General features: G+C 42.3%; 7 protein-coding genes and 1 long non-coding RNA gene across 10 annotated transcripts; 5 read left to right on the top strand and 3 right to left on the bottom strand.

Annotated features, from left to right (window-relative positions):
• Positions 1 to 11,764: 11,764 nt before the first annotated feature.
• Positions 11,765 to 36,578, bottom strand: rnd2 (Rho family GTPase 2). Its single transcript, XM_070922942.1, has 5 exons — positions 36,321 to 36,578; positions 35,771 to 35,858; positions 17,617 to 17,726; positions 15,113 to 15,247; positions 11,765 to 12,853 (listed from the first exon to the last, which is right to left on the bottom strand). The coding sequence occupies exons 1-5, from the start codon at positions 36,420 to 36,422 to the stop codon at positions 12,584 to 12,586; spliced, it is 705 nt and encodes a 234-aa protein (XP_070779043.1). The 5' UTR covers positions 36,423 to 36,578; the 3' UTR covers positions 11,765 to 12,583.
• Positions 36,579 to 41,498: 4,920 nt separating this feature from the next.
• vat1 (vesicle amine transport 1) lies at positions 41,499 to 66,154 on the top strand. Its single transcript, XM_070922931.1, has 6 exons — positions 41,499 to 42,101; positions 48,326 to 48,533; positions 59,050 to 59,220; positions 60,351 to 60,440; positions 61,845 to 62,086; positions 65,856 to 66,154. Exons 1-6 carry the CDS (start codon positions 41,676 to 41,678, stop codon positions 66,126 to 66,128), a joined length of 1,410 nt encoding a protein of 469 aa, XP_070779032.1. The 5' UTR covers positions 41,499 to 41,675; the 3' UTR covers positions 66,129 to 66,154.
• Positions 66,155 to 71,530: 5,376 nt separating this feature from the next.
• Positions 71,531 to 74,771, bottom strand: LOC139299966 (serine-rich adhesin for platelets). The gene is made up of 3 exons (XM_070922927.1): positions 72,857 to 74,771; positions 72,067 to 72,275; positions 71,531 to 71,967 (listed from the first exon to the last, which is right to left on the bottom strand). Exons 1-3 carry the CDS (start codon positions 74,618 to 74,620, stop codon positions 71,880 to 71,882), a joined length of 2,061 nt encoding a protein of 686 aa, XP_070779028.1. The 5' UTR covers positions 74,621 to 74,771; the 3' UTR covers positions 71,531 to 71,879.
• A 669-nt stretch (positions 74,772 to 75,440) lies between these two features.
• Positions 75,441 to 77,195, bottom strand: LOC139299986 (uncharacterized). Its single transcript, XR_011598843.1, has 4 exons — positions 77,106 to 77,195; positions 76,176 to 76,359; positions 75,711 to 75,814; positions 75,441 to 75,613 (listed from the first exon to the last, which is right to left on the bottom strand). It is a non-coding gene; the product is annotated as an uncharacterized lncRNA (long non-coding RNA).
• An 826-nt stretch (positions 77,196 to 78,021) lies between these two features.
• On the top strand, positions 78,022 to 81,587 carry phb (prohibitin). The gene is made up of 7 exons (XM_070922949.1): positions 78,022 to 78,060; positions 78,617 to 78,710; positions 79,401 to 79,562; positions 79,901 to 80,043; positions 80,149 to 80,265; positions 80,359 to 80,454; positions 80,581 to 81,587. Exons 2-7 carry the CDS (start codon positions 78,626 to 78,628, stop codon positions 80,791 to 80,793), a joined length of 816 nt encoding a protein of 271 aa, XP_070779050.1. The 5' UTR covers positions 78,022 to 78,060; positions 78,617 to 78,625; the 3' UTR covers positions 80,794 to 81,587.
• Positions 81,588 to 87,640: 6,053 nt separating this feature from the next.
• Positions 87,641 to 95,823, top strand: znf652 (zinc finger protein 652). Its single transcript, XM_070922928.1, has 5 exons — positions 87,641 to 88,672; positions 90,713 to 90,860; positions 90,976 to 91,091; positions 93,034 to 93,178; positions 95,137 to 95,823. Exons 1-5 carry the CDS (start codon positions 87,641 to 87,643, stop codon positions 95,757 to 95,759), a joined length of 2,064 nt encoding a protein of 687 aa, XP_070779029.1. The 3' UTR covers positions 95,760 to 95,823.
• Positions 95,824 to 100,616: 4,793 nt separating this feature from the next.
• Positions 100,617 to 103,301, top strand: phospho1 (phosphoethanolamine/phosphocholine phosphatase 1). 3 transcript variants are annotated; one of them, XM_070923313.1, is made up of 3 exons: positions 100,617 to 100,715; positions 101,120 to 101,187; positions 101,563 to 103,301. In XM_070923313.1, exon 3 carries the CDS (start codon positions 101,684 to 101,686, stop codon positions 102,536 to 102,538), a length of 855 nt encoding a protein of 284 aa, XP_070779414.1. In that variant the 5' UTR covers positions 100,617 to 100,715; positions 101,120 to 101,187; positions 101,563 to 101,683; the 3' UTR covers positions 102,539 to 103,301. The 3 variants fall into 3 exon arrangements, with proteins under 3 accessions (XP_070779414.1, XP_070779416.1, XP_070779415.1); XM_070923315.1 differs by having other exon boundaries at positions 101,733 to 103,301; XM_070923314.1 differs by having other exon boundaries at positions 100,696 to 100,822.
• A 1,260-nt stretch (positions 103,302 to 104,561) lies between these two features.
• Positions 104,562 to 117,727, top strand: eftud2 (elongation factor Tu GTP binding domain containing 2). Its single transcript, XM_070922594.1, has 28 exons — positions 104,562 to 104,608; positions 105,222 to 105,337; positions 105,438 to 105,600; positions 105,773 to 105,851; positions 106,008 to 106,083; positions 106,304 to 106,369; positions 106,469 to 106,504; positions 106,780 to 106,870; positions 106,971 to 107,053; positions 107,170 to 107,336; positions 107,547 to 107,671; positions 107,780 to 107,843; positions 107,952 to 108,042; positions 108,275 to 108,410; positions 108,595 to 108,722; positions 109,099 to 109,292; positions 109,384 to 109,495; positions 109,580 to 109,720; positions 109,969 to 110,070; positions 110,370 to 110,452; positions 110,703 to 110,789; positions 111,911 to 112,037; positions 112,813 to 112,900; positions 113,057 to 113,175; positions 113,484 to 113,578; positions 113,723 to 113,876; positions 116,992 to 117,099; positions 117,184 to 117,727. Exons 2-28 carry the CDS (start codon positions 105,233 to 105,235, stop codon positions 117,277 to 117,279), a joined length of 2,916 nt encoding a protein of 971 aa, XP_070778695.1. The 5' UTR covers positions 104,562 to 104,608; positions 105,222 to 105,232; the 3' UTR covers positions 117,280 to 117,727.
• The last annotated feature ends 26,161 nt before the right edge of the window (positions 117,728 to 143,888 follow it).

Below are 143,888 nucleotides of genomic sequence, written 5' to 3' on the forward strand. Positions count from 1 at the left end.
GTGTCTTTAATGCCGGGACTGTTATCCTTTCTAACAGAAAGAACTGACTAGATCAACAGGGCAGAATGATTCACTCCATGCCCTGTTTCCTCCTTGGACTTTTCTCCTTGACCTTGAGTGACCCCTGACCCTGAGGGCTGTGACCCAGAAAGCTGAAAAAGGAAATAGTAACCCCCCACCGCCCCACCCCCCACACCTCTGACTGCCACTGACCCTGATCTGCAGCCTGCAATGAAAAAGTACAGCTATTATGTCATTATTTCCAGCCTCAGCAATAAAAGCCTGTAGAGGAAAATGAAGAGAGATAAGAGTCTATTGTTGTGAAATTGTCCGTTTTTCTGTGTCAGGACAAAAGGGAAATCAATGGGAGATATTGATGTTGAGCTCTAGGCTCACTTGTATCGTTGCTGCTGTGTCATCTTTCTCTCTCTCTCTCTCTGAATAGTCATTTTGAAAGTGTGTGGTGATGCGTGTCTGTGTTTTCTATTTCATGTCTGTGTGTTTCCTTTTCTTGAACTGACGTCAGAAGATTGTTTTATGAAAACTTAAATAAATGAGTTTTCATCAAGCTTCACATTTATTTGTACAACTGGTGCACAGATTATGATTTTCTTATTATTATTACTTTGTATGGCAACAGAATTACTTCAGCCTGGTAATGTTTGGTGTAAAACACTCACCTGTCACTCAAGACAATCCTCAGTGTCACCAAGAGATCCACTGAATCCTCTGCTGCTGCTGTGACCTCCTCTGTGAAATTCAGTGACCCGATCCTCATTCTGGAAGAGCGTTCATGTTTATATGTGCATATGTGTGCGTGTGTGTGTGTGCGTGCGTGCGTGCGTGCGTGCGTGCGTGTGTGTGCGTGTGTGTGTGTGTGTGTGTGTGTGTTTGTGTGCGCGCACTGTTGAGCCCTTGAGCAGATGGCAGAAGGACACCCCTGTGCTCAGCACCGTGTCCATCACTCACCTCTGTAAATTATTAGTGTAGATGCTGTGAATGACGCAGAGAGACACAGAGTGTTTGTGTGTGTGGACATGTATTACTTATGTTGTAGAGACATAAATCTGTTTACACAGTCACATTGTGGGGACTCGCCTTCTTTTTGGGACCAAAATTTAAGTCTCCAAAACGTAAATAAGACTTAAATAAGTGAAAATAAAAAAACACATTCGTTAAAAGAAATTTTTAGAGTTTAAATGATTGTAAATTAATGTAAGTCAATGTAATGTCCTCTGAAGGGATGGAAATATGACTGTGTGTGTGTGTGTGTGTGTGTGTGTGTAGGACCCGTGCCCCTAAGTGTATGCTGACCTTTGGAACTCCTAGTAGTAGTATCAAGAAAAAAACACTCACTATAAACAGCCCTTTAATTAGGAAACACCAGCTCTTGCATGCACATTGCTTAGCCCCAAACAAACAGGAATTATGTCAGTATTGGACGATTCCACCTCATGATTTATGTCCAGTGTCAATGTTCAGTGAAAATGCAGGAAGTAATGTCCTCTTTATATAGCCAGGTGGAGATTAAAGGTGTTGATGTCAGGGTGGTGATGGGCATGTAGCACTTTCATGCAGGAGACTGGAGTTGCAACGTTTGCCCCTTTTATATAATAAAACATAATCAAGTGTTTTATTTGCCTGGCCCTAACCATCCGTTAATCATAGTTTATTTGATATAACCACAATCTTTCCCTAACTTTTAAAGTGCAACTTACCATTAGGCTAAAAGCATTATTTCACTGCCCTCTCTGGTTGAAGTTTTCAACAGTTCTACGTCACTGCAGTAAGGTGAAGTTGAACCCCTGGAGGTTCACAAAAACACGATAGTCAGTGGGTGGCAAGGGGCAATTCAAAAAGTGTTTTGGATTCTGCAGAATCGTCCAAATCAATATTCTACTACAGGAAGGATGGACTGACCACTTTCAACTTTATGTTGCCTCATACTTGGGGTCCCAAAATGACTTGGTCCACCCTGCTTTGTATCTCAGCCTTTCATTATATAAGTCCTTATAATCTCTGCTCATCATCTCTTTTATTCAGAGTTGTCAGTCACGTCTTTCTTTCTCTCACTTGCACCCGGCTTCATACGTTCAAATATATATAATTTTGTAAATAACATGTTTATTCCAGAAACACAAAAGCTTTCTTGTTTCCAGGAGACAGACCTAAGTCAAGCAGTCTCAAATAATTGCCTCCATCTTACAGTGCCATCATTATTGGTGCCCACACACGTGCTACAATCAATCCACATAATGTTCGTTTTTAGATAGATCATAGATCATATGTGCACAAGTGCTGGGCCACACATACAAACATCTACAATCACACACACTGCAACACACACACACACACACAAGTAATTAAGTCTGAAAATCTGAAATTAAATCACAAACACAAGCTAATTTCCTTGGCGATGGCACGGTGAACACATCTCTCCACATAACTGGCCATTTAGAGTGAGCCTGTGTCATTGTCTTAGCAAAAGAAGTAATCAGTGTGAGGGAGATAAAGACTGAATTATAGTGGAATAGAATATGAAAAAAAGAGGTTGAGAGGATGGGAGACTGATGGAGAAAAAGAGAGAGGGCCTTTGTGAATGCAAGTGGTAGATGTATACATTTATAATCTGCTTAATTTTACATGCTGTTTAAACAGGCAATCCATTTTTAAATACTGCCATTTTTTCTTGGCAGGCACTTTCTGTTCTGAGGTAAGAGAGCTCTTTCTTCACAGAAATTTGCTGTCTGGCTCAGACACTGAGACACTGAGGAGAGCTGGAAACACTAAAGCTGTTCCTGTAACGGTCCTAGTGAAGCTATGTCAGTCATGGACACATCTGTATGTGAAAACATTACCCTGAAAACTATCTGAAGACAAGTTGTTTCTGTGTTGTTCTGCGACTGGGAGGCTCCAAGTGAGTTTTTACACAGATTTACGTTCACGTAAAGTGTCTACTATTTATTGAAATTAATTTTCATATATATTTTTCAAAAGACAACCTGCATGTGAAGCTGCCAGTTTGCAAATATTTGATAAGAATTAGTTTATGAAGGAAAAAGGCGCTCATGTTGAAAGGGATGACTGTATACTTCATTTCACCCCTGCAGAATATCAAGAAAAAAGCATTCAGCTGCTTTCATAGATTTTCAGAGGCTGTGTTAAATATTACTTAACAAAAAGCCCCAGCCTGCACAAGAAAGCCATACATGGAGAAATGGCTTGAGGAAAATGGAAAACAGCAGTGTAGCAAGGGAAATAAACCACTGAGTTAAAAAATCATGAGTCTTTCTTTCAGCCAACCAGTCGTCTGCTGTACCTGCACTTCTAACAAAATCACACATCCTCGTGGCTGCCAGCTTTAGCTAAGTCAACAAACCTCGACATGCACGTGTTCTTGCCGCAGGAAATCTCCCCAGTGTGAGATGCGTTTTCCTCTTGCGTGGCTGCAGCGACCGGCTTTTTGCATTCAGCGTGGTCTTCTGAGATTGCAGAGCTAACTCTCCTCCAGTACGCTAGACCCTGACCCTGGCTCCAGGCCTGCCCCAGGGATGTAGGACTCATTTATAAGCCAGGATGACATTCTGGTGTTGGATGACTCCTCATAACCAGCTTGGTTGGCTTCTGACTGGTCTGAAAATTTCATTAGAAAAGCCACCAGCTGCAGCTTGCATGTTACAGGAATGTGAATGGAGAAAGGAGTATCCACCCTCTGTGGTTCGAGAGAGGAGAGGAGAGAATATCAAAGAGTTGAGCTGAGAATGGAGTACATATTTACTATCGTATAAGGGTGGGAAATATATTGTAAAACCTACATATACATGATCTTTGAGTACCTTATAAGGCGTATAGGGTCATCATTTGTCTTCACAGAGCTCTAATACTCTGTGGGATGAGTTAGAACATTACTACAGTAGATAGCGTATGTTTTGTGAATATTCATACGTTTATATTTACCAAAAAAGCATGCAAAAGTTTGGTTGAGGAAATGCTTTGTTGGAGGTTTCTTTGCTGTGGCCAGTGTTGTTTCTGGGTGATGGGTTTGTGTGGTATAAAGGCACCCGATGGGGGAGGCAGTGATTTATGTGCCGTGCAGGAGGGAGGCTACACGTCTTTCTGACACAATTCAGCCATCAACAGGAGTTATGTCCACTCAAAAACACAAAGCAAAGTCTGAAGGTGGACCAAAACAGGACGTAAAGTAAGCTTTTGTTATTACCTCTCACTCTTACACACACATACACACAGAAGCCTCCAGGCCGGCCCTCCTTCACTTGCTGTTTGTTCATCTGTTCTTCTTTGCCCAGCAAGAAATGTATGCATTGCCACGGAGCATAAATAAACATGGACACACAAGCAAAGGCATAGACACACACATACACATACCACGCAAAACAAACAAACCAGATCACACTGTAAATAATCATATTTAAACACACTCACAGAAGTACACAAAAATACCCTCCCCCCAGCAGCAAACCTATGAGCAGTGTATGCTGGAGGGAAACTTACTAATTAGTTTTTATTTATTAGCAGATTGTTTCACAACAATATGTTTCTTTTGAATTAATGAAGTCTATATTCCTTATCTTATCAGAAAGACACAGACTGTTGGATGCAATTGTTGTTCATAATAAAGTGGGGCAGAACTCAAAATAACAATGTTTTCTTTATGCATGTAATTGCATGATAACATGCGTAAATAACATGCATAGATTGGTGGTCATGGTCTTGAGGTGTCAATCTCTCCTCGCTTTAATCTTCTGAATTACCAATTGCAAGCCAGAGCCAGCCAGCTTTATACTGCTGCCATTTAACTGCGGAGGCAACATATAACAACCCACTCTGCAGCAGCAGTCCACATAACAAAGTTGCCATTCTGTTTCTTGCTCTGGCCTCTGAGTCTGAAAGCAGTTGCTGCCAACTTGGTGATACGCCATCTAAAACTGGCAACGATGGCTTAGCTGGGGCTGGACTGCGGCCAAGATATCCCCCCTCTTATAAACTACACATGCTCACAGAATAATACACAGCTGTGCTCGCAAAGCCAATGCAAAGTTCAATATAATATACAGAAACAAGTATGTGTGTACTGTAGGCATATGCACACACACATGTAATTCAGCACAGACAACGGCAAACTACTGAAGCCGGTCTCAGAGCCTTGATGTATCTCAGCTTAAAAAAAAAGTTTTCTAAGTCTGACGAGTTTTGGTGGGTACAATCCTGGCAGCACAGCGTCGGGACAACATTAGTGACCTTTCATAATACAGAGCCAGACGAAGCAGGATGAGGGGAGAGGAGGTGGGCAGCCATCTAAACACACTCCACCCTTTGCGTCATGTTGGAGTGTGTGCTCAGGGCTACACAGGTCTGATTAGGAACGGCTCAGTGGCTTTTTCCGTACCAATAAACCACCCACATCCACATTTCCTCTCTCTCTCTCTCTCTCTCTCTCTCTGTCTCTCTCTCTCTGTCTCTCTGTCTCTGTCCACCTCTTCTGCTATTTCCTCCCAACATGTTGTACTTTTTGTTTGTGCTCTGAGTACTTCTGAGTGACTCACCTCTGCCAGGTAACTGACAACATGTCTTGGACATCAGCGAGCTCATTAACATTCTGTAGCATCACCACTTTGGTTGCCATGACGTCAGTGTTTCTGTGGAAACTCATTCAGGGATCAGGGTCAGATTCGCATTCTGCCACGATCATATTACTATTCACCCTGTCATGTTGTCAGAGAACACACTTTGAATATAATATTATATATATAATATTGTTTGTATATTTTTTGTCTGATTTCTCTTCCCATAATAGCCATAATTTACAATCAACACTGTTCTGTGCTGTTCATGATGAATAGTCTAACAGTCTGAAACGCCTGCAGGGCACCTTATGGGAAGAAAAATCCAGTGAGAGGTGACAAAACACCTGACTGACTCTCTAATGTGTGTTTAATTGTCCAAAGCAGAGTCATATTGTATCAGAAAGCCTGCTCGCTCATGTGACCAGAAGGAGGGATTTCAGCATCAGATTAGCCAGCCTGACAAACCTGTTCTGCGACACACAAGTGGACATGAGTTTTATTACTCTATAATCACCTCGACTGAGCCGGGCGAGAGGCTGAGACACTTTCTCCCCAGAGACACGACGGATGATGAGCCTGTCTCCTCGCTGACATTATGTTTGGACAGTCTGGGTTCCTTTTTCTCATATCTAAAAGCGCAGCAAGATTATAATTATCTAAAGTGCTGGTACATGGTATTACATACAAGGAATTACACATTTTCAATATCAAGCTGACTGACTGCTTTATGCAAAGCAACATGATTAGTTTAGTGTTTAAAGGCCCCAATTATGTCAAATCTGTAACTGTTTTGGGTAAAAATATGGTAATTTTATTTAATCTGCACTGTTGAGTGTTAAAACTGGCACATTTACTGTGGCTGGCACTGCTGTCAGTTCAGCCTCATATTGCTCTATATTGAGGATATTATCTGGTTGATAAAGGTTTATTTAGCTAGGTTTAAATGCTAACCAATGTTTATAATGAATCAACTAATGATCAGTCTTCCATGTAACTTAACCATTGATGGGATGTTTAAAGGTTAATGACTGAGTTGGATGACAATGACTGAACGTACTCCAGGTTTCATGTTATGCTGTCACTTAATGTACATTATTCAAAATGACCTTTCATGGGATTTAGCACATGTTTTACATATTTCTATTATATGTTTTATGTATTTTATTATATCTCATGTATTGTAGGTTCAAGTCTATGTGTGTTCTGTGTTTCACTTGCAAGACCAATTTTTCCTTGAGGACACTAAAGTTAAAGTTGAAGTTGAGACGTGTTAAGTACAACTCTGGATGCTCTGCCATTTTTGTTTTACCTTGGACATAATATCAATTACCTCTTGCTGCCGTATAGGGCGACGATTATTTCACATAATATTCACCCTCCAACGTGGTTGCTGCTTTCCAACATGATTACATTTTATTGACCAGCAGAGAGACATGGATGTGACGACACTGTTATTGATCAGCCAGGTTTTTAAGTTCAGTTGTCAATTATCTAAATCACTCTATTGGAAGTAAAAAAGAAGGCAATTGCAATAAGGTGGCCTGTCTAAACGGTCATACTCTTTTCTGCTTTTCAGTTCTACTGATATTATACAACTCACTGCAAGCATCAGTACTGCTGCTAACATGTATATTTTACATTAATTAACCCCATATTATCTTTTACGCTCTGACTATATGTACTACAGCTGGCTACAAAGATAAGGCAATGCTTAATCAAAAAAATGTATTTAGAATGTATATGGAAATTAACATTGTCCTTTTTTAACCAAATGACATTTACCTTAGTTCCCCCAACATATTTCAAGATAGGAATTTTCTTGAACGCTCATTTTAAAATGAGTTCTCACAGCAGGTCAAACTGTAACAGGGATAGGTGAGATGATGTTACCCTATTGGCAGCGGTGAATAGATAATGCTCTCCCCTCCCTCAGTGGTTGACAGTGACGTGCCCTTTATTAAGGCACTAAACCCCCAACTGCTCCAGTTGAGCTGCTCAGCGGCCAGTGAACAACTAAAAGGGCATCTCCCTAATGTCTGACTATGTAAATGGTTGACGCCCTGCAGCAAATATGAGAATTCCAACCCAAGTGGCTGTAGGGGTGGATGGGTGATGTTGGGATTTATTGACCTACCCCAAGCAGCACAATTAAAAGATGAGAGACAGTTGTTTTAATAAACCATTAATCTGCTACATTAGATTTGCAGAATCAGTGACATCTTTTACTTTTTTATCACTTCTCAAAACATATCTTTATAAAAACGGCTAATAGGTGTACACTGTTTTATTATTTAATTGTCTCATTTGATTTACCTCATTGCAGTCCATAAATGTTTTAATCCTGGTTTAACCATGTAAAGCACTTTGTAACTTTGTAACTGCATAAATAAAGTTTATTATTATTTCATTGTCAGACTATAAAGAGCCACATAAACACAGTAGTCATATCAGCTGAATCAGTTTCCATGGTGATGATATACAGCAGGCGGTATAGCAGACTGATGACCAAAGCGATGAATCAAAACACATGTCCATCAGATTCAGTCAGTTTTTAGAGCAGAAAATGTATATAACGTAATAGACTCTGTAGCTGCTGCAAGCTAACGGGACTCAAAGTCTACAGCCATGCAGCTTTGTCGGGCTGTAATTAGGCACAGTGGGGCTTCGAGCTAGATAGCAACATGCCAACAACACACAATGTCAAAGCTAATATGCTGATGTTAAGCAGGTATAATGTTTACCATGTTCACGATCGTACTTTAGCATGTTAGCATGGTACCTTTTGCTCATTAGCTCACCAGCTGAGGCTGATGGGAATGTAATTAGTTTCAGACAAATTCTGACCTGTCGGTGGCACTAGACAGAGGATTACAATTCATTCTACCTACCGGCAATGTCTTCCCCCATGAAAACAAATGAACTATCATGCATCAGGTCAAAGTCCAGCTTCCTTTTTAGTCCACTTTATGGGAGAAGAAACCCAGCCCATCTAGACTGGCAACGGCCAAGCAACTCTTGATAAATACTCAAATTGTGTCAGATAAAGCTGGTTTATTTTCCATGGACGGCCTCCAAGATGTCTATCAGTCTGTGGAGTCCAATTCAAAAAATCAAGCACTGGATACTGAATATCGATGCCAAACCACTCCATCTCTCTTGTCTTATCAGGCCTCCCCTCATACAGCTCGGTCACACAAGCAACTCGTACACAACCTCTAATCCCTCAGGGAAATGCTGTATGTGTGCATCCACCTGAAAACACATGATGGAAAAAAACACTACCTTCTGAAATACTAATAACTCCTCCCACAAGTCAATCTCTCCCTGTTATGATTTTGATGTTAAAAGACATAAAAAATATTTTCTCTGTAATAAGATGCTGGCCCCAGATGTAAACTCAGACAAATACAGATAAAGACATACACACAAACACTGACCAATTATATGAAAGCACACACTCACATATTTTAATTAGCAGCACTTTAGTGCAGAAAGCACTAAACCGTAGGATAATTAATCTCCACAGTCTGTGTTTTCACTGCTAAACCACCTCAGGGAGGGGCTGATGTTGGTCTCTACTTTGGTAAGTTCATCTACTGGGAAACAGGAAACAATAAAAGTGAAAATCTTAAGAGGTAATAGGGGAAAGGTCGTCAGATTAATATGCTGTCAAAGGCATTTGCTTGAGCAGTACACTGATGGTCAATTCCCACAACATCAACGTGAAATGCCAACAAATCTCTGCATGGCCGTACGCAGGGTTTTAGAAATACAGAGGTCCAAAAACTAGTCATTAGTCAGTCACTACTTGCAAAAGTAGTCATTCCAGGCATATATTTATTTAATTATCTGCAAAAATGGCCTTTTATGAATTTGGGCCCCTGCCCCTCTAACATCCTCTGCACGTCCCTGGGTGCGACCATGATCTCTGCCGGCTTCCTGTGTGTGTGTTTGTGTGTGCGAGTTCAGTTTGGTCACATACTGCTTCTCATTACAAATCCGCTCATGACTGTATGCAATTTGTGGCTCTGCTCTGTAGCCTTTTGTCAGCAGGCAGGCCAAGTACTGTGTCTCTCTGTCTCTCTCATTGTCGATCACTCCTCCTCAGTGTGTTTCTCTCTCTCTCTCTCTCTCTCTCTCTCTCTCTCTCTCTGCCATTTTTGGGGACACAATCCCATCTGCAAATTGTAATAATTAACCACGAACATCTGAGATTGTGTACTTCCTGCGTGGATGACGTCAGGCATAAGATGACTGGGCTCTCTGTGTTTGTCAGAGCCACTTGGAATAGCAGAGAATGGAAGGGAAACTCAAGAATGCAGAATCAGAGCATGAACCCACAAAGGTACTTCTAATCCTCCTGGCGTCTCAGCGGTAAAGGGCAAATGGCTGATCAGATTGCTGAAATTGAGGCTAGACATCCTGCAGTAATAAACCTGCCTATGAGTGGGAGTAGATTGTCCAGATAAACTCTGATGCCAGTCTAATTTTACAAACAAGGCGGCAGCTGATTTGTCTTCATCTTGGCGAGATGTACACGTCTGTATCAGCGTCTGGATGACTGCTTTATTTGATGGATATGCAGGCTCATGGGGAAATGCAGGCCAGCACAATAGAGATGATGCTGCCCAATGCTCCCTCGGCTAAAAGCACAAACACACACACACACACACACACTAGCACCACCAGACTAATCCTCTTTAAGTGTCAGTCCAAACTGTAGGGGCACAGCAGGTCTTGTTCCCCTGCTGTGGGTGCTGGCCTCATTTCCACTGCTCATTTCCTGCCGTGGGCAACACCTTCCTACAGCTCCTCTGTGTCCATCCAAGAAATGCCCCACCTCCTTTTTTTTCTTCTTTAAGGAATACACACCTGGAAATCTTGCTCCTTAGTATCTTGGCTTCACAGCAGTTAAATTAGATTACAATAAAAATGGAGTCAAAACATTCACAGAAACTTCTCAATCCACTCCAGCAGCATAATCCATGTCTCCACCTTTGATTTGTATCTTCAGTTTGTTTCAAGAATAGCAGTCATTTAGTGATTTCTTGGCAAAGCGAAAGTTGTCTATAGAACACAGGTTGCCAAGCTTTTTGCTTTGTGACCCTTTATAGCCACGCATATTCTACCCATGATACCTCGTTACAGATTGCATGAGCTGTGAGCAGTTTAACCAAAGCTTTTTAAACCTTTAAACCTCTCCTGTATTTTACAAAAAGCGGACAAAAGCAAAGGAACAAGCCGGAGACCTTCAGACTGTACACACCCTCACTTCCCCTTTTGTTTCTAGTCGGCGCTTGTTTCTCTATCTATCCCAGTTTCTCTGACATTTCATCCATCATTTGAGCTCATCTTGTCAATGGTTTAATGTCTAGCAGGGATATAACAACAGTTAAGTTGCCAGAACACAGTGACAGTTATAAAGGTAGAGTGCCAGAGTGTTCTGAATTACAGTAGATGGGCCTGTCCACTCTCACCGCCTCCTAAATGCTGTCAGGATCAGCTTGCCGACTGCAAAAACACTCCAGACAGAAAGTCCTTCAGAGAAACTGTCTACACTATACAGTGAGACTGACCAATGGACTGTTTCACAGAAACAGCTCAGGAAAAAAAACCAACTGGAGTCCCAGGATCAACTGGACGGCCAAAGTGTTCTCTGCGGATGAAAGAGCTCACTTGTCATGTTATCTGTCGCACTGAATAGACCTGAAGCTCCTAACAGTATGGAGTGAGTCATTTAAAAACACTACATTAGTCTTCCGGTGCTGCTGCATTGCAGTTCAATTTTGTTTTTGCCAGCTGAGAGGTCGGCACACTGTGCACATTACCTTGAATGACTCATTCCTCAGGCTGCAGTGCTGCTCGACTTGCAGGGCAACATGAGAGAATGGAGACGACATCAAAACAGGAAATGGACTGTTATTATTTACAGATACTGCTTTTGAAGGCTGGTGGAGGAAAGCACATGGATGGGAAGTTGTAGAGAAATCATTGAGCATTTGCTCCATCTGAGCATAATGAAACAGTTGGTGGCAGTCACATGTAATAATCACATGATCTAATTCTCTAATGCCATTTAATGAAAACAAAAATGAATGAAACTTTAGCCAGAAATCGTCCCTTTCCCTACACAGTCAAGCTGTTGCTTTATTTTAGACTTTAGTGAAAGTACAACAAAATAACCGACATGTTACCACTTTATTTTCCACAAAGAAACATCTTTAAAACAGCGACAACAGCATTAACTTCAGAGAATCAAACTGACACAGTTGGAAAAATTGTGTTAAATGAAGAAAAACAAAATTAGATATGTTGTGACTTTAGAAAGAAAAATGCACTTGTGGTAGTAATGCTCACACACACCTTCACAAAATCTCATCTCCAGCACTTAATGTTTGGTTTGAGCCATCATTCATCAATCACTAGAATCCCTTTTCAGCATTACTGTACATACAAGTTTCCCTCTCAAATATGGCAACAGGAAGCGACTTCAGACAGTGCAGCTCCATAATTAGTCCTCATGTTCGCTGACCAACACTGTCTCTGAAAACAAGAAGCTTCACCCCCAGATGTCCTGCTTCAACATGGTTCTCCTCTCACGTACTTCACTCTCCTCACTGTCGCCTCGTCGCGGTGCCATCCTCTTATTAGAGCGGTTTCAGGAAATGAATTCCACTTTAATACTCGGGACTAGACGGCACTTCCGCTATCACAGCTTCCTCATATCCAGAGGGTTAGTCCAATTTGCCATCATTTCAAAACAACACAAATATGTAAACATCTTAGAAAATATGCACAAACGCAACAAAAAAAAGAAAAAAATCCAAAGCATTTCTTTCCACAGCGCAGTGTTTGTTTTTTCCTCACTCCTCTGCAGTGCAAAAAATTCAAATACGAGAAAAAAAAACAACAACAAAAAACAATAAATAGACTTCCTCTGTTATATATTTCTGTGTTTATGTATATACATAGTTTTATATATTTATAATGATGGGTCCCTACATGAGGACACAGCTCTTGGCCCGGTCCTTCCTCATGGCCGGGGCTTGGTCCATTTGCTCAGTCCGACCCGGTAGGGGAGGCAGGGGGAGCTGTGACACTCGCTTCAGGCCTCTGCGGGAACTGCTGCGTTTTAGCTGCGGCTTGTGAGGCTGCCGCACCGACGCCACCGTGGTGACGTGGAACACATCCCGAACACTGTTCTCTGAAACCTTGGAGGTGCACTCTACGTAGGCCACCGCTCCTATCTGTCGAGCTATCGTGCTGCCCTGAAACACGGAGACAAAAGCAAGAGGCAATTAGCAAGCAAGCAAACTTAATTTACACAGCATTTGTCAATACAGAGGTAACAAAATACTTTGCAGGAAAAATCAAGGGGGAAAGTAGAGGCTACATGCAACATTTTATCTGCAGCGCCAAAAAAACATCATCTTGTATAACTTTTTGACATCTTCACAATACATTTCGGGTTGTGCTTTTTCTCCTTTCAATGGTTTTCTATTCGATTTCTTTTCTAATAGAATTCCTGACCGTGACAAAACAATGTCGTTTCTATTCATTCCTCAGGCTTTCAGAGGTTGTGTTAGACATGAGTTTACTCCACATCAAGGTGCTGTGTGAGCGCTTCACAAAGAAAATGACATTTTACAATGTGCGCCTCATCCTTCATTGTACCTTGGCATGAGCAGGCACTACATCTCAACAGCGAAAGACTAAATGTCCCTGAAAGAGGCCGCAGATCTGAGACAAAGATTTCGATCTAACCTGTAGACTGAATGTCAATGGTCCAAACATGTCTCGAGACAAATGAAGCTCCTCCATCTGCAGCATGAATAATGTAGATGCTCTGGCTCCTCAGACTGTGGTAAGAGAGTGGGAACAGAGCAGCACAGAGCCCACTGGGCCAGTGTTGACATGGTCTATGCAGCTATTTAGAGAGAAGAGACTAAACTCTAACAAACCTCCTCCAGCACGAGAGCGCACCCCTGAGTAATGTTACAATATACCCAGTTAATTAAGACCGTAAATTGTTTGCTTGAGATCAAATCAGAGACAAATTTAATTTTAAAGTCCCTTGGCTTCTCTCTTTGCTACAGTACAGCCTCGTCTCTTGTCTCTTGACTTAAAACCCCACATTCATGCAGGATCGACACATGCAAAGGTTGTAACAGATGAGACAGGTCTGCATTTCCCATGACCCAAAAATCGCACGCTCTCGAACACAGAGATCTTTTCATCCCAGTGGAAGTAGTTTGATTTTTATCGCGGCTGTGCACTGAGCCACATATAAGAAGCAATGAAGTCCTCATTAGGTGGAACGTCAGATTTGGATTCAGGGGTGGCAGTGGCTGTGGGAGGGGGCCGAGGTAGAGATTGGCGTGACAAGCGGAAAAGCTAGATCGGATCTCAGGCAGATTAGTGCGGAAATGTCTGGAGTTCACCCAGTGGTCACTCTCGCCAGCGACTTCTCAGCTGTGTTGGAATTCAATTCAAGATCAACAACAGGATAACAACACAGGCTATTGGATTAGAGAGCCAAAATGTTTATTGTGCACAGCTTTGGCATCTGCTGTGAGACACACATTTTCTGGGCATGTTAGAGAGACAAACAGTAGTTGCCTCAGATGAAAATATGACTGAGAGGGAGCAAAACAATACTTTAATGTAGGCCTGGTCACAAATAGTTCCCAGCTATTTAACATTAGCTCTGTGGTTTGCTACTCCATCTTTTGTTTATGTATCTTATTTACATGAACTGTATTTTTCAGTTGCTGATTTTTTTTGGAGGCTGCGTGCTTTTAGCCTCCGGCAAGCTCTCAGACGGCAGTGGAAAAAAAGGCTCCTTTGTTCTGAGGGCTTTTGTGTGTTGGTGAAAAAGCCCCTCTACTTTTTATATGTCCAACACGGGAGAGCACAAAATGAACACGCTGAAAGCTGATTAAAATTCACAGATTTACAGAACAGTTTATCATCCCCTCCCTCTTCTCCCTATCCCCTTGGCTTAGAGGTCATGGCGGCATGCGATAAAAGGGCTCATTCATTTATCAATGTCCGTTTTTCTATTCATCCTGCATTTTGAAAATCCCTAAATCTGCATGAATATTTCATTTCAGGGAAAAATATGTCCCTAGACATAAACTCCACTAACCCACTAACCGCACGAGCCTCTTCTCCGGCCCTCACCATACGCAACCTTACATCGCTTGTCAGCAAATTTCAGTCAAAATGCCAACCCCAGCAACATGTCTCAGAGGGGTTTCACACAGCTCTTATTCTGCGGTGGTTGATTGTGTTGCGTGAGCCTCCTCTCACACTCGCTTCCTGTGGGACTTCACCAGAGAGGTAATGCCACTGCTGATCCAAGATAGAAAAATCGTATAACAGCTGGATTGCTTTCTAATTTCTTTTTTCCGCATTCCGTTGTTGTTTTCAAGTCTGTCGTTCTTCCCAGGGCACCTTCCAAGTCCCTCTCTCATTATACATCCCACCCCTCTCTCCTCACATATCCATCATCTGCTTGCTCTCACCTGCTCGTGGGTGACAGGGATGAGGCGCTGCTTGGAGAGTTCCCTCAGGGTGCTGACGTCTGTCCTCATGTCCAGTTTACAGCCCACCAGCACCACTTTGGCATTGGGACAAAATTCCTGCGTCTCCCCTTGCCACTGTTGAGACAAGAACCGACAGAGAGACACAGAAATACATCACTGATTATGCCAAATATGAGAGCAGAGCTGCCTGTACTGACAGGTGAGCTACTGAGATACAGTGAAGACCTTTGGCTTCTCTGACACTGGATACCTGAGCTCGAGGGAGATAAATGTTCTCTCAATAAAAGACATTTGATCATGTCTTATATGTATGTAAGTAGTTTTTTACAACTTTGCATCTACTGATATCAGCATTCCTGAGATTTAATGAGTAGATGAATAGATTCCCACATATTTTGAAATATAAAACATAAGTGCTGAAACAATTAGTCACGTAATCCACTTCTCAAAAATGTTTTTTTGATAATATATTAAATGTCATTTATGAGGCAAAAGGAGGTTAATTTTCTGTGTTTCTGTGTTTTCTATTATTGTAAATGGAATATCTTTGGATTTTTTGGCAGTTGATTGGACAAAACAAACAGTTTGAAGTCGTCACCTTGGGCTCCGGTAAATTGTGATCTCTGTGTTTTGTCATTTCATAGAGTAAATAGTAAATCAATTGATAAAAAATAATCAAGAGACTAATTACAATAAATGGTTAGTTTCAGCCCTACAAAACAGAAACTCACCTATGTATAATAACATTAGGGATGTAAAAAATGTTACTTTTATACATGGTCAGAAAGTAATCTCTAAAGTTGATTTCCTAAAGCACAAGGAGACGTCTTCACATCGCTTGTTTTGTCTGACTAACACTCCAAAACACAGACATTAGAGATACTGAATTTACTTTCACATAAGACAAAGAAAAACAACGAATCCTCACAACTGAGAAGCTGGAACAAGAGAATGTTTTTTGCTGAATATTTGCTCAAAAAATGACTTAAAATCAAAATCATTGCTGATTCATTTTCTATCAAACAACCAAGTAAAATTTTATATTCATGCCAGCTTGGTTTAGGTTTCTGCAGTACCTGATGTGTGTTATACTTTCCTCACGCAGCCCCCTTCAACAAATCTATTTCAGGTTCTGTACAGAAAAGGTTGAGCAGTCTTCCTTCTAAAATCACCCAGAGATTAAATGTCACTTCTGAAACTCAGCTGAACCAACACAGTCTCTCCTCCCTGCGACACAAATACAAGACAGCAGCCGACAGCCCTGCACTATTCCACATGCTGTGTGCAGGGTGTCCATTCATCCTTCGCGTCAAAAACAGCCTTTGACCTTTCAAGCCCATCCCTATTCTGCCAATAACATCCAATCAAAAGCTTTGATTGTTTAACCCTCTATCCTCCCCCAGCTGTCATTCAGAAACCTTGGTGACCTGCGTGTTTCTAGAGGTCAAGAGTCTAATTTGGGATGGTGATTGTGCAACAGGTTTTCCATGTGCCCCTGAGTTTCAGAGATTACTGGGGCGACAGCAAGGGGCCAGAGGTCATGGCACCCCCCTGCCAAGGGATTCATGGGAAAACCAAAAGCTTGACGGCAACTATGCTTTGCCCTGTTGACAAGAGTGCACTGAGGCTTGTGAGATATTTGTGGGTTAAAAAAAAGGTGTCTCGGGTTAGATCTACAAAGTCTGCAGGGGCATTTTAGCAGCTCCCCTCAGACCACTAAACACGTCAACAGGCCGGCCGTGGGAACTGTCTTTGGACCACAAGGAGCGCCGTTCAAAGGCAAACACACACACATGGCTTCAAGATGAGAGACCACTAAAAGGCACAGGCCTGTTTTACATGACACACATGCACACAAACAAACCCATTAAGTTGGGTGTCTCCACATATACAATAGGTATTGCCATCGCCTGTAAAAACACATCCATGACCACAACCCCGCCCGGCCAGTACCACACTTAAGCCACCACCTCAATCTCGGCTGCAGTTTTTTTTTTTTCTGAACCATAGGCCACCTTACAAATGTTAACTGCTACCGTCTGGCCAACTGTTCTGCATAAAACTTTAAAATTTCAAATGCCTGCAGAAAGGCAAGCTCCCTTGAACAGGCTCTGCAGCAGCTCTTCTATGATACGGCTAGTGTGGCTAATTTGCGTATCTGATACTCCTCTCAAACCAGCTCGGCTGCGACGCCTCTCCTCTCATTCTTCATTCTGACCTTCCATTCCTCAGAGGGACGAGGGTCAAGTATCCATGGACATTTTGATGAGATAAAGGAATGGGAGGCTCTAACCTCTGTGCTGATTTGCTCAATTTTTTCAGCCATGAAAATGCAAGCTGCTGCTGACACAGAAATCTGAGTGAATACAAGATGCTGATCGGGAAAAACTGAATTTTTTCCGGTTAGTTCTCCAGTGTCACCGCAGATATTAAATGCTGATCCAAAGTGTTGAGAGGAGGAGATGAAATAAAAAAAGACTGACCTTCTTTATGACACTGTCCAAAGTCTCTGGGCGGCTGATGTCGAAACAGATGAGAACCGCATCTGAATCCGGATATGCCAGCGGCCTCACGTTGTCGTAATAAGAGGAACCTGTAGAAACACAATAACATATGGCATAAGGTCATGGTGTCTTCTGGGAAATTCCTGTGTGTACTTGTTTTTAACTGATTTAACCCCATGAGGTTCTTCATCCCAACCATATGGCTTACTCTGACAATTAGAAACATGCTGCACATCTCTGGAAGGTGATCTAAAGGTCGTTAATACATGGATAGCCCATTAAAGCAGAGGCTGTGACATGAACTTGGACATGCTGCAGCTTGAATTCACTCTGCAGATGCAAATGAGTCTTCATCTTAACAGTTGTGTGCATACATTTGAGTATCTTTGTCTCTTGGGCTCCCACACAGCTGTGCCTTTATCACAGTGCTTCATGAGGAATGTCGAGAGGTTCACACACACACACTCAAAAATGAATTATAATGGGTTGAGGACCAGAGGACTAGTGCAAACATCCATAATCATCTTGAAACAACAGCGAATGCCAGCACAAAGGCCAAACTAAAGGTTGAACCCCTTAATTCTCTCAACTCATCCCTCTTCCTGTCTCTCTTGCAAATGGTCCTTGTTTTTCCTTCCTTTTTTCCGACTGTATGAGATTCACATGCACTCACACGCCTCTCCCCACTCTCGCTTTTCATTTCTGTACCTTGATCAAATTTGAAGGCAGAGTGGTGCCTCTGTACTTTCACAAGCCGTTCAGTTACACGGGCCCTGCTCTCTTACAGCTCTCATTAGGAGGCTTGTAAAAATATCTGGGCTTTCTGGGAAATGTGGCTGTGGCTGTGGGCAGCCTGCCTCCCCAAGGAGCTGGTATGGACCTGAACTCTTACATTTCGATAGCAACAGCACCCTGGCTGCATACATTTAATGTCATGAAAACTCACAGGCTTGTTGACAAATCACCACATTTTACGCTTTCAACTGCTAAAAGCATAAATCTGTGACTCACATGCTGTAGATGAATGTTGCACACTTTGGTATATAAAACATGTCCAATATTACATTTAATCCCTTAAGGTCACAGAAACTGATTTTGATTATTATAGATTATCGTTATATTTGCTGTCATCGTGCTTCATACAAGATCTGACACAATAGGCAGTCAGCCTGTTAAAGCGCTGAATCGCCTTTGTCTGGCGGAGCAAATCGAGTGTGCACAATGACGCTACAGCCTGTTTTAGCATCACTATGTTCTCTTTGTTAATGATGGAATGAGACTACGACAATAGCTGCACGCGGCCCGTAGCCTCCGTTATTCAGCTGGCTGTCCTATGGTGACCTGCTCCCTCCCCACTGAGAACAATGCAACAGGCTGCCTGTCACAGCATCACCGGCTGCACATTAAAGATTGATGGTTTTTGTGCCTCCGAGTGAGAGGAACGGTTTTGTTTACATTCTGTTTCTCACCAAAATGCACTTTGCCATCAAAATATATTTCATGTATTCAAATATTCTAAATGCTTTGAATCATGCATTGTTTATGTCGGCTTGCAGTCTCCTTCTTCTCTGCTTTTATTGTGGCGTTGATACCAATATGTATATAATATATAATATGTTTATGTGTATTACCGCCCTCACCGCAGTCAGCACAACTATGTAGCCTATTCCACCCTTGTGATAGGCTAATGTTGCCCTATTCATTCTCAATAAATTGTGAAAACAATACAGGGACTCGTTAAAAGGTGGTGCCTTTAAACTCTGCAAAAGCCTAAAGGATGTTTTGCAAAATCTTTGATACAAATACTTTTGACAGCGTTGTTTCTCCACCTTTCAAAACATACACTGTAATCATATTTTCAGCGTGAAGGAAATAATTCATTTTAGCCAACACCTTACAGGATGTCAAATTCATAGTCCCCTGCTCGTCATATTAACACAAGATTGCTTCTGTTTTGTATTGCTGAGAGAGCAGGACTAACACACACGCGCGCGCACACACACACACACACACACACACACACACACATACACACACATACACACACACACACACACACACACACAAACTCCCTTTCCAAAAAAAGCCTAATCACACGCATGCCAAGTCCAACAGTCAGCAAAGCACACATTGTACGACAGCGAACTCTGATTGGTAGTGGTCACACATGAGGTGCTGTAGCTGCTGAAGTTGGTCTTTAGTATGTATCACAGTGCAGCAGACCTGTACTGAGGTTAGAGCTGAAGAAGAAAAGAGACAGAGCATGAGGAGGTGCAGAGGGGACAGAAAGGATTTAATGACTTTGACGCTGGAGAGAGGGCAAGGTGCAGAAGCATGTGATGATGAGAAAAGCAACCGGGGAATTAAAACAGAATCCAGATGAAGGGGAAGAGATGTGAGATGAAGGAAAGTTGAGACAATGGTGCTTGTTTGACTTAAGTTATAATTAGTGGCTGAAATGAGGCCGTTGGGATCAATTTGTCAGTCCCAAAGATCAAATGATTGGCAGGTCACGGTCATGACAGGCCTTGTCACAGCGCAGCAATTCAGAGCTCTTCTGCCCTGAGCGACAGGGAAGCTACCTCAGCACTTTTGCAAAGTCAGAAAAAAAAAGCCTCTGAGGGAGAAGAGAAGAGAAAAAAGTGCTGTGTTTAACACAAGCCGAGCAGGCGCAAATAAAAGCCAATCATCATAACGATCAAGAACATGAAGAGGAGGAGAGGGAGGAAAAAAGTGTTTTCTCCTGATTGTAAAATATATCACCTCCACCGCCTGAAATGCACTCGCCCAACTACCAGCAAAGAGACATGACCAGAGATAAAAGAGGATGTAGCTGTAGAGGAGTGGAGGAGAGGGGGTGGGCAGTGGGTGTTTAGGTGGGTAATGAAACCACTGGCAGGACAGATCAAATAAAGAGGTATGCGAGCTCTGGGTTGGCTATTGGTGGAGCTGGCCTGTGCCCATTCACTGTGAGGTGGAACAAAAGGTCAATTGAATTTCAGACAGAGGCAGGATGAGATGGATGGGGCAGAAGGATGAGGGGAGGGGAGCACAGCCTGGCAGGAACCACTAAAAACCATCATGCCTGGCAGGGAGTGGGACCCTGCCACGCCGTGCCAAGGACAGGCATAAAACACCCCTCACAAAACCTCCTCCAGCATTAGCATTAGCCTGATTTTGCACCAGCGGATTTCAGTCTTTATTTCCACAGGGCTAATTAGCGCTAAGCCACGCTGCAGCGCTGCGCAGGAGGCTCCGTCGAGCAGAGGTGACAGAGGTAGGAGGAAAGAGTTCCTCGCCAGCCGTCAGTCGAGCTTCATCAAAGGCCAGAAATATCCCAGAGGGTGTTGAGGCGGACAGGAACTTAGTGGAGCGCTAATGTACAGTAATAAGGCTTGAGGGTTTGTGGTATGACTTCATTTATGCCTCCTGTCCCCTGACACATCGACTCCACCGCAGGGACAATCTGTCTGAAACATGGCAGCTCTCTATCTGCTCATTCCAACCTGCTTCTGTGAGAATTCCCATTTTATGAGGACAAACAATGAAATAAACTCAACAATAAAACACAAATGGTGCATGGTTTGACGGAGAAGACTCTGAAACCTGTGAAATTGAGTGTGCATCAGCATCTAACAAAGCCTCCCAGTCTTCAGTGCATTAATCTGTACCATCACAGCAGGAACTTTCTCTTTCTCTCTCCGTTTGTTGCATGCTCATTGCAGACACTGCTGAAAAGCAAACCATTATGAGTGAGGGGAAAAGAATAGTCTTTGCCTTGGGGCTCTCTGGTGTGTTCATGCACATATGGCAGGGAGTCAACAGCAACTAACAGCCTCATTAGGCCATATAGACACTCTGAAAAACACCCATGCACACAAACAAAGGCAGGGTATAAAGAAACAAACACCCTCTCAAATGTTACCAAATCACCAAATAAACGAAAAAGGTTTGTGTGATTGAGTTAGCCGCAACCTTAGAAACACAACACATTCAGCACCGTATACACTGCGTCTTTTTTCTTCTCCTGCAGCTGTTTTAATCTTGCAATCCACCTTCAAAGCAAAGGCAAAACATTTCAAGCTGGGGTGGCCGAGTATCGTAGCAACCTGGAGGGATGCAAATGGCTTCATTGTGAGGGACCTGAAAGGAAGTAAGGAGGAAGAGAGCAGGAGAGCGAGGGGATCGTGGAGGCTAATGACTCCGGTGCATTGACGATTAGAGGTGACTAAAAGGAGAGAAGAAGAGGGTTGGCGCTCCAGCCTTCAAGAGGTTGAGCAGACTTTTCATTGCTGAAGGTTCGGTCTGTGTTGTGAACTGTTACGGCTTCTCCTCAATCAGGGCTCAGATACAGATAAACAGAGACTGCTGCCAAGACACACTTCAAGAGGAGGTGGAGTTACTTTGACCCAGTGTACCACTCTGCTGTACAAGACAGCATGTGTTTTATTATGTGAATGTAAGAATCTTTTACAGCTCCACATTCAGAATTCAGCACAGTCTACTACACTGACCTTGGCAGATATTTTGAACTCACACTTCAGGTGAAAAAATGTATCTGGAATACCGGCATGCAACTAGTGTTTCACATATAAGTGGACTCAGGACTCATAACATCAGCTGGTTATCAAGGACTACATATTGAAAAGGATCATACCAGTATGTTTTCATGTTTTATTAAATGCAAGCTCTACAGTTTTAGAGCTTTGGAAATCATTTTCATACTGTTCCAGGCAGCCATTGGTTTCCTTTCATTTCCATATGATATGAAAATCAGATTCAAAAACAGGCACTTGTATGATCCATTGCATAATCCATTGCAGTGAAGATTAAGGTCTGCATTCATTTTGGTCCGTGTAACAATATCATTGCATTGTAATGCAGTTTAGAAGACCAGTTTGACATTTTGGGATAAACACTTTGCTTTCTTGAAGAGAATTAGAGGCAGCAGCCGGTTAGCTTATCATAAAGGTTGGATACAGGGGGACACAGCGAGCCTGGCTCTGTCCAAAGGTAACAAAATCCACCCATCAGCACCTCTAAAGCTCTCTAATTAACACTAAAATTGTATAACACATGACTCATAAGGTCAATTGAGAGCATCTCAGACACATACAGTATGTTAAATCTTGATGTGTGAAACACAACAGGGGTCTATTTAATTTTTCTAAAAAAGACATGCATTAATATGGGTTTTTATTGACTTCCACTAATATTCTTCAAAATGTGAACCTATCACTGTAGTTCAGATCCTATATATTTTTTTTTATCTAATTCATTACTTCTGCTGAGGGAGAAATAATGATGTTCAGTATTCTTCCAGATACATAACAGCAGGGCATAGGTGGGTATTTACTTCTCTTGTGATGCAACTTAAAAATGTCTACCAATGATATAGGCTCTATACGGTATGTCTGAAATATTGCATTTGAGACTTTCAGATTACACCATCACATGAAATGTTGGCCAGATTTTGTGCAATATTTAGAAGCAAATGACACAAACAGAGCATTTACAGCTTTGATATACTCAATGCTCGCTATCTGCTACAGCCTTATATAAGGAGCTGGAGGCAGTGAATCTGAGTGAAAAATCATTAAAAAGCCTGTAATGAAGCAACCCCAGCTGGCCTGTACTCTGGACTGGGGTTTGTATCTTTGGTTGCTCATGCAGTCTGACCTATAGGTTATACAGGTGTATATACCACACACTCTCACATACACGCACACTCAGAAAGAGCTGTTGATCTGTAATAGAGATGGCTGTGTCAAGTTTTCAAAGGCATTAGCACACAGCCTGGACAGTGGAGGTGACACTGGGTTAAATGGCCATTAACCTTCCATGTCTGCAGCCCTCACACAGGGGATATTGATCAAAGCCCCTGCTCTTTCCCTCTGGAGGAAGTGCAGCCTTTGAAGGGCATCGAGCACCTTCCACTGATCTGCTCTGAGCTCTGCTGCCAAGGAGTTAATGCCTGTGTCTGTCGTCCAATCGCAGGTTGAGAAGCAGAGCCGGCAACAGCGCTGACAGTACAGGCAGGCGACAGAGCAGCATTACTGTCTGTCTCCTGCTCGCCCCAAGGGTATGGAGATGTAGTAGTGCGTCCACTTTCAGTTTCACCCCCAGCCCCGCTTTTATAATCACACACACTCTCATTCCACCAGAGAAATCGCTATGCATTTCATCTCCTGTCGTTTGATCTCTGTGTCTGTCTAAAGGCACTGGTTCTTGCTGCGCTTTGTTTTTAAAGATCACTATGCATCTTTTGTCGCTAACGCCTTCTGTTGATCTATATACAGCACACTGACTGGTTCTGCTTTAATAAAAACACCAATCATGTCTCTACTTTGGTTTTTCCCTCCGAACTGTTTGAGAAAAGACTGAGACAAGATTTGGTGTGGCCGTCTACATTGGTGCAACCTTCAGTGACACTCTTAATTCCTTGGAGATGTTCATGTGTTTAGATGTTACAATACAAACACTAACCAGCGTTTGTTTGTGTGAGGAAGTCAAGGAGCTGTGAACAACTGCTGACTGTGTACGGGGAGCCCATGCAGAACCTGTTTTTATCTGTTTCTGTGTTTCCTCAAGCTCTACGCCTCTCACACCAGAGTCTCGCTGTCGACTGTTTAGACAAGAACCACCAAATAACACAGTTAAAAAACACACACACACACACACACACACACACAAGAGCTAGTTGAAGAACACCAGATGCTGACTTTGTTCCTTGCACAACCTCTTTCACTGCTCAAACCAGATTAGCGTTGGACCCCAGCTGGTTCGGATAGCCCCAACATAGATTGCAAGTCTTTTTGCTTTATTTGTATTTGTCTGGTTGCTCAACTTCAACATGTAAAAGGAGATGATTTCAGAGGGGGAGGGAGTGTTGTTTAAAAGAAAGGAGGCTAGTTGGAATATCCAGTTTCGCTCCTTAAAAGCTGATCAGATCAGCCTTCAGGACGCCGTCTGTCCCGGCCCTGGGATAGAGAAGCCACTGATTTACAGGGAAAGCCAGATGAGAGGAGGCCTGAGTCACCAGTATTGAGAGTACACCCCAAATAAAGTTGAATTAAATATTAACACGCTTACACAGGAAAAACAGTGACCAAAATAAAGAACCATGTTCTCCCTTTATTCCGTTGCTTGACTGTTGAACAGTGACATGTTGATAGTTATCTCATTTTTTTTTACATATACCTGATTAACCATATACCTACACTTAAAGTTGTTGTTATATTATCGCATCTTCCAAATTATTCTGATAGTATGAGGCCAAAATGCAACCCCCTCATTCATTTTAATGAGGCCACTGTGCCGATTCAGAGGGCCCCGGCAAAAAAAGTTGAACGTGGCTCAACTTTTGCCGCAAAGAAATGCAACCTCATCCGGCAAAGTGCGGCGTTGGACAATGGCACACAAGCAAGCACACATGCCTGGCAGTTTATGCACACACCAGATTCAACCTGGCTGTGCATTGCTATCTGCCACATTCGCAAAGCTACCAGCGGGTGGCGCCAAAGAAAGGAATTTTCAAATCCTGCACATAGTTGGTATAATCAACTCTGAATTAACCAAACTTGTGGTTGATGTTCGGCTGTAATGTCAACTGTGGTTCTCTGAGCCTGCAGCTTATGAACTGCGGCTCCATTTGGCAAGGATGCAAATAACTGAAAAAACCTCAAGCTGCATTGAGTGTTGTATTTCTTTTACGGCACCATTTTCAACAGTCTTTGAGGGCACGCCAACATTTCTAGAGTTAAATGCCAATGTTAGACACCCACTGTAATTCTTTGATCAGGTATTGGTGATTGCCATGCTACAATGAATTCCGCTCTGAAAAGCTCCCAGCCCTTCTCAAAATCTACCATGACCTCACACACTGTATTCAAATTCATTTCTTTCTGTTCCTTTTCACCTGTAAAACAGCAGAGATTACATCCTTTATTTCCACTCCTACACGTCTTTCAAATCATACGCTCTCCTTTCGAATCTAGTACTCCCGTTTGAGGATTTTCATTAAAACTTGTAATAACACTGACTGCAGCTTCTCTGTCCACAGTCTGATATGAAAGAAGAAGTAAGAATATTCAGACGGCGGCTACGCAGGCATATGAAAGAAAAAACTTGTGAGTGGAAAAGGACATCCTCTGCTCCATCGACTCTACTTCCTCCAGTGCATAACCATCCAAACTCATCCCTATCATGGTGCTATCTATCCCCCAGCCCACTCTGCAACCCCCCAGGGAGGCCACCAGGGAGACATGGCACTACTTCAAGAGCAATTTCACTTCTACAACAGCAGCAGCAGCGAGAAAGAGAGCGCATTGGATCTTGTTTATAAATAACGTCATCCATAAATGATGGGATCTGTCGAGTGTGTGTGAGCAAGGTGCAGGTGGGGGGTGGAGGATGGAGGTGAAAGACAGCCTCTCGCCCTGTATCCCCTTACGCTTGGATAGGTTGCAGACGGATGCTGAGTGGGTTTTGCTCCTGTGGAGGTGGGGGGCCAGAGGGACTGAGCGCTATAGCTTTGGGAGCGGCAGAACCAGTCAGTCTGCTTGTTTGAAGTGGGCTGATCAAAGCTGGCGCTGCATCGGGTTCTGTTGCACTCAGTAGAGGGAGTGGACCGGGAGAAAACACACACAGCCACAGTTCCCTGGATGGGTTTCCTGTCTGCTTGGATGACAAAGGCATTCACTGCTGCTGCTGCTGAACAGGAACAAATGCCTGGTTTAGTGCCAGAGTGCATTAGTTTGCGTCTCTTCTCTTGTTAAAGTCAAGTTTCCAAACACATGAACAGTTGTAAGAACATGATATGTTGTTATCGCAGTGGTGGAAGAAGTACTCACATCTTTTACTTAAGTAAAAATAGTAATGCCACAGTGTAAATTTACTCTGTTACAAGTCCTGCATCCAAAATCTTACTTTAGTAACAGTATATATATTATATATAGTAACAAAATATACTTAAAATACCAAAAGTACTCATTATGCAGAATGGCACATTTCATAATATTTATCATACTATTGGATTATGTGTAAGCATCTCTAATGTTGCATTTTTAACTTCTTTATATACTGCTGGGTAACTTGAGCTATAACAATATATTATAATCTATTAATTGATTTATATTTTGAAAAAAGAAAATATCACAGTAAATGGTAGCTGCTGGTGTAAGAAGGCTCAAATGCATGTGCCCTTGAAGGAACTCCCTTTAGGATCAATAACTTCCTACTGTGTCAATGGACTCCTTTGCATCGTGCCACAGATCCTTTTACTTCAGGTCAATGAAGGCAGAGGTCACACAATTAAAGCCAACTTCCTCCATCTCTTACTGCAATAGACAAAAGCACTGCATTAAATCCCCTACAGGACTATTTATATCGCCATATGTAGCTGAGAGTTTAGCATGCAACAAGAGCACTGCAGTGGTCGCCAAGTGCAGCCCAGTTGGCGTTTGTGTATCTGCATCCCCAAGGACCACAGTGGGTCAGGTCCCAAGGGCGCCACCAACAAACCTTACTCACAACACAAAGCCTCGAAGGGTGGGGTGGTGGGTGGGGGTGGGAAAAGCACAGATGTACACTTCTCTTTCTGTCTACTCCTTCTGTCCCCTTTCCCAGTTTTCAATCTAGTGAACACTTGCAGCTCTTATAATATGCTCTAAGGGCAGCACCCCCACGCCTCCCATGCTTCTACTCGCTTCAACCCCTCAATCTCTTTGCCTATTGGTCGAAGCAGCTGCTGCGCTTTCCAGCCTTATTGTGCCCCGGCTCCCACTCCAGCGCCCCTCATCAGCCCCCATTACGCCTCTGGTCAGCTGAGAAACAATAGGAGAGGTCACAGGGTCAGAGCTGCTGGAATTCCCATACACTAACCCACTCAATCACACACATGCCCACACACACGTATACATGCACTCACACGAATCCATTACACATACACGCTTGTCTTTTAACTACGGGAGATCAATATGTAGTATCAGACAGCTCAAGTTATTAAAGCTGCTATAATCGATATTTACATCATAACAATGTGATGTGAAAACAAGGTGCCAATGTGAAAGGGTGTTCAGTGATGAACCTACAGAGAATTATCACCTGAATCTGCAGCTCAACTCAACTTTACGGAGCTTTAGAGTGAGTTTCAGTCTCGTTGTTTAGCTGTCCGGCACGCAACTTTACCGCTTTGGTTCACTCTCACTTTCAGTTTGGTCGAAGCAGGCAGCTGTTTCAGGCGAAAAAGCTCTAAAAACCCACTGTTTAGTTAAAGTTGATCAACAACAATAAACTAAATATATGTATATACCTCCTGTATATACAACCATTCAGTTAACATGACTTGCATGCTAACCTCTGAGGTATAGTTTATCAGGTAAACACTGGAAACGAGTATTGGATAAAATGACCCAGAAAATGATTTCAGATAATATTAAATAATGGTAACAAAGTATTGTGCATCCCTACTATTAATTGCAATTTATTCCCATATCTGCCCCTTTGTGTTCCTGTCGCCTTTTATGTTTGCCAGCACAACAGTTTTATATCTTCATTTTATGCTTTTATTCTATATCAGTCATTATAATAGCTCCATTCTCTTCTGCGTGTAGCACGGCATGCCAAGGTTTAAGACCGGGCTTGTAATCTGAGTCAGCGAGAGCTCATCAAAAGCCTTAAGTGCTCTTTTTCCTCACAACGTACCAAAAGACTTCTTTTAATTCTGTCCATTTAATGTTCATTCCCTAATAACTTATCACTTGGATTATTCCATTGGCACATTAACTAAGTAAAAGTCATATACAGCCTATCAGCAGTGTGCAGTGCCGTTCAGCAGTGGACATGCTATTTAAGAAGATTATACACTTTTGCCTGGTGCTCAGCATTAAGCTGACAGTGCATGGGGGCTGAGATGTGCTGAAGGAATGTGTGGTGGCTCTCAGCTCATTGCTGTATCCATGGTCACATTTACAGGCTCCTCTGACAGAGATAAGAGATCAGACGATCTGGGAAGCCGTATCCTCTGGGGCCTCCGAGAAGTGCTTCTTTTATTGTTTATCGCCGGGTGGACATGTGAGATGCTCAGGATGTTTTGTATGCATGTAAAAACGGGCAGAACGGCGGGCACATGTGCGTGTGGTGCAGGTGGCATGCTGCACTTCTGTGTGTGAGCATAGGTGTCTGTGCGAGGGTGTGTTTCACTGGTCACTGAGGACAGCAGATACTCTGTGTGGTAATTACAGCTTGTGTGTTCCCGTCAGTGCTGGCTGGCTTTCATGCAGCACTTCTGCCCACCCCCTGCTTAACACAGCCCCTGACTGCTGGTGACCTCAGAGAGGCCCTTCAGCAGCAGCCGCCTTGACTAATGGGCTATCAGAGATGGAGAACATCGACGAGGGAAAAGAAAGAGGGAAGATAAATAAATAGCACAGAGAAAAAGATAACAATCCACCTCCAGAGAAGTTACATTACGCTCTTCTCTACTCCAACAATTATTTTGTTCTCGTTTCCTTTGTTTCTTCATCTTCTCTTACAGCTACTGTAACATATGGGCAGCCATTTCCTCTTCAGCTTGTTGACCCTTTGTGTAATATAAAGAATATGATTCACGGAGCGCTGAGCTCCAGGGATGGAGCACAGCTGCTTGCCTGCTCATGAACCAAGACATCCAGCCCAGCAGCCAGGACTGCCGGCTGTCCTCCAGAGTTTCCATAATGTCACACAAACCCACTCAGAGAGTCCGGGTGCAATGAAGTGCAGCACTGTGCATGAGACCATCATTATTCATGACGTTTAGAGCTGGAGACCATTTGCAAAGAGGAAGAAGGGAATGCCTGGAACACAGAGGGGATTTGTTCTTGTAATGCCAAAATAATTATAGTTATTTACAACATGAGGTACGGATGCATCTGCATTTCTTTTGGTGACATTTTCAGTTATATCCATTCATGTGTAACTATGGAGTAATTATGTTTTGTAAGATGTAAAATACATTTGAGTTTAATAGAAAACCTGGATATTCAGGGTTGTCATTAATGTAAAGCAAATGGTCTCAGCATTTATATTTCTTTTTTTCCTCATTTGGAGTTGAAATGTTATTATTTGCACGTATTAGTGAGGGAATTAGAATCAATAAAAGCAAGGATCTGATTTTTTTTTAATACATTTTTATGCTCATTATTCCTGATATTGGGACTAAAATCCTTGGCTATAAAATGTGAAGTGGTTTTACAGTATTTACAGTATTACAATTTACAGTACAGTGACACAAAGACTACACATCCACTTCACCACACACAGCACTTGCCGTTCGATTTCTAATATGTAAAACGTCTTTGTGGGTTCCAACCATTACCTGTAATCCCCAGGATTATCAGGTACAGTCTGCCAGAGAGGCGAGATCCCAAACTTAACACCAGGGGGATGAGAGTCATGGAGGAGCCAGAGTATATCCTCTGCCTTTCTGCTGTCAAGCTCATAAGACCTCAGAGGACCGAACGGTAACCCCTCTGTCCAAAAATACCTTCATAGGCATTCCAGTAACTGTCTACGCAGAATGGAGAACTGGCACAAAAGCCCAAGTTTATTTCCAACCCTTGCAAAAACCCAACATGGCAGCCACAAGTGGAACAACATTATTACAAACTGTACTCTGTGCTCAGCTGTTCATGCTCACACTTCAGCCAAGAAATTGAAAAGGGAAACTTCCAATAAATGTGTACACTGGGTTCTTTTCACAAACACAACAAACTGAATATCTCTGGGATTTGGACTGTTGGTGGGACAAAACATTTTCACTATTTTCTTACATTTAATAGACTGATCGGTAAATTGAAAGGACCATTACTATGTTACATGTATGGATGAACTGGTGGGTAAGAAGAGACTTTCCAGACTTCTTCAATGTATGTGTTTGTTTAGTTACGAGGGCACGAACAGTTATTTTACGTTACAGTATTTCACCAACCTTGCACTATCTTCTGTTTACTCATTACCCGAAACTGTCATGCAGGCGTTCTCCCCCAGTGCAGGGGAGTGCCTTCCAGCCTGTTATGCATCATCAAAACAGGTTTCGTTTAGGCAGTTATTGCCCTGGGCTGGTTAGGGAAAGAGTAGGAACAACTTTCAGGGCTTAGGCTCAGTGCATATATTCAGGCTTGTGAACAGCAGTTGAAAGGATGTCGTCATCCTCCCTTCAGGATGCTGTTCAAAATAAACAAAAGGTATATTTACCGTCTGTGGTTACATATGGAGCTGCGTTTCCAGCGGGTTTCAATCACCTAAACAGCATCTCATTCCCACATTTTTCCGAGAAAAGAGAAGGAAAAGGAGAATCTGGGTTTTTAATCATTTAAGTGTTGAGTCTAACGTTACAGGGCTGATTCAGGGAGGCCAAACAGACTGTAACAGCCAAGAGTAGATAATGTTATCTCCTGTGATCAGCATGCTTGCTACTCAGGTCTGATAGCACTTCCTGAGCATCCTCTGGCTCCAGTGCGCTGTAGGTTTGAGGGCAGAGGGGGGTCTGTTGATTTTATTTCTGCTCTGCGTTGTGGTTGTAGTTCCCTCATTCTCCTTTAAAGATTAATCAAGCGGAAAGTGTTGAGGAACGGAAAGCCCACTGAACTCAGCGTGTTTTTACAGGCCTCTGGATGCCCTACTGGTCCAGTGCCCTGAGAATGCGGAGTTTAATGAGCATAAAGACACCAGGAATGTTAGAAAGTCGGTATGAGAGGAGAGAAACAGCCTGACTGTGACTGTGTTCATAACAAGACACTGCAACTCTCTCACGTCAAAAACAATCATACCTCTGACTGTGAAAACACAAGACAGCTTTGTCATACGAAATGAGCCATTAAATAGCATTAAACATGACTTTAACAGAGGAAGACTCGATAGAGAAAATTCACGTGAGTTGTAATTTTATTTTAGGATCTCTTAGAGTAATAATCTGTGACATTTTCAGAAGAATAAATGTTTTCCTGCTCTCTTTCCCTGGCTGTGCAGCACAATAGAGTTTCAAACTGTAGCCAGTTCATGAAAGCTTTTATATTTGTTGTTGTGAATACCCAGTGTCAGGCAGGTCTATTGCAGGAAAAATCCTCCACTGCACAGCAAGTGATGTGTTTCATGTTCCCAGCAGCAGAACTTTGTTTGGAAATAAATAGAGAAAGAACTGGGTGGTTACAATGGGAAGCGATAGCCAACATCGCTGTTCAGGCAAAGAAACTCGACAGAAACTCAAATTTCAGGATGAATGAGGGACACGTGGTTTGAATGACAAGAGATCTCTGGGAAGTACAGTGGAAATAACACCACAGCATGAGCGATTAGTTGCAAAGATGTCAGCAAAAGACTAAAGAAAAACAAGATTCCTGTGGATTGCCACTTGAAAGCACGCTCCAGCATGACTGAACAGAATGTAAGAGTTCCAGTCTTCATGTGAGAATCAGGTCGGGCATTAGAGAGGCAGCAGAGAAGAGAAAAGAAGAGAGACATGAGTGTGGGCCTACTGCTGCACTAAGTTCGGGGAAACCCAGCCTGTCATGACTTGGACTTATAAGAAACAGCACGCAGACCTCTTAGAGGGGTATTAGTCTGAGGCCAGGCCAGGAGGGAATCTTTCCCAGGCACCCTTACCATATTGGGAAGAGAGGAAGAGTGCATTAATGCCTCAGGCTTGGTAAAAAACCCAGACTGCCTGACTACCAATGGGCCCCATGAACGTCGACAGTTATCACTAATGGCTCTCAGACAAGTTATCACCAATCCACATTGACATTTTGATTACTTAACAGCTTTAAGTTGCTACAGTTGCTTTAAAAGTCAATTAAGACACAGATACAGGCAATGGTGAAACAGACTACATCTATCACTATGTGGCTGCTCACTCATGTAACATAAATACACACATACACAGATATTTCAGTTGTTTTTTTCTCATTGGAATTCCATTCAATCACTTTCTAATTGATTTAATTCTCCAGATGGTCCGGAGCTGAATGCAGGGCAGAATACAAAGCACAGCTGAAAGTCGTCCTCTGGTTCCCAGAAGCCATAAGGCCTCCCTGTTTTTGTTTAATGCTTCTTAAAATACCCATTCATTCAGAGCTGCAACACACACACACACACACATGCAAATTTACACCCAGTAATGACCTAAATTAGATAAACACCTCACCCCTGTTCTCACCCGTCCAGCAAGGACTAGACCTTGTGGAAGAACCGGAATTAATGAGACCAAACTAATCAATGGTCGACTTCCCTGCTGCAACAGTGACTGCTGGGAGCATTTTTAATGGCAATGAACATCTAACCATGCCGGAGAAATGTGAACCAGGCGAGACGCAAGCTGTTTAAATAGCCTTGCCTCGGATAGCAATCAATAATGCTTTGTGAACAGAGCCAGACCACAGCAGGCAGACTTCACCAGCAATTAAAAGGGAGACAATACTTTATATGAAGAGGCTGAAAGCTTGGTTGTCAGAAAAAAAACAGCTGTATATCTTGAGTGGAATGGGTTGTGGCTTCGGAAGAGCAAGTAGAGGATTGACGGATGCAAATGTCAGGTTGAAATGTTCAGAGTACTGTAGACTGGAGCCACCAGAAAGTGGCACAGCAATATTCATTTGCACATCTTCTACTGGAAGCTCGGTGATGTACTTGTACTGATGCACTGTTGTTTGTGACTAGTTTTGTTAAAGGCAAAGTGGGTACGAAGAGGAAATGTCTGTCAGCATTGCTCTTCATTTGGTGCACAATTACCCCGAAAGGTTCCTCCATTTTGGACTCTCCGGTTCTCTGTTCCCTCAAAGGTCAGTTCTGTCAAGACGTTTGCAAGTGGCCCACAGAGTGAATTCACAGGTCAAAGTTTACCAAAGTTTAACTCTATGCACGTCACACATTTACTTCACCTCCACCAGTAAATCCACTGATTGCAGCGATTCCACTGAAATAAAATTGATTCCAATTTTCAGAAAATTTGACTGTTATGAAGGATGGTGTGACCATGCCTAAGGGCCTGGGCACAGAAGTGGTGCGACTGCTGCTGCTGCTGCTAGTGTACATGAGAGAAAAAAAAAAAAGAAAAGAAAGGGGGAGCTGACGGAGAAGAGGGGGTGAAGCAATAAAAAAAATCTGATTCTAAAAGAGGAACGATAGGAGACAAGCTATTTTCTTCAGATGAAAGCTTTTTTCATCTAAGTGTGAGCCAATTATTTTTCTTGTTGAGGGAAAATATGAACATCTGTGTTTGCTGTGAATCGATGAATAATGGCACACCACACAAGGACCTCTGAACACACACATACACACACACACACACACACACACACACACATTTGCCCTGTGGGCTGGGTGACGTCATGTTTGTTGTGGGGTGGGTGGCTCCTGGCTGAAGATTAAAGACTAACACTGCCAAAGGTGGTTTAGGGTTTTGAAGATGGACAGAAGCACAACATTCCCACTCCATCATTAGGCTCTTACAGCCCAGAGATAAGGAACTCTTCTAAGTTGTGGCCCCGGGCCCCAGCGGACCCCCGACTGACAGGCTCAAGCAGATTTACTCTCCGGGTCGAAATGAGGTCCAAGGAAAAACAACATTCTTTCACTGACTGACCACGTAACATAATAATACTCCCATCATCTCTCCCAGAAGATGGTTTTAGGTTTGGGAATGTTTAATTCTGAACCTATTTCACCTCTGTCAGCAACTACTACCTCATTATTTATTCTCTATTTATACCATATATATATATATACATTGTTATTGTATATATTTTCTACTTTTATTTTTCACTTAAATATTGTAAATGTGCATATTTTTTATATCTTATTTTTGTACATACTCTTATTTCTAGATTTATGCTACTTTCTACGCTTGAATGGGAGCATCGGTACTGTATAATTTCCCCCCGGGGATCAATGACGTATTTCTGATTCTGATTCTGATAAAGTGAAAGGAGGGCTGGTCAGACAGCTGACGGCAGCCTCTCGTCTGAGATGACTGTGATGAGATGCAGATCTCAGGGTTGCTCAGACAGGATGAAAGTAGAGCATGGCTTTCTATGTAGGAGTCTCACTGATTCCACTGGCTGCCTGCTGGCCAAAACTACTTCCCCAGCAAGAAGCATATTCATACACTGAATTACATGAATGACCAGACAAAGTTAGCATGCTGTTTTCAGAGGAAGTCCCCTTCTGATGGTACAACACTGCTGACATGGATTACTTTTTGTGGAATAGCAATGTTTTACACTTCAGGTCACCAGTCGTTGTTATTCTGAGCACATCAGCATGCAGCAAGTTTGACATTTTAAATTTTAAGAATTTTATTCAGGGTGGAAAAGCTCCTGAAACAACATTCACAAAATCGCAAGTCACTAAAACTTTCAGTTGAAACCTTGATGAATTAATTTCTTTCAGGGTTACAGGAGGTAGGTGTGGTGGCCAGCTGTGTAAACTCTGGAAACATTACTCTCCTTATATTATTGATTCTTTAACAAATATCTAAATTAGGTTTGCAAAGGAGATAAAACTTAATATCAGAGTTGACTGTCTGTACGTATGACAATGTGGCACAGGAGGAAACTCGATCAAACCAGCAGACATGTAAAATATCTGGCACGACAGTAGCCGTTATGTCAGCAAGCCATTACATCAGTCTAACTCTGATGAAAACACTTAAACAGTTAGGGCAGTTACTGGTCCCTTCAGGCCCATCCTGCCTCAATTATCCACGCCCTCACCCCTTTCCCCCCCTACAGTCGCCTGACCCCGGCCAGAGCATGGGAAGAGCCAGCCACACACAGACGACAGCACAGGAAGGAATGCAAACACAAGACACCAAGAGACATGGCTGGCACCGAGGTTTCTAGCAAAGACAACAATCATAAATAGCAGATGCCCCAAGCTAAAAAAAAAAAACAGTAAAAACAAAAGACATCCATCTGAAGTTGACAAGGTCAAAGCAATTTGTCAAAGAGATGACTGCTGGGAAAGTTTGAGAGGGGAGTTGGAGGCAGTCCTCCCACGGTCGCATCCAGGGACAGGCACCACGGCAGGGCTGGGAGTGGATTGATTTGATGTCAGCCTTTAAGAGACGGTGCAGACAAGAGATTTGAAATTGTCTTACCTGACGTGTCCCACATATTCAGCTCAATCCGGTGCTTGTCTATCTCAAAACTGGCTGTGTAGTTTTCAAACACCGTGGGCACGTAGTTCTGAAAAGAAGGGATTTATTTCAGTTAGACAATTAAGAGGCACAAGAAGCCACTTCAGAAGAGAAGAGTAGTGTTGGTATCATATTTGAAAAGATGCAGCAGATAAATAATGACAGACACATTTCACAACAAAGCTAGTGCTGTGAAGCTCTTTGTGATGAAGACAACGCCTTAAAGTTTTGTGGGCAGTATTGCAGACACAATAAAGTCCACTTAGACATTACAGGACTATTATAGTGATTTTATAGGCGTTCAGTACAGCTCCCTCTCCACCAGCGCCTTCTGTCTCTCTTGTTTTTTCGTTTCTGTCTTTGTGCAGGTGAATGTAACCTGCTGAACAAGTGCTGAAGTTGATCTGTTCCGTATTACATTTTAAAACCACTGCTCCTCACTCACTCACAAACTCCGGATCTCATTTCTCTTCAAAATAAAGAGACTAAGTTCAGACTTTGGTAGACCTACCTCAGGATAGCAGTCCTTGGCAAAAACGTGCAGGAGTGCCGTTTTCCCACATTGCGTGTCCCCGACCACCACAATCTTACAGCGGCTGCCTAGACTGTCCATGGTTTGTCCGTCAGAGGTGTATTCTTGACGCGGGGGTGGATTGCATCCAGCATCCGATATGAGACTCAGCTGAATCGAAGACGAGAAAGAAAAACGAGCAGATACATGTGCCGAGCCGGTGCGCTTTATCCGCCTCCTCCTGTCCTACGCGCAGCTCTCAGGTCCCGCTGACAGACTGTGTCTGACTGGTCGGCTACCACCACAGGGAGGACGCACACAGCCCTCCCTAGAAACTGGTACTTTGATTACTGGCCACGCCTTCCTAATATCCACAACCGAGTCACATCACTCATCTGTAATAGGCTATACTGTTCCTATGCTTTAATACCTCAGTGATGTTACTGATGTAGCGACTATATCAGCGGGACTCAAAGAGGGTATGGAGACAGATCTGCCTGCTCTTCTGTCCCTACAGTGTCTATATTGTGGCCTATTGCTTTAGGAACTTTGTATTTGAGAAAATCAGAATTACTTTTTACTTTATTGGAGCTATAAACGTGACTTAAAGGTTTCTTGTCACGCGATGTTAACATCAGGTCCATAACATCACAATGATATCGCTATAAAAGGCAAGAATATACGTGCTATTACCACATGAACTCATTAGAGCCCATTGACGCCACACGGATGGCACTTATATTAGACTATTATATTCCCATAAGAAGCTCGTGGTTGCACATCTTGAATATGTGCAGGTTTTCTGTGACATTTGTTTTTGTATAATTTCTCCAGAACACAAAAACAAACAACTCAGTAATGCACTCTGATGGGAGCCATTATAACCAGTTACTGCTGGGTAGATTTCTTGTTCAAATTAGTGACACCCAGTAAGTCACTCGTGTATTAGCTTTGTTGTAAGGTGATCATCATCATCATCACTGCAGTCTTCACGGAGGGAATTCAGTCTCTCCTTAATTAAAGCATAACTCTTAATATGCAAATCGTCAAATCCAAGTAAGGCTTTTAAGTAGCTTTAATATTTCTAATTAGAGAACAGAGTATTTGAAAGCTGTGCCCATTTTTTTTTATTTGTTTTGTCATGTTTATTTGTCCTATGATGACTGTCTAAAGACCCATTTTCCCCATTACAGTTGGGAAAGCAGCATAAATACTCAGCACAGTGCGCGTCTTGATGGAGTGTCAGCATGACCTCTTGATGGAGATGCAATAAATACAGCGTACGTAGATAAAACAGTCCATCAAATTAAGTAGTTAGAGGTAACTGGGTTGTTTTTATGGGCCTCATCGCTTTACATTCCGTTGATATTGCTTGGAAGTGCCCCGCTGGGGAGTTATAGGTTTTGTGAATGAGATAATTAAATGACGCGGAACCACGTGCCAGGACAGGTCAGCCCTGTTGAGTCATCTTTTCTCCCCTGAAGACCGACGCTGACGCCTACTGGACAGAAACGGCATGACATAACAAGCAGGACTACAATCTATATCAATACAGCACAACAGACCTGCATTACTTGTTCTCTTCATATTATTTTTGTGGCTGTGGTTTGTGGTGTTACTGGATTGTTGGTAGTGTATTCAAACTCCTACTTTGAGTATTACCAGATAGAACAGGAGTATTGTCAGCTAAATATACCATAAATATCAAAAGTGAAAGTACTTGTTCTGCAGAAAAACATCTTAAGCAGCATTTTAATGTAGTAGCTGGTTGTTGTGGTGGTAATGCAATTTTAACTACTTTATAAACAATGCGGTAGTTCAGGGGTGGGGGCCCCCTCCGAAGGGTAACTAGAAAAATCTGAAAAGTAACTTGTAACTATAGCTGTCAAATAAATGAAGTGGAGTAAAAACATTTCCCTCTGAAATGCAGTAGAAGTGTAATGTAGTTTAAAATGGAAATGATCAAGTAAAGTAGAATATTCTAAAAATGAAATACAGTACTTGAGTAAATGTACCGAGTTGCTTCCCATTACTGCCACCACTGAGATTGAAAAGCATGTTCCTGATGCCACAAGAGTACTGTGGATTTTTGAAGTGTGTTGTAAACTGTTCGAGGAGCAGCGAGTCTTTCCAAGTTCAGAATTGGTTGGTGGAATACAATCACTCTCATGCTTACTATTCACCACAGTCTGCTGCATCTGCCAGCAGGTGGGTGTCGAGCTCTGCATTCCTGTTGCCTGTATTTTAGTATGACTGTGCTGAATGGTTTTGTGCTAAGAGATGCTTTGTTGATGGATATGCTACTCACCCAATAAAGTCAGCACACTCATGCATGAATAGAGCAGGCATGCCAGCGCCAGATCACTCAACAGGAGGGTAAATGAAAGAAAAAAAGAAAAACATATAAATGACCAGAGGTCGAACTGGTGAGGAGCCAGTATGCAGTGACTTCTGGCTTCTGAGCTTTCCGTTTCTGTAAACTTGCCAGGAAGAACTGATTGATCCTATAGACTTTACTGTGAACAAAAGTTCTTCCAAACTCAGCATTTTAATCTGAAAATGACTGTATATGTAATGCGTATGCTTTGGCACCCTCTGTACACTGCAGCCCTGAGACCAACCACTGAACGTCTTTATTGCCCCCATGCAGTAAGTTTGGTGGGATGAGAAAAGAAATCTAATGCTGTAAGGCACCTGTGGCGGAATGTAAGTATAAGTACATTTACTCAAGTACTGTACTTACGTACAATGCTGAGGTATTTCTCTACATTTCAGATGGAAATATTGTACTTTTTAACTCCACGTCATGTAAATAATATATAGTTACTAGTTAAGGTACTTTTCAAAGTAAAAGCTTTGCACACCCAGACAGTTGTTTTCAGTCACTCTGGCTAACCTCAGGTGTAGGTTTGGAGGAACTGTGCAGGGAATTATCTCATGGTACCAAACTCTATATCCTAATAAGAATGATAAAAGGGTAAGTTGTCGCACCCTAATGGGTCCAGTAAAACAAACCAACAAAAAGGCGAGATAGATGTCAATCAAGAGCAGTTTGTACACACCCACGCTGTCATGAGAAGAGGTATAATTAGGCAATGTAAGTGAAAACAGGACCATGTGTGTGCTAGTAGAAGTAGTTTAACACAGTGGTTCCTAACTTCAGGGTCTGGACTTCCAAAGTGATCATGACAAAAATCTTTGGCGTCACAAGATGATTACAGAGATATCACATTTTAAAAAATCGTATTTCTGCACGTTTCATATTATTTTTCTCTGACTTTTATCCTGTCTTTGCTTTTTCAATGCTAAACACTGGACTGATTTGCATGATTTATCATAACTCCTTCTTGTAGATTTGTTATAAATCCCAGTATTTTTGCAGTTTTTGTGGAAGTGAAAATATGTGTGTGTTTGTAGTTCACACACACACACACACACACACACATCCTCAGAGACCGTCCAGACTCCCTGCAGACTCAGTCTATTTGCCTGGCAGAGTGGTGACACAGAACTTTATCCAGGCCAAATTATACCGCTGAGCAACATTATGCATTCAGTAACCTACTTAGACAATAGAGGAAGTCTCCAAACTGCACCAGGTGTCCAAGGCAGTACATCTCTGTTCCTGCGTCCTATTCCTGTGTTCCTTTAACCGCAGCCATTTCCTGTGATGGATACATTTTCAAACCCTTTTCGGCTGCTGGAACATGTTCTGAAATGTTCTTCTTGGCCTCGCAGTGAAAGAAATAAAGAAAGTTTTCGCATTATTCTTCTCTTCCAATCCTTTTTTCAGACTCCAACCTGCAGTCCAAGTCATTTTCTTGACTGTGCCTTGCTGGTACATTTCCACGCTGGCCCTGCCAAAGCTAATGAGGAGAAGAGCCACTCTGCGAGCCCCCACAGCATACTGATGTATATTAAGAGTGGCTCAGTGCGGTTGGTGAGGAAGAACAGACAATCTGCCCTGTAACATTTTGCCTGTGTCAAAGCATTAGATCAATGATGCCTGCATCCTACATCATTAAGCCCCTGTGGGATATTGATTGGGACATTGCTGACTTTGGCCTCAGTAGTGCTGAGTGGCACTTTACGGCCACAAGGTGTCTCACCACTTCTCTTGTGGTCACATCTCACTGAATGGACACTGGGCTGGTCTCTCAGCTCTGAAGACACAGAGCTGGAAAATGTGAATACACTCTGGTTTCTCTTCTTTTTTTTTTGACAAATATAAGAGACACTGACAGTTAAATCTATGGTCACAAAAGTTTAACTATTTGTTTCCATCACACGAGCCACCAAGACTTTCTCCAAAAATGCTTTTATGAGTAGCCTTGTCCCATGTGTACTAGCTTTGGATGGAGAGGTCATCCTGCCTTACGGCCCTGGCGCCCTGTGGCAGGTTATATTGTTTAATCAAAAACTGGCGTGACCTCAACACAAACTCATATTTTTCTGAGCTGCCTGTGCGGGGAAGTTACAACAATGAGCCACACGCAAGCCCAAAGTTCCTGCAAATCCTACTGTAGAATAGGCAGCATAAACAGACGTTTCCTCTGGCTGCTACTGTTCCAGCACCACAAACCTCACTGTTAAACAAGCAGCAGTAAACAGCCAGAAATAAGCAAATACTTGCTGAAGGAAATATTAATTCAATAGCCCAACTGTGTCTTCTATTTCATCTCATCTGAGGGGCTGAGAAGTGCACTGTATTCTGAAGATGTCAGACAGCTCAAACATGACAAACACAAAAAATATAGTGTTGAGTTTATAGTGACTTCTTCTGATTAAACTAATACAACCAAAGTGGCTTCTTGTGTATAATCTAAGTGTTTCCTAATGTTGCATACTTTTTTCTCTTTTGATATTACAGCATTTTAACTTTGATATGTTTGTGGAAACTTGCATTAATTAAACAGATTTTGAAAAAGGTTTTGGGTTGGATTCAACTTAATTTGCCTTTTAGCTATAATGGACATTTTTGCAAATCATCTCTCTGCTTGATGCAATATAGGCTTATCTTATAGCCCTACCCAGACAGCCCAACCCATCCAATCACGCACGCCAATCCCTGGGTTTCATCAGCGCTCCGGGTTTTCCAGCCTGCCTCTGTCTCGTCCCACTCACACTCTCTGTCAGAGCGCGGCGTTGACAGTCACTGGCCACTGAGCAGCCCACTCTGTCGGGGTTTGTGTCTCCATGCAAGACTGCTGAAAAAGAAGCTCTGACTCGCGCATTTTCTTTTATTTGCAAGGCAAGCAAAACAACGAGCCCGTCCACGGCAACAAAAGCACAAGAAGTGAAAAAGCCCCCCAAGTCATTTTCTAGCCTCATCACTGTCTCACAGCTCCCTGCACAATGTCTGGAGAGGACGCACCTGCCCAGCAGCAAAACGACGTGGACCAGAAGCAGGAGACCAAACCCGCCGAGGAGCCCAAAGCCGAGCCGCCCAAGACTGAGTCCCCACCCGCCAGCGCCGCCGAGGCAGCGGCGACCCCCGCGGCGACCACCGAGAAGGTCCCCGAAGAGGAGACATTCACCTACCGCGCCCTGGTGCTCACCGGCTACGGGGGCTATGATAAAGTCAAGCTGCAGGTGAAGAAGGGCAAGCCGGCGCTCAAAGCTGGCGAGGTCCTGGTGCGGGTCAAGGCTTGCGGGCTGAACTTCGCAGACCTGATGGCTCGACAGGGGTTGTACGACCGGCTGCCGTCCCCGCCGGTCACCCCAGGAATGGAGTGCTCTGGGGTGGTGGAGGCTGTAGGGGAAGAAGTGACGGACAGAAAAGTAAGCACATATGCCTCTCTGCTTTTTTCTCTCCACTTGAAGTCCCATTTACTGTGCGTGTGTGTGTGTGTGTGTGTGTGTTTTATTGTTTAAGTGATGAATATTTGGCTCGCTTAGCTTTTGGTGCTGATCAGCTACATCTGGGTATGGGCGTGTCAGGCTTTGCTCGCTGCTCAGGGAGTGGTGGTAGCGCGGTACACTGTACTAAACAGTTTCATGACTTAATGAATGTAATGCTAATATGCTATTGGGTCAGGTAATTAACAATATTATAGGTTAATGATAAATATTGGCCTTTAGTTTATGTTTGAGCTGTCGAGGGTGTTCATCCATTCATTCACTCGTGCGTAAAGGGAGACAGCGCTGGACTCAAGTGGAAAGCAATAAAGTATGTTAGTGTGTTCATGTTGTGTTTCATCTCTGTGGAAGAAGCCCAAAGTGTGTATGTGACACGAGTTGAGTACAATGAAGCCAGCAGCAGGCGTCGCCCCCTTGTCTCTGGTTTGCAAATTGCGCTGCATGTGCGCACTTAGATTGAGCAACTTCAAGTACAAAACAGTCGCCAAGATGGAGATGGATTCACTGTCCACACGCAACATGTGCGCTGTAAATCTAAAGTCTAAATAAACGCATGCAAAACCACGGGATGCTGTCCAGCCTTGCAGCACCTACGCTGTACTGCGCTTTGGTGTGTGCCAAGGCGCGGAGAGCAGCGTCAAGTCAGCCAGAGAGAGCCACAATGAGACCGGAAATTAGACTGCTGTGCCTTCAAAATTAAAGCCCTGAACAGTCACCCGAGAGTTTCCTTTGCCTTTTTTATGCAGGCAGAAGCGAAAATGAAAATATGTGCAAGATATGAAAACGATCACGAAGGAATGATGAGTATGTAAAATATGTTGAATTTTGATATAGCATACTGGACTTGCAACATTTGGTCATATACAGCAGGCGAAACACGTGGGCTTTAGGTATGCGGGCTGCTTAGGCCTTTATACTGTAGAAATAACGTTTTCGATTAAAAACAATAAAAGGCTACATCGGTTCAATTTGATCCATCACTACTTCCGCTAATTTGCTTGCAAAGTGTTAATTAATAGGGACTTTATTTTGGAGACGATGGCCAGATGCCACAGCTATTAATATGGCTGACTTAACACCGGTGGCGGAGACCGGAGTCACCGACGCCTTTTGTTACCGGGAGCGACGGTGGCGCACAGACTCACCGAGCGGAAAGGGCGAGGCGCGACGCGTCAGACAGCCTGATGTGAGAAATAGGATCACTCGCCCTCTTTGTCAATAGAGAGCCAATCGCCTCTGTTGTGTTCAGAACATATTTACAGTCATCCATTTATCACGAATAAAAAGGTCAAACCCGCCATGAAACAATAATAATTAAAACATCTTCGACTTTTCTTTAATGTTCAGCCACAAGGAATGAAGTGGTGATGGAAAGATAAAGTCTTGCATTGCATGATGAGTCACAGGCCTGTATGTCTGTCTCTTGGCTGCATGGCATCACCACGTTAACGCCTTTGTAAGGCAATTACAGTACAAAGCCAAAATGTTACCCATCAGCCAGCGATGACTCACGCTGTTTGTTGTAAGAGCACCGCATTTTCTCACATCAGCCCGGTAATATCTGTGGATGAAACCACGCTGATCACATGTGGGATGCAAGTGCAGAATCAGTGCATCTGGCTGGGAGTGGCACATATGTTTGTCAGGTGCAAGTCCATATGGATGGGGTATCTATGCAGAGTAATAGGCGTATGATTGGTGATAGTCCAGCCAATAGCAGCCAGACATCATAGAAGGTTAAGACCCCTGTGTTTCTAGAATACTTTATAGCTTCTTTCCACATTGTCAGTAATGTAGATTGGATTTAAAGGTCACGCTCTACACACATGCACAAACACAAAGCTTGTCATCTCACACTCCCACATCCCCTTGCAGCCCTTAAGGTTATAGAATTAAGAGCCAATCTTCCTAATGGATGGAGATCTCTGAGGTCTTTTGGCAGCTAAGTCAGAGGGAATGTGCTGACCCTGATGGCACAGAATTTTTGTGAGGCTCATCACTCACTGCAGCTCTATTTGTCTGCATATCTATCTCTGTTTCCCTCTCACACACACACACAGAAAGACATACAGTAACGGGTGTGTCTGATAGTTTACTCTCCATACACTTTACACAAAGCTATGAACACATTCATGACATTTAATTAGATAATCCAATATAAATATCAGTGGCTAAGTAAAGTGTGATTGATTTTTATTTGATCTTTCCGACATTTCTATCTAGTGCTGAACCGTATGCTCTCTAATGTAAGTGCCTGCTTTCGCACACAGATATAAGAGGCATTTGAGAACGCGTTGAAATGGTGTTCAACGAAATATCATTTTGGCATCAAAACCCAGGTGTTAGGGTTAGGGTTAGGGTTGTATCGGCACCATAGAAAAATTCAAACAACACCCAACCCTGGATATAATGTAATTTAAATTCCTCTCTATCTCGTGATATGATGTTTATACATTTGCAGCATGATAAAGGCAGCACTTACACTACTGTTGCCCTCTAGCCTCCCTGTCTTTGGCTTGTTTATTGTTTTGCTGCTTGCCGGCTCTTATGTTTTTATATGTATTTATTATCCACTGCATGCCTCGTATTGTATTTCAATAACTGCTGCAGAACAAGCATCCCTTGAGGGGGTAGTGGAGTCGAATTAAGTAATACTACAGTGCCCTCACCCGAAATGACCTAAGAGGGAGTGCAGGAGTAAAGTGCAACAGTGAGTAAGCGAGAGGAGAGGGGAAATATCACAAATCACAAGCTCCCCGGACACCAAACATCAGCACTTTTTTCTACCGGCCTGCTCATTTTTCATGCTCTCCCTCGGTGAGTTTTGGTAGGATCTGACCCATATGTTCTCAATTACCTCCCTCTGGCCCACATTGTCATTCTGGTATTTCCTCCATCCCTCCTTCCCTCCCTCCGTCTATCTCTCTCTCCTTCTTTTGTGTAATCTCTTGATTCTTCCTCTGTCTATCACACAATCAGTGAATCCCTCCATCACGCTACATGTCTTTTTCACCACGATCACAGCAGTTAGAGCTTGCCTTCATACTCTACATGGCCTGTTGACAGTTTGCCATAAGCTGCTGTGTTAAAAAGGAAAATCAGACGTCTCTGTTTTGTATTTTTTTCCATAAGCTTGTCCAATGTGGTTGAAAACTTCTGGAAATTCCTCAATTGCAAGTGTGGAGTTGTATCAAGGCTTCTAATATTAATCGGGCTGCAAAAAGAAGAAGAAGAAGAATGGTGTTTTGTTGGCATTATATGCTGATTTGCATAATCAGATGTGCAGTCAAGTGCAAAAAGCAGCATGTAGGCCTTCCTGTCAGTGAGTTTGCTGTATGTGAGCAGGGCGTGGCCTCTACCCTAATATCATACAAGCCGTGTTAAGACACAGTAACACCTACGCTGACACCAGGGAGATATTATGTTTCCTTTTAATTACATTTACAGGAGCCATGCAGGCTGTGTGGGTGTTCACATATACCCTTTATCTTGTGCCTCAGTCTGACTCAGGAACAACCTATCAGAAATTTTGTGAGTTCTTTTTTTTCTCTGATAATTTTTTGCTGAGATCATCAAAGCTCAAAGCCACGAAGCAGCTGACTTGGAGGCCTGCATACCCCCAAATTGAATCACCATCTGATTAAGTCCATTCATATACAGTTAACTGGAAGTGTCTTTGTTCAGCGCCCCCGCACTCTTGACCCCAACTGTGAGTGCATTTGATGCAGTGGCATGAAGGCTGAGAGTGGAAATGCAAGAAGTGTGTGTTTGTGTGTCACAGTGTTAAGATGTTGTAACAGAACTGTCACAAGAGTCACTTGCTGGGCCTTGAATGTTCTGTGTGACTGACAGTAACTCACATGCTTTACGGAGGCGCAGAAGAATAGCTGCAGATGCATTTGAAGGCGATGTGTGAGTCATATTTGAGTGTGTTTCCTGTAAAAGCCTGAACTCCCACGTTTATTGATTTGTGCCATGCTGTACCCCCAATTAAAGCAGCGAGACTGACTCAAAAAGGCAAATAAAAAACCTGAGCGGGTGATGGAGATGGGAGAGAGCGAGTCAGCATGAATGGAACAAAGGGAAGAAAGAGAAGTAGCCCATGTTGAAAAAGTGAAAGTATACTTTGAAAATAAACCAAATGACTCGGACTCAGACGGAAAGATGCGGGTATGAAAAAAGAAAGAGGGAGGGAGATCTCTCTAATTGGAGTGGATAGACAGCGAGGCGCATGGCTCCCTCCAGACCATTAGAGAGGCCCGGGTGGAGAGAGTTTGTTCCCAGGAGGAGAGAGCTTGTCTTATGCTCAGCCATGGGGAAGAATCTGGCAGGGACTCTGATGAGTGGAGAGAGGCCAGGGGAGAAGATGGGCCCCATTGTCCTGTCTCGCTGATGAGGAAGAGGGGATACAGGACACTCCTCGCAAGAAAAAAGAAGAAGGATGGTAAAGACAGAATGAGACAGTGAAGGATGAAGAAATGGGGAGGAAAGAGAAAGCGTCAAAGAAGGCGGCAAGACCGACACACAGACAGGATGAGACGAGGGACTGGAGAAGGGGAAGGAAGATGTTCTAAAGTTGTAAGAGGAAAAGGAAGTGAAAGAGAAAGAAGGGAAGAGAAAAAGTGAGGAGAATGGAAACGGGTTGGGAGGGAGAGCTGTGTCGAGAGGGGTGGATAAGGGGGAGGAAGAAAACAGGAAGAGAGTTATAATGCTGCAGTCGTCTCTGTTTCCTGTGTCCCTCGAGAGGGCTCTCCTGATTGGTTAGTAAGGGCGCTGGGGGTAAATTTACAGCGAAGCTCATCCTTCTGGAAAAAGACTGTTGTAAATCGAAGGATCCTGCTTTGATAAGGATAGTTTGGGAGCAGAAAATGACAAGATGGTGATTGTGACGCGCAGCAGGTTGAAGGACGCCTGTGGCTTCCTCGCTGTCACATTCTGAAGGATAGAAATTGCTTAAATGAGACTTCCACAAAGAACAATTCTGACCAAACTTAAGCTAAGAGAAAAATCTGAGCTGTCTTAGAAGATCTCTTGAAGCCACACATTTAGCACATGAGCAGTACTTCCTTAGTGTTTTTCATCATCTTTCCCTCTCTGACAAACTACAACAAACAAGCCACAGCTTTACATGGCCATGCAAAGCTAACCACTGCAAGCCAGGACATTACTAATGGGAAAACAGCTATCATACTTTGGCACCCATCCCGAAGCATCTAACATGTTAAACAAAAAGGAAAAAAGAGCCACTTCCTCTGCCGCTTCACTATTTCCCTCCATAAAGTCATTTCAGCTACTGTACTATTCTTCTGTGGTTTATCGCTTTCCTTGTTTGCTTGGACTCTTTAAGAGCAAACTCTTTGAGGTTTGGTGGACGAGGTGACTGCATGTTTGCATGGGTGCCATTGTTGTAAGCAAAACAATAAACCACAATCTTACTATTCCTGCTGCACGGCTCACATCATACCCAGTGTGCTGAAGAAACAGTAAGGCTGCAGATGGCAGGACACTCCAGACCACTTCAGGCTCTAGCAGTGAAACTTCCTGGTGTATTGAACTGCCAGTGGATCCTGTTCAAGCTCAATTAAAATATACCAGAACCTAGCTTTGATTTAATAAAATTGTTTTCAAAACTGGTTATGTACTTCCATTTTGCCCACATTGCTGTAATACTGTCCTCGTAGATAATAGTATTGCCCCGGAGACCTGATTATTTCATCAAATAATTCTAGAAAGCAATGATTTAGCCTTAATTGGCTCAATAATACTTCCAGCTTCAGTGTTATGAGGTCAATGTAAATGACAATTGCAAAACAATCACTCACCACTTTTCCAGCGCATTAGGGCAATGGTTCCCAATCTGTTTCGTCAGACGTACCCCGACAACCCTGTCAGATGAACTCAATAACCCCTTCATCCACACCACCCACAACCTGAACTGTCAATGTTTAGGTCGGTTTAGTTATGTTTGCATCTGTAATACCAACGGACTACAAATAGACACCAGAATGCTTCCGATACCAAAATGTTGTCCCTCTGTATTCATATGCAGATATATGTTGTTTTCAGTAACTGGAAGTCGGTACAGACAGAGAGACTTTTGCTTTACCTTCTTCTCAGCCCGTGTTTTCCTGCGCTTTCTGTTCCAGGTCGGTGATAAGGTGATGGTGCTGAACCGCTTTGGGCTGTGGCAGGAGGTGGCGGTGGTGCCGGCGAGCCACACCTTCCTCATCCCAGAGGGCATGAGCTTTGAGGAGGCAGCAGCCCTCCCTGTGAACTACATCACTGCCTATATGATGCTGTTTGACTTCGGCAACCTGCGGCCCAACCAGAGCGTCCTCATCCATGCTGCTGCAGGTAAGGAGAGGGATACACAGCATACATGCACACAGGGCACACATAAACCCTTTTATTTTCTGTCCATCTGAATGCATCACTCTCCATGAAAGGTCATTAATTTTAATGATAGTTGAATTAATTACAAATTGATGAATAATTCACTCACAAACAAACATGGTTTCACCCTGTTTGCTGTAGTATGTCTGAATGACAGTCAGTGACTCAAAGTTCCAATATAAATATATGTTGTAATCCTGCAACTGAAAACCACATTTAATCAGTTCCATCTCAGTGTGTGTCAGCCCGGCATTGAACTCTGCTAACTGCTGTGTATTTAGCAGCCACACAAGTGATTTCAGTCTTATACCACCAGCCTTTTCAGGAGATCTATAGAGAATACTTTTGAAATCATCTGCAGAAGCTCAACACGAAGATACAAAGCTTTGTATTATGCTGTTGAGGAAACGCCCTTGAATGTTTACAGTAACAGACTTCTTCCTTCTCTGCACTTCCTGTTTATGCATTTCTTTTCTATATGAATTATAGCTGTTTGAGAAGGTCCCACTGTTCATTAGTATGAGATATAGCTCAGTGTTTTGCACACTCTAGGACTGCACTGATACTGGAGCACCTGCCACCTGGACTGTGAGGTCAGAGTTCAGAGTGAGTGGGTGGGAGAAAGATGGGGATTGAGGGAGTAAAAGCACCTGTTTTGGGGTGTGCTGCACCAAGCCTGAGAGCATTTGATTTTGCTGTGTTTACACAATCCGGCCAGCTGGAGAGAACGAGAGTGCATTAGCCAAAAGAAATTGTTCTCTCCTCGATTCTCTCGCTATCTGCCGGTGTACAGCCCTGACTTTTCCTCTCGTTCCCACTCTGTCTGTGCAGAGGGAGAAAGGGATCCCTCTGCATTTGGGACAGTGTGTGGGTGTAGATGGCTAAGAGACGTAAGCACACAATGAAACCTGAGCCTGTTTTCTCTCTGGGAGACAAAAAAATGACAGAGGACTCTGGGAGACTGCCAGCCAAGGTGATACCTTGGCATTAACACAATAAAACTGAAAATGAATACATTTGTAAGATAACCATTAAACCGTGCAGTTTCCCCAGAGCTGAATGACAGCTAACAGACTCATAGTTGTGGGATTGGTGGTCTACAGAGGAATCCCAAATGTTTGCGTTCACCATATCATGCAGCTGATGTCACTTATCCCTGTGAACACACATCTTGGCAGAGGTTTTCTGTATGGAGTATGTTTGCTATAGGAGGAATGCTGTGGAAGTGTGGTGTAAGACTTTTCCCCACTGGTTTGGTCGGGGCGTCTCTGGTTTCTCGGGGCTGACTGCCAGTCTTGGCTCGCCAGCTGTCCGCACATCAGGATTGTAAAAGCACATTACTGAGGCTATGACAAAAACATTTTCTTAACAGTCTGCTTCACTGCACTCTGTCATTCTTTGCATGTGTAAATCATTATCATGCTGTATGCTCTGTTGAGACTTTTAAAGCTTTGTTGTGAATAGCAGTGTACATGATAGGAGTACCTTTTTATGTGAGAGATGTGCACATCCTTCTCTTAATACTGCCCCCCCGTTAAGGGGCTGCATGGCTCACATGGTGAGTGTGGGTGGGGGGTCCCGCTCCTGAGACTGTCAAAAATTGTTCCTGATATTTTCTGATTAGAGAAATGTATGTAATGTAATGAGTATCTGCTGACTGTGATTCGTCACATGAAAATGTGGAACACCACCGCTGTTGCCTCAATTAAAATTCCTACCCTAAATCAATTCTAAGTAACACATCAGAATAAAGAGCATGTGATGTTTTTCTATTATGAAACAGCACTTAACAAATACTCGACCCTGCCCACAGCTCCAGTGAACACCCTATTCAACCACATACAGTGTTAGTTTAAATGGCTTTACTTCACCTTGTCAAACTGTCTCACAAGACTTTGCCACTGACGATTGCTTATAAAGTCATATATCCTACTAAACAGCAGTGGTTTTGTGTGTCAGACATGCCTGTGCAACACTGCATTCCTGCTAGGTCAGTTTATGTTGTGCGAAGATAAAATAGTGATCTTTTACATGAGATTAACTGGGCCTATTTACGCAGCCAAGTAGTAGCAGCGGTGCAGAAGACAGACAGTGATTTTTCACCTTTAGTCACAGGGTACATGGTAATTATGACCAGTGTCATTTTTATTGAAGGCCCATATTAGATCAGCAGCTTGTTATCACAGCAGCCATAGACTCTGTGTTTGAGGAGCAGTTTTCTTCTTCTACTGTACATTAGTATATAGTTAGTATATACATCTTTTCATCAAAGCATCTTTCTAGTAAATGCTTTAGGGGTTCACCCTCAGTTGATCTGTCTCTTTATTCTCATAATAAGGATACAATCTGCTGATTTAATCACATGAGGAAAACAATCATCCTGCTTTCAATTACTTTTAGATTACTTTTTCTCGAAAGCCCCTGAAACTTGCAGTTTAACAGACAATTAAGTCTAAACAATTACAAAATGTAATAATATTCATATAATATCATCATCGTCAGGTATTGAAGTTTCTGTCAAGATATGCAGAGTGGTCTTGTGACTTTGTCATTAATAAATAGTGTCATAACATTCAACAAAAGGCAGAAAGTGGCAGTAGTGACAGTTTTAGATTTTCAAACGGAGAAACAGAATTAAAATATTGAGTATATATAGTACATAATATATAGTATTAAGAAAATAACTAAGCTACAACCAGCAGCCGGTTAGCTTAGCATAAATACTGGAGACAGGGCGAAACAGCTAGCCTGCCTCTCTACAAAGGTAACAAAATCAGACCAGGACCAGTTGCCAGGCAACCAGCAGAGAATCCAGGTTTAAATAGCCTGGCACATAAACCCCCGTAAAACAATGTTTTTACACTTTTTTTGCACAGATTAAACAAATGTATCTGAAATATAAAGTGTTAATTAGTGAGCTTTAAAGCTGCTGATTTTGTTACCTTTGGTAGCATTCCAGTCTTTAAGGCTAAGCTAAGCTATCTGGCTGCTGGCTCCAACTACATACAGTATTTACTGTACAGAAATCAATCTTCTCATCTAACTCAGAGTAAATTCATGAATTTCCCAAAATGTCAAATAGAGTGTAATAGAGTTTCAGGTAAAATGTAAAAACAATAATATTGCTGATGAACCTGACCAATGGCAACTCTATATGGAAAATAACCCGTTGAACTCTGTAGTGAGGGCCGTTACAGAGGGATGATGGGTATCCATCCTCTTGCCTCTATTGTTCTGTGTTTGCAGGTACTGCCACGCTAACTCATCTAGAGCTCTCCATAAAGAACATGATTTCCTCAAAAGTATGGTGACCTTTACCCATCACGATCAGCTGACCAGAGCAGAACGCCTGACTGGTGCTTAGACTCTATCAGTCAGTCATGCCTTTATGTGTGTGTGTGTGTGTGTAAGTAAACTCTGGTGAATAGTCCTCAGCTGCCTCTCTCGTGGGTCCTCTCCTGTCCTCTCTCTCCAAACAATAGCTTGTTGTATTTCCTCCCATCGTGCCTCCCTTCTCCACCGCACCGCACATCTGCATCCTCCGTTCTCCTCCTCCCCCTCCGGCCCTCCGTAACCTCCCCTCCCTCTGCTTGACCTCTCCATATCCATGCTCACTCCTCGTCATCGGGGAACGTGCGCACGTTTCCCCTTTTGTTTTCCCCAGAGGGCTTGGGCGGGGGGAAGTTCAACGACATTTGGATGTATCTCGTGGGTCGTCCACTGTGCCCAGCCAACAGCCTTTCCTCTGACCTCTCCCTGAACTGGTCCTAATGTTTATGAACCCTAGCCAGCCACCCCGCCACCACACCCACACTATGCATTCCTGCATACATATGGGGCTCCGCTTCTTCCAATGATGACGTCCACCTCGCTTTTATTTATGAGTTATCGAGTGACTGCAGGCCAACGTCAAGTGTCACGCATTGTGTTGCAGATGTGGAATGCAAAATATGAATTAGGTGGTGCTGCAGGAGCCTGTGTCATCAATTTATCTTCATGACCTCAGCCACTTCCCCCTGTGTGCCAAGATTTTGTGACATTTTGGCACCAACGCTGCCAGAGTTTGTGATTTAAATCCAACTGGAGCTTCTCATATGGTAGAAAAACATACTTAGTAATAGCACTGCAAGGTGCCTCGGTCCACTAAATAGCAAGTTATCAATCACCTCTTCTCATAAAGCTCAACAGCAGTGTGTTTGAGGTTTGTGTGTTAGATTCCACACATCCTCAGCTCTGTTTAATCTGGCCATTATTTAACTTTTTACTTTTCCCACCAGCCAATTATGGTGGCTTGCATACTTCTGCAGCTGCTTCTTTCTGGAGTGTCTGTTTGGAGGATAGAGTTACACCAGGTTACACTGAGGATTATCTAGAAAGACTTGATGTGAGAGGCTTCCAGCTGCATGTGGGTGCAATACAACCTTGAGGGTGATGGCTGACAGCAGTCACAGCTGAGTTAAATCCTTGTTAATGGTAATCTAAAGAGTTGAGCTGCCGCTTCTGGAAGTAATTTTTAATGTTGTAAATTCCTGTTAGAATGTTTTCTTTTATTGACACCCTCATTGTTCATTGTTCAACATCAAAACAAGGGACTCTCCTGGATAATTAATTAAAAAACTGAAATTATGTTTTTTCTGTCGTTTTGGTACTGTATGGCAGATTGCTGTAATACTACTACGCCACAAATCAGAGCTGTGGTGAATTCAAGATGCCTTACATTTGCAATTGGGAACATAAAATGTGCCATAGAGCCAAATTCATCCATGTTTTATTTCCTGAATAATACCTGATCTTTAGCTTTGCCTCACTGTTACTGGCACAAACAACAGAAGTTTAAGCTTTGTGATTCGATGTTTCTTATGGATTTCATGGGTTACCCTTCTCTTTAAGTTTTTAGGGACTTTTTATCATCAAGCAGATATTTTCTTCTGCAGTAGCTCATCTTTTCTGCAGATGATTCCACCAGCAGAATTTCCTACCTGTTTAAGCTTTGGAAATGCTGTCAGTCATGTAACATTGTCTAAGCAAAACACAAACAGTACTTTAACCTCTGCAACAAAATTACTGTGTAACTCTATTAGCTGCGTCTGACAGTGTAAGGTGAATTTCTAGATTTAAACATCTATGTACCATAATCTCAGAAAAGTGTAGTGTCGTTATTAGTGTACCGTAAATGCTTAAAGCAAGTGGAACAGGTGGCTGGATCTCTTGGGTTTACTGAGTGAGAATCCTCATCCTGGTATAGATCTTCATGACTGCTGTCAGACCTGCAGGCAGGGCCTCAGGCGTATGAGCCGTCAGTGCACAGTTGATTGCAGATGCAATTGAAAAATGAGAAGCAAACTTTTTGGAGGTTGGATGGAAAGAAATATAGATTTCTATGTGTCGTATTTCTCCCAGGACTCCCTCCCAGATTATTGTTCTCATTCATTATTCACCAGCTGACAATGTCCCTAGCTATTTAAGCATTAGCTCAAGTGTAGTTACATCTCTCACTTTTATAGGCCCATTGTTCATGGGAGCCATGATAGAAGTCTGATGTGCTTTGAAAATGGTTTCCTCTCCTCTCCTCCCGGTCTGTCTGCTCGGGAGGTCTTACCCTAGTTTAGAGAATGCTAATTCAGTCTGACCACTAAGCGGGAGTCTGGGCTGCGTGGTTGAACCGTCTCTGTGTTCCCCAGGCCTGGCATCGCCGGCGGCAGATCAGCTGCACTGATAGGAGAGGGAAACCAGGGCAACCTCCAACCTAACCCACCAATCACATCGCTCGCTCGCTCTCTCGTCGCTGCAACCGTTGACAAATGACCCCATCCACCCACCCCCACCCTAACCACCAAATACAGTTGCAGGTGTATGTGAAACCTGTGTCAGGACACCTGTTTGTGTGTGTGTGAATCTGCAGAATAACAGGATGAGTGTGCACCAGCTTGTGTTTCATTTTGCAACTGGGTTTATAAAGAGGAAAGAAAGAGGTTTATGTTAGAAATATATTTTCTGTTCATACGTGTAGATGCATATTGTGTGTATTTCTGAGTGCTGTGTTTGTGTTAGTTAGTAGTGTGAGAATCATTATACAGGAAATCACAGGGACCACCTTCACAAAGGCAAAGGATGTTTTTTTAATTCACTCACCCAGTAACTAAAAATGGGCTTCCTCTATGCTGCATGGAGAGAAATTCACCATCAGAGAGAGCACATTAAACTGCTCTTCAAGCCCACAGTGTGTGCACACACGCATACACACTTACACAGTCATCCCAGAAAAACACCAAAGTTACATAATGCAGAGTAATACCAGTAATACAAGAGTACACGTTCACAAACAGCCAACCACAGCTCCTATCACCGTTACACGACTCACATCTGAACTCTGTTATAGGGCTGCAGAGAGTACCAATAAAAAGTTCATTTATTTGGTTCAGCCTGTTGATGTTGTAACACAGCCACAGCGAGTTTGAGGTAAAAAGAGATGCTTGGGTCCACATTTGTATTTCATTCTTTGTCAGCCGCTACCACAACGGGTTAATGATAGGTTAAGAAAGACGAGAGTCCTTGAGGAAATGTGGAAATAAATTCAGAAGAAATCACACAAGAAAACAACAACTGAGCTCAGAGACAAGGGACCGGTCATCTGTCTGGTGTTGACAGTAGGCGTATGGCCACCATCCGTCCCCCAACTAACACCTGAGATTATAGCCTGGCTCACACAATTGAGAAACGCTGTGATGTGAGATCATTTGTATTTAGACAAGAAACACGAGCTGTCAGTGAGGACGCAGCTTGAAAATAGATTGAGAGATGTATTAATCAGGACGAGGCAGACGTGGTATCCATCTCATTATTTTTTGGATAAATCTGAAAAACATTTCTGATGTCCGAACCCACCCCTGCTGTTGAACTCTGGGTGTGGAGCAATAACAGTGGCCTCAGTGTCAGTCTGGATTCCACTGTGTTTTGGGGAAAATTCCTCTTCGTTCCTAACAGTCATGTTATGGAAGCCAAATGCAATTTGTGCCAAAATGCGAGTATGTAAGGATTCAGGGGAAGACAAAACCCTACTGTGTGTCCTGTTTCTCCACAGACAGAGAGAAAAACAAAATAGATAGGTGGACGCTTTTTGACGTTTCCTAATTTCCAAGACTAAACAATTCAATTGAATCATGAGGGGAACAATTGCAATTAGCAGCAAGAATTTGCTCAAGCTGCTTTCTCTTCCCCAAGCAATGGGTAAGTGTTTGTGGATGGTCTTAAATCACACTCAACCCCTGCCAAGAGAGATGATTCCAGTATAAAGAAGTAGAGACAGAGGCCGAAACTATAAATCAGGAAAACCAAGGACACAACGGGAACTGAAGCACTGAGTTAATGAAAGGTTAATATTTTAATCTCTGTGCATATTTGTGAAGATTAGCTGATGCCAGCAGCCATTCAGGACTGTTCAAGGCTGCAGCTTTGCTCCTCTCTCCTTTGTGATCTGTGTATGTATGTATGTATGGACGTGTGTGACTGTGTGTATTTGTGAAGTGAGGTGGGGAGCTGTAAGGGGTTCTTGGCACGGCTCGGCAGTCTTGTGATGGCTGATCAGGAGTTTGTTCTCACGGGATTCAGAAACAGGTACCTTCTTCCTCCCAGGGCACCAGATTTCTTTGACTAGAAATACATTTTTACACACCCCAGTTTAGAGAAACAAAGATATCTGATTATATAAAATGCATTTTTTTGGTTTTTAGTATCATCCAAGTAATGTCTTAAGGCCTGATTGGAAATGAACTCTTTGTTTTTCTAAGTAAAAAAGAAATAAATATGATGAGAATAAAGACTGATTTCTGCAGGAGTTGTTTTCCCCATTGCTCACTGACTTCATGCAGCAGGAACAGAAGGGGAATCACTGTGTTTATGACAGCAGCGTTAGTTAAATATTAATATGTGAGTGCCTGGCTGTAAATACATGGGATTAATGGATGCATCATCCTGTTGGACACTTTTCACACCTTTATGTGAGGGTTGCTACTATGTGACAGAGCCATTTAGTAAAAACAGCTCTTAACCCCCACCCAGACAATGCATATTCAATATTTTCTCACTTTTTTTTAAATCTTCCCTTCTGCCTCATGTACAGTAGCTAACGTACTTAGACCTAAACCTATCAAGGCAAACGAATGCATATTTGCTTGTAGTGGTAATATAAGCACATGATGGGCACATTTCTTATCACATATCACTGCATAGCATTAACCTACTGCCCTTTAATTTGTCTATAAATTACTCTTGAACATACAAAAGCCTTCACACATACTTACGGATGGCTGGCTATCCAAAGCTCGTGGCTACTAAGAGGAAGGTATGACCCAGTCTGTAAAATATAAACTGATGACAAACTTGGGATTGCCATTAAACTCTCTTATGCGTGAATTTTATGCCCAAAGGAAGAGCAGTCAATGAAACAAAATGGCTCCCTTTGCTCAGTCATTGCCGGTAATTTGGCCGAGGTTTCCTTGGCAACACAAACTTGGTTTCTCACTGAGGACAAAGAGAGATGGTGCTGTTATAACGCAGCCGCAACAACACTCACATCCACCAGCAACAGCCTTGATTTTGTTTTCTCATCAGTTCTCCCCTCAGTGTCAGCAGGCGTGATCGTAGTAATGCAGAGCAGTCTATTCATCTGACGTGGGTATTCACGTTATTTTTCTTGCCTTTTCTGTAACAAAGCACTGAGATTTTTTTTTTTACGGGAAAAAAGGCTCCTAAATGAACCTTTTTTCATTCTCATGGTGAGCGATTCCTGCTGAAATGAATAAAGAGGATAATTTGACATTAATCTTCACATCACAATCACATCTCATTTTGCTCTTCGACTGGTTCACTGGCTCAGAATCATTTTCACGCTGAGATGAAGTGACCAGAAGTGCATCAGTGTCATCTAAAGCATGCGCTTGTTCCACCCATACAAAACATATAAAGACAAGATTATTCCGGTATTAACATATTTAGATATACATCATAAAAGAAATTAACTCATTAAATAATGTACAATTACTGGTCCAGTTACACTGAGTGCGCATAGACTGCAGAAGAATTTTGAATTTGTAGATAAACCGAAAGATTAAGTGTACCTTTATGGGTTGAGAGAGTTCGCCTACATCTTAAGCTAAATGAACTATTTAAAAACCCGAAGGATATTCCTGGAATGTATTGTCACACAGCTGAAAACAGGGTTACTCTTCTTAGCTTGTGAAAGTTAAACATTTTGGAGTTACACGGTTTTCAAAGGACAGTAACGTTGAGCAGCGACTTACAACCTGTTGTAAAATTTGTCATTTCTGTGAGTGAGTGTTTTCTCAGTTTAAAAGGATAAATGAAGAAGCTTTTTTTTGATTGATATTGATGTACTAGATTAAAAAAAATATCTTCTTCTTTGGTTTCTTTTGCTTTTGTTTGATCAAATGAGCATGTGCCTGCTTTCTGCCTTTCTTACTGGGTGTGTATGTTAAGTGTTTGGGTTTGGTTGCCTATGTAAGCAAGCAAATCATGATTTCATCATTAATTTAATCCAAACCTGTCCAGCAGTGCGGCAGCTGAGCTATGTCGTTAAAAATGGAATGTGTTGCTTTATTTTGTGGTATCAGATAGGACGTGATCTTTACCTGGTCAGGCATAGATGACCTTTATGGATGCCTTTCAGTTCAAGTCCTCAAGTCAGCCTCCATTTCAAACAAGCCACTGCTTATCAGTAACCTATTACTTCTTGCTCTGGCTGCCTCAGCAAACATTGGCTGAAGCATTTGCCACAACTATGTACACACTTTCAAATACAGTGAACACAAACACAGATATCCGAAACATCTACCAGAGCACACAGTCTCACAGCACTTCGTCTTTAAGAGTTATCTTGGACAACGTAGCACATTTTGTTTTCAGCTGGCACAGTTATAAGGAGCTGTGTTTATGTAATTTGCGATAGAATGTCATCCAGCTCTCCTTTCCTAACAAAACAAATACCTCAGCTACATTTTTTGGTCTGTGGAATTTTAGACACGTTGTCTTAAATAAGGCAACCAAAAAATAAAATGTGTCATTTGAGCTACTACTTTCTCCAGAATTGGATGTGTGTGTAGGTGTCTATTCTCCCAGGCCAGTCACGGTAATGTGATTGTATTTAATGCGCTCTTTACATACCCTTGAGCAAAACACATCCACTCTGTTATTGACTGGCTTGTTTGGGATGATAAATAATGCAAATCACATTTACCTGCTGTAGAAAATACGTGTGGAATGGGAATTCTTGGGTGCCTCCATCGACTGCTCTGTTCATCTGAGTTTCATGTAGGTCTTGGAGTGGCCTTGAACAAACATATTCAGTTAAGCTTGAATCCTTGTCAGTAGTCTTTGAAGTAGAATCCATCACAAGTCATTTATTGAAATTAATATTTTGTATAACTGTAACTTAATATTAACCCTGCCCCTCTTCCCTCAGGTGGTGTGGGCATTGCTGCCACTCAGCTGTGCAAGAATGTGAAGGACGTGACCGTGTTCGGCACGGCATCGGCCAGCAAGCACGAGACTATCAGCGAGGGCGGAGTCACGCATCCCATCGACTACCGCACCAAGGACTATGTGGAGGAAGTCCGCAAGATCAGTCCAAAAGGTGAGAAACTTGACCATCTGCACTGGGTTTGTGTCTAAATTTGGAGTTTGTGTGTGCAGGGATGGGAAATAATGTAAACAACGTATTTATCACTGAAATTGATCATAAAGCAAACAGTCCGGATCGATATATTCCCACTGGCACAAAGCAACACTGCAGCATTTGTTGATCAGTGTTGAACAAACTGCAGACAGTGAGATGATACAATTTCAGCATGTAGGGAGTAATTTTTCACTAAGCAGTGACTGTTTGGATTCTCATCCCCATCAATAATGCATCCACAGAGTTTTATGTAGATGTGGCCCTGGACTCACTAAGAGGGGCACACAAAATGCTGCTTTTCAACAAAATGAAACAACGTCCAGTTCCTGTTTTTTTCTTTCGCCTACTGCTGTGTTGCTAGCAGGACGGAGACTGTTGGGGGCTCATTTCATAGTCCCCTCTCCAGCCCGTCTCTGTTCTTTGTAACATGGAGCGAGACAGATAGACATTACAGAGACAGATAGAAAGAGAGCGAGAACTGACACTTGAGAGAGAATGTATCTAATTAGAAGCCTGGATCAATGTGCAGCTCTGCTCGCTACCTTTCCCTCTGTCTTTGGCTCTCTGTCAATTCATCTGTGCTGTGGTCAAGGCAGAGTCCTGCTGTGAGCCTTCCACGATCAATAGAACCGGGGTTTAACGGAGCAAGGAGTGGTAGCCCAATTTGAGGAGTCCCCTCTGGCACAAAGGAACATCATTAAGGCCCGAGCCTACATGTCCACATTAATAAGCCACAGAGAAACCTTCATACGGTGCCGTGCTTTACCATTTGTTCGGAGGTTGGTTTGTTATCCTCTCCACCTAGGAATTGAATGGACAATGACGGAGAGACATTTTATTCCTCTTGTCTTATCAGTGACAAGAATGGGAAAACATAAAACAAGCAGGATCTCGCCCCGCTCTCCTCCTCTCCTCTCTTGGCATACGTATGGGTTCCTCTTCATGTAAACATGGCACAACTTGGCTACGCTCGCTACTCCTAGTGAACTCTGGCATGCAGAGGGGGCTGCTGAGGAGACTTGGCAGGCTGCTCTCACTGAATTCACACCAGTGGTAACTGTCCCCTTCTTTTCTCTCTTCTGCTCCAGGGCTGGACATAATACTGGACCCTCTTGGAGGATCAGACACCCATAAGGCCTACAACCTGCTGAAGCCTATGGGCAAACTTATCACCTATGGTAAGTAGTAAAAAAGTGTGGATCAGTTATTTTCAGCATAGAGCCAAGTTTGGTGCAGCTCTATTTAAATCCTCCAGGAGCTAGTGAGGCAAGAATATGCAAGAGTTAATGCAAATAGATTTTACCACCACTAGTCAAATATAAATGAAGCCTCAACCTCCACAAGCAAACTTCTTGTAACGACAGTAGAAAAGACTCAGGTAGCGTTTGCCCCCAGGCGGTATGTATCTCTCCAACCAAGCTTTTCCAGATTGCTCAGTTATAAATTTACCAGAACTTCTTATGTAATACCTAAAACCAAAAGTTTTTTATTAAGCTTGTTGGCAGCGCTGCACAGCATGGTAGGAAGCACAAAAGTTACAAGTTATAGTAAGTTATAAGTTAACTTCATGGGTAGCTACCTGCACAAGCTAGCAGCTGACAGAAATGCCCATGAACTAAAACTCATAAGCTATATACATAAGTTATTTACTACTTTTACACCTTACTTGTTATTTTTAGATATTACTGCACTTACTGACCTCCAGAGATCCTGGAGTATACCTGTTAAGCAAATTATTACAGTACATGTACTGAAAGGATTTCCATACTTGCCACAGAATAAAGCTGCTTCCTGGTGGGCAGTGTGACCTCTCTGTAGAGGTCCATGTCCTCAGTGTGCTGTGTGTCATCCGTGGGAAGGCCTTTACGCTTGCTCTGTTGCGATGCCAATCTGGAACCAGCATGCATGCAACAGTGGGCGGGGTCGGCATCCATGGAGAACAGGGCCTTGCCTTTGCATGCTGCACAAAAACCCACTACCCAGCATGGTGCCCCTCACCCTCGCCCATTCACCCTCTCTCACCCATACAGAACCCCCCAGCCCCACCCCACCCTCCCGGTCCCTCCGTGCTGGCTGCTCCTCTTCCAGCTTATCAGAAGTATGCATGGCGGAACAATGGGCGTTCTATCCACACGAAACCTGGAATGTGTCTGAATGTAGCAGGCCGGGTCCCTCTCTTCTCTCAGAGCATGCTTTGTGTCCCCTGTTTCCCCCGAGAGAGAGACAGAGACAGTGAGAGCATAGGAGACTATGTGAACACAGAAGGAGGAGATAGGAAGGGGATGTGGTGACAGTAAGAGCCGAAGTGCTATAGAGGTTTTCAGGGCGGCGTAGGTGAGAGTGTGAGTGTACAGGAAAAGAGAGGCAGTGCAAAGACAAACCAGAACTAACGAGTAGAGGCACCTGACAGGACGTAATCTTGATTTGTCATGTTGCCAAATGATTAATCAGTCTCTTATTTTTGTCATTAAGTGTTTGGATTATAAAATGTTATAAAATTGGCAAAAATTAAAAAGATGAGACATCACCAAAAAAATAGAGATTGAGGTTATTTCTGTCCTTTCATCCTCCTTCTCCTTCAGGTGCGGCTAACATGCTGGCAGGCCAGAAGAAGAACCTGCTCGCGGTGGCCAAGAACTGGTACCATCAGTTCTCCATCCACACACTCAGCCTGATCCAGGGGAACAAGTCGGTGTGCGGCTTCCATCTGGGCTACCTGGACGGGGAGATGGAGCTCATCACCGGGGCCATGAACTCCATCCTGGATCTCTACAAGGAGGGCAAGATCAAGCCCCGCATCGACTCCACTTGGCACCTTGAGCAGGTTGGTGTCTAACTGTCCACCTTACAGTTGGACTTAACATGCTTCTTGTGTGTGGATTGATTACATTCTCTATATGCAGTAGTTTCAGAAGATATGATTACACATACTGTAGGATGATATTTTGTTATACTGTTTTTACCATGATAGTGATTTGTTTAATATCTGTGGTTGCATTAGGCCATTGCAGGCAGTGTTTCAAATCAGTGAGCAGGACTGAACTAGAATATTATATATACTATGATATATATATATATATATATTATAATACAGTAGATTTGAACATCAATGTGAGGATGTATATTTAAGTGTTTAATTCAGCCAAAAACAGACATTCTTATCTGTTTATTGTATCTAAAAACTGCTGAACTCAGTTGAATATATCCTACAAAATAATTACTTATACCATGACAGAAGATATTATCCTTATCACCCAGCCTATTTATAACTGATGGTTTTCCAGCATATATATCTATATATATATATATATATATATATAGACTATATATAGTCTTTTTTTTCCTTAGGTTGAATCCATGAATCCATACTCAAAGATGTATTTCCATTAAACAGCCTTTATATGTGGATTTCAGATCCATTTACGCCCAGTTGTTAGTGTGACTAAAAGCATCCCTGTGCACCTAAGTCTGGATGTCCAGATGATTCATTGTGACATGGGTGCATTTACAGCTGAGTTACATCCATTTTTACGCCGTGTGCTTACAACGCAGTCACCCAGAATTCATGTGAGTGCCAGGTGGGTTTGTGTGTGCGGGTTTTGCAGTGGGATCTGCAGGAGCTGGGTGTGGCTCAGATTCAATAAGACTCAACATTCAACAGGCGAAGTTTGTCCACAAGAAGCACTGTGTCTCCTCCAGGATAACTCACTCAGCCAGACAGAGTCAGATTGTTGCTGACAAAATTAACACTGCTAACAGATATGAATAGAGAGTGTGACAAACAGCGAGAGAAAGAGGGAGTCAGAGGCTGACATCTTCTGTTGTCAAAGTCGGAGCTGGTCAGTATTTTGGCCTGTGTGACTGCAGCCAGAGAGAAACACCCGCTGTCTTTCTCCACCATCTGACGCTCTTTCTCTGCCTCTCCATCTGTCTGCTCTTTATATCAGACTCTTTCTCTCCGTCCTTAGGTTACTGACTCCCTCTCTGTCTCTCTCCATCTCGCTGTATTCTCTCCTTCTCCCTCCTCACAGTGTATCTTTTTTGCTTTTTCTCTCTTGTTGCTATGGTGACATCCTTTAGTCAGTGTGTGCGTCTGTCTCAGGGAGGGGCCCTGATGTATGAGAAAGAGACATGGAAGAAGCGTGGAAAAACAAAGGAGAGAAAAAGGTATAGCTCAGTCTGGCTCGAAGATATCGGCGTGTAATGTTTCAAATGTATGTCTGCGCTGATGCTTGTAGTTGCATCAAAGACAAAAAGCTGTTGATTGATTGTTACGAGTACAAATGCCACACCCTTACTCCATCCATCACAGCCCCTCCTCCATTGTCACTTTCCATTTTTGGTCCAATAATCAATAAACATGCTTGGACAATATTTGAAAATTAGCATTATCCCTCCCTCCAATGGTTTCACTTGATAAATATCTACATCTGCACTGAAAGGATGATGGTCATGTCTGCAGCCGCAAATAGCACACTCCTGTCAGAGATGCCTGGGAGCCATAGGGGTTGACAGATCTTAGAGAGTGAAGGGTGGAAGTGGGTGGAGTCGTCAAAAGAGCCTCAGTCGCTCTCACTGTGACTTTCATTCACATTGAAGATGATTCTTATAATTCCCGGACTCACCCCTCCCTCCCTTTCAGTTTCAGCGAGGCATGTTCCTCATGCCCTGAAGGACACCAGTTGCTCCCCCCCCTTCACTTCGAACTCCCACACTCTCCCTCTTTTCCATGTGTCTGAGTCGTCAGGGCCACGTTTCAGCCAGGCTTTACGTTGCTAGGAGATGGCCCCGTTGCCGTGGTATTGGTCGTTAGGTGGTCTGCCTGCCTTGCACGAAGAGGGGGATTGGAAGAGGGAGGGAGGGGAAAGCGATGGAGGCAGGAACAGACAGCGGACAGAGCTCGGTGGTCAAGAGGAGGGTGGGGTCGTCTGGCTGGGATTCTCTAAGAAAGTTGTGATTGACAGTCAGTGGGGCCAAGTTGGTCGATCCATCAATGACTGGGGGTTTGGCTGACGAGCTGTCAACACAAGAGTGTCCCAAAAAGTCAGACGAATGATTAGCTCTATCAAATTGAGCTTTTATGTCACAACCAAAACATGTTATAGTTTCACATACTAAAGAAAATGTGCCACTTAGCCACGTAGCCACTTCTAAAGTTGCCCCCGCTTTAATCCAGTAAGTGCTGTGTACTGAGGATTATCCTGTGAGGAACAAGCACCTTTAAAGGATAGGTTAGACATTTTTCCAAGTCTATCTTAAAACAACACTCACATGTCAGATATATTTGTATTTGTACATTATGTTTTTGGTCTCTGTAATTGTTCCTCCTGTCCTTTCTGGCTGTGGAGAATAGTTTGATTTACACAAATATTTTAATAGTTTTAGTGCAAAATTCCCTCTTTGTTTCCCAGAACATTGTTTCCTTGTTGGCCTGTAATAGAGGGATAATAACACAAACTAAAAGTCTGTCATTTTGGAAGGTAGTCACTTGATATCTCTTCAGCGTATTTCTTCAACATAACAAGGACTATGGATTTTATGCCCCAACACAATGGAATTGCATTAGGAAAGGATCTCTTTATGGGCAGGATGAACAGGAGGTGCAATGACCAAAATATCTTTCATTGTGTGTTAGTGTTGCTTTGGGCAGAAAATGTGAACCTATCCTTTCATAATGAGATGTAACGCTATCTGAGCAGTGGTTTATTGATTGATTCATCTGCAGTGGCCTCCTCCATCAGTGGAAAAGGAGCGAATGCAACCAACATGAATCATTTTATTGGTCTGATTTCTGTCACTTATGACAAAGAATTCACATAAGAGTTTTGATGAGATTAAACTCCAGCACCAACTGGAATTCACACCCAAACAAGACCAGGATGGAACCAAGGTCCCCAACATTACACTGCATCATTCACTGTCCAGGAAATCTGCCTCATCTTGCATTCATTTCATTTTCCTTAACTTAAAATGCACAATGATGAACACATTTTAATGTAGTGATGATATCATTTTCTAATTAAAATAAATGTGTTGCTCAGTAGCATTAGGATATTAGATAAAATGATGCAAAAAGAAAGCACTTTCTGCTTCATGTCTGTATTTCTCACCAATTTATAATAATAACATTTCATTTATAGTTTTATTGTTTTCTTTTATTATTCTAATATTGAAAGTATCTGTTTGCAGCACATGTTATTCCCCTCGTTTATTTTGTTATCCTTCTGTTATCCTTTTATTTTCTTTGCTTTTTGCTACTGCAACAATTTCATTTCCCCTCAAAGATTATTAAAGTCTCATCTAACAAATATAGTTCCTCATATGCTGCATATTAAAGTGATATTTGAGGAGCGCAAGCCTGTAAAATTTGTTTCTAGTCTGATATCAAAACAGAAGATTAGAGGCACAGAATGCGAGGAGGCTCATATTGCTGTGGATGTGTGTTGTTGGAGGAGAAACTGGCTACTACTGCGTACCCTCAATAGAGTTTTCTCAATGGCAGATGTATTTTAAATCTTCCTGGCCCTCCTTTCGCCCTTCACTCTTTCATCTTGCCTTATGTAACTATCTTTCTCCTTCTGTCTCTCCTTCAGGTGGGCGATGCCATGAGGAAGATGCAGGAGAGGAACAACATCGGCAAAGTGATCCTCACCACAGAGCCTATGCCCGAGGAGGAGAAGAAGGAGGAGCCCAAGAAGGAGGACAAGAAAGAGGACAAGAAGAAGGACGACAAGAAGAAGGATGACAAGAAGAAGGACGATGGAAAGAAGGAGGAGAAGAAGGACGACAAGAAGAAAGAGGAACCCAAGAAGGAGGAGAAGAAGGAGGAGGAGAAGAAGGAAGAGGTCAAGAAGGAGGAGAAGTGAGAGGGAGGGATGGATAGTCAAGCAGACCAGCAGGGAGTTTGTGTCCTGGGAGCAGGGGGTGTGGTGTGGGATGGTGGGGTGGGGGGAAGGATGGAGATGGATGGGGTGGGAGGGTGGAGGGTAGGGAGTTAGAAGGGTAGATTACTAAATTATCACACCACTGTCAATCTTTCATCTCTTCCACCTCCCCTCAACCTCACCCTCTTGAGTCCACAATGGCAGTGATTACTCAGGCCTGGCTCCACCCACCCCCCTCTCATCCTATTTTCTTGCCTTTATCTCTAAAAACATTTTCCAATCACTTGTAACACCTTGTAATCTCCAAACATATCTCTCTGTGTCACAAGACTGAGGAAACAGTCACAACATTCAAAATATTTTTCCTATATGGAATAACACAGACAAGAGAGGCGTGGAGGATTGTGGGTATGGTCCAGGCCTGGGGCTAATTTCTGTTTCCCTGACAACCGTAATCCATGCTCGCACTCCGGCCCCACCCTCGACCCCCATGCCCCTCCGCGCCTCAACTCCCACTGTGCTAAATTGTTCTGCTCTGACTTCCACCTGCCACCCCCCCCCTCACTGTGCTGAGTCCCCCACACCTCCCACACCACCACTCCCACCCCAACCACATCCACGGGCCGGACCCACAGACAGGCACAAAGACAGGCAGATAAACGCAGAACCACACCCACCCACACATTGCTCTCTTAGTGTCCAACGCTTAGTTATGTCACTGAGGATGAGTCAGAGATGCCTGTGATTGGTTGATGCACCCTACCTCCCCTGGAGATATTTGCATCATGGTTTTGATCATGATGTTGGCTCAGACAATGGTGTTAATGCTGCAAGCCCTAACATTGGTTATCATTTATATGGCCTTAGCTTGGATATAGCTTTAATCAGTCTTCTTCAGTGGTGAGGGAAACAGCTCCATAATGCATGCATTCCCACCAAAGTTAATATAGTGACTGCAGTTTTGCACTTGCTTGAATATGAATTTCCCTCATAATGAGCCTTTCTGTGCTGCGTTGAATAGGGAGGCAGAAATCGTCGCTCAGCTTCCTTCTCCTTAGTTACAGATTTTTCTAGCTGACCAACTGTTGGCAAGAAGTGTGCAGTGCCAATTAAGAGAGAATTTGTTTCTGTTCAAACAAGCCACAAATACGCACACATACACACACAAACATACACACTCTGAATGTGATGAAAGAGGCACTGTCATGCGACAGTGAAGCATCTGAAATGAGCAAGTTAAGAAGGTGAATACCAGTCCTTTTTCCTCTGGATCAGGCTTTCTTCCTCCCCAATCCTCCTTGAGGCATTCCATGGCATTCTGCTCCTTTCACAGCGACCGCTGGCCTGTTGATCACCCTGACCTGAGAGAGGAGAATTCAATTCAAGCTGGCGTCCATACTTTGCCTCCCCTCCTTCTCTCTACACTACTCTCTCTCTCGCTCCCTCCTCTTTTCATTTCCCTCTCTATGGTCGGCATAGCAACAGGCGTCAGGCTCGTCAGAGATGGCACTGTGGTCTGTTTCTCTGACTCCCTCTCGCTGTGTCTCTCGTTTCTGCCTCCCTAACTCCACATTTGCCAACAGTCGGTGCTGTTGACCAGTATTTCAACAGGTGTAAAATGTATTAAGGATTGCAGATGATAAAATGAGGAGGTGGATCACTTCTCAAGTTTTTTAGTATTGCACTACTAAACAGTTCGATCTAACCAGTCTGAAATTCAAATCAAGTATTGACAATGTGTGCAATTAGCAGTATGCTGGCTAAAACAGCACACCGCTCCCCCTAATGGCCAGTATGAATTTTGTCTCACTGGTGTAATGCCATTAAAGTATAATCCTTAATATTTCATCACAAATCCCACTGGGTGGACTCTAAATCTTTCATGTAGGAGGATATCAACTTTAAACCTTACATTTAACCTGACATTTATCTACCTGCCCGCCCGCCTGCCTGCGTGCCTGTCTGTGAGCCCGGCCTCCGTGTTGAGACTCAGATGGTGACTAGTGACTTTGTAAAAAACAAAAACAAAATGTTTTAAAAAAAAAAAAAAAAAGACAAAAAGTTGTTGTGTTAGCATGAGTGGCCTCCCTCATGTGCTGTGTGTGGTGTGCCATTGTATGTGAAGATGTGTGTGTCCTCAGGTCGTTTGTCAGGTTTTAAAAGCACCCACCCTACCCTGCCACATTTCCCCCTCACACTACTCTGCTACAGTATTATGTAGCTCCAACCCAACCTCCCCCACCCCTTCTTACTCTATCTCTCCCTCCTGTCTGATAAGAGGCCTGTGTTATGAGGACAGTTGGTATTAGTATTTTGCACTCTGCTCGCTGATCTTAATGCACTTACAAGCATGGCAGTCGCCCTCCAGTCCCACGCAGGCTTTGATTCTGCTCCAGGTTTGCAGCCTGTTTCCCATCATCCACTCCCAGTGTATCTGCTGAAGCTCACTGACAGCGCAGGTGGCACACACACTCACACACTCATGTAAAGGTCCCCTCATTTTCAGCTTGCCAGTCCCTGCCTAGGCCAACTTCTCCTGGGTGGCAGCTAAAATCAAAGCATTCATCCATCCTTGACTGTGGGAAATAAAATGTGGAGCAGGGCGGAGTGAACTGGGCTGGAGTGCAACCGCCACGCTGGTGTGGGGAGTGACTGTGTCCTGTCAGCCTCTGGTTAGTGTTCTGTTCTAATCTGCTGGGCTCCCTTTGTGAACCTGTGGACGGTGCTTCTGTTCTGAGTGCCATGTGAGAAACAAACGCTTCAGTAAAAAAAAAAAAAAAGGATGTTTTACTTAATATGTTATTTTAATTTACCTTTATATTTCTGTTTGTTTGTTTGTTTTGTTATCCAAGGGTTTAAAGTTCAAAGCTCATACTCTTAATGTGGGGACCTGCCAACCTGCACTCCTTTTAAATGTGATAAAGTCTTTCTGTTGGTCTGAACCATGTGTGCCAAATTGTATGTATATTCCTCTGTCAATGCTTTGAATATTAACAGTGCATAAACAAATATGAAGAAAATTCTGTTTTTTGGATGAATTTCCATCGATCTTGAAGAAAAATGAAAATGCAAAAGAGTCATCATAGTTTGACAGACTTCTATCCCAAATGTTCATGGGTGCTGACAGAGTTTTTGCTGCAGTTTACAAAAGGTTTAACACAATTTGTAGTTTTTGATTGGTTGCAGTCTTGCTCAAGCATAGGCCTGCACTGTGCCTCTCTCCTTGCACACAGCATACCTCAATCCGAGGCACCTCCCTCCGTATTTATATCCTTTTCACTGTGTTTTACCAGCTCTCACGTCATGTCGACCACAACAGGTTGATTCCTCATAAGTGTTTACAACCATAATATTAGTATCACAGTGAAAAGGAACTGGACATGGTGCATTTAGGTTCAAAACTCCACCAAAAGAAATATAGATTCACAGAAATCTACAAAATCCCTCCAAATCCAAAGCTCCATGGTATTCCTCTCTATGGATTTCTATTCCTTTCAGTTTGTTTCCAAACGGCTTGTATAGCAAGTGAGGGAGCAGATGTTTTCACACAGCTGTGCAGGGATGCCAATACTGTAACACAGCTGCACAAAACCCCAGCTCATTGGCTGATCATAGCTCAGCCCTGGCCTACCCCAGACACAACATTTCCGCTTTACAGCTGATCTCAGTTCACTCAAGGATTATTAGAGACGTTCTTGTTCTTTCCTGTGCTGCATCCGCAGAGCCTCTTGGCCGGTGCAACAGTCCAGCAGCAGCCAGCCAAAACTCCTCTCCATATCACCCCGTTCTCTCTCCATACACATTCATAGCAAATAAAACATTACTTCGACATCTGGAATTTGAAACTGCATGCATTCATCTGCATGTGGAAAACAGATTAGAATCTTTTTCCTTCTTTCAACATTTTCCCTTGGGTTCTTTTGAGCTAAGATGCCTTTGAGATGAACTCAATCAGTTGAGCGGGTGGCCTGATGCCTGAGAGCACTTCCACCACGGTGAAGCTGCAGTGTATGTCATCTTGAAATGGTTTCCCAGTCATTCCAGACACTTATGCAAGAGTACTTAGCAACTCAAGAGATGCACAGGAGAAAAACAGTGTTTCAAAGTGAAAATAAACAAAGTGGTAATTTTCTGAACATTTGCAGTTTTAGATTTGATAATACTAATTAACACTCGTAGTTTTAGGTTTGAAAAATGCACAAAGACAATGAGTGTAGTATTTCCAATAGCTACTCTTCCGTCTGTCTTGTCTTATATAGCTGAAGTCTCTCACAGGCACCCACCATTCAGCTTTGAGGTGAATTTCTTTCTGTTTTATATGGTTTCTCAGGTCATTCCAAACAGCAGGTTTCTTCATGTAAGAAACCACTTAATTTTGCATTTACTAACACACACACAACATCATTCTGTTTCACTGAGTTCACTGCACAAACTGCCACACCAATTTTCACATCATCCATGTTTGATGTAAGCTTTAGTATGCCGAGTTCAAAAGGAGAGGTCCTGTCAGTGGGTTATCTCCAAATTCATAGCCCTGTGTTCACTCATCCACACTGAGAACCCAAACAACCACATCTGCCTGCAGCTATTGTTTCCTTAGCAGTCATTTTTAAGGTATTGCAATGCGGCAACATCACAGCAACATTGCAGAGATGCTATGAAAGTACAACCTGGCTGGGCTTGTCATGTACAGTACTAGGATGCATGTTTAGTTGACCGGAAAATAAGGCATGTGTTTATGTACAGCTCACCGTCTCTTTCCACGATAGTTTAGTAGTCATGTAGTGGCGTGGTGTGGGGGAGGAGAATGCCCTACCAGTCGTGTCAAGTTGCCAACTGAAGCCAATCCACTGCCCCCTGTGCCACCTGACTCCCTGTCCTCACCTTCAGCATGGGCACTGTCATGGCCGGCTGGTACATTCATGATACACCTTAACCTATCTCTGGGAATGCTTCAGAAACTCTCTTCACATCCATCCCACTACACACCTCCTGTTAGAGTTCAGTCACCACTGGTAATTTTCTACAAGGCATACCCAACAGGTTGATTTTTAAGCTAGTTCTCCTCTACTCTGTCCTTCCTTGTGTTGTGTTTTTTTTTCCTGGTTGCAAACACTCTTCTTGTCTCGACTTTGTTTTTTAAACCCTTTGAATTGATGCTGCTTCTGTGCTTGACTCTGGGTTTACTGCGTGGTGCCATGTTGTCCACATGGCCTCTAGAGCTTGTAACGCTTCAGTGTGTAATGTTACCATATGCCTTACATGTTTTCCAGGACTAATAAAAAAAAGCATAACAAAACGTCAGGAGATGTGCTTTTTTATTTCTGTGCCCGTTCTGAAAAAGAAGTGAAGAGAAGCAAACAGATTTTTACAAAGTCGTTTATTTTACTCCCCAAATATCTCTCTGTTTTTAAACTAGATGATCCTTGAAACTACACAAGACAATACAAATTGTATAACTATACAGTACTATGAACACTATACAGAATAGTATGCTTCTTTTTTTTTAACAAAATAAAGCTGAAACAGTAAGAAAATGTTCAGGAATGCTTTGTGAAATAATTAGGACAGTGGTGGTTGGTCACATTTGGTATTTACACGCAGGTTGAATCATCTATCTTTCGTAAAGACAGCAGCAGTGAGGCAAGTTATAGAATTAATAAATACAAAATAGCTGCAATGACAGCTATAACTCTTTCAAAGATATATATATATATCCTCCTCAGGTTGCTTTTATTCTTCAACCTTGGCTGGCGGCTCCTTAATCCCATGGGATGTCAAGACCTCAGACAAGTGAGCCAAGTAAGTGGAATCTGGGTAACTGAGAGAGACGAAAAGAAGACCGTTCATCTCAGATACATGGACTAGTGTGACCTTCATTTCTACATCTCTGTTAGACATTCCCACTGGCCTCACTCACCCTGATTCGCCTCCATGTAGGCTGGTCTTGTGTGGGATGCAGTCCCAGATGACCCTGGCCCCTGTCCCTTTGTCCATCACTGTGAAGGTGAGTCTCTGCCTGAAGGCTTTCTCAAGCCTGGGAAGCAGCTTCCTCGTCTTCTCACAGTCAGGAAAGAAGGCTTCAAACACCCCTCCTTGAAATGGTTTTCCTGGAGAAGGGTGACCCTCCTGGTAAGACAGAAAGGAAAGACCACAGTCCAAAACAAAGTCTCTGGATATTACCATGCATAAGCTAAAAGCAAAATCTTGTTATTAAAGATCTACGCGATACCTTAGCACATTCTCGGAAACTGCAAAGGGGATCACAATTTGCACTGCAAACTGCAGTCAGTTTTACTTTTGATGACATTTGACAGTAAACAAGCATGTGCATGGTGGATCAAGAAACAGAACAGTACCTACGCAACACACAATTTCACAGTGCATTTTCCAGTACTCTCTAAATCATAATAGGCCTTTCTGGGGGGTCTTAAGTTAAGCTAAATGCTTGTTGACATTGTGTAGGAGTCAACTACAACATGAAAAAGAGTACCTGTACATAACTGCTCTGTAATAAATGCCTTATACAGAATATAAGGTGCTATAAGGTAAAACATTGGAAAAGCATATTGATGTTTCACTGATTCTGGTGAACAATAACCAGTAAAAAGATATAAAGTCTTTTCCAAGATGAAAGATGACGGACACTACATTCTGTGACACATATAGAACAGTTATCAGTGAGAATATGTTTAAAATAAGTCCCTCACCCCTTGGATGCCATCAGGAATGCAGTAAGTAATCTTGATAGCTGGGTCTTTGTAACCTGTGCTGGTGTGTCGTCTAGAGTAGTTCATTTTGCCCTGGATCCCCCATGGTGTCGGCTCTGTCTCATGACAAACTTTGCAGTAGACATGCACATTGTCCAGGCACTTTGAGCACATTGTAGCCCCACACTTAGTTCTCATCAACTTCTCAATCTCCCCACACACACAGATGCTCCTCTGGCCTCCCAGACCTGACCTGGATTCCTCTGGGGTGTCCTGGATCTCTGTTGGACTTTTCTGAGTACTGTCCTTCTGGGTAGAATGTATGGTTCTCTCTTTCTTATGAAGCTCCATGTCTTTATCTGAACGGGTCGTTGTTGACCCAACACCATTCACATGTCTCGCACTTCTATCATTCCCTGTTTTAGAATGGCTGACAAACGTCTCAGTCTTTTGTCCATCCATCTCCACTGTACCTACAATTTTCACTTTCTCCTTAATGACAGGGTCTTTGCTCGCGAACGGTTGGCTAATAGATCCATTCACAAGCTCTGTCTCATAGAAGTCACTTCTATGGTTTGTTTTTCCTTCCTGACTACTACCAGTCCCATCAGCTTTGCTTGTTTGGCTCTCTAGCATCACCTGAGGATCCTCATTCATTGTGGATGAGGAAGGATTCCAATTGGAGTTAGAGGGGCTGGAGAACTCCTGTTGTTCAGGTATTTGGGCCGAATCGCCACAAAATACCTCCTTCAGTGAAGCACCTACCTGAGAACACAACTGTTTCGGGCCTAGAAGAAATATACTCTTCTTTAAAATCTGGATGGTAACTTTCCTGAACCGGCTACACACCTCATCACAACAAGCTTGTAAGGTTTCATCTGCTCTGTCAGTGATACCCAGCTCTGACAAATACAGCTCATGCACAGAGAAGTCTACACTAACTGAATCAACCAGCTTTTTTAAACCCATCTGACATGAACTTACTTTGGATGAGTTTGCCCCTCTTAAGGTGACAGTCAGATCACTAGTACCCTCCAAGCGGCTCTCTTTCATCTGGACATCAGAAGTCAGGTCGTTCACTCGGGTGCTGTAGGCTTCTTTTATGTGCTGCCACATCACAAAGGAAATTATCATCTCTGTATTAAATACTTCCCGCTTGTCTCTCCCTGTTTGGTTACTGAAACTAGAGGACCTGCCCCTGGCTCTGACTGTGGACTTGCTGGAGTTGTCTTGACTCTTCTGAGCCATAACTTGGGCCTTCTGCTGAGGCGTTCCTGAGAAACTACTGGCTCGCCTCAAGGTGGATCCAGATCCAGGCGGTGGAAGTGAAGTACTTCCTGACAAACTGGACTGAGTTGTGATAAGGGGTGATGTAACACTCTTGGGTTGAGTATAAATTAAATGTGAGTCCAAGGAGGTTTTATTCTGCATAGAAGCAGTTGAAGGCAAAGCATCTCCACTCTTAAACAAGATGTTCCCTCCAGTGTTTTGGCCTAATGCTCTGGAGACTCTTTCACCAGTAATCCCTGCTGTTTCTGACAGTACATCATGCCCTAACATTGGCCCAAGGCGTGTTTGTCTACTGGGAGATGAGAGCCCTCGTAAGGTGAAGTCAGTTGATCGACTGCCTAATGCAGCCAACCCTGAATCCTTAAACCGAGCAGCTAGTTTATACCTTCTGGCTCCTTCAGCTCTCCTCTCATCCTCATCTGACCTCAGCAGCTGACTGATCCCATCATCCAGAGAATCTACAGTGGAGGACATGGTGAGGGGGACTCTCTGCTCATCAGCATGAGTTGATGAACCTGAATCATATGAAGAAAATCTAACAAGACTGGCTACATCCTCATTTTTACCCCCCACTTCGCTGTGGTCCAGGAGAAGAAACTGCTTGGCCTCAGACACATCACTACTGCTCCCAATAATGTAAATATATCGATCATCTTCATTTAGGAGAAGCTTGGGATGTCTGACACGTAAGTTCTCCATCGCCCTTTGCAGTCCCCCCCTGGGGGACAGGATACTCTTAAGGAGCTGGGCTCGGCGGATCTTGGTCTCATTCTCTTGGTAAAGCCTACTTATTGCCTTTCTTGCCAACTTCAGGCACTCCTGATCTCGACCATCCTCCCCCACTCCTGCTGCAACCTGCAAAAACAGAGTAGTCAACCCCTGATTTGTCATATCCACCACATCAACACCATACTGACTAAGGATATGCTGGTATTCCCTTCTGCAGTGTTTCTGCAGATACTGGAACATGTCTGCATCCACAATTAGTGAGAGGTCCTCCTCTGAAGTGGTAGGATGCCCAGGAAGCTGCAGAGCTGCACCCTCTGTCTGGCCAGTATCTTCCCAGCCATTACCACCAGGTGTCAGGTCCCTATGTGAACCTGGGTTGTACTCACTAGAAGGCCTGCCAATGTGAACCTTCTCTCTATGTTCTCTTTGCTTATGTTTCCTGCTCTGATCTTCTGACTCCTGAGTATGAGGCTTCTGTGCTATCTGAACAGACCTGGAGCCGCTGGTGGCAGGTTGACCTGAGTCTTTGTTTTCTGCTGATTGTGGGCTTCCAGGGTTGCCAAATAGTTGTGTCAAGGCAGCCTGGACTTTGGAATAGGCACCATACAATGTGCACAATGCCTCAGTAGCATCGTAGTTTATCTGGACATCAGGGTGGCTCTTATGAAGGCTTGTCAAAGCCATTATTCCCCCAGGAAGCTGGTTGTAGTCAACAGCTGCTGATAAACTTAAGACGACCTATGATGATGGAAGAAGAAAGACAACAAACACTCATGGATTTTAATGTATATTCTGTATTTCTTGAAATATTTCCCAACATTCTAATTGAATGTACCTTGTCTGGGTCCAGGCTTTCACAGTGCTCGGTTACAATGACTTTATATGTCTTTTCATCCACTTCGAGAATGTGCCGGCTGTGTTGAATAACTCTCTGTGCCACTGTGTGAGAGGGGTCACCAGAGGGAAATCAATCTCAGTCTGTGAAGCATCCTGACTAAGCGCTTTTACCATTGGCTACTCCATTGACTTGCATGCCAACATTCTAGCTCAGTGTGAATCACTGGTGACAGCCGACATAGTGCAATACGTTACTAATACTTTGCAAATTACTGCAACTACATTTTGGAGTCTTTAGAGTGAAACTTAATAAAACATTGGCTGTTGTATCGTGAGACCTGAGCGTTAATGTAGTTAATATAATAATATATGTCTCTGTAATGTAATCAGTTAATTATTCAGAAATATCTCCCTCCCCTACACTTTATATGCACAGACACGCACACACACTGACCCAACTGACCTCCACTGTCCTCGAAGGTGATGAGGGCAGAGACGGGCGTTGCCTTGACAAAGGTGATAGAGTTTATTTCCCCTCCTCCATTTCTGGCTCTCAGGAAGTGAATAAATAGCTTGTCTTTCAGCCTGTCATCCTCAATGTCTGTGGGCAGACCACTCACCCTCACAGTCCTGCCCGGTTCTGCCATCTGCTGGGAGAAACACAATCACTGCTGTGGAGAAAAACTCTTTAGAGTGACTGCAAGACAATGACACAAAAATGTCATGACTCTGCAGAAACAGTGAGAATGAACATCAACAGGATGATGACAAAAAGCCAAATCACAACAGCTCTTCATGAAGCTCTTAATGTTGAAGTAGCAGGCAACCATTCAAAGACCCCACCCTTGCAGAAGGGAAGGGAGACATATTTGATAATATAACACCCTCTATTGGTGGTTACTAAGACACTACATCAACATAACTCAAAAACTACCATTTCAGGTGCATTCACATTTTTTGTTGTTGAAATTCTTGAAATAATTGTCAATCTCAAAAAAAAAAGTGTCTTTTCGTATATCTCTAAAGTTGGTTCTTAACACACATTGACAGGCTGAGATAATGACAGGCTATGATGACTGCTTTTTGATTATCTTACAGCCATAACTAATGAGAGATTTGCGAGTTGAATTCTGACCACTTCTGGTCTAATTTGCAGCCATCCTGCAAGATATGCGCAAAATGTTGAGTGTTTATTGCTACCGGATGTCAAAAAATATTTGTAGAAGCGAGAAGGAAAGCCACATTGCAGAGGTGAAAGTCCAGGAAGTGGAAAAAATCGAACAAATCTAAACTGACAATCTGTCTAACGCACTATCGACGGATCTTCTATTTGCGTCCGACGCTGTAAATCTGTAAATCTTGGATATCTTAAAGATCCGTAATGATAACTGACCTTACAAAGCTTTCGCTGCGGATTCTCGATATCTTTCAAAGACCGTCACACTTTTCAAGCCATGGAAGAAAAGTGAAACTACGAACTATTGTGTGATTTGTCATGTCCGCGCGAGGGGGCGACCAAGTGCCGTCCCATTGCTTATAGCAAGTACACTTCACAGTACAGTGTGCGTGTATGACTACAGGTGCTCCTGCAGGTTTTCCTGCTGCTCCAGGCTATAAATTACTGAAAAAATAAAACAAGCTCTTGGAATAGATCAGTCCTCTTTCCTACAGTTTACATGTTACCAAGCTGGATCGTACATCTTGGGGTGAATGACAGCAGTACATTTACTCAGATAGCCTACTAAAGCACAATTTTAAGGTATATTTTATGCTACTTTATACTTCTACTCCATTACATTTCAGAGAGGATATATTGTACTTTTTACCCCATTATACATTTCTGACAGCTAATTCGTTACTTTTCAGAATAAGATTTGATTTTGGCTATGTATAGTATAAGTGTAAAATGTAATACCTTGTCAAAGATTAAGCCAGTGGTTCCGAACCTTTTCTTTCCACCTTAAACTTTTGCATCCTCTTTTTGTGATCAGGAAGTTTAATTTGAATGGTACACTGTACACAAAGACACGAAGTGAAGGTTATGATTTCAGTATTAAAAGAACTGACTGGACTACAGAAGAGTTTATTTATCTATTCAATCAATCAAGCAATTAATTAATCCTTCAATCATCTTGAGGTCCACCCAGACTCTAAAACCAGTGAGCGACAGCAATGCATCATTACATTTAATGTCAACCACTTATCCTCAAACCGCAGAAGAAGAGGTCTGTCTTTTGTCCAATCAGAGGCGACGTTGCTACGTGTAGTGCGCAGGCGCTGTTAAGCAGAAATTTCATGTGTTGTACGTCGTGTCCGGTGGAGGTCATAGACATCTGAAGAAAACTGAGGTGAGTTATGACCTGCACTGCGTTCGTGACACTGAAAATACATACTTGTATAGCCTAATGTGTGTGTAGCAATAATTAGAAAGCGAACTGGACACGTTTTTTGTACATATTATCAATAAATGACATTATATCATAAGTGTTGAGTAAGGCGAACACGAGCAACCACTCTCAGCGAGATAACATGCGTACAGTCACCGGGCGTGCCATATAGATTTAGCTGACTTACGCTTTATTGTCGTTTTAATGTATCTCAAATTATGTATATATAGTATTTTACATGTCGAAACTCTTAAGCTTCAGTGCACCGTTAAGTCGGCTTAGCTGGCCAACTCTCAGTTCATATCTGATAAGCTAATGCTAGCTAGTGAGCTAAGTTAGCTAACACCCAAAAACCTTGGCATCTCTGAGGCCAAGGCCAGCTATTACTGGATGAAAGGGATTTAGACTGGCTTTTTAAGTCCTGTTACACACACTGTAATGGGTTACATTGCGTAGGAGTATTGTTGGTGATGTGTACTAATTGTATCAACCTTTGTCTTATTTTCACTGCCAATAGATTGCTGTCATGGCCAAGCTTTTTGAGTCTATTGGGAAGTTGGGGCTTGCCCTCGCCGTTGGTGGAGGTGTTGTGAACTCTGCTCTTTTCAATGGTGAGTGCTGGTCAATTGCATACCTACAACACATAACTTAAGGATAGTGGTGTTCATTTTCAACCTGGACCAGTTCACCTCTTGTTCCCCCTTACTGACAAGTGATTCATATGTCTTTGTCATATGAACACTGCAATCATTGAGTGTAAAATAGGACCACTAACTGAGTCATTAAATGATTATTAAAGCTGTTTTTACATGTAAAACTTTACAATTCCGTAGGATGTTCGTGAGATCAACTTAATAAAAACGCATGCAAATAGACAAAGCACAAGTAAATGAAGAAAACGTCTTCACCACATTGACAATGTAAAGGCAACATTGGGAAAAATGCTGCAAATAAATAAAAAACAAATTAAGAAGTTGACAGAAATGCATTGCAAATGTTAAAATACTTCCAATCCAATATTTGACCATTTGCCAGTGATGTTTGCAACAGAGACAGCAATGATTATTTGAGTTTTAAAATTCCGATAAATATGTTAACTAAAATAATGTCTGTAATAAACTCGATAGCAGCCATGTAGCACCCTGTAACTCTTCAGCAATATGCAATAAGGTTGGGAAAACACTGCCTTGGATTAAAAACAAATTCTCAACCAAACATTTGACTGTTGTAGAACTACAAAAACCTGTATGCTGTATACACAAACCTTTTGGCTGAGAGACTAACTATCCTCTTTGCTACAGTTGATGCAGGGCACCAGGCTGTGATATTTGACAGGTTCAGAGGAGTGCAAGATGTTGTTGTTGGTGAAGGGACCCACTTCCTCATTCCCTGGGTTCAGAAACCTATCGTCTTTGATTGCCGCTCCCGTCCCCGCAACGTGCCTGTCATCACAGGCAGCAAAGGTACTTCAATTATCTACTGAACTGCTATAATGCTGTCCTCACTTTTGCTCATACACATTCTGTGTCCCTTAAAACTCAGTTGGCTGTATGGGTTCTCTGAGGATGCAACTAGCCTCTTGGAAATGCTATATTTCTTTTTGTAAGGAGGAAGATAAGCTGGCATGACTTACATCTAGCCTACTATAACTATGCTATATATCTTAATATTTCTTATTATTGTATTATTCTTACTATCTACAAACTGTGCAAACATTATCTAATAATGTTATAAGGTTTGTTCTTTCACCTATAGGCTAATATGTGCAGTAAGAGTTAAATTGTAATCATTCCCCCCACAGATCTGCAAAATGTAAACATCACATTGCGTATCCTTTTCCGGCCGGTGACCAACCAGCTGCCGCGCATCTTCACTAGTATTGGTGAAGACTATGATGAGAGGGTGCTGCCATCTATCACCACAGAGGTCTTAAAGGCTGTAGTGGTGAGTATCAGTCAAGATGAGTAGTTGCAAATAAACAGATGGATGAGTGAGAGTGAGCTGATAAACAGACTCATAAGCCACTGTGTGTTTGTCTCTTTTTCACAGGCCCGGTTTGATGCTGGTGAACTCATCACCCAGAGAGAGCTTGTGTCTCGGCAGGTTAGTGAGGACCTTACAGAAAGAGCCTCCACCTTTGGCCTCATCTTGGATGACGTTTCACTGGTATGAATCTACTGGCAAGTTTTTCAACAGTGTCCATGTTATCTTTTCAGTTGGATTGTAACTTGGAGAAACAATTGTATTTTCTTCTTGCAGACACACTTGACCTTTGGCAAGGAATTCACAGAGGCTGTTGAGATGAAGCAGGTGGCCCAGCAGGAGGCTGAAAGGGCCCGCTTTGTTGTAGAAAAGGTATTTTTAACACACAAGTCATTCCTAGACCACTTTGTATGCAGTCTCTATGGGGGAAAAAGATGGAAGGCCGAATTACAGTAATTGTGAATTAAGGCAACTCACAAAATCTTTTTATCCTTTTAGGCAGAGCAACAGAAGCAGGCGGCCATCATTTCAGCAGAGGGAGATTCCCAGGCTGCCTTGCTCATTGCCAACTCCCTGATGGAGGCTGGTGATGGTCTGGTAGAGCTACGTAAGCTGGAGGCAGCTGAGGACATCGCTTTCCAGCTCTCCCGCTCCCGCAACGTCACTTACTTGCCCTCAGGACAGGGCACATTGCTCCAGTTGCCCCAGTGATAACATCTCACCCCATGTCTGCCCCACTTGCTGTCACCAGCGGTTACAAGGGCTATGGAAGGGGTGGTTGGAGGATTCAATAATGGCCTCCCAACTTCACACACATTCCTCCCACTCTTTCTCTAGCCAACTCTGGACTGGGCTCTGCTGATAGCAGCATGGTGGGAGACAAAGTGAGATGTCTGTGATGGATACATTAATGAAGTCCAGCCATGTGTGAGGAAGTGGAGGGTAACCTATATATACATAATACTTTTGTTTTGAAAAGAATTGACAATGAAGTAAATTCAGATTTGTCTTTACTACATTGTTTCAGATTCAGAGCACTGCATATATGGAAAGCAACAGTGATTTTAACATCAGCGTTTAACAGTTTGTGATTCCTGTAAAAGACAAGATGATAAATTGTGAATGACAAATGCCATTACTCTGTTATTGTTGTGCTGGAAAGTTTCATTAAATTGTGTAACGACGTATATTCAAATCTGTTATGAAAGGCTCTCCTTTGGATTCACTGATATAACGGACAAGAGATGATTTATTAATTTGACTTAAATTCTGTTTGTGTGTTCTGACTTTGCTAGAGGGATTAAAAGTCTATCTGCTCTCTAGCAAAGAATGTCTTCATGAATAATATTGCCACCCCCAATCAACTTGAATGTGCCTGTCAGATAGTAGAAGATGATCCTTCATTCTGGACAGTTGTCACTGTGTCTTTAGTGTGTGTGGAGGAAGTGTAAGCCCCATGTTTCAGAAATGGCTCAACTTTACAATAAAATTGTCTTTCTACCTCCCATTGGTCAGGCTTGTTGCTCAAGGCCTCAGAGGTGAATGTACAGTATTTGCTATTGAGTGTAATCACAATAGTCACCACAGGAGGGTGCATCATAATTATGTCCCTTTTTTGAAAAAACACTGTAGAAGGTGAGCAGTCAGTTGCACTGTTGCTTCCTTAACAATTGCGCCATTATCATGTTTCAAAATGGATACAATTTTATTTTTAAAGTTTATCTGTCATTGGTGGCGTTGAAGACGGAGAGAAAGTTTAATTTATTGAGTGATTTTTTTTTTGAAAAACGGCTATTTGCGAAGAAATTAAAACTTCTATGCAACTACTGATCTTTTAAATATCTTCTGATATATATACTTCAAAATGACGTCTTAGAAATGAAGAAGGCACTGTTGAGATTAATATTACTGCATATCATATACATTTTATATCGATCATCTATTTTTTAAACCCTTATCATACGCATTATTATTTATCATTAAGGAAAATATATCGCTGAAATATGTAATTTTGTTAATTTCCCATGGAAATAAATGGGAAACAATATATAAATAATTATTGGGTCTTGCGTGTTCAGAAGACCAAAAAACTTTACCAACCAGAAAATTAAAATTAAAGAGGTATAATATTAAAGAGTAAGAGTTGATGATAAAAATAGTCTACATTCATTACTCTTTTAGGATTTTTCCTTTGAGAGGATAAAACGGTCCTCGGGGCCTTCTCATTATTATTTCATCAATCACGGATCTCAGCTCAGCGCGTGTGCGCGCGCTGTGCCCTGTCTGGTTTGGAGGGGAGACGAAAAGAATCCAGACCCAGACACGCTGCCGCGCGCCTGCCCAGACAGCGGCCTGAATGCCTGGGATGAGCGCGGGACGGCAGTGGTACGCGCGAGAGCTTGGCCGGGCCACGTAGCGGGGCTGAGGACACCGGTGCGCAGGTATCTCCGCAGCCCTTAACGCACACCAACATTTAAACGCACACGTTTTGCACAAAAAGATCATTGGCATTGCCCTTTCTAAATGCACATCCGCGAATGTAGAGGGAGAGCGAGCGAGAGAAGTGCGCGTGCAACCCTGAATCTGTGCAACTCTGATTGCACGAACGCAAGAGGGAGGTCGCTCTCGACGGAGGTAAGCCAGCAAACCGACAGCAAAATGTTGCTATATAACTTAATTTTATGCACTTACATGTATGACAAGCATGGCAGCTGCTGGGAAAAGCACAAGCAGGTCGCCGGTAGCCGGTGGCCGGAGCTAACGTCAGAATTGTCCGTGAGCTCAGCTAGCACTGACTTTGTGACAGTGTCGAGTTGAGTGGGTTTGTCAGTACAGCCGTCGGGGGTTTTGTAAGGAAAGCGGCGCTTTTCATCTTGCACGACAAGTAAGATAGGTTGAAAACAAAGCATGACATCGGCTTTTCATGTAGCGTCATGTGGGTCCGGTAACTGTCACACTTCCCCTTTCAAAGTGCAGTATCGAAATTAAGTGTAACGTTAATGCTAAATATCTGACGTTGATGCTAGCTTTAAGCTAACTAGCCCCAATCTGGGCGGTTTTGGGTTAAAAAAAGTGAAAGTCCTCAATCTGTTGTTATCTAATGCATGTCAGCAAACATTAGCCTTCAGATGGTATAGCTTGTGCAGGGTAATAAGATTGTTCTTGAGGTTGAGTAACCTTAACTGCACTAAAATATCTAATGGCTGCACCTTGAGCTAATGTAGCCAAGTTAGCTTGTCATGTGTGTGCAGGTTAATACCTATGGAGTATAGCTAGCTAGCTAAGTAGCCTAAGTTGGCCAGGCCTCCACAGTGTTACTGCTGTTCGGTGTTCAATGTTGCCTTTTTGTTTTAACTCTTTCTTTGCTTCATACACACTGCAACGTTAACTCCAAGTGTTGTAGCTCAACGAGATGTAGCTCTATAAAACCAGAAAGTAGCTGCTGCACTATATCTCGTCATACTTCCCAAAATTATGTATGGTCCTGGTTTCGCACTTTGTAACCTCGTTTGTCAAATCGTAAGCATGTTGGACCCAGTCCTTCCGTTTATATTTCAATCATGTGTCAGTATTGTTTTGTATTGTCCAAATCAGATGTTAAACAAAAGAGCCATGATGATTGTTTCCATGTTATCTTTCCCTATGTAGAATAGAGATACCCCAGTAGTGAACATCAGTGGACTGCTGTCAGGCTTGACAGTGTCGCTCTGTGCTGTGATGAGAATAAAGAAACTTGGTATGGGAGAGCTTGGGACTGAGATAATACTCTCCCACTTTCTATGATACCTCAGATGATTTATACCAGACCAAAAACGCTAGGTACTGCTCTGTGACCCGATTATGGGCTTTAGGGCCAAATACCTACAGAGGCATGGAGCACCCCCGCAGTGCACCACACAGTGAGCTGGTTAAGGTCTTATGAGTTTGGACAGAGTGAGGAATGTGAACCCTCACACGGTCCTCTACAAGCTGCGAAAGGGAAAGCTCATTAAAGTCCAGACTTGGAAGGGAGCATGGATTTGAGGAGCACTGCTGCATAATAAGTGGTAAACGTGACGTATTTTGACTGCTTCAGAGGTCTCATCTGCTTTACTGTCACAAGCCAAGCACGCGTGAACACTTGCACTATTTAATGCTGTTGGTTTAAGTGTTGTATAGTGCCATTGCAGTAAAGCCACCATTCTGTGTCACTCAAATCTTAAGCCACAGTAGCATCTATCCGGTATATGACTGGCTTTGTGGCTTACCCTATTTGAAAAGCTTTGGTTTCTCGTCATGTCTCCAAAGCATGATTGAGGAAGGCTATTATTTGGTTAATGTTGAATACACTTATATTTCTGGTCAAGCTTTGCTGAGCACTAGAAATGCTTTGGATTACTTGAATGGGCTGTTAGAGAGACATCTATTTATGCACTTTTCTCTTTTTTGCATCAGGGTGCAAAGAAACTGAAAAACAAAAAACAGTCACAAATAATGATCATTCCTATCGGTTTGACCTCCCGGTCTGACAAGGTGATTGTGTAGACTAATTACGAGTGATATTGAGAAGTCTACGCTCTACTTGATTCCCACATCAAAGGACTGCATTATTTCACTGTGAGTGAAACTCTGAAATGACTCATCACTGATAATGATAAGCGGGTGGAAGGATTTTGCTCAATACTGGTTACATAACCACACGGCTTGTTTGTTTATTTGCACATGTGCGTTTTTTGACAGTTTTCAGCTGTGAATTTAGCAGTTTTAATTGGCTTTGAATTTTAATGGCACATTAGATACAGTCTTACAGTTGCTGTTGTGTATTCTTTCAACCCCATAAACATTCATTTTAAACATGCATGTGCTTAAAAGAGAATGGAACCCGCTCATTGCATGTTAAGTCAAGTTCAGGCAGTGGTTTCTCATGCAATTTATATTCCTCTGTCATCCAGACGCAGGATTATCTATTAGGCTTTGTGTCTAAGACAGCCATGTGAGTTGAGTTGCTCTGTCAGTGCAGAGCTCACCCTCCCTCTGTGGTCTTAATGCTCTCAGAGCTGCTGTCCAATTCTCAGAAAGGATCAGAGTCAGCATGCACAGGAAGACAGGTGTGTCTGTGTGTGTGTGGGGATAGTCAAATTTTACATAAATAGCTTTCACTTGTGCTTGCAAAACTGGTAAAACATAGATGAATGTGTATTTGGCTTTAATAAAAACCTTGCAAGCATCATTTAGTTCCATTCACATCTGCCTTCATTTTTGCATGCTTTTTATTACAGTATAACAAGATGAAGGAAAATCAGTTTAGGGTTAGAGATTATAGCGAGCCATTGAGAATCAATTTGACCAGAAGTTAAGTTCAGATTGAGTACTCCGATCCTTTTTTTTAAAAGATGCTCTGTGTATTTGTGAACAAAGTTGAAAAATGTTGGAGAGTAAAATCCATTGTAAGTCAAATGTGGATCTGTCATTTGGAGTTATTCTGGTTTTATTACTGATGACCACAAGCAAGTGCTGCTTCTGTTCAGTTTGAATCAGGGTTTGTATTGAACCCTCAGAAATAAAGTAGTCATGAGGACTATAGTAAAAGTGAGTCACCTCAAATGAAAACAGCACTTTTTATGCGGCAAATACAGCTCCGGAAAGAGATGCTTTTTGCTAATTGTGACCAAGAAATGGGATCCCAATTATTATAAAAATAAAAATAAATATCATGTTTTCTGTAATTACGTAGTTCTAAACTCATCATGTCACTTGCAATCCCCTCCTTTGCACACTCTCTTGCTAATTTTTCTGGCACTCTCGCAAAGCCTTCATGTTAATCGTGATTGTAAATTAAAGACTAGAACAAAGTAGTCTTCATGGTTCGGTTGGGGGATGTTTGAATATGAGAGTCCCTCTGGCCCATTTATGTTTTCTTTGTAGACGGTGGAGCGTTGTGTGTTAAAAGAAATAAAGCGTATGCTGTCTCCAAGAAAGGAAATATCTTTTTTTTAGTTCTTGCTCAGGGAGGTTTTCTAGTGAGCAAACCGCCCTAGTGCACACTCATCATGGCAAGTAGGGTGTAAGGTTGTTTGAGGTCAACCAACTGTCAGCCAGGGACATCCCAGCATAAATGTACAAAAAGTAAATAACATACAAACGCCATAAAAGCAAGGAGTCCCCAAGAAAATGTATTTATTTGTTTTAATACTGTCTTTTTCATCTTTGACTTGCATGCACATGATGATGTTACTGTAGGTTGCAAACTGTGTAGGGCTGTGGCTTCATTGAAAAGTTGAAATACAGTTTCCTGTGGTTGTATTTGCAATACAAGCTCCTGAGCTGTGGTTACACTATGCTCTTTAACAGTCAATGGGAGGTATGTGTGCAAGTTTGTGTGTGTCACTTAAAAAAATAGACAATCTTTTGTTTAATCAGTGCTCTGCCATCGAGTTGGTGAGGGTTCATGTTTTAGCAAAGTGCTCAGATCATTTTTGTTAATTGTTTCAAATGTTAAACTTGAAAGATATGAAACAACTATGATCAAGTGAAGTTTTTGAGCGCAGCAATTATTTATTAATAAGATTCAAGATTCAGATTGTAGGTGATGTGCAATGATTACATTTATGTTTACATAGTCTATTGCAATACATATTGAGCTATCAACAAGCATCATCTTTTCTATGTATAATACTTCTCAGTGGGGAATAATTGTGTCTTGTTGTATTTCACTTGTTAATATGCTTTTGAATCAACAGGATGTATTATGGTGTGTCACTCTAGAAAGCAAACCATCTTGTTTTATAGTGAGGTGTTTCAGTTGTGGCCTGGAAATATTTTGAATACTCTGCTTTTGAAATTGAATCTGCTAACATTCATTTGTGAAGGCTGTGGTTTAGATTCTCACACACAACACTGAAACATTTGTGGGCAAATGTGGCGCTCAGTGCTGAAAACTTGACAATATGGCTGTAGTTTCAGTTCACAGACTCCCTATTGACACATGACAGCAGAAGAGGACCTTTTCCAATCTCATCTATATTTCTCCCTGTTTCTTCTCTGTCATATCTCATAGGTAATGCGCTGTAAATGGCTCTTCAAGCAATACCCAGAAGTCCTAACAGCAGTTCCATGTCTGGCATTCGGCTCGTCTTTACCTGCTCTGCAGTTTGAAGACACTGGCACCCTGCAGGACAGCAGCGTTCAGTGAAACTGAATCTGACATCTGCCTACACCTCACATAATAACCTGAGAGGAATTTAGCTTCAAATGTTCAGCATCACAGATACTGAGCCTTTGATTTTGCAGTCTGACTTTTGAGCATATGGAACAAAACTTGGAACGGATTGTATGTCTTTCCAACTGCATTTCCTACCTTGGATAGCATGGATGCTCTTTTTGAATCAGGTTGACCATCTGTCACCTCATCCCCTCCTTCCTGTCTCTTCAGTAGAAGGAGGGTGGGGGATTGGTGTGGCGTCCCCTGCCCCTCCTTGTACTTGAGACTTGAGCTGTCTACCAAGGCACCATAGCAGTTACTCTTTTCCATTGCTGTGTGCTCTTACAAATTCCATCCCTCCACCCCCTCTCCCTCTTCATGAAATCCTGCAAGAGCCTCAAGGAAGAGGTTTCCGTCCCTACCCTTGGCGGGATGTCACAGGAGGAAGGACGCAGGGCGCCGGTGTCCCAGTCCTATTTTCACTCTCCTAACCCGGATCTGGATCTGACAGGCAAGCTCTATAAGAGGGAAGTTGGTGGTAAGCCTTATTCTGTGTTAGTGGACAATAAAATGGCAGCGAAGACATCAATGGGTGATCAGAACATTGGTCAGTTGCCTTCTCAACATGTAACTCCACAGCAACATCAGCAGTATTTCAGAGAGGGAGGAGTAGGGCAGGAGGTGGGGACGCAGGGTTCCCATGTGGGCAACGACGGCACCTCTGACGACACTGAAGACGATGACGACGATGAGGAAGAAGAGGATGAGGATGGGGAGGATGAGGGCTTCAAGCGTGAACAGATCATTGTCGAGGTTAACCTGAACAACCAGACACTTCATGTATCCAAGGGGGACAACAAAACTGGAACCACAGCAGAAGACTCCGAGAGAGCTGGCAGCGACGATGAGGAGGAGGAGGATGAGGAGGAGGAAGAGGAGGATGAGGACGATGAGGACAGCCCCGATGAAGAAGATGAGGAAGACGACGAGGAAGAGGAGATTGAGAGTCGAAGAACAAGGTCAAAGAGGGCCCGTCGGGGTGCTAGTAGCACAGCAGCTCCTTGCCAGCCTCGGAGGAAAAGCCTCAGAACAGCTCTGAGCACCACTGCTGGAATGACCACCAGGGGCCGGCGGAAGCGCATGGAGCCTCCAAAGAGCAAGCGCAGGTCGGCCAGATCAGCCCCATCATCTGCCGGTACCACGACGACAGGAGGGAAAGCAGACGTGGAGGAGAAGGAGATGCTGGCGTGTGAAAAGTGCCCCCGAGTGTTTAACACACGCTGGTACCTGGAGAAGCACATGAATGTCACACACAGACGAATGCAGATTTGCGACAAGTGTGGCAAAAAGTTTGTCCTGGAGAGTGAGCTGGCCTTACACCAGCAGACTGACTGTGAGAAGAACATCCAGGTAAAACAAACCTCTCCAATCTCATATCATATCTCTGTAATTACTCTTTCAAATTCACATTTTGTTCTGAGTGGTAGAGGAGGGCATTTCCAGAGTTCACCATATTATTTGATAACATCTTTATATACCTAGATAAATTTAGCAGCTGCCAAGAACAATTTACTTTTAGATTTATTTTGGGTGCTTTGATGCATTAACCTGATGTTCAAGCGTAGCCCAGTACAGTCAAGTGAAACTCGTAGCTGTTGTTTTTCCTGTTATACTTGATTCATAAAACTAGTAATAATTACATTACGGTGTGAGTGTGAGGTAAAGTAACAACTTAGCTTTGTTTCTGGGCAAAGAAATTTGTGATCTCACTATGTTACAATGTCTGTAGCCAATATAGTGCCAAATAATGTTATTAATAATGTTTTCCAGTCGTGAATGTAATAGTTAAGCTGGAAAACTGAAAACATAATTATTATAATAGACTGAAAAGTGGCAGCAGAACAGTTCTGACCCAGACCTTCTCAAACTACTACATTTTGGATAAATATATTGTCATTGATGGTATCATAAGTGGGTTTCAGTTCTCTAAAACTAAAGATGATTCAGCACATTAATACCCAAGGGTCATATGGCTGCTTTGAATAGCTTGATTTAGCCTGCTGAACGTGATTTGCATTGTCATTTGTGTTTTCACCTCCCAGCTGCTTAAACAAGCTTGAAAACATGTCAAGCTGTGAAGACACAAGTTTTCTAACAATTCGTTTATTTTATTAGTATACATCAAAAAAGAGGTATAGTTGTCAGTTTTTGTTATGATATTCACTCCTTATCTGCTAAGGAAAGAATACTGCAAATAGAAGAGACTTACTAATAGGTGTGCATTTAATCTTAAGTGAAGTCAATCACTTATAAAGCAAATCAAATGCATGATTATTGACACACTGAGTGACTTGCACATATTATATTAATACAATATCCAAATTAATCATCCCCTTGGACACATTCATATTTTATTAATAACAGTGGATGTGACAGAACAGAGTAAGATTAAAATCTAAATTAAATGCCAACACAGACAGATTGCACAAGTATTCATCCTCTTTTACTCTGATGCACCAAAACCATCACTGGCTGTAAGCTGAATAGAGATCGTCTGTATTGAATCAAAGTGGGAACATTATTAGGTTCAATACACCTATATCTGGAAGGTCTGACAACTAGTTAGTCAATTTCCTGGTCAAAACTATGTCATGAAGACAAAGGATCATACAAAAACAAATCTGAAAAGAACAGATCAAGGGGGGATACAAGAATAAATATCCCTCAGGGCATAGTGAGGTTATTTTAAAATGGGTTTTTAAAAAAAACAAACTTTTTTCTTTAAACAGGCTGACTTCAAAAACTGAACGTCTGTGAGATAAAAGTATTAGTGAGGCTACCAACAGGCCTAACAGGCCTATGGCAGTTGTGATGGGAGACTGTTCACCATGTTTTATGGTAGTGGAAAAAAGAGACACTGTGGGGGGGGGGGGGGGGGGGGAAGCTCACATGATAGATCGGCTGGGGTTTGCCAGCAGGCATGTGGGAGACACTAAAACAGAGTGAAAGTCTCTTTGATATGATGAGACCAAAATTAAGCTTTCAGGACATCATATTAAACGCTTTGATTTTGGTGTTTTATAGCACGATGCTGTGGGGATGCTTCTCTGCTGTAAGCCGTGCAATCTGCAGGAGAACTGTCAGTACTACTGTATTTATTTGCCACAAGACAAGAACCCAAAACACAGAGCAAAAGCTGGACAGGAATGGCTTCAAAACAACAACGTTGATGTTCGGTAGTGTCAGTCAGTCTAAACTTAGATACAGTGGAGAATTACTGCAGTAATAGGAAATTAGACTCATTGTGATTTCTTCCCCAGCAGAGGGAGCCAGAGTATAATGAAACAATTTTGCTAAATAAGAATGGCCATCAGGTTTTGCTGCTCATGATATTTATCAGCAACATTAAGCTTAATCTTAATGTGGTTTCTGTCTACTTGTGTCCTTTAGTGTGTCTCCTGCAACAAGTCTTTTAAGAAGCTGTGGTCACTGCATGAGCACATTAAGATTGTGCACGGCTATGCGGAAAAGAAGTTCTCGTGTGAAATCTGTGAGAAGAAGTTCTACACTATGGCTCACGTCCGTAAGCACATGGTTGGTAAGTGTGAGCCTTTTTTCCACAGTTATCTTATTTGCAGCCTTGATAATACCTGATCAGGTGTATGCTGTTGTCTCAGTATTGTTTTCCTCTCTCTCTCTTCCCCCAAACCCAGCTCACACTAAGGACATGCCATTTACCTGTGAGACGTGTGGGAAGTCGTTTAAACGCAGCATGTCTTTAAAAGTTCACTCGCTCCAGCACTCTGGAGAGAAGCCCTTCCGATGTGAGGTAAGATTCCTGCTCAGACACATTATATCCTGTTTTAGTTGAGACAGGTTACAATCCACAACAGTATCACAATTAGTCTCACCTGCATCCAGACTGACCACTTCTGATCAGACTTTTGCTTACATAGATTGTATCTGTTGAAACTAAGGCCAGTGCTACACAGACAAAATACACATTTGTGCTAGGGCGTAACACCTGGAGAACCAGATTGCCTCACTCGGGAATTTTAGAGCTATAGGGAGCTTGTCTGTTTTGTTCTGTCTTTTTTTTTTTTCCATCACCCATTCACATCAGGCCATTCACGTAAAATAGAAAACATAAGGGTCTTTTCACCATGACAGTTCCCAACCAGACACTATGTGCTTTCTAATCAGAGTTTTCCTCCCAGCAGTCATGGTTTCATTTACTCTGCTGCTTTAAACAATCTTGAACAAATAAAAAATGTAAAGAATGTTGACATACTGGAGTGACGTATGCATTAAATATGATTTATCATGAACACACACACCTAAACGTCATCATCTCTCTTGCTTGTCCTTTGTCATTTATTTATTTTGAGCTGTATTCAGTAAGAGTGGTTGACTGAGTTCAGTGACTGAAGGTTACAGTTTTAATGAGTTTGCCCTTGTGTGTCAAAAGGAGCCTCAAGGTAGTTTTCACTCATGAGTTTGAGCAGAGGAGCATCTGTGCTATGTGGTTTGTGAGCCACCCAAAATAGTCCCTTATATTCAGTTGATGTCTTTCAGAGGGGGACTGTCCTCCTGTATTTTCAACATTTTCATTGGACAGTTATGTCATCTGAGCTATTCAGAGAAGTCAAGTCAAACCATGTCAAATATTAACAAACCACACATGTGGCAGCTGTGTTCACCAATTAACTGGAACGTAAGGTAAATGTGGAACTAAATGTTCAGTGTTTTGGGACTTTTACTGTCACACTGAGTGTCAAGATATGCTTATTTCTGCCCAGCAGGGTTAGTTACAGTTGATTATCTTATCCCTGTCCTGACTTGTGAATTCAGAGGAAGTTGACAGATGCTTTACTCCCACCCAAGGCCTTTTAATGTCCAACCACTTAAATGGACTGCACATGGGGGGTGGGGGGGGTGTATGGGTGGAGCTGCCCTAATTAAATGTTTGAAGTCATCCTATACTGTAACATGTAATTACATGCTTATTAAGGGTGTATGTAATGTATAGGCCATTCTCCACAGTGGTCTAACTCTGTTTTGCCATATGGAAACTGCTGGATTTTTTCCCCACAGACATTTATTTAACCAGGTGGTGCCATTGAGATTATAAATACCTCCATTTTAAGAAAAGACCTGACCAAGAAAACCCTCTTAATGCAAACATGCAGCGTGGTTGCATGAACCCAAATAATCAGGTTATTGTTGGCTTGCTGCAGTAACCTCATTTCTTTAACGTCATGTACATAATAATGAGGAACCTGCTTCCTTTATCAGGCTAAGGGATTAAGAGAAATCTTTTTACACACCTAGACATCTGGAGAAACCTGATTTTGTTTGCCATGTATATAATAATCCTTGGCTGGGATCCCTCGTATGCAAAGTACTTAAATCCACTAGTTAAGTCTGACTAAAACGAAAACATGTATTTGAAATGCGTGTAAATGCATTCCTCGCTTTCCTGCCTACTTGTCCCAGTAACTTGGTTTCTTGTGTGCATGTAAAAAGTTATAGTAGTCCATGTACAGTAGTTACAGGACAGCAGTGTATCTGTAAATAAGATCACAAAACTTGTGCATAATGTACTTGTTGTTCTGTTTTTTACTCTTCATGATTGTTTGCTTTAAAGTTGTTAATGGAAACATTTAAGCTTAAAACCATTTTCAGCAAGTTAGCAAGTATTGATTTTTGTGAGTTTTTGTGTTCTTGTGTTTTTGCACGTTCTCTGAATGCCTCTGTTGTCTCCACTGTAGAACTGTGACGAGCGGTTCCAATACAAGTACCAGCTGCGCTCCCACATGAGCATTCACATCGGACACAAGCAGTTCATGTGCCAATGGTGTGGCAAAGACTTCAACATGAAACAGTATTTTGATGAGCACATGAAAACACACACAGGTGAGAAATGACAAGTTTGGCTCTCTATGTGCACCCATCATCTCGTAAACTGACCAATGGAGACAGTGTTCTTAGGATTGGTTGTTATGGTCCTGTTTGACTACAGGAACTTCTTTAGGAACCTGCTCTATGACTACTTCTACTTTTAAAACCCCTTTCGACCACAGAAACTGGTAAGCTTTGTAGGAAACTACCATGTAGCGACTGGAGGAACCTTAGTTCCCAGGCTATTGTTCCTACCCACTAAGACGTTCCTGTTCCGGTGATTGTATTTTCTAATGGCCCAGGGACTATCAGAGTGGCGTAAATAACATCACATACAAACACAAGCCTCAAGACTTCTACACAGAATTCATTCAGAATACAAGCAAACCCAGACTTCCCGGACTTGGGAATGGAATTTTTTTGTAATGTTATTTACATTTAAAGTTATGCAGCCAACTTTCCAGTCCAAAAAAAGACACAAAAAGTCAGGGCGTAAGAAAAATGATTCACAAAGTATTTGAGTTATATACTGGCTAAAACAGAAAAGTAACAAGGAGCACTCAGTAGAGCCTTACTACGTTGGAGACAGACGTCTCGCCAGTCTGGCAGTCTTCCCTTCTGTCTCTGCACAGCATCTACAGTATTTAAATAGCACAGTAAATTACAAAGATGATTCAGCTGTTGTGGCATTGCTTGCAAAATGAATGTTTCATACAAAGTGGTCATCTTTTATCAGTTTACTTTGCTTGATCTTCATATTTCTTCAGTTTCATGTGAATCTGGATGCAGAAAGTTCCAAGAGGACGTTTTGTTGATGTAGGTCCTCAGACTGAAGTTTTTGTTAAAATCTAAATACAGATACTTCAAAAGTAAAGTTTTCATCTCAAAACATTTGAACATTTTACTTAGCCAAACAACAATGTTCCTGGGCTCAGCCAGGCAGTCGCCGCACACTCTCTATAAAAGGAAAGACATAGGATGTTTCCAAGATGAACATTATAATGGTGAGAGCAGGAGACTTCGCCCAGTTTTTGTAATGAGAGGGACGTTCTACATCAAAGAAAAGCCTTGCATATATTGCGGCTTATAATGACTACCCAGACACATGCTGCATTACATCCCTCTGATTTTCTGTCCCTGTTGCACTGCTATTTCCAAGACCAAACTGAGGAGTGCACCCTGTACGTCCTTCACTGCGTTTCTCCAGCCGTGCCTGTCGTGGGTGGACACACTGCTCTCCGTTGGACCTCACGGTTCTATTTGTAATGTGTAATTACGCTGCCCTCTCCTCTCCCTGCCGCTAGCAACAAATTTAGCCTCGTGCAGGAGGAGACACACCCAGTCATGCCCTGTAATAGGCAGTTCACATCTTCAACACAAACTCCCAAAGTTTGCTTCACTGCACACAGATCTTTTCCTGATTTCTTGCGAGTGTAATGTAACATAAGACAAGCACATTAGCTGTCACCTTTTGATATCCGGTTGGTTTGGTGGAGCGTCACACATAACATGCCAGAATAAGGCATTTAGAGAGCCCTTCAGCAGCCTGTTAATAGATGGCTGTGTGGGTGGTAGCAGGCACATTCAGTGGCTCCATGGAGGGAGGTTAATGAGAGCGGCATTCCAACGGAGCTGCTGTTGCTCACTTTCAAATCTTCTCTCCTCAAAGTGTGAATTGTAATAGCTTCCTGCAGAGTGGGTGGGTTGACAGCAAAGACCCTCAATTCAAGATGCCAGCTTATTAGCATTTTTAAAAGAGAACTGTTGCTCTCTAGAGAGAAGTGGTGAAAGGGGAATAAAAGTTAACTTTGTCATTTGGAGAGCTTTAATCAGTTGATTTTGAATTTTGTAACCATCACATCTGACATGACTGATGCATCATATTATTTTCTCTGTATCAATTAACAAAAGGATCGTAGCTACACAGTCTCTGTCTTCCTCACACATCAGTCTTTTATTTTCTGAATCTGCAGGAGAGAAGCCGTTCATTTGTGAGATTTGTGGAAAGAGCTTCACCAGCCGGCCCAACATGAAGCGCCACCGCCGCACGCACACTGGAGAGAAGCCGTATCCCTGCGAGGTGTGCGGCCAGCGCTTCCGCTTCTCCAACATGCTCAAAGCACACAAAGAGAAGTGTTTCCGGGTCACCAGCCCTGTGGTTCTGCAGACCAGCGGCCCACCTGTGCCTGTCCGCATCTTTGCCAACACCTTCTCCTCCTCTTCCTCCACCTCTGGTCCCGGTCCCTCAGCTGCCACCCCTTCCACCACCTCAGCACCCTTGGGCCTCAGCCCGACAGGGGGGCCCATGCCTCCACGAGGCCCTGTGGGACACACATTCTCCCACGTACAGCTCCACTCAACCCCCTCTCACCATCATCCCCACCCCCAGACAACCCAGCAACACCTCTCAAACACACCCCAACATGCCCCACCTCACCCCCACCACCACCTGGCAGTGCCCCCAGTCTCCCACCTGCCCCCACCTCCGGCCCTTTTCAAGAGTGAGCCCTTAAACCACTGTGGGCATGAAGACAGCAGCTACCTGCACCACATGGCTCCCCCTGATAAGGGCCCTGGAGCCCCACAGCACCACTGAACTGTGCTCCAGCTCTGCAGGCCCACACCAAACCGCGCCTTGTTCCTCCTCTTCTCATAGTCCTGCCTCAGTCTCTCAGTTGCTGGGCCCCTGATGTAAGGGTGCTCCTCTCAAACAGATTTAAATAAGTCAAGCTAAACATACACCCGTGTATGTGATTCAGACTGATACACCCTCAGTGCACACATTATTTAAGTATAAGACCCCTCCTTAAATACCCCGGTCAACTGACAAAGATTTACAACCTCTAGATTTTTTTTCTTGAACATTTTCTTAGGAAATCTACACAAAAAGAGCTCCGTGTGAGTTCTCTATCTGTACATTGGTGGGTGTAAAGTATCTCCTTTTCATCAAAAGCTGCTGATGGAAGTCAATGTATGTATTACCTGGGCTTCATGGATCATCAAAGATCAGTGTCACTGAATTTTCCTCTTTATGTCAAGTTGACTTATGGTTGCACATTGGTCAGGACTTTTGCTTTCTGTGCAGGTCCTCCCCATAGCAATACTCAACGTGTGCTCCTATTTGTACTGCAGAGCCTCGGGCCCCACAGAAATAGATGATGAATGTTGTAACTGGTTCTACCTGAGCCTGTCTCTGTCTTAAGGCCAAGGCTGAGACTTTCTATCAGAAGGGCAACAGGAGTAGTGAAAGACGCAGTGCCATAGGTTACAGTCAGAAGGCGGGGAGGAATTTTTGTAAAAGGACATTGAAAAAAAGGTTTTGTAAATGGATAGTTGAATCTAGTCATAGATTCATATCATGGTTAAATGGTGCTTTCCATTCCAGTACATAAAATATTTCTTAATTTTGATTTTCCATTTGATTTTCAGAAGTGTAATATTACAAAATATCAATGTATTGTGTCATACAGAACATGTCTTGCCAGCCTGGTTTTTCTATAATGGCTCTGAGGTTTGACTAGATATTTTGTGATGAAGAAACTCATGTTATGCAGGACATGCCGTAGGCACACACACCCTCACACTTTCTCAAGCACACACACAAAAGACAGAGACCACATGGTCACTGATTTACTTACCTTGATCAGTGCAACCTCAGCTTTCAGTACTGTTGGTCAACAGATGCTTTTAGATAACAGATGACTGTCAAATACTGCCACTGTGAGGGGCCAGACACATGGCCCCATCAGGATCTACCCCACCTCCCTTCGCTGCTGTCGAAATGATACGGGTTACCATGTTAAAGGTCATTTGACACACACAGTATACACACCTGGGACCTTTTTCATCACAGTTCTTAACAGGCAATTATGCATATTCCTCTCAGCCTATATTCCAAGTTTGGTGTGGGGCGTCGTTGTAATGTAAAGGTTTGTGTTTTTCACTTTCATCGTACTGACATACTTTGATCCACACAGGCAAACACGTGTCTAAACCTGTTGAATGTTGCCTACGCAGAATGATGGCTGATGAGTCATTCATATGTTTGTTTGTTTTTATGTTCTCTGATAATTTGCTCAGTTTTAAGCTAATGGATGGTTCTGCAGTGTAGATATACTGTTGTTAGCACATGACAGGAAATGTCAGGATAAAAGGCAGTGGTCATACAACTTATAATACTTGGAATTCTTGTATAGATATGTGATCAAGTCAGCGCAAGAAATTACATTTATTAATGTAATAGCCGATGGTGTGAATGTTATGTTTAAAAGATGCATAAATGGGTGGCTGGTATTTGGATTGCCTGGTTGTTACCCCTTAACCCAATCTGATGGCTATCAGATGTGTGTTTAGGAGCAACATTGAGCTTTGTGTGTGTGTGTGAGTGAGTGAAAGAGCGTATGTGTGCATGCATTAGTCTCTACCAGTCTATGTCTGGTTGTCCCCAGTGCTCTTGTACCAAAAGCTGCTTTTACAGAGTGTGCCCCAATATATGTGTATTTGGGGATACCTGATATGAACAATAGCAGTAACTTTTGATCCTCTTTCTGCCGCTCTAATGAAATTTAGTCTGAAGTGGTTAAGCTCAGTAGTTTAGGATGCCCCCCCCCCCCTTTCTTTTATTTGAGACCTGCAATTATCCTGCCATTTCTGTGGGTCTTAATACAGCTGCATCATTTGCTTATCATCCTGCCCCCTCGGGTTTACTGCTGTGCTTCAGCATTTTGCAGTACAGATCTTTGTCTTTTGTTCTTTTTTTTTTTTTAAAGCCTTTTCATTTGTGTGTATTCTCTGCACTTTACTGCTGCGTGGGTGAGGCGCAGGGAAGGGAGGGACTGACGATGCATTGTGGAACAGAGTGCAGTTATGGCTGCATGGGAAATGGTGGAGTTGATTACTTGGAGTGGATGTTTTTAGGCAAGGAAAGGAGGAGAATCCTGGGTGGAGGCGGGTAGTGTGAAAGGGACCATAGCAAACGAAGGACATTTCTTTCAGTATGTGCATAAATTTAATTTCCTATTTTTTCAAAGAAATACACTTTTGCTCCGATATGGACCTCCCCTCAAAGTGAAAGCGATGTTCCTCCTGCTTTGGCGACTTTACACTGGCCCCTCCAAGCTGTCTGGAATACATTCTTCTGTTATGTTTGTTCATGGAGTTTTTCTCTCTGTCATTTCCTGTTTTGTCTTTCAGTTTGCTGAATGATTCTCCTCCTCCTTTCTTTGTTACATAGAATGCACTTTCTACTAAAATCCTTGGCTAGTTAAGAAAAAATAACATTGTATGTTCTTTAAAGATGTTTTAAAAAATCAATATACTTTTCCCCCTTTGTATTTTTAACCACTTAATGTAGCATTGCGTATTTTATTATTGTATCTGGTACAAAATGTGCAGCTTTATAATGTCCTGGTTTGTCCTTTTTTTTGTATATTATCTGGAGATTGGGGAGAAGTGAAAAGTTGGGCCTTTTTTGATAATGTACATTTAACTGACTGCTAACTTTGAGAAGTAAAAACAAGTAGCCATGATTATCACATATTTGTGTGCCTCTTTTTATCTTCAAATGCAGGTAATTTACACATGAAAGGTAGAAAAATGAGGATTGTGCACAACATCTTCCTGGTAGCAGGTCAGTGGGTTCAGACTTTGCTGGAAAGCTTACATTCCAGCTTACTGTTGCAACTGCACAGACTTGATTTGCTTGAGTGCCATTATTTTATTGTCGTAGGGTCACTGGGTTCTTTGCAAAACGCCTCTAACCAAACAACGTCTGCAGGCTACACATGACACACATGACACTGACGGTTCAGCAGCTGACTGCTTTGTTTTGCTTTCCAAAGCTTTTATTTGAAGAGGGAAGTTTTAGGTCCTCTTCTTTGTGACCACTTCCTGTTCTTTCCATGTCATGTGCAAAAGACGCTTCTTTTAGCCAGTTGTTTGAAACGGTTTGTTTGTTGTTGCAGATGACCTGAGAGATCATTGCAGTAGGTTGTATTCTCCTGGAAGTTGCTTTGACCATCAGTGACCTCAGGCAGAGATTCTCTGGTTAGGTAACGAACAGCTTCAGGCTTTTCATCTGAACCCATATCATAACTTGAGATGAGCAGTTGCACATGGAGAAAGTTAAATATCAGACCCGTGAGTGAAAACAGGGCTGTTTGAAGAGCCTCCTCACAAACAACACCTGCGTCTCCTTTCCTGGATATCTGTCTCCCCAACTCAACCGTCTTTATTCATCCATTAACAGAGTGTCCCCCCTCTGAGGGCGCATTAAGACATCTACTGTTGCTAGAATACCTTCTAAAATGTGTGCCCTCTATCACCATCGGTGGTTTTAAGTGGCGCACCAATGAGTCACAGAAGCCTATAAGGTAGCTGAGCGGGCCGATGGGTAGAGAAAGTGTGAGTGACTCACTGATGGTGAGTGGGTGGTCAGGTACCGAGGCTCACTTCACGAGCAGAGGAGATAATAACACACCGTCTGTACATCTCCATTCCCATTTGGGTTTGAAAATAGTCAGCCACCCCAGCTGTTAGTCATTACGCCTAGTGGTGTCGAAGAGGGAGGAGGCTGCGTCTGTCGGCAGGCAGATAAGGAGAAGGAGGGCTTCACGCCGTGTTTTTCGCTGCTCTGAAAGTTGCTGTGCGGTTCATTAATCACTGTATTTGCGAGGTTTTATCGAGACCGCTGTCTTGTGGAGAAACAAGCAGCCAACATAAACTCCCTCGCTGCGACGCTAATGTTTCACTGTAGTTAATAAATGGAAACACCGTATTGCTTTTGTGTTACTTTTGATATACATTTCATTCCAGTCAACCTCCCAGATGTGATGCAGCTTCATCACCATTTCCTGTGTCTCTTAACAACAGAGGTCAGAGGTCACAGCCTCAGAGCACAGTCAGTGTTTGGAGTTGCAGGAAATCTATTGCATCAGGCCAGCTGAACAGTATTAGTCTGGATTATTCAAATATTTTCCTGTGGCTGCCCAAAGTTTACTGCCACGCACCGTGTTCTCCCAGACCACCAGGCTCCGGACCACATCAGCAGATTTGACTTTTACAGTCTTTTCTGGGCTGTTACATCCAGGAGTGTTTATTCTCCCCAGTGTGTCACCTTTGTAAGTGTGTGTGTGTGTGTGTGTGTGTGTGTGTGTGTGTGAGAGATCTGCCTTCAGACACAAATCATTAACTGTAGGATTGAGGCGAGAACAAATACTGACACATTTACTTAAACATCGTGCGCATATGTTCAGGAAACTACTCACTATCTGTCGTTTTTTCTTTTTCGATCTTCCTTTCCTCCCACAGTGACCCCCCCCCCCCCCCCCCCCTCCCCCCTCTCTCTTGAAAGTCCCGTGAACGCGCTCAGTAGGCTGCTATTAAATGGGCGGACCTGTAGGCGCGGTCACGTCCACAGCGGCTCCGGTGGTTTTGAGTGTCACATAAAAGTCCGCGTCCCACCTGCCGCACGGCGCAACTCTGTCTCTACTCTCCGCGGGACCGGATCGGACCTGCGCCGGCCTCGGGGATCGGAACCAGCGCCGGTGACAAAGTAAAGCTTTTTGCAAGAATTTCATTCAATTTTTGAAAGAGTTCAGGTTTGGTCTGAGCTCGCTGCTGCTGATGATGATGATGATGATGATGATGATGTGAAAGTAGGTTAGTGTTGTAATCGGTGATAAGGCTGGCAGGCTGATAATCAGTGTGGGACATTTATCGCTGGGTCATGTTTTAGATTGGAGCACAACTCAAACTGTTGGGCACTTGAAGTTAGAGAAACCGGAACCTGGTGTCGTTAAATTTGTTTTTATGGCATATTATTCTTTTTTAAGATCTCCTATTTAATTGTTATCATCTCTTTCTACACACTCTTGCAGGATTGATTAAGTTATAATGAAGTTATTATCAGATGATCTTGAAGCTGCTGGTTCGGCTGCACTGTTTTTCTCTCCACAGACAGAAGCAGCCGCACAGCTTGAAGGCGTCTAGCTGACTTCCACTGCTGACACCACCTCCAGTCAAAGGTATGCGGGGCTCTGCTGTTCATGTGAATTCATTTAACACACATTTGCTCGCTTGCTTGCCGGATCTGCATGGAGCCCAGACTACATGGGCTCGTGTTTACATTCAGATCCGAATATAACCACGTTTCCCTCCTAAGTCTCACTTCTGCTACCCCCCCCCCCCCTCCCCCCCACTCTTACTTTTGTAGAAGGTCGTTCCGTTTTGCAGAGCCATGATTTGGATGCTGCCTCTTCTGGTTTGAAAGAGCTGCTGGCTGCTTTGCTCTCTTTAGGTCTTTTCCTATTTTTCATTTAGATGCTTATTCTTATGTCTATTTCTTACATTTATTTGATGTGATTCTGTTTTTACCCCCATTCTTCCCGTTCATGCATTAGTGTTTCCCAGAAAGCCTCCACCTTACTGTGGCCTGCCTTGCGTGGGATGCTGGAGAGTGGGAGAGCACGAGTGGAGATTTGATGCCACTTGGCAACAGTAAGAGGTGTGGCATAGTCAATCATGGGGGATTCAATCTTCAACTGCTGTTATGTCCCACCCAATCCTCCAGGCGAGGGGGAGCCCGCCAGGTCCAGACGCTCAGACATCATGGCCTCCAACTCCGCTCACATCTCCTCCGACAAGCGCTTCCTCATCTTCTTTGACTTTGATGAGACCATCGTGGATGAAACCAGCGACGACATGGTGGTGCAGGCCGCCCCGGGTCAGCACCTCCCGGCCTGGCTGAAGGACACCTACCAGCCCGGCCGCTACAACGAGTACATGCAGCGCGTGCTGGCCTACCTGGCGGAGCAGGGCGTCACCGAGAGCGACATACGCAACATCATGGAGAAGATACCGGCGACCCCCGGCATGATCACCCTCTTCCAGTTCCTCCGCACCCGGCCCCAACAGGACTTTGAGGTGGTGCTCTTGTCCGACGCCAACGCCTTCTTCATCGAGTCCTGGCTCCGGCGCGCCGGGGCCCGCCCGCTCTTCCACCGGATCTTCACCAACCCGGCCACCTTCAACAAGGACGGCCGGCTGGTGATGAGACCCTTCCACTCCCACGACTGCCCGCGGTGCCCCGACAACATGTGCAAGCAGGTGGTCGTCAGGGACTATGTGGCCCGCAGGACGCAGGAGAGGGGCCGCCCGTACCAGAGGGTCTTCTACGTGGGGGACGGAGCCAACGACTTCTGCCCGGCGCTCTCCCTCGGGTCCCGGGACGTGGCTTTCCCCCGCCGGGATTTCCCCATGCACCGGCTGATCACGGAGACCCATGAAGCCATGCCCGGGGAGTTCAAGGCGACCACGGTGCCGTGGGTGAGCGGGGAGGATGTGGTGCAGAGGCTGAGGAGGCTCGTGGCAGAGTAGAGGGTCACAGAGAGACCGAGGGGGGAGAAAGGAGACAGTTGACACTTTTAGTCACATTCTCAGGTGAAATAATAATAGAAACTAATGTTCAAGGCAATAAATCAGTTGTGCTGTCCCTGAAAATAAAGTAAATAGTGTCTATCTGGCGTCCAGCCTGCACGTGCCTCCTCAGTCCAGCTTCTCACGTTCTGGTCCGGAGGTCAGTCTCTGAACAGAGACCCAGGTCAGCGGGTTAATGATTATGGAGACCTGCCACCGACACAGAGAGGAAATCAATGACGCATCCGGTGCTGGGTTATAAAAACTTTAACGTTTGTTTTATTATGTGCATAATAAATATCCTTCAATGGGACATGAGTTGCTTTAAGTGTTAAACTGGGTCAGTGGATAAATCTGTGTGAGTACCTTTTTAAAAGCAATATTTAAAAATGTTACGGACATTTGTTGTTAACCAAGTGACTGTTTGCTCTTGAATAACAATTATAAGTGTGTTTTCTTACAAACTGCACTTTTTTGAATATAAAACATTAAATTATAGTCTCAACAAAATGTAATCAGATTAACTCTGCCATCTGACGGCAACGGGCATTTCAACAGATTTAGCTTCTCAGAGAATATATGTCTAATTTAGAAATGTATGACTATGTTGTAAGAGAGTGTTTGTTTGTTTAACGTGTTTATCAGTCTGTTGTATCTCTACTGTGTAGGCCAGGCCTACTGAAGAAAATATTAACACCAGCAGGAATAAAGCCATCAACTGAAACTCTGCCTGTGTCTGAATGAATCAAACCTCATCAACATACATGTGGAATCATTCATAACCATCTCCCTGATAACGTTCGTGTATCTGTGCCATACAAAGGCCACATTTTACATGTGAACATCAGGACTTCTTTCATACACTGTGATTCACAGATCTTAGCACACCAATCATACCACAACTATATATCAATCCTGCACAAGTTAACAGCGGTTTAAAGTCATGAAAGAGACAATAATTAGGCATGCTTTTGAAATCAAATCTAAAAGTGATCTAGAGCTTTAAGTAATGCTCATTAAGTCATACATTTTTTCCCCCATATTGCGGTTATATAGTTTTCTGATTAAATTAGTCTTTTTAGTATTTACCATCAATTCTAATGGGCAAGTCAAAGTTTCTGCTTCTAAAATACTGTAATAAAAAAAGGTTTGTGTAATGTGTTAAGCAAGGTATTCAATATTTATAAACCATAAATTAAATGTCAGTTATAAATGCCTATTATAGAAGTCTACACAGGCCTAATCTGGGCAGACGCTTGTTAATTTGTATTTAGTGATTAACTGTCTTGTTCCCTAAACACACACACAGGCCATTATTTTCAGGGATATTCATTTTATGACCAACTGAAGTTGATGGGTGGCATGAGTGTATTATCATAAGTGATGTTTCACTGCCCTCCAGTGGTCACAGCGCGTAACTACATATCGGTCTAGTTTAAGCGTTTTATTGTGAAAGTGTTCACCGGAAAATACTGTCTGCTATTGTGTCTGCCTTAACGCTAAGCAGAGTCGATTTATTACATGCCTATTATAGTGTCAAGATCAAAACATTAATATTTGTCACTTTGTTATGCTATATCTGAGGTGAAATGCAGGGTGACATATTCTCAATCTTCCGGCAAACACGTTCAAAAGGAAACTTTCAAAATCGACTATATTGTAGTTGCGCACCGTGACCACTGGAGGGCACTGAACGTACACTCCTGGCAACTATAGTACAGGAAACAGATGTACCGCACCTTGGTGTTGAAGCGAAGTAGCAATATATCTTACCGCGATACTTGTGCTTTGTAAGGTCGATACTGTAGTAGTCTGCTTCTAGCGTAGTATCTTTAGCCATACACTTGGGGGCAATAGTGAGTATAACGTTGAGTGCTCTCCACCCTCAGGTCAATAGAAGAAGAAGAAAGCCGGAAGTAGTATCTCGTGCGCATGGCGCTATTTGGGAAATTATTTACCTTCTGAATACATACCCAACGTTTATCTTGTTTTGAAATTAGCATTTGCTGACTGCGTTGTAACATAAAACAGGTAAGTGTTGTTCGCATCCTGCAAATTATAATTTAGTGCTGTAAGCTATCCATAGCTAAATCGCTAAACAACAACGTAACTGAAACGTCGCCTCATTCATTTCTTTACTTGTTAGCTGTTAGCATGCTAGTTTTTGCCTCGCTAATGACATAGCTGCGCAAGAAAAGGAGCAGTTTAGAGTGATCGAAAAATTCTCACTTGAGCCAAATTTCAGTCAGATTTCTTTGGCCGACAGAAAGCATCTCTAAGCTTGGTAAATATCTAACTAAATTGTGGTGGTGCGTGTTATGCTCTATGCAAAGTTAGCATTGACTCTAGTGGTAACGTAAGGTACTATTAACAGGTTAACTAAGTTAGTATTAGTCAATAAGCAAAGCCTGATTTACATTGCAAGGCAAATTTTAATTTCTAAGGAGACGTGAACGTTTGAAATGGTTAATATTGTGTCCTTTGTCCACATTAGAGAAATATAGTATGGCTTTAAACTCATCTATATTTAAGATTAAATGTTGTAACTTTGTCTGCATTTTAATCCTTTTCATGTATTTGCTTTACCAATAAGTAAAACCCATTAAAATATGAATATTCATTAACACATGACTCCTTTTTTCAGTTCTCTACAAGATGGAGGCTGATCTGTATGACGAGTTTGGAAACTACATCGGCCCGGAGCTGGACTCTGACGATGATGAAGATGATCTGGATGCAGAGGACAGAGATGTTGATGAGGTATTTAAAATCAGTGTAAACAGTTATTACCAGGTAGTACATTAGTTTGCTTATACAGTATGTGCACACATGTTATGGTAATAACTCTCTCCTTATGTAGGGTGACGAAGATGATGATGATGAGCCTGCTGATGCTGATGACGATGTCCCTGGTATGGAGGTGGTCCTGCATGAGGACAAGAAGTACTATCCTACAGCAGAGGAGGTTTATGGGCCTGAAGTGGAAACTATTGTCCAGGAGGAAGACACACAACCTCTTACAGGTTAGATCAAAGACAAAGAACATTGTTGCCTGTACTTGCTGATTTACGTTAAAGCGCACAGTATTTGGTGACTTAATCCACATGCCTTCACATACTTATAATGGTGTATGATGGATGTTAATAGGTCATATGCTGTTTAAGTAAACACCCAAATGTTTTCTCTCCACTCCAGAGCCCATCATCAAGCCTGTGAAGAACAAGCAGTTCACCCTGATGGAGCAGGAGTTACCTGCCACTGTTTATGATATGGAGTAAGTCATCTGCATGGATATGTACATGTTCATCCAGGTTGTAACTGCTACAACAGCACTCTACTTGATCTTGTACGTTTCCCAGTTCAAATCTTCCATTTACACTTGTTTGCCGTGTGTCCTTCAAGCTGTGAAATCCCTCCTCTCTGTTGGCAGATTCCTTGCAGATCTGATGGACGGTCCTGAGCTAATCCGTAACGTCACCCTGTGTGGTCACCTTCACCACGGCAAGGTTAGAGCCTGCCTTATGGCTGCTTCTGGCTCAGTTACTCTTTTAGCTGCGTGTTTCTACTCAGGGCTCTTCTGTGGCATTTAGCCAAAGAGGACATGTGTTCCTAAGATGCAAGATTTAGGAGGATAGGAATGTTTTGAAGCATATGCTAATAACATGGCTACATTTTAGACTCATCTGTGACTCTTGGGGATCTAATGAATTTGTTTATTCCTATCAGACCTGTTTTGTGGACTGCCTGATTGAACAGACTCACCCAGAAATCAGGAAGAGAGATGATGTGGATGTGAGTGTTGAATGTTAATAGTTATCACATGTCTACAGTTTATTACATTTAAATTCTGTATTTGACAGCAGAAACTAAATCGACTTTTGACTTTTTCAGCTCCGATACACTGACATCCTCTTTACAGAACAGGAGGTGAGTGTTTCTGTTGAATTGTGGCATAACGATAACACTTCATTGCATCCTAAAATACGTTTGGTAATTACATAGTAGAATTGCAATGATGACAGTATGATCTGATGACAGAAAACAGTTTAATTTGACAACTTGACTCTTTTTAAAGAGGGGAGGTTATAGTACCTCGTCACCAGAAACCACTTTCAAATCATTTTAAGAAAATAAGCTTTAATATGATAGACTTATGTTTCCCTTGCTGAATATGTGATTTCTATCTTGTGCTTTTTCCATAGAGAGGAGTTGGTATCAAGAGTACCCCTGTCACAATGGTCCTGCCAGACTCCAGAGGCAAATCCTACCTTTTCAACATCATGGATACTCCAGGTATTGTGTGTTGCCTGGATGTATTGTTTTTCTTAATGTATGTTTGGGTTTTGGTGTATCATCTCAGAAAGTGATGTAAAACCTTGTGTCTCCCTTGAAGGCCACGTGAACTTCTCTGACGAGGTCACGTCCAGCATCCGGATCTCAGATGGTGTTGTCCTCTTCATAGACGCAGCAGAAGGAGTGAGTCACTTATTTTCTCTTTTTGATCTTCTCCCAACCCTGTACTTTCTCTCTGCGCATATGTCAGTGTTCTTCAATCTTCCATGTAACCCAGACCTTTGTGTGTCTCTGCCCAGGTGATGCTGAACACAGAGCGTCTCATCAAACATGCAGTTCAGGAGCGCATGGCCATCACCATCTGCATCAACAAGGTGGACCGGCTCATCGTGGAGCTCAAATTGCCTCCCACGGATGCTTATTATAAACTTCGCCACATTGTGGATGAGGTCAATAGTTTGCTCAGGTAATACTTGACATCCACAGTATCTGGAGAGTACAAACTGCTTCATGTGATGTAGTGCTACACATAAATCGGAAAACCTTGAATATTTAGTTGTCGCTGTGATGTAACAGTTACGTTGGAGAACATTCTCCTTTTAAGTAGCCACGCTGAGTTTTGCCTTTAATCACAGAATCAGACACTTCATGGTTGGTCATTTCTCTTCCCTCTCAGCACATATTCCACAGATGAGAACTTGGTGGTGTCTCCTCTTCTTGGAAATGTGTGCTTCGCCAGCTCTCAGTACAGTATCTGCTTCACTCTGGGCTCCTTTGCAAAGATCTACTCAGACACCTACGGTAAGACGACTCTTCAGCACATGCTCTCATAAACAATGGACCTGCACTTCCTTTTCTCATCTCACGCCTAATGCACTTAGTAATGTATTCCTATATTTGGGTTTGCAGGTGACATCAACTATAATGAGTTTGCCAAGAGGCTTTGGGGAGACATTTATTTCAACCCCAAAACGTGAGTAAAATATTTTGATTTCAACAGAATGCTAATGTTTCATGCTAAGCTATCCTCCTCTTGTAATGCATTCTTATGGTTTCTGTCATTTTCTTCTCTTCTGTTCAGCCACAAGTTCACAAAGAAAGCTCCCAGCAGTAACTCTCAGCGCAGCTTTGTGGAATTTGTCCTGGAGCCTCTCTATAAGATCCTCTCACAGGTTGGACATGTCTAACATATACTTTTTTAATGTGTAACGAGGCAACACAGCTAGCTCAGTTCCTTCCTCACTGGTAATTCATGGCTGTGTTTTGTTCTTATATTCTTGTGTGTTTTGGTATGTGTCGTTTAAGCTACTGGATGCTTAAATTTCCCTCGGGATCAATAAAGTACCTATCTAATCTAATCTAATCTAATCATCTAATCCTCCCCCAAATCCTCTTTGTGTCTAGGTGGTTGGGGATTGTGACACGTCTCTCCCCCGGGTTCTGGATGAGCTGGGGATCCACCTGACTAAAGAGGAACTGAAGCTGAACATCAGACCCTTGCTGAGGCTGGTCTGTAACCGCTTCTTTGGAGAGTTCACTGGTATGGCTTCATTTGTTTTCATCCTTTTGATTTTGTTTGTGTTACTGTTTTTATATATATGAAGCACGTTGTTTTTATAAGTTTTTATAAGCAGTTTATCTGCTCATGATTGTAAGTTTAATCTGAAGATAAATGGTCATGCTTTGGTAAACATGTTAAAGCAATGGAAATCTCTTCCTTGCAGGCTTTGTGGACATGTGTGTACACCACATCCCCTCACCACAAGATGGTGCCAGGACCAAGATAGAGCACACATACACAGGAGGTCTGGACTCAGACCTGGGGGAGGCCATGGCAGAGTGCGACCCTGATGTGAGTATAATGGAGACAGAACAGTCTCCTGTTTATTGGCTGATGAGAAGCAGACACGCTCGTTAACTGCAAATAGCTGCAATCTGTGTCTCCTGGAAGTCAATAGTGTCATTCCTGCTGCTCGTACAAATTTAGCCAACCGGCTGTTTTTAATTGGCTTGAAGTGAACGAGCTGTTGAATAAGTCAATTTTAGACAATGCCGGACATTGATCACAGATTTCCAAGTTCCATTTAAAAGGCTTACTGCCTTTTGCCAAAGCCCTCTTATATTTCTTTAGGAGGAAACGTGACATTCCAGTGCTAAGACTTTCCTGCCCTATTTTCTGCCTCTCTCTTATCCCTCTTTCCTGCTCTCCTCATGTCTCTCGCCCTCAGGGTCCTTTGATGTGCCACACCACTAAGATGTACAGCACAGAAGATGGGGTTCAGTTCCATGCGTTTGGCAGGGTGCTGAGTGGGACCATTCAGGCAGGCCAGCCCGTCAAGGTTTTAGGAGAGAACTACACCCTTGAAGATGAGGAGGACTCCCAGGTCTGCACTGTGGGTCGTCTCTGGATTTCCGTTGCCAGGTACGCTGCAGGGGTTTGGTTTCCCAAGTTTGTAGAGTCAGAAGTCAATGAATGTGTGTTTGAAATCTCACTATTCCATCCACATTTTTAGATACCAAATTGAAGTGAACCGAGTGCCTGCTGGCAACTGGGTTCTCATCGAAGGTTGTGACCAGCCAATCGTCAAGACCGCCACAATCACAGAACCCAGAGGGAACGAGGAGGTGAGACGTGAGAAATACCAGTGAGATCTTAAAAGTTACCTCATGAGATACCGCATAGTTTAAATGTTTTACTTTCTCTGACAGGCTCAGATTTTCAGGCCGCTGAAGTTCAACACAGCATCAGTTATAAAGATTGCAGTGGAGCCCGTCAACCCATCAGAGCTACCGAAAATGTTGGACGGACTGAGGAAGGTCAACAAGAGCTATCCGTCTCTCACCACAAAGGTATCTCACCACACAAGTACAGTAGTGGGTCCAGTAGTGCATCACAGCTAGATTAGAAAAGGTATTAGTCTTGCAATACTTATTAATGAAAGTCACTGCAACACAAGCTGAATAAACTACCAAGTAATAACTGAACTTAGTCGCATCCTGAAATCGTTTTCTGGGAAAAAAATACAAATATGAAAAGTAAAAACTGTGTAGCTACGAAATGGCTGAAATTATAAGTGACATGTGTCTTTGTGTTTCAGGTGGAGGAGTCTGGAGAGCATGTTATCTTAGGGACAGGAGAGCTCTACCTGGACTGTGTCATGCACGACCTGCGAAAGATGTACTCTGAGATCGACATTAAAGTAAGCTTTCTCGCTGCTGTTCGTTTGTTATTATGCAACATATTTTGGCTTCTCTTCTTGCAGTGAAAGAAAACTAATTTTGTTCATTAAATTATTGCCCAGCTGGAATTGTCTGTTAAAAAGTGGATAACAGTATGTTCTAATATATCTATAACTGTAGGTATTGGATTTTAATAACAGATATGTATTTCAAAATATTTTCAAACTTGATTCACTTTTTGGATAAAACAACCATAGCTTGAAGGTACTACACAGGAGTGAAGCTTTCTTTGTGTAATTATGCTGCTCTTTGTCCACAGGTTGCTGACCCTGTCGTGACTTTCTGTGAAACAGTTGTGGAGACATCATCACTCAAGTGCTTTGCTGAAACTCCTAACAAAAAGTGCGTATCACATAATATTATACAGGATATTACAAGACAGGTCAATTTGCTAGAATATTAATAGAAGTCAAATCTCACTGCTCTGTAACAGGTTTCTAACTGTTACTAAGACTGTTTGATGTTGTTTTTCTCGTTGGGGAGTTAAATATGTGCACAGTTTGGAGTCACTGTCAGAGTCAGTCCTTCCCTCTGGCCGAGTGTCTCCCCAACCCAGAACGAGTGATTGACAGCTGTGTGATGTGATTGACAGGAATAAGATCACCATGATTGCTGAGCCCTTGGAGAAGGGGCTGGCTGAGGACATAGAGAACGAAGTGGTGCAGATCACATGGAACAGGTATGATAGAACCATCACACTCGCGCATATAGAACTTTAAATTATCTCTTAATTAATTGAAATGATATAATGTGCCCTTCATGTTAGATGTATCTGTAGATTGTCCCCATTTCAGTCTGATGCGGTGGTAGCTTTATTAATTTCTCCATATTTCAGAGCCACTCTGACCGATCATTCATTCTCATTATTCCCTCGGTTAGCAGGGATAAATGAGCAGGCATGTAAGAATGACGATTGGTTCTTTAATGAAACGCTGTCTTTGAAGAAGCTAGAGAGATATAGAAATGCCCAGGGCTGAAATAGCCATTTAAAAAGTGCAGTTACTGGATTTGTAGGAAACATTCCTCTTGAATCACAGCAAGTTATCATGTACAGACCAAGAGGTGTGCACTCTCTGATGTGGCTACCATCAATTTTCGTTTTGAAGTTGGGCATGGGCGTGACAATGTATGTACTGCAATTTGATAACAGTGCTTTTAAATCTTTTTCATTTTATTTAATTTCCATTTCATTTAGGTCTCATTTTCTTTACAAGTTTTGAAAACTGCAAAATAACATGACAATAAGTTGCAAACTCGGGTTGGATGACCCCCGTTGACCTTTTCAGACAGACAGTAATCGTGTATTTCTCCTTCACCTTGACGGTTTGAAAAGGCTAAATATCAATGCAATGTTCATTACGGATATATATTTATGTAAAAAATGGTCAAATAGATATACTATAGGGTATTTCTGTAATAATTTAAGCAAAGTAAAGGACAGCCTTCTGTACATTGTGACAAGTGTGTGCACATTAAATCCTCCTCGGTATATTGATCAGTTCACTCACAGTAATTGAATGATGCACTAAAAGCATGCATGAATTTTTCCGTCCCCGTGACATGGCTTCCTGTCGGTGCTCGGCTCATCTGTCAGGCCGTCTGGACCCAGCGGTGCCAGCATGGAGTAGCCATGCCAGAGAAGTGACATACTTCACACACCATTAAACTGAACCCTTCGCTCTACTCCTCCTCTTCCATTAACCCCTCTGCCCCCCCGATCAACCAATCTCCTTAATGTTCCAGTTGACACAATGTACAGACCTCCTTTCAACCAGTGGCTGTTTTGTTTCCTCATGGCAGGAAGAAGCTGGGAGAATTTTTCCAGACAAAGTACGACTGGGATCTGCTGGCCGCCAGGTCTATCTGGGCCTTCGGGCCGGACACCACGGGACCAAACATCCTTGTGGACGACACGCTGCCCTCTGAGGTGAGTTTTGAACCAGATAGGGCTGTTTGTTTGTCTGGAGACAGGTTTCTGCTTAAGTTTGTTATTTGAATATTGATTCATTTGGTCATGGGAAAACTATAGATTAACTGCAGTACAGTGCTTTTCCAAAAAATGTTTAGAGCCACTTTATTTTCATTTTTGAAAATGTGAACTGTGTTAACATTTACTCTATAAAACATCAGAAAATTTCCATTATAACATCCCAGCATCCGAAGTTCAAAAATATTTAATCTCCAAACAGAACAGAAGCAGCAAATCCTCACACACGAGCAAATGTTTGGCAGTTTTGCTTGCAAGATAGCTTAAACAAGCACTCAGTAATTGAAATTGTCGCTGATTCATTTTCTGTCAATTAACTAATCAGTTGAGGAATCATCTCTTCTCTGGAGCCACACACTTCTTTGAAAGTATAACTCAGATGATAATGATTATATTATTTCTAATAGATATTATATAAACACCAAACTAGGCCACTATTGTGCCGTCAAACCATGTGCGCATTAGTTATAAAACATTTGAGTTCGAGATGCCAAAAAAGAAAAAAGAGATGAGAAAGTGTGAGTCAGTATTTTTAAACCTGGGGCAAAATAATGGCCGCCATTTACTCTTTATTATTTACACTATAAATCTATTTACATTGGGATAAAGATTACACAAGGCTACCAAAGCCTCTGAGATTTTGCTTGATAGCACATCCCATAAGAGAATAACTATGTTTTTGTATGTAACTCTTCTGTCTTTTTCCCCTCTGTAGGTGGACAAGGCGCTGCTCGGCTCAGTCAAAGACAGCATCGTTCAGGGCTTCCAGTGGGGCACCAGGGAGGGGCCTCTGTGTGATGAGCGTAAGTTCTCTCTTCTTTCTTTCCACCCCTGAAACATGTTGGCTTTAGGAATGAACCTTTGATCTCTGAATCGCCGCTGGTGCTGGAATTGTTGTGAGCATTATGCATTGTTCCTCGTCTGTGTTACTATAACTCACTTTTTCTGCTGCCCTTCAGCCATCAGGAATGTCAAGTTTAAGATCCTGGACGCAGTCATTGCTCAGGAGCCTCTCCACAGAGGAGGAGGCCAGGTCATCCCTACAGCCAGGAGAGTGGTGTACTCCGCTTTCCTCATGGTGAGATACTACCCCCCTCCCCCCATTCTGCTCTTCATCTGCCATTAGGTCCTCTTGACTTTCTTTTCATCCTCACTTTCTTTTATGTTCCATTACCATGATTACGGTTTGGGGGTTTTGCTGATGTGCGTTCTTCTTAATTGTAGTGCGATAACTTTCCTCTTTCACAATTTTGGCTTCTTCCTCATCTCCTTTGGCTCATTCACTGCTCTTATCATCAATCCATGGGTCAGCTGTACGCGGACTGGCCGTACTGCTTCTCCAGGCTTTTGTCCTCAATTTAATGTGTGGCCCCCCTTGTGTCGCAGGCCACTCCGAGGTTGATGGAGCCATATTACTTTGTGGAGGTTCAGGCTCCAGCTGACTGTGTATCTGCTGTCTACACAGTGCTGGCTCGAAGAAGGTTGGGAGACTCTCTTTATCCTGATATGTAGACATTTAATGCACTGGCAATATTTCTTCAGACTCAACACAAATGCAGTAGTTGTTTTTTAATTAAATGAATTTGAGTTTTTAAAACTGTGGTCCTGTGTTTGTCATCTAACAGGGGCCACGTCACCCAGGATGCACCTATTCCTGGGTCTCCTCTCTACACCATTAAGGCTTTCATCCCGGCCATCGACTCCTTCGGCTTCGAGACTGACCTTCGCACACATACGCAGGGACAGGCCTTCGCGCTCTCTGTGTTCCACCACTGGCAGGTACACAAACCAGCGTTCCTTCTAACATTAGCCAGCTTTCCATCCAAGGCGAATTTCCATCTACTATTGTTATGCAAATATTAGAAGTTGGCCGCATCAAGATAAGTAGTTGGTGGCGCTAATCCTCCAGGCAGCTATTTAAACGATTGCAGAAGAAGAAGGTGCAATGAGATGACATAATTAAAGATCGCTTATCAAATCTCAAACGGTGGAAAACATTGTCGATGGAAATATAGTGTTTATGTTAGTACCCAAATGTACATTTCAGGGGTTATTGGTCGCTGTAATTGTTCATCTGGCTGTGAAGCGATCCCTTCCTAACGTGGTTTTATTGGAAGTGGTGGGGAACAGACTCCACAGTCCTCATCTGAAGCTAATATGAGGCTTAAACAGTCTAAATCAGACAAAACAAGTGGGATTTTCTAAATTTATAGTCTTTTAGTGCAAGTTCCTTTGAGTACAGCTCAGCACGGAAACAGAATGGAACATTTTGTACTAAAAAGACTAACTTTATTTATTGAAACTGCTAACACTCGTCTGCCTGCATCATTACTATGCCAAGTGGTGCCACAGGAATTTATTATAATGCCCAAACAAACAAATCCAAATTGGTAATTTATGAAAAGCGTTGTGAGCATTTCATGTTTGTTTTTCAGATGGCAAATCTGATTTTTGTGTCTCTAACTTTGGTATCCTTCCTTCACTCATGCACATACTCACATGCACAAATACTGTCGCACGTTTACTTACTCACATGCACCGACTCTCGTACGTATACAAAACTGTGGCAGCTTGTGCAGCAGAGTGACCAACCTCGTGCACATGTCTGCCACTTTGGCTGAATTGCTTTTGATGTGGAGTAGAGAGGAGTGTTGAGTCATCAAGTTTAAAGTATAATTTGGCTGTGTCTGTCTCTGCCTGCCATGTCTGACGTGTGTTTGTGTCTGCACTCTGCAGAGCTGTGTCAGTGAAAATTATCTCTACTTAGAGAGGATTAATACTTCACAGCAAAGTCATTCGTCTGGAAGAGAAAAAGGTTTTCCTCAGTGCAAATATTTAATGTGTTATCTTCCTAACTTATGTTTTATCCCCTTCAGGTGGAAATGAAAGTGTTCAACAAGAAACTAAACATGAATTATTTATTAGCATGCTTGTCCAAACACTGGGGGGAAAAAAATGATGTATTATGGCTATAGAGCGATCCTTTGGGAACATACAGAATAAATGAAAACCATTGTTTGACTGCGAGGGACCGAGCTGGCAGGCATCAGGAGGCCCAGGTGGATTTTCAGAAAGCTGGTTTTATTTACCCAAAAATGAAAGAAAACTATTTACAAAATATGCAAGAAAGTTCTGGGCCCAAAAAAGAGGTCAGCTAAACCAAAGTAAACTCAGGCTGTGATCACTTAATATGAACTGAACAGACTAACCGACCCCCCAGACTGAACACAAAGGGGAACATATATAATCAAGATCAGACCATTTCTTAAACAAAGTGGTAAAAGACAACTATTACCAACATAGCTGCAAATAAAACAAAACAGGAGACTTACCATCAGTTTAACTATCTTAACAATTAACCAAAAACTCTAAAGAAATAAACACAACCTCGCAACTAGAAATCTCAATTGTCCTGAACACAGCAAAATAAGAAAATACAGGCAGAGGGCAGGGTCTCTGCCGATACTGACTCTGCCACAAACTTCTAGTGGGTCTTAGCGATGATGGAGAGGGATTATTTTTGTATACGTCTATACATTGTTTTTTAGGAAAATCCTCTTCATTCTGCATTTAAGTTCAGATCATGACACACAATTTGTTTTGTAAACCAAATATCAAGCAAAGCACTAAACGGTAAGCGAAGCAGTTATTCCTCATTTTTGTTAGTTATGTGAAATAGATATATTTTGACTTCCATCATGATGATATATTTCTATATTGCGTAGTCCTAGATTGTCAGTCCTGAAAGATAAAATGTACCTTTTTCCCACAAGACACCCCTGGGGTCCAATACCAATCACCTTGACCATCTCTCCACAAATATCTTTCTAAAGGGCCGCTGCAGAGTTTGTACCTGATACAATCAACACTCTGAATCTTCTCCTCTGCTCGGGCCTTTGACAGAGATTGATTCAACTGCCATAGAAAATAAGAATAACATAAGAGTCCCTGAACTGTGTTGTTTTCTCCATTAAACTCAAGAGGCTACATTGTGCCTCCCTCATTAGTTTGATTATGTACTGCCAGTATTGGCTAACAGCACAGTGTTGAGTTACTGTTGTTAGCATCTCTCATCCATCTGTTGATTGGACTTCAGCCACTCCATTGATTATTTCTTCCCTTTTCCTCCCATTTTAATTTTTCCCCAGAGGCTGGGAACATCTTATTTACTCCACGCTACCTTACTTATGTCAGATGCAGCATTCCTAACAAGTCTTCTTCCCCTTCTGTCTCTCTTTGCGTTTAGGCTGAATTTATCATATGTCTACGACAATGAGATCACTTTGTGTATTTCATGTCTGTCCCTCCTCTGTTGCCTTCCCCTGAGGTTTCTTCCATTTTTTCCCTGTTGAAGAGGTTTTTGGGGGGGGAGTTTTACATTATCAGAGTCAATGGTCTAAGGACAGAGGAAGTCTGCTGCACAGCTTGTAGAGCCCCCTGAGGCAGATTGGACCATATAAATAAAATTGACATGGCTTGACTTTGTGAAGGTCATACAATGAGCTCCTTAAGATAATGGATTTAGTGAATCATTCTAAAAGCCTGTGAACACTTACTACTTCTAACGTTGGGTTGATGCTGCGTTGGTCACAAACTGAAGGAGTGACAGTACTTGCACGTTGCTTTTTTCCATCATGTTGATGGACGCTCTCCTGACTCAGTAACAATGGGACAGACTTGCAACTGAATCAGATATTTGGTGAAAGGTCGGAGCCACTATTAGAAGTGTCCACTCAGTTTGTTAAAGCTCAAACTTTGATGTGTTTCATGTTGTCAGACTGCTGCTCAGATTGTGCTTGGCTGGATACAAATGGGGAGATTTCCTCTCTTGACCAGTCATAGCTGCCATTCGCGCCTTCTTTCTTGGTTAAATAGATTTCATATTTGCTTTCAGATCGTCCCTGGTGACCCCCTGGACAAGAGTATTGTGATCAGGCCTCTTGAGCCTCAACCTGCCCCCCACCTGGCCAGAGAGTTCATGATCAAGACCCGCAGGCGCAAGGTGAGCCTTTTGTCCACCTGTCTAGCACTTGGTTTTTCACTGTTGTTTTTTGCATGGCTGAAAACCTGCGTTTATTGTCTGCAGGGTCTGAGCGAGGATGTGAGTATCAGCAAGTTCTTCGACGATCCTATGTTGTTGGAGCTGGCCAAACAGGACGTGGTGCTTAACTACCCAATGTGAGACCGCAACACTGACTGACTGCAAACCATAACTGCAGCCAACACCAAAACCTCCACTTGTCACGCAACAGCAAATCTGTAAAGTTTTCATAGATTCATGTTACACAGTGGTTATTCTGGATCTCCAAAGATTGCTATTTTATTAGCGTTTCTCCCATTTCCTGATGGAAACCAACTATTTTTAAAAGATCTGAAACAAGGGGCGATCACCTGGATCAATCACTGTATTGATGGAAACCATGATAACACACAGCCCTTGCTGTCACAGGAGAGTTGTTGCCCTTCCATTTTGGAAAGCAGCTGTATTTGTCAAACATTGCAGAAGTTTGTTGTGTCTCATCTTTCTTGTATTTTTATTTTTTATGTACAAATTATCAATGTTTTTGTAGAATAAGATAACTTGGAAGCCTTTTTAAAAAAAAAAAAAAAAAAAGAAATTGGATGCAATTAGTCGGGTCTGAATAAAAGAAGTCTTTGAAATTCAAAGAAAGATGTTTCATTGTTCTGTACTTTGTTGGATCATGAAAGAAGAAACTACAGTCTCACAATGATGCTACTGTTGAGGGATTGTGTAGCGATTATAGATGTAATTAGTATGTAATTGTCAGTTGGGGCGCCTGAGTGTAGTTGACTCAGTTGTGTCTGTTGGTTGAGACGAATGCTAAGTTGGAGATTTGCTGGTTGTTTGAGTGATTGGTGTGTCTGTTTGGGTCGCTGTGTGGGAAGTGACTGATGGACAGGCTGTAAGATGGTTGAAGGCAGACGGAGAGAAACCAAAGGTTAGGGTCACGTGACCGAATAAATGGAAAAAGAGGGAATGCCAGAGATGACAGATGTAAGATTTAGTATTTACTTCTGAGTTTGTTAAAAATTTAAAATGTGCTCGCTCTTCAGCTTTTGAGACGGTCTGTTTCTGACTAAAATAGTCACAAACAGGATTACAAATTAGTGTGAGGCTGATCTTCAAACTACCAAAGACAAGACATGCCTCCCAACAATCAGTCAGTTGTAACACAAGCTGCGCTTGAGGTTTTTGAAAACTGTCAAAATACATAGCTAAAGATAAAAGACAAAGGGTTCAAATGTCGCTCCAAACGGAAGTCATGCAAAGTCAAATTTGACTGAACTTACTTAAAAACAAGACTGAGCCTCAACATTGATAATTCCAGGATGAAAAACCCCAGATAATATCAACTTTTCTGTCATATCTACAGCATATAATACTAATAAATAACATCCAGTTTAATTTCAACTCAGATCAGCACTTTTGGAGCATGATGGATGGTGATGAAAGAGTACTTTAAACTCATCTGATGGGGCTGTGAGGGTACGTCAGACAACAAAGGTTGGGGAAAAACTGCACTATACTTTATGTAACGACACACCCATATCAAACACACCATATTCTCATTCAACTATGACACTATTTGTCCTGTTTGTGTGAATGAAAGTGGCTCCTGCACGGAGTGACAACATTTAAGAACCAATGCAAACTGCCTTCTTTACAGATGACAATCAGATCTTTGTCTCTAAGGGCTCTGATATCACAAACTTTATTGTCACATCTTAGTTCAGTTTGGAGGTTTGCTGTTAGTAGCTCATGTTTACAGTTTACAGATCAGTTTCTAAAGTAATTCTGTTGGTCTGTGATCAGAGGTGTAAAAATGAAAGCATGACAGAACTGGTTGCGACTCACCTTTCAGGAAATCTTGTTTTTTAAACTTTCATTAAATCTCTTGAGTGTTTAAGTGATACTTTATCCAGTGCCACTGAGCTCTGCGAAGGATGAAACTGCCAACCTCTCCAACCTGCAGGTGATCCGTGTTTTATCTCTAAGACGTATATATATTGAGTGGATAATCACTCTAAAGAGCAGCGTTTAGCTACACTTCACGATGGCTTGATGTGTGAGTCTGGTCACACCTTCAGAGGAGTGTGGTGTCTGAACAACTCAGTCCTTCATCAGTCACCACTGACAACCCCCCCCCAACTGAACTGTCCTGGAGGTGGTGGAGATGGGGAAGGTAAAAATGGGGACAGGAAGAGTCAAAAATGGCTTGAGCTGCTTTGACATTTGGACTGAATGTCAATCCTCTCCAGCGAGACAAGGGATTTATTTATTTCAGCAGACGTGGGTAGATGGTGATGGGGGATACTGTGCCCTTTTCAAACGCTTAGGGGAAGGAGAAATGAAGCGATGGAGGACTTGCTGTAAACATGAACACACCATTAGGAGGAGCTGAGTGCAGTGATGACACTCTTCTCATCAAGGTATCGACAGCAGATGCTCTCAGGGTTTGTATCCTCTCACCTCTGCTTTGAAGGCATCTGCTCCGACAGAATGCGATCAACTCTGCACATGTGTGAAGTAAACGTGCGCTCAGACGACACGGTCCCGTCACTCCTCCCTCGCGCTGGCGTGAGCCGGGTTCGTGCCTGGCCCCGGGCACTGAGACGGATGGCAGCAGTTCTTGCCGGTCTGAACACAAGGCCCCGGAGCTCTCTACAATCTGTGGTCCCTGTGCTAAATATAGACAGGAGCGAGACTCTGCCTCGGTATAGGGCCGGCTAGGGGCACCCTTCTCGTGCAAGTCAAGGCCTTTTCCTTTTTCCTCTCCACCTCCATCTGCTCTCACCCACCTCATCAGTCACCTTTTCCTGCAGTGAGTCTGTCCTCTGCTCCTGCCTCTCCTTCATCTCGTCCTGTCTCTCTGCACCTACACACCTCTCTGTCATGTGTCTGTGACTCAACAACACTTGTCTCTTCCTGCTAACATCACGAGAAGACCTTTCCCTCCCGAACATCCAGCCCAAAGTACGGAGCTCTGGGCATGGAGAGTCCAGTCAGCCAATTTCATATAGACAGTCTGCTTATTGTGAAGTAGTGGCCAGTTATACAAATAATTAATAGATCTACGGGCTGAATAACGATGATGTAGGTTGAATAAGTCTCCAAACAAAGTCTGCAGGTTGGGAATGACTTGAGGTAAAGTGAGAATATATTCAGGGGCGGCCCCCTGCTGCTCCCCCTACCACAGTCAGAGGGTGATGTTAGTATCATGGATGGATTTTTGAACTGGCCTACCAGAACCAGAACCAGAACAGAGCCTCTGTCTGAAGTGACCGATAACATTTCTTGTTGGAAAATCAATCAAATGTCTAGAAAGAGACTCAAACCGATTACAAAGAGCCACAAAACAACCAAGAAGAGAAGCAAAACGACTCAGAAGGCTTTAAATTAGTCATACATTTTTACCCCATCCCCTCCTCTTCCCCACTGTCCCCCAGCCTGTCCCCCCCCCCTTTCAAAAGCTTCTAAACCCGGCCCTGAATATATCCTCACTTTGTCCATTTACCAAAGAGCATCATATGTTCTGACATCTCCTTCTTGAATGGTCAAATGCAGCCTATCCTCCAGAAACACAGGAGGGCGCCATCACTGCCCAGCAGGTCAGTGACAATCTGAGGTCCAGCAAGGTCTGAGCTGTGAGCAGACTCACAAAAAACAACCACATGACTGTGTGACTCCTGCACCCTGGGGCACCTGAAGGACCCACAATACTGAATCATTCTCTAATCACAGAGATTAGAGGATTCAGAAGTCAATCCATCTCAGAGTTTAGCTCATAGACTGATTGAGGCTGCACATGCACATTGGGGAGGGAATGACGGGGGCTTTAAAACAATCAAGCTGCGAACTGAAAGCAACTAGCTGTTTAAATTTTCCAAATGAGCCATATGTGTTCCCTTGCTCAAGGCCTTCCACTAAAGATTGAGAGCAGACGCGAGCCCCCGCACAATGAGCTGCTAACAAACGGTAAAGCACCTTTGGATGATGCAAATCATTTCCACCAGTGTTTCAGCAGGAAGCCTTTTTGACTGTATGGAATCACAGACATCATCCACTGAAGGACCAGTGTGCCTCCGTCATTTGCTTGGAATATGGTTTGCGGCCTGGTGGTGCAATCTGTGGTTTTGTCACGGGTCGTCAAATCGTTTTCCATCCAAGGGGCTGAACTCATCAAATCTGCACTTTACCCGAGACCAACTAAAGTCTCAGTGCTGCTTTTTTGGGGGGCACCACAAACCAAACCTAAACCAGATCAAAACCAATCCTGTTCAGAGAAGAGACTGTTCTGTTATAACTTTGCATTTCACTGCACTTTGACAGCACTATAACCTATAATGCTTTTTCTAGCACTATTTTTTCTATTTAATTTAATTTTGTTCTCATGTGAAGCAGTTAATTCACCACATATCAAACACACAAAACCACAATAATCCTATATTTTTAAGTAACACTATACAAATATTAGTGTATATAATTATATGATTATGACACCGATTATTACAAATGGCACCTTAGCTGCTAATTCCATTAAGTATGATTATTATATTATTATAAACAGACATAACAGGCTTCAATGGGAATACATTGAATATAATATAATATAATATTTCGGAGAAGCTACAAACACAAAGGGAATTTGCCCTTTCTTTTAGGCAGATGTTTGTGGACCCATGATGTGTGACCTGTCGGGTGCGCGCACTGTCAAAGACGCGTACGCGCAACATCCTGCTTTACTGCTCCCCTGCAAAAACGGGTCGCCTTGCTTTCAGTCAGAGGATCCAGCTGTCACTCAACGAGACCCCCGTTCAGCCAGTGTCAGACTGCATGTGGCACACGGCGGAAAGCCGCTCCTGATAAATACGAGACAAAGACACCGCTGGATGTAGGTGGACCTCCAGTGATCAACAGATCGGCAACTCCTCTGTCCACTCCTGCTGCGAAGAAGACACAGATGAGGGACCCGAAAGACAATACCGGAGATAACGGGCACATGTGAGCGACTGACATATTTATTACCAAATTCTCGAGCCCGTCACAGAGATATGAACAAATTAGCTCTCAAGATTTGGTCTTAATCAGCCGATGCAACTGTTCCTGGCAGCGGAGAAGCTTCTGTCTGTGCCAAAATGACCAGACTATTGTCTAGCATTGCTGTAACGGAATGGGCCCGCAGGAATTTTGGCACCGGTTTTACGCAGCAGACCACATAGTTTAATCGACGTTCCTCGACCGAAGACAGAATAGTGTGGCGGGCATGGACAAAGAATGCTTACACATCTCGTAGTGATGCTATGAGATAAAATAAAAAGGCATCAGTGAAACACCCTGCTGGCTCCTCCCGAGAAGTGGAGCAGATTATTATCAACGGCTGGATTCAAGTTTGGACCTCACCAAGTCCAAAACGACCTTCCCCTCCCAAAAAAAGGATCATCTTACGTCTTAAAGCATCTTCACAGACTCGCATAGCGGTAAGAATTTCTTTATTAATTCCCAATATTGTATTTATTTCCATCTTTGTTCTCAGTGTGGCTCATTTGTAACCCAATGGAAGCCCTGGTGAGAGTGAACGTGGACGCACCATTTGGCACCATAACGCGCAGATGACGGTTGCATCTTTGTGGTTCATTTCTGTTTTACTCTTCACTGGATTTTCTATATTTTCTGCATGTGTAACACGCTGGTCAAGGCCACGCTGTGAGCAACAAGAGGGCAACTTCTCTGTACAGACGTGCTCTTGGGAAGCAGATGCGACCGGCGCGTCTAATTGACATAAGCTGCTAATTTGGAGTTCATTGGCCTGCCCATCAGTTTCAAATCAAATACAATGCTTGCCTTCAAAAGCCATGCTAATCAAGTTTTGAGACTGAGCCACAGTGTCTCATAATCTTTTGTTCTCAAACCATTTCAGCAGGAACATGGTGCAGATGGGCGGTGCAGGGATTCTCCTCGGGATTTGGTTAAATCCTGCAGGAGCTGTTCAAATTAGAGACTTTATAATGACTTTATTGGTAAACTCTTGAGATTAATTAATAATGGATATATTTCACAGGGGTTGAACAGCTTTGCCTACAATGCGTTTATAGTTTCAGGGCTTTTGCAGTGATTTGTATTGAACAATGCTGTAATATAGCATGAAGGCTCACATTATCAAAAGCTATAGAGGTGAATTATTTAAAATAGGATGACAAAATTGCTTATTATGATAAAACAAGTTCTTTACTTAATAAATAGTTACCAAAAGAACATAACAACACCACCATTCCAGGTAGAAATAATTGCACAATTAAGCTTAAAATAATCTTTAATATGGGTTTATGGTGTGCAGCTCTGCATATAGAAACACTCTCAGGATTGTATTTATCCTGCTGGTGCCTTTACCCATGGTGCATAGCTCTAAAAGCCTTTCACCTCTCTTACAACAGAATGTGCTAACGATTGCTTTGACAGCTCCTCCATGCACATATTCCCTGATTCAGTGATTATCTCATCATTTCTCAAGTCAATATATCAAAAGAAGCACTCCCACCACTCACAGCGGTTAACCTGGGGAACAGCCAGCACCCGGCATTATTCACCATGATGAGAAACCGTTTCATTGTGCTGGATGCCTTTGAAATATGCCACATTGGTTTCTGTGTGGAGCATTTGTCAACGCCACAGCAGCAGTGGCTCAAATATGAGCCACCATAATAATGAGTTTCTCCCCTGTGCTTCAGATCCTTTCTATATGTAAAGTCATTGTGATGGATTGGGATATTGCCAAGTGAAAGAGCATAGTACTAGTGAATGATGCTCTGTTTCTACATAACATATGGATGCTATGTATTTATTCAGAATTTATTCTTTGGTAAGCTGCCAGTAGAAACATATCTACCTCCATTTGCCCTCCATTCCGTCTTCTTTATTTCCGTCCAGTAAGTGCAGTTTTGGCATTTCACAGCCTTGCATGTACTGTAGATTTAATGAACATTTTCTATACGTGAAATTATTTTCTGTGAGGCAGTCCATCTCTGTTCTCGATACCCCACCCACCTTATTACCCCTGCAACCCCTGCACACACACACCCCTCCCAAGACCATTATTTCACTCCTTATGGATTGGAAGAGCTTGAACTTGTACCAATAAAGGAGGAGGGGAAGTCGACCCCTGTGCTCTCCAGCACTGAGAGAGAGATGAGGAGCAGATTCTGTGTGGCAGCAAGGAAATGTCCCATCACTTCAGTTAGTATCATGACCAATGTGCTCCCGTCCTCTTTTCATTTAAAATATACAGCATTTTCTGTTGGAGACGCTGCTACCAAAAAAAGTCATGACTTGGCGGATATAAGCGATAAATTGTGCATGGATGTTTATTAAATGATCAGAAGACGTCCTAGAAAAGTCTGAGAAATGTTACATAGCCTCTTAGCTGGCTGGTAGGTTGATTGATAACATATCCAATAGTATATATAAAAACAGAACAGCTGTTTCCTCAGTCATCTGAAAAGAGTCCATCCAAGAAAAGGTGCCCAAAAATGGCTCTTTAATAAGTAGAGAATAGCAACACTGACAAAGCAGGCTGTCTACTATGCAGGAAAGTAGCGTCTGTCTTACAGATTGCCTGATGTAAGTATGACATTTAGAGCTCACTCTAAACAATCTTAGCTGCTAAAGAGATGCTGAAAAAGTGGAAAAAGCACGGTGAAGGAAGTAAACACTAAAAGTAGCAATACTGCAAATTATAAATTCACTAAAAATATGTACGTATACATAAGTATTATTAGCAAAATGTACTTTAAGTATGAAAAGAAAAATGGACCTTGTGTTTGTTATACTATTTTATATTATGTTATTGGAATTTGTATTACTGAGGCATCAACGTGTAAGTAGCATTTCACTGTTTCACAGAACTTAAATTTGTGTTTAAGTACAGTACTTGAGTAAACTCAAAATCATCTACATGGTAGTATTAATCTAAATAATTGAATATTATGAAGGAATCATATGCTGTTTCCATCAGTCTAGGCCTGATGCACACCTCAATACAGAGCTGTATGATACTTTTGACTTAAATACCAGACTGTTGAATTCTTAATGACTTATGGTACAAGGAAAATCAATATTGCCATATATTGTGGAATTTATTATTCTGTTCTTCTTTCAATTTACAGTTAAAAGCTACAATGATACTCCTCGGGGTTGTAATCAATAATTGTATATTAAATTATTAGTGCAGTAGATTTGTCTGCAACCTTTCAGAGACCTTTCAAGAGCAGAATGCATCAAGCATCATGGTTTCTTCTTAACTACGTACATATACAGTAAATGGAAATGAATATGATAGTATTGTATTGCCACACAAACACAGAATGTTTAACGGCATGTTAAACTGCAGTGTGTGTTCCTAACCCTAACCCTAACCCAGTCAAGATAACATCAACATGAAAGCTCTGCCACGCTCAGCCAGATGTGCATAATACAGTAACATACAGTATTCCCCAGCATCAGTCATAGATGATAGTTTTGAATCCTAAATTGCCTCATTTCCACTTTAAAAACTCCTTTAATCTCTAAATATCACCAGAAAATTACGTGTATCAAATTCGCTACCTCTATGCTATTATTTAAATGTTTTGTTTATGTGAGTCACTTGCAATTAAATCAGGCATTTACAATTATCATAATTGTCAACTGAAATGTCTGCGGGATGTGTTTAAGTCAATTACATGCTTTATAGGCAGCTATTTTGAATAATTGGAGTAATTCACTTCCTGTTTTTCCCAATTCTTGCCTTCAGAATGTGTGATGTGGAGCCAGTACAGTAAGAGGTAAATTTTATGCTTTTAGCCACTACATCAAAAACATACCCACTTGTATATGAGGAGCAGGTGGTTCGCAGCACAAACAGTCAACATGTTATGCGACTTGCATCTCAAAAAAAAGGTATATGTGAGTGACTGGTGACTGCAGTGTTGTGGATGAGTTGGAAAATATGAGGAGACGATGGGAGATCCTTCACCACTGCAGCCTTTCCTAACTGGCTTTGTACAACATGATATATCAAGGTATTATGTCTATATCTTGTTTAGCAGATGTGAGCACACTGCCAGCCTTAATCCTCAGAGTGCAGAACACGGAGGGAAAACTGTGTCTTTATGCCTGCCAACTCGTCTGGATTCCCTCTGCTTGACACTGTGTACTCTGCTCTGCATTTTCTGGTTGCCGGTTCCTGTAAACGACATTAAAGTAAGAGCAGAGGGAAGGTGCTTCGCTCTCTTTGTAATTACAGGTGATTAAAATTGTTAGAGGTCATCAAATGCTCCCACTTTTACAACTTAAGAGTGCATTTTCCTCTGATATTAAAGTAGAAACTTCGGTTCAGCTGTACTGATGGAGCCATTTGAAAGTACAGTATGGATGTAATTTATGGATTTGGATGATGTGGATGTGGTGGAACTATTTCTGGAATGAGCAAATGGTAATTTTCTGGGAGAATAGTTTCATCAAGGAGATTGAATGAATCTAGTGAAATTTGTTCCGTAACATTGGTATGAAAATAATTGGTGAGGCTACTGCCTGCGTGTCTTTAGATAATTGTGTAGATTAAAGCTGGATTGTAATTAAATTGTCATTAAATTTAGAAAAATTATGTGCTTCACAGTGTGAGCCACAAAAGATTTTGACCTTCACGTATCTTCCTAATTTAATCAGTTGTGATATTGATGATTCTGTTACGTGCCACATGATTGTAGTCTTGAGTGTGCCGGCATGCTTCGTGTCCAAAACGGCTGATATTTTAGGGGAGACTCCACATATTACGACGAGTGAAGGGAGGGTTGTGTTGTGCTCTCTGTGACTCAGGATGACTCCTCAGGAAAACGAGCCCTGCGGTCGCCCCTGACCCTTCGCAAAAAAACAGGCATGTTTCCAGTTGTGTCAGTGCACGTGTCGACGTGACGCCACAGCAGATCTCTGAGGCTTCAATTGCAAAAAAAAAGAATGGAAGAGAAATGTCTGATTATGTAGTGACAAAGGGAATCCTGACATCATGATTAAAGTCACCCATGTAGCGCTGCTGCAGCATGTGAATAGTGCTGCAACACATGTATCCACATTGCAAGAGAAACCAAAATGCAGTAGAGCTGTATACTTCAATTTTCTATTGTTCTATTTGCACACATTTAAGTTGAACTCAAAAGTTTATCCATAAGAGTACACTTAATAAAATAATCTAAACAATAATCTATTAATAGATTCATCATTTTAACTTACTTATTAAGCATAAATGCCAAACATTTGCCAATTTCAGCTTCCCAAATGTAAGAATTTGCTGCATTGTGTAAATTACACTTTGGGGGTTTCAGGACAAACAAAGCAAGCTATTTAAACGTCACTTTGGGCTCTGACATGTCTTTTTACTATTTTCTAACAATTTAGGGACTAAACAATAATTGAAAAATTAAAACAATCTTGCAACCCCAATTTACTATTCATTCAAAGTTTACCTTAATAAATTGAAATACTTTGAAATTGAACTTTTCTTCCATGTGATGTGGAAGGATCACATTGGGTTTTATTTTCATTATCGGGTGATAATGTTTCTGTATCAACCAGGATAAATAACTCATCTCATCATGAGTTTCCAGAGCCCAAAGTGATGTCTGTAAATTTTCTTATCTCGTCTGTCAAACAAACTGCAAAGCATAAGTAATTTACAATGATATGAAACAGAGTAAAGCAGTAAATCCTCACTTGGAGAAGGTGTAAGCAGCAGGGACATGAACAGTAAGAGGAGAAGATAGAAACAGACAGAGAGAACCCCACTGAGTGTGGATGAAATCAGATGTCGCTTCCACCCAGCCTGTACTCATGAAGAGATATGGGCAGTCTAGCAAATGAAAACAGTCGTGAGGCTCCTTCCCACAGGGAATGTCACTACAACATACCAGGATCAGCTCAGACAGACACACTGTGTGCCCTGAAACACACATACACACACACACACACATGCACACTGATGTACTGAGCCCTGCATGTACAGAGATGTTTACGCTCCAGTCAGTGTTGAACATGCATATTCAAACTGATATGTCAGACTCGTGAATCTGTGCACGCTGACACATTTACATATGAGCCTGGCTGTCGTGGCCCGGGCTGTGATTCGGGGTGACAGGTCTTATGCCACTTCCCCCGGGTCACCGGAAGGGCGGAGTCACAAGCGTGACAGGACTGAAGGCAGCGAGGTGCCTTTCATTCACTGTCAGCCTCCAATGACACAACCTTTCTCTCTGTTTTAGTCACAATCCTGGGATCAGTAGTGGTGAGGTTACAGCTGACTGTGTGTTCATGTGACTCAAACCTGTTGTTTCACTTTTATCTGTAGTTGCTCTGCTTCATCTCGTGTTGTCAGAGTAGGTTAAGTTCAGTCCTAAATCCTAGTATATGAATTATAGTAACATACAGTGGGATCCAAAAGTCTGAGACCACAGTGAAAATCTCAGATATTTTCACGTAAACCTGGAAATAACCACAAAGTTTGAGGATTCAGAAACATTTAAAAGCACAAGAAGTTATGATGTAAAATGAAGAAGAAATATTTTGATTCTGCACTATTTTTAGGTCAGCAATCAAATTTAAGCAAATTTGTGGCATTGACCAACTTAACTCCTTCGTACAAAAGGTTCTTGTATCCCTTCCATCGAAGCATGCGTTGATGACAATCAGGTGGATCAACTCATGTGAAGGTCGTTTAATTAACAGCCAGTGTTCACCTGTTATAAATATGGCTGTGCCTCAAGTTTCCTGCAGATTATTGCTGACTAAGTAGCATTATTATTTATTATTATTATTATTTTCAGGTTTACGTGAAAGTATTTGAGATTTTCAATGTGGTGTCAGACTTTTGGACTCCACTGTAAATCATAAATACATTTCACATCAAAATTTCCACTGCCAGTTATTTTAATAATTATTTGCTGATTATTTTCTCTGTTGTAAGTTATTAATCATTTTATCTATAAAATATAAAAAAAAAGCCTCATCATAACCAAGGTGATGCATTCGAATATCTTGTTGTATGACAAAGAAAAGAATGAAATCTTCACATTTTCACTTAAAAATAAAGAAAAAGAAAAAAAAATCAAGGTAGTTTCTCAATTTTTGGCTGATCATGTAAATTATTATTGCATTAATCGTTTCAGCTTCATTGAAAACATAGGTCTGTTTTGCTGATGTCAACAAACATGCAGCAGCATTGGAAAACATGAATCACTCAGGGTTTGTTGTTGTCTGTTGTTGGTCACATCCTGTTCAGGTTTTTAATTGAGCTGAACTGGGGTGATGTGATGTGACACCTTTGTTTACATTTGGATTACAAATTGTGCCTCTAAAGCTCTGTGTTATACTGTAACTTGGCACAATAACAGAAGCCTGGAAATAAGGTTCAAATATGCAGCTGCAGTTTGTTGCACTTCTAATGACATCAGACAATAAACAAACTGAGGAGTTCTGTTCAATCTAAACAAAACATTTAACCTCTTGTATGATGGAGATCCTTCCAGACCAAAGATACAGAACGGTGGAAGAAGTGTGCAATTCTGTTACTGTTAAGTAAAAGTAGAGATACCATCATTTAAAAACACTGTGTTACAAGCAGAAGCCCTGTATTGAGAATCTTAGTGTTTCCAGCATAATGTACATAAGGTATCAAAAGTAAAAGTACTCATTATGCAGTAGAATAACACTATATTATATAATTTCATCATTATTACAGATGCATTAACATATAAGCAGTATTTGGATGTTGTAGCTGGTCGAAAAGGAGCTAATTTAAGCTACTATGTATATGTTGGGCACTTTAATCGGTAACAATACATCATATAAACTGATTATATGTTTTGTAAGTAAAATCTCCTGCAATCTAGAAAATAACTACAGCTGTCAAATAAATGTAGGGGAGTCAAAAGTACAATATTTGCCTCATAAATGTAATGGAGTAAGAGTATAAGGTAGCATAAAATGGAAATACTCTCTGTACAGGTCTTATTGATTCAGGTAATTTCTCCAAAAAGCTTTTGAGAAGAAATTTAGTCTCAGTTTACAAGCTTGACATACCCCAGAGATTTAATAGCTGCACTTGCAGCAGGTCAACTTTCCAGAGCTGCTAACCCCATCAAAGCTTTATTAGTCAGAGTTTCATGGGAGAGTTTTAAAGGTTTAAATGGTGTTGAAGAGACTTTTCCAGCCTGGTAAGAACAACATCCTGGGGGAAGCACTTATTACGTGTGTTATTTTGGATATTTTTTACGGTAACACAGTAAAAATCGGCTTCAGGCCCAAAATACAGTTACTGGTTTCAACTTTCAGAAACCCATAGCAGTGTTTTGAGTTTTCACAAAGCCACAGTGTTCAGCCATGTGGCTCTGTGTAATCCTTTGAAACACTATCAACATATGTGCAACGAAGGAGGACGCAGGGCTTTCATTAAACACACAGAGTCACCTTCATTATCTGAACAAACACACACACGAGAGATCAGCAGAGCGCCGCGGACACTGTGGAGAACATATTAGAATCCATAAGGGTATCTGTGCCACCGCGCTGCACACGGCGGAAGGCATGCGCTGATCCATCCACGAGCGCTCACGCCTGATTGGCCCAGCTGGGGCAGCCATGGTCGGGCGATGTCCCCCTCGCTCTCTGTCACTGGCGGAGCTAAGCGGAGCAGCCAGGTTCAGAGACCGCGGCCGACACCCTGTCACCGCCTTGCCTGGCACACTCAGCCACACACTGAGGCAGGAACACACACACACACACATATATATATATACTGATGCACAAAAACATGCAGAAATGTGAGGTATGCTGAACCACAGAGCAGAGAAAATCCAAAGTAGTTGTAGACACAGGGACGGCTGCATGAACTCTGAAATGTAATTCTGGAAAGGGTATTTTTGTTGGCCATGTAGTAACGATTCACCGAAACAATAACCAAATCCTCATATTACTCCCATTTCATCAGGGCCATGGCAGCTGTTGCAGACCCTCTTCCTCCCTCCCTGCCATGGTTTGCCATACTGCAAAAGGTCATGACCTCCATTACTGGGTCACAGAGCTAATTATTTAGCTCATGATAAATGAATCAGAGTGTGAGCATTTTCCAGTACTAAAAGGAATTTGTTATTTTTAGGATTAATCATGGTACTAGCTTTGTAATTTGTTCTCTCCATTAAAGCATTTTTTACATTTTCTTTCCACCTTTGCTATTGACTCATATTGACATGTAAACCCCTGCAGCTTAGCCTCTTTCTTGAATGTGCTGTTTGTTTTTTTTCTCATGTGAACCAGCAGAGTGGTGGCTCTTTAAATCTCTTAGAGAATAATTTCACGCAATTGAACAAATACAAGAGGTGACACTAATAAAAAGCTAGAAAGAGACAAGCTAGCACAGGGTTATTTTTAGCCGCTGTTCCATATACAACATGTTCCTCCAGACACTAAGATGCTCTGGGGTCATGCTCAGTGTTTATACAGTCTCCTATGGAAACCTCACACCTTAGACTAGATTTAACTGGAGCTTTACTGGAAATGACTAGAGTAGGTTTTGAGGATGTTGGAGGCAGTCTGGATTAAGGTTTGATCAAATTTGCATTATCGCTCTAATAAAAGATAACTTGCTGATATATTTTTGATATGTCTAATAGTGTTATTATAGACTGTGCAGCTCAGATGGTTCAGTAATAGCAGAAGGTCTGTCTGTCCTTGAACATCCAATAATTTTTGCTTCAAGAAAGTTTTATTCCAAACAAAGTGGTACTTTCCGAAGGATAACCAGTGACTTAAATCCTTGGATGGTAAAATGATTAAATTTGTTTTAGACCTTAAACAATTAATCAATTAGTTGATCTGTTAATTGAAACAAAATTAATCAGCAACTGTATGATGATCAATTTATTGCTTCAGTAGTTTTTCAAGCAAAAATGCCACAACTACTACTACTGCAAACATTCACTGATTGCAGCTGCACAAATAGGATATGATGTTTTTCTTCTTCATTTGTGAAAATAAACTGGAGATCTTTTGGTCTTGGACTAATGGTCGAATAAAACAAAACATTCTTCTTTTTTTTTTTTTTTTTACATTTGATGAACAACGGATTAATAAACAAAATAATTAATGAAGAAAACAATATTTTCTGCCCTAATTTACCATTGAACTTTAGGCCACTTTAGTATTGGTGATAATTTCTTTGCATTAATAAAAAACAAGCGACGTCTGAAAATGTTCCATTTTATCTGACCAACAGTCATAAAAAAAGTGCAATGTATAAATTAATCCACAGCAAATTCTCTTTTTTTGAGAAGGTATATGAATAATGTGAGAAAAAGGTAGAGACAGACAAAGAGAACACAACTGAATATGGATGAAATCGATGAATTGTGGAAGTAAACAGCAGATTATTCAATAATAGAAATAGTTTCTGTCCTAAGTTTTTCACTTTTTAGATTCTCCATAGTTAAGGAGATGATGAATGCCAAGCCTGACATTTGATTTTTCTCTCTTGAAATTAAAATAGTTACATCATATACAGGAAATCTGCTGCTGAATTCATCTCTTGCTCAGTTTACTCGTTCTTGTATGGACAGGGTGATTTGATCGTAATTGATTTCCATAATACAATAACATCGTAATACAAAAGTTGCTGATGCTTTGTACCAGTCCCCCACATACGACCTGTCAGCTTCCTCTCCATATTTTTTTGGGCAACAAAACACCAAAGCAGTGACTCCTATTCCTGTTACATCATGAACACGTGATGTGTCTCCCAGGACAGTCCTGTCCTGTCCTTTCCTCTCTGTCTCTTCTTCTGGAGTCATGTTTAAACAAAGTAACATTCATACATGAATGGGTTTCCATGGCCACAAGGCCTCAGGATTATCTGAGCCACAGCCCACCATGGTGTGATGGGTAGGAAAATGCCCAAAGGCACGCACAGATGCTCTCGTGCTACTAGTGTAGCCTTGATGATAGCCTTATGGGCTAACACTTTGAGACTCTACGTCTAAAACAAACACAAAAGGGAAAAAAAGATTCACTTGACAGAAATGCTTAAGGCCGAACTTTAAATAGCGCTGTGCTGTTTCTGTGTTTTTTTTTTTCTTTTCTGTTTATTATTGGTTTGGGCTTCTGCTGCACGGGACCGTCTTGAATCCAGTTAGGAGTCGAGGGAACTGAGCCTCTCTCCTAAAGAAGCCCTCAGACAGACCGTTTACATAAAGATTACATAAAGAACGTGTTTGTTCTGAGAATGATAATGACTTAGTGATTGTATGCGCAGGCCGTAGGGGAGAGCAGCAGCAGCAGCAGCAGCAGCAGCAGCAGCTTCCTCGGCTGGCACAGAGCGATTGTCTCTGGATCTCATCACTGCTCCTGTTTCTAGTTTGGCATGAGAGCACAGGAGCAGCAGACCCCTCAGCTTCAGCCCTCCACTAAAATTGGAATCCTTAAGATTTCAGTTTTGTCGACACCCATTGTTACCGTGACAACAGCAACCGTCGTTTCATACTACAGCAAACACTCCTAGAGCAGCTACTTTGTCAGAATACAACAGAAGAGCAACTGGTGCATCCATGTGTCCGTTAACAGTGCAGCCAAACAAACGTATGTTGTTTTAATAAAGACGTGGGTCAAAAATACAGTACGCAGCAGCAGGACACAGTAAAGTGCATCAAAGTAAAGACATGAATAGTATAAAAAATGGGGCTGGATTTCATTAAGATTTTAAGGATTATATAAGTACAATATAGGCTGGCTGGATGGCAGATAAACCATTTTATGTATCAGGAGTGGAATACAAAACAACTTGATTATACACAACTTGACTATAACTTTGAGATTATTTTTCCCTCATACATACTCGTGTTTAGTTTATCTTATTATAACAGAAGCCATACGTAGCCCGAAACAAGAAGAGACTCTGTCTGTATCTTGATGTAGGCAAATGTAAGCATAACACTGTGTGGCCTGGGTGGTGGTGCTGTAGGAGATTTCATCAGGTTGTTTACACTGGGCGAATCGGCTGCGAAGGCAGCCTGAAGGATTTGCCTCAGGAAACAATTGATTTATGGAGTCCATACTCTCAGCTTAGAGAACATGTGGTTTATTTCTTTTTCTAGCATTTCTTTTGGTGTGTGCTGTGGTTGTATTACAATGCAATTTTTCAAAATTGATCACAACAATCTGATTCTATCAACATCACATTGCTATAAACTTGGCCTCAAAAAGTCTCTTGTGCCGATCCTGTGCCTGTTTAAGTCTTTACTCCATTATTTTCTCTGTCCCTTTCCTTCTCTTTGCATCGCTTTTGCTCTCATTGTGGTTGGACGACATCCAGACTGTGTTGATGACAATGTGAGCCTGGCTTCTGTCGTTTCTGGGTTTTAGATCCAATATCAGTGTAAGCAAAATCCAATTTTTGCACAACCAGACTTGTCAGTCGACATGGCAAGCATGATTGCATGATTAAAGTTGCATTGGAACAAGTGTAACCGTAGGCGAGAACATATTGCTGCAAAAGGGGTCTTTTTGTTCTCCAGTCATTCAGTATGTTCCCTTCTCAGCTCCTCCAACCCTCGTGTGCTTTTTTAATCTTTTCTTTCCTCCCCATCTCTGCATCCTTGAAGTGTTTTGCAAGAAATTTGATTGCTCAGTTCCGTTTGCATTCACTCACCATCTGCTGAATTTGGCCGCAACTGTGAATCAATTCTTAATGTTGCCAGCTTTGCATTGACTTGCCTTCTCTCTTTCTTTGAGCCTCCATTTCATCTTTTTTGTGGTCTCTGGCATGTTTTGATTTATAAACACTTAACAAAACACCAGTCCAATCCATGACTCTATAAAAGACAGCTTACAGAGAAGACACCTCAACCACCAATAACAAAGAAGGATCCTGGGCGTGTTTCTGAATAAAAAATATGGACTGAGAGCAGCAAACAAGGAGCTTGTTCTAATGTTAACGATTCCTAAGTAGCACTAAGAACAACAGCTGAGGCTGATCAGAATCAGAATCAGAATCAGAAATACTTTATTGATCCCCGGGGGGAAATTGTACAATGATGGGAATGTATTTAGTGTTGCAGGTATTTGGTCATAAACTAAGTATGAAGTAATGGACAAATTAAAAATTTGACCTGATGAAAAAGTCAAAGGATCACCAAAATTATAACATTTCATCCTGAGGGGAACATGAATGTCTGCAGCAAATTTCATGGCAATCCATCCAGTATTTCTTTAGACCTTTCATACCAAACCTCATGGTGGTGCTAGAGGAAAAGTCATTGGGATTCCTCCTCTGAGAACCATGAATGTCTTCACCAAATGTTATAATAATCTGTTCAAACGTCGTAGAGCTATTTAAGTGTGGACCAAAATGGAGGACCGACAGACCTGACAGACTGACATGGCCATCTGAAGGCTATACTCTCGACACTGACTTATTACCAGATATTAAAGTATAATAGCTCGGGAGATCCTTGTGCCCTGTCATTCATGGCCCAGCCATGGCCGGATGTAAATATGAATGATGTCCTGTGGAGTTGTCAAAAGAAGCAGGGTCAGGGTCAGTGTCAGTGTCTGCCAGGACATTTGTATGTTTTTTTTTTATGAGGTGTCCCACAACTGGAAGGATCTGCTAAAGCATCCTTGAGCAAGATGCTTAACCCCTACCAGCTCCCAGCAGAGGGTTAACTATTCCCTCAAGGCAACAAACAAAACTGCTGTATCCTACCAAGATATTTAGTAAAAGAATAAACAACCATCATGACAAAATGTTAACTTATTTCTTCTCAAAATATTATTAGTTATGTAATTAATGTCATCTGAAAAAATACTGTGTGATTTCTGACTTTGAACATCATCTTGCTTTAGGAAGAGCAGTATTAATGGTCGTCGACAGAGCACATGAGGGAATCTGTGTCCTTCTCCTTCAAAATGACAGAATGCCCCCCCGGTAGTTTGTGATACTTTATAGGACCCATGGCAAACATGAACTCAATAAATAATTCCATCTATTAAAACTGCATGGGTGGAATTGGGTGCTTTTGACTGGGGTCCCTCAATTCATTGGTATTTTTAAAAAGCACTCACAGAAAACAATAATATGAAGTCATTAGGAACAAACTGACAAAGTCCTGAAAAATTGGAATGATAGAATAAAGCACCTGTGAGATGACATAAAATATGTCCTCTGGGGTCTGTGGGAACATCTACCGAGTACATGGTATACATTTCAGGGAAGCAAGAAATCAATATTACAAAAGAAAATTCTTTGTTTGATCCAGATGGGTTGTCTCATATTCATCTTTTGATGTCAAACCCAAATGTTTTCAGTCTACAGAAAAAATGTGTGTGTGTGTGTGTGTAGAGTTTATGGCTCTTTGTTTGTACCTGCTGAAGAGTCAGTTTGAAATCTTAATTCTTAAAATGTTTCTTGACAGTCAAAGAGGGAGGGGCTGGCAACAGCCTGCTTGATCTGAAGACCAGACACCACAGGTGGACAAGAATATTGATATCATTCATGTCAACTGGGAGACTCAGTTGCAGATTATTGAGGGTTCATGTCAACAGCTTAACCCAAATGAAACTTTAATTAGAATAGTTGCTTTGTGCATGATGAGGGTGCATGTATGTGTGTGTTAAACCACACGCATTCATGCCAACATGAGCCCTGAGCGCACAGACATCCCCCCTCTTCCTCCACACAAGCTCAGCCAAAATCATCTTCTCAGCGTTCAGTCACTGTGATGGCAAGGATGTCTCTACTTATCTGGAGTAAACAAATTCAAGTGCAGCTGGCAGTGGCATTTGGCCTCTGTGTGCTCTCCTTCCTGGCAGCATGTGTGTGTGTGGAGCTGCTGCCATCGGACGCAGCACGGAGGTTGGATCCTGAAGTCAATGGCTGCTCTTCTAAGATGTCTGATTTAAACAGCCCGCTGCCGCAGGGCGAGAGCCACGTTTCATTGCACAACGATAATTAATTTCAGCAGGAAGTCATGCGTGTTCCTAACTGATTGACTCATTGTCACACCCTAAATAGATGTCCACAACTCATGATGCTCTAAGTGCCAATTTCACACTAGCTACAGGGGAGAAAGTTAAGCTATTAACTTGTTTAAAGTGAAATGTCAGGTGCTAAGAAAGGCACGACTTTAATAGAACAGCTGTTAATCAGTCACTCATTAGTGTTGTTGCTTTGTATTACATCCTCAGGGACCTGTTTGTGATTTACCTTCTATTAATACCCTGCTTTAAGTCTGTTTGTCATCTGTATGTTGAACGTCGACAGAGTCTGGCCTGACAAAGCAGAGGGGGATGAGAGCAGTTGGCAGGTCTCAGGTCTGCTTTGGCCCGAGACAGTGAGCTTCACAGTAAAGCCAGGCTTCTGTGCAGGAGCAGCCTAATGCTCTTATGTCCCCCTTCATCTCGTTCCCTCTACCTTGCTTAAACCATTTGTCTTTTCACCATGCATCCCCAGCGTCTCTCCTCTCAGGTCAATCTAGCTGAGCTCAGAGAGACATTATTCATGGCCAGTCATAAATCACTTCTCTAATCAGCTCCTGTACACATCAGCTGGCAGGGAAGTACCCCTAGCACAAGAAATCAATCTTATCAATAAGTGAAGAAATTTTTGTGTATGTGTGTGTGTGTAATTATTGACTCTTGTGTTGAAGTCTGTAAATCTTTTGCTCTATGGGGGGGTTGTTCCTATCTTCCATTGCTTGTTAGCAGTTTGTTTCACCTCACTGCTGCGTCTCACTGAAAGCATACAAAATCCTATGCTGGATAAGGGCAAGATGATATGTGTGCACTGCGTTACAGCCACATAAACACAAAAGATGGGATTTTTACATTTAGAACATTTATATTCGTGTCACGGCTAAAGTTAGATTAAACAACGTCATCTCACCCTCATTAGAAAACCATGATTTGTTCCAAAAAAATTCTAAAGATAGTCTGCAGCAAAACTAACAATGAATAGAGATGAATTACTACTTTTTTTTTATACTTCTCCAATGCTGAGCTGATGGCTTTGTTAACCCTTTATAGTTGCCCTCGGTTTGGAGTTCCCCTCCAAAATTAGAAGTAGTGATAAAAATAAGATGCCACTTAGGGCTGACATGAGAAGGGAAACCATTTATAAAGATCAACAACAAGTGTGGAGGGCCAACTTTGTTCTTCTTCAAGACCGTAATCATTTAAGTGTTGGCTTCCACTATTTATGCTTTTTTGTTATTTGTTATTTCTAAGGTGTACGATAGCCGAAAAATACACGCCTTCGTTCACACTCAACTTCTCTCACTTTGGCAACTCTTCTCTGTTTGCATCTCAATGGCTGCCATGGACACTCATAACAGAGCTATGCACATAAACACCATTCCCAGTGCAAAGCTCCACCTTCTGACAGCACAAGGTAAAAGTGGTACTTGAGTTATATGTATACAGTTTCAGGGGGCATCTAGAGTTGAACTAGGAGGCGTCTGAGCTGATGTTAGATGCACTTACACCTTCTACACCACATTCCACGCACACTGCTTGAAATTCAGCTTCAGTTTGCTGCGCAGAAGAAAAGAAATGTTAATGTCACAGTAGTGCAGCAGGGAGCACCCAGAGTTAAACTGGGGACCAGTGCTTGTCTGCTGTGTGTTTCTGCACCTTTCTGTCTTTGCTGCTGTGACTTGTAAATTTCCCCGCTGTGGGATTAATAAATCTATCTTAATCTTAATCTTAATCTTGATCTGCAGTCAAATGCTCTACCACTGAGCTATACCCCCATCTGCGATAATCATCACATCTGATTGAACACATCTCACTTTATGAATGGGAGATGACAGTTAAAATCATTAAAAACATATCTCAAGAGTTTGAGATGTATCAAATTGCTTTTGGTTAGTAAATCATTTATTAATACTTTACATATTTGTAACAAAATTAACTGTTTGGCTGCCAAGTTTTAAAAAAGTGTATCTGCTGTTGCCATGACTTGCTTTGTCTTTTTGGCTAACTGATGGCTGATGGTGAGAAAACCAGGAACTATTTACTATTGACTGAGTAACATTTACAACTGCAGACTTGATGGCTTATTTCAGTGGTGAGAACACAACAGGGGGATGTCAGGACCCGCCCAATGGGAGAACACATCTCGGTACAACATTTTCTCTTTTTATAACAGCAGTTTGTTCGTTGCCTTGATGGGATAATTCACCGTATGGGGTCGCCATGCAATTAACAGATAACTTTTTGACATTTTATTTTAATCTTTGCTGATTAACTGAAACGATCTGAGAAGGAAAAATCACTCTTTGGTTGAACGGGCCACCTCAGAGCGACATGTGACAAGATGTTTTAAGGGGTCACATGCAAAGAAAATATTAATAAGATCATAAGGCTCTCAATTTGAAATAAGCCATGCAGTTATACATGTAAATGTAAATTGTCAGTAAAAGGGTCTTACACTACAGTAATCCACTGAGTCTGGCATTGTGAATGTTAATAAGTTGCTGATAAATTGATTGTTTTTATTTGAACTTTTCCAGATGTTAACTGAAGTAATTAAAAGTAAAAGTGTTTATTGGAGTCTTGCTGTTGAATTAAAGTGCTTGAAAAGAGCTCACAAAGAGTGTTTACAACACGGCAACCCTAGTCTATAAAGCATTAATAAATGATTCATTAACCACTAATAAAGCATTAGTTACAATCTAAACCTTGAATACAATTGAGTAAGAGAGTGGTGCCCTAATTTCTGTACCTTTTAGAGGCTTTATATTAGAGCTGAAACTAATCAATAATAATCATTTATGCGATTTTGTTCTAGTATAAATTCAGAACATTCATTGTTTCTAGCTTCTCAGTTGTGAAGCTTTGCTGCTTTTCTTCGTCTTATGTGATTGAATATCTTTGGATTTCAGACTGTTGGTCAGACACAGCAAGCAATTTAAAGATGTAACTTTAGGCTTTAGGCATGATTAGCATTTTTCACAATTCTATGAAAAACTAAATCTAGAAAATAACTGACACGTTAATGGATTAAGAAACTAATCGTTGATTGTAGTCCTACATTATATGTAGTAATCAAGGTCAAATATGTATCCACATATCGTTAAAAAAAACAGCTTTTTTCAGCAGGAGTTATGGTTGGGCTGTGTAGGTGGTTACTGGCCCACAGGCATCGTGCTGTATATACGTGACCTCCAACTCATGGAGTGAACCATTATTCCCATCCAGTGGCATGCGGTGTATGTGACGTGTAAAGAGCGCGTGTCTGTCCTTATGGATGATGAGGAGGAGGAGGAAGCAGAGGTTTTGGAGAGGGGGATGGGGATGCAGAACAGTAGTGAGAGCAGAAGGAGGGAGGTTAGTGGAAGGGTGAGAGTGTGTTGGGATTTGTGGGGGCGGGTAGCGAAGGCCCACAGGGAGGAAGGTGGGGGATGGTGAGTAACGAGGGGATACTAGTGTGCCGAGTCCCCCCCTCCTTTCAGATATTATAATACCCCTGTACTGTGAGCTGGCTTGTGAGCGAGCTCCATTTTCTGCCCTCAGTGCCAGACTATGAATGGGGATGTTGCATGAGAGCTTTGTCTCTGCTCAGCGCTCGGTGCCATGTGCGGAAACAGGGCACTCCATTCATGCACTCTCTCATTAGACTGTGGGCGCCATGTGTGTTGAGCTGCCTTTGTGTGTTTATGTGTACATGCATGCCTGTTTGTTTCTACAGAGTGTGAGAATCGATTGCTTCGCTTGCAGGGTTTGCCTCGGTAACATATGTGTGCATCAGGCGTGGGTCAGCATCTGTATCCATGGTGGGTTTTTTCTCGTTTCGCGGACAGAGGACGACAAAGGATAAGACTTCATATCAGGGAAGGAGGGAGGGGGTGGAGTACTCTCTCCAAATTCAGTCAAGATTTTCCCGCCCTCAGGCCAGTTGTGAAATCGACACACGCTTTGATGACCACGTTACCCTCGGGATCTTCTCATCCAAAAACAGCTCCTAACGGTGCAACCCTTATTTTAGAGCCCGCTTCGAGTCCTTGACCCGTAAGCTCGGTTTTTGTTTTCACTTCATACACATGTTGAATTGAAACATGCAGAGGGGGAATGAGTGTGTTTGAAACGCACCATCAGCGCTATCCTCTGAGTCATCTCTCATCACCATTCTACTCTTTGTATCTATCAGTCTTTCAGACAGCAGAATGGCCCCTACAGTGTAGACCGAGGCTGAAAGCTGCAGCTGCTGCACACACTGAGTGGAGGCAAGGGACAGCGTTCCCCCTGCTCCTCTACACACACACACACACACACACACACACACACACACACACACACACACGCACATACACACACACACGCACACACACAGAAAGCTGCTCCTCCCTGTTTGTCTGATGTTTTGCTTTGCTTTAATAGCAAGACTGATGCCATTTAAATCTTTCGCTTCAATTCACTCAATGCAAATCCAGCTGCATAAGTGGGTTACTAAAGTCCTTTACTGACACATAGGCGAGGACAGTGAATGCAGCCGGCCTATACAGCCAGTTCAACTTCATTTATTCTAATGTCACATTTTCTAACTGAAACATTAAACAAACGTGAAAGATCAGCAAAAAGATGCAGCCATGTGAAGATTACTGAAATTTGCATTTTTTTTGCATACTGCTAAAATCATTTAAACTCCAAATTAGCATTTCGAAATGAATGAGCTCCCATTTTCACTTCCAGAATTTCAAATAACAGATTAACATTTTAAATCTCGAACAGCCTTGATGAAGGAGCTTCGACTGTGTTTTACTGATGGTAATGGTTGTTATCAGGTAGCAGTTTGTTCATGGTTTCATGTATGCAGTGATTTCCTTTTTAGTCCACTACATTTATTTGACAGCTGCTGGTAATATTTACTTTGCAGATTAAGATTTTCCACACAAAGCTTATATAAGATATGATGCAGTATGTAAAGAAGAGATATTTATGTAGCTATGTTCCTGTTTGACTGGAGCTTGAGGTAATGAGTATCATTACATGTTAGTTTGTCCGAGCTTTGACGATGAACAGTATCATAAATAATCAAAGCCCTGTTTAATTTGCAAAGTATATGATTCAATATTGAAGATATCAGTTGTCAAATATGAATGCATACTTTTTAATAACTTCTGAATGTTAACCAGAGCCTGCTTGTTTGTTCATTTGTATTTTTGTGTATTTGTTTATTTACTTATTATATTTTCCTCACATGTATAACTATGTGCACATACCTCATTTAGGGGTGAAGTTAAACTCCACCTAGATGTTCCTACAACATTAAAATGCAGCTTCAATGTGAAATGCATTACTAATCATATGTATATAGTACATACAATATAATTAAATTGATTGTTCTGCATTATGAGCACTTACTTTTTTGCTTTTTGTTGGTAAAAATGATCTATTTTAACTTTAAATTCTAAGTGCAGAATTATTGTAATCATGTAACATAATTTTTCATACATCACATATATATAAATCATAAGATACTAGCCTCTGCTAAATGCTTTGTTACTCTTTAATCATCCTGTTTTGTGCCTTATAAGTCAAAAAATGCTCACAAACATGCTATCACTTCCCACGTGCACATACACATACACACATAGGCAAAAGCACACTAAATCCAACTTGTACACTTCGATTCATAGTCCCCATTTCACAGCACAAACGGATACAGTAGGTGAGGATAATTTTGGAACCAGCTGTGGTATTTATATATATTTGGGATGTTATTTAAAGAAACCCTTCCTCTCCTTCATCCGTCTTCCCTCTGCCCGGCTTTTCAGCTCCTGCGGTATTAAAGATACGCTGCGGTAAATGAAGTCATCCCTAATCCCGTATGTGCTGTATGGGCCCCTCTGACGAAGACTCATCAAGGTGAAAGTGCTGTGTGATTTGTTGGATATTATTAGCATGGTAATAGGGTCTTAGAAGACACGGAATGAGAGGGAGCGGCACACGCTGTGCATCCAGGTGTGTGATATTTAGCAGCAGCAGTCGCCTCAGGAACAAATCTGTCAGACAAGTGAACACACACTGTAATGAAAGACTGGTCACTTCCCTGGAGAATGTGAATAATATGAATAAGAATAACACACATGTACAGTAGTTTGCGAGCACACACATTCAGAGGTTTAGACAAATATAAAAACACACACAAACACACACACACACACATTCCCTCTGCCCTCTAAACCTGTCACCAAAGGCAAAGGTGCTCTGCACATGCACCTACACATGTAGACACACACACACACACACACACACACACACATCCACACGTCGAATACGCTCCATCCCCGCCTGGAGTCACAACAAGAAACATCTAATTCTGAGTCACTCTGAGCCTGACTCACACACACGCATGCACACACACACACACACACACACCTACACACACACACACACACACACACACATATATATACACAGGCACAACCACAGAGCAGCGTTTGTCCCCAGGAGCACTTTGCCTTACCAATGCCCTTTAGCTTGGTTATTGGGACAGAGTGTATCTCTAATTCATCATATATTGTATCTTACTAAGACAATACATTATACACACAAACACTGCCTTCATTCACACACAGACCCTCAGACTCCTCCTCCTTCAGCCCTCCCTGCCTCAGCTCCTTCCTCCCTCCTGCTCTTCCTCCTTCCTTCTCTAATGAGTCTCAGAGTGGGCAGGTGAGCCTGAGGAGGTGATAGCTGTG

This window comes from Enoplosus armatus, chromosome 17 (genome assembly GCF_043641665.1).
Source record: "Enoplosus armatus isolate fEnoArm2 chromosome 17, fEnoArm2.hap1, whole genome shotgun sequence".
In the NCBI taxonomy this organism is placed as follows: Eukaryota; Metazoa; Chordata; class Actinopteri; order Centrarchiformes; family Enoplosidae; genus Enoplosus; species Enoplosus armatus.

Excerpts from the sequence above, each read along its gene's own strand:
- phb (XM_070922949.1), top strand. The coding sequence starts at position 78,626 with ATGGCCAAGCTTTTTGAGTCTATTGGGAAGTTGGGGCTTGCCCTCGCC. Across the intron at positions 80,044-80,148 it reads AGGTCTTAAAGGCTGTAGTG|GCCCGGTTTGATGCTGGTGA; the intron begins GTGAGTATCAGT and ends TCTTTTTCACAG. Across the intron at positions 80,266-80,358 it reads TCTTGGATGACGTTTCACTG|ACACACTTGACCTTTGGCAA; the intron begins GTATGAATCTAC and ends TTCTTCTTGCAG.
- znf652 (XM_070922928.1), top strand. The coding sequence starts at position 87,641 with ATGAAATCCTGCAAGAGCCTCAAGGAAGAGGTTTCCGTCCCTACCCTT. Across the intron at positions 88,673-90,712 it reads ACTGTGAGAAGAACATCCAG|TGTGTCTCCTGCAACAAGTC; the intron begins GTAAAACAAACC and ends TGTGTCCTTTAG. Across the intron at positions 93,179-95,136 it reads GCACATGAAAACACACACAG|GAGAGAAGCCGTTCATTTGT; the intron begins GTGAGAAATGAC and ends CTGAATCTGCAG.
- vat1 (XM_070922931.1), top strand. The coding sequence starts at position 41,676 with ATGTCTGGAGAGGACGCACCTGCCCAGCAGCAAAACGACGTGGACCAG. Across the intron at positions 42,102-48,325 it reads AAGAAGTGACGGACAGAAAA|GTCGGTGATAAGGTGATGGT; the intron begins GTAAGCACATAT and ends TTTCTGTTCCAG. Across the intron at positions 62,087-65,855 it reads CCACTTGGCACCTTGAGCAG|GTGGGCGATGCCATGAGGAA; the intron begins GTTGGTGTCTAA and ends TCTCTCCTTCAG.
- phospho1 (XM_070923313.1), top strand. The coding sequence starts at position 101,684 with ATGGGGGATTCAATCTTCAACTGCTGTTATGTCCCACCCAATCCTCCA.
- LOC139299966 (XM_070922927.1), bottom strand. The coding sequence starts at position 74,620 with ATGTCCTCCACTGTAGATTCTCTGGATGATGGGATCAGTCAGCTGCTG. Across the intron at positions 72,276-72,856 it reads TTCCTGATGGCATCCAAGGG|GAGGGTCACCCTTCTCCAGG; the intron begins GTGAGGGACTTA and ends CTGTCTTACCAG. Across the intron at positions 71,968-72,066 it reads CTACATGGAGGCGAATCAGG|TTACCCAGATTCCACTTACT; the intron begins GTGAGTGAGGCC and ends CGTCTCTCTCAG.
- eftud2 (XM_070922594.1), top strand. The coding sequence starts at position 105,233 with ATGGAGGCTGATCTGTATGACGAGTTTGGAAACTACATCGGCCCGGAG. Across the intron at positions 105,852-106,007 it reads GCCACTGTTTATGATATGGA|ATTCCTTGCAGATCTGATGG; the intron begins GTAAGTCATCTG and ends CTCTGTTGGCAG. Across the intron at positions 106,871-106,970 it reads CAACATCATGGATACTCCAG|GCCACGTGAACTTCTCTGAC; the intron begins GTATTGTGTGTT and ends TCTCCCTTGAAG.
- rnd2 (XM_070922942.1), bottom strand. The coding sequence starts at position 36,422 with ATGGACAGTCTAGGCAGCCGCTGTAAGATTGTGGTGGTCGGGGACACG. Across the intron at positions 17,727-35,770 it reads GAATATGTGGGACACGTCAG|GTTCCTCTTATTACGACAAC; the intron begins GTAAGACAATTT and ends GTGTTTCTACAG. Across the intron at positions 12,854-15,112 it reads TCCCTGTCACCCACGAGCAG|GGCAGCACGATAGCTCGACA; the intron begins GTGAGAGCAAGC and ends TCCGTGTTTCAG.